The 114,669-nt window shown below is 39.8% G+C and overlaps 9 protein-coding genes and 1 pseudogene across 21 annotated transcripts; 6 read left to right on the top strand and 4 right to left on the bottom strand.

The window, feature by feature from the left end:
* Positions 1–6,952: 6,952 nt before the first annotated feature.
* On the top strand, positions 6,953–11,153 carry LOC103707134 (putative receptor-like serine/threonine-protein kinase At5g57670). The gene is made up of 11 exons (XM_008791510.6): positions 6,953–7,387; positions 7,535–7,644; positions 7,736–7,854; positions 8,056–8,177; positions 8,255–8,668; positions 8,996–9,250; positions 9,327–9,484; positions 9,589–9,668; positions 9,928–10,063; positions 10,160–10,309; positions 10,869–11,153. Exons 1-11 carry the CDS (start codon positions 7,243–7,245, stop codon positions 10,989–10,991), a joined length of 1,812 nt encoding a protein of 603 aa, XP_008789732.4. The 5' UTR covers positions 6,953–7,242; the 3' UTR covers positions 10,992–11,153.
* Positions 11,154–12,697: 1,544 nt separating this feature from the next.
* On the bottom strand, positions 12,698–14,143 carry LOC103707107 (zinc finger protein CONSTANS-LIKE 3). The gene is made up of 2 exons (XM_008791474.6): positions 13,259–14,143; positions 12,698–13,175 (listed from the first exon to the last, which is right to left on the bottom strand). Exons 1-2 carry the CDS (start codon positions 13,982–13,984, stop codon positions 12,819–12,821), a joined length of 1,083 nt encoding a protein of 360 aa, XP_008789696.4. The 5' UTR covers positions 13,985–14,143; the 3' UTR covers positions 12,698–12,818.
* A 6,524-nt stretch (positions 14,144–20,667) lies between these two features.
* LOC103707103 (ADP-ribosylation factor 1) lies at positions 20,668–43,932 on the bottom strand. Of its 3 annotated transcripts, XM_008791472.6 has the most exons (8): positions 43,562–43,932; positions 43,429–43,467; positions 43,278–43,340; positions 41,756–41,774; positions 37,754–37,865; positions 26,342–26,389; positions 22,138–22,268; positions 20,668–21,135 (listed from the first exon to the last, which is right to left on the bottom strand). In XM_008791472.6, the coding sequence occupies exons 1-8, from the start codon at positions 43,662–43,664 to the stop codon at positions 21,105–21,107; spliced, it is 546 nt and encodes a 181-aa protein (XP_008789694.2). In that variant the 5' UTR covers positions 43,665–43,932; the 3' UTR covers positions 20,668–21,104. The 3 variants fall into 3 exon arrangements, with proteins under 3 accessions (XP_008789694.2, XP_089782301.1, XP_088563503.1); XM_089926175.1 differs by lacking the exon at positions 26,342–26,389; XM_088707377.2 differs by lacking the exon at positions 20,668–21,135 and having other exon boundaries at positions 22,134–22,268.
* A 2,641-nt stretch (positions 43,933–46,573) lies between these two features.
* On the bottom strand, positions 46,574–51,356 carry LOC120111314 (D-3-phosphoglycerate dehydrogenase 1, chloroplastic-like). The gene is made up of 5 exons (XM_039128094.3): positions 50,584–51,356; positions 48,338–48,714; positions 47,899–48,009; positions 47,724–47,819; positions 46,574–47,637 (listed from the first exon to the last, which is right to left on the bottom strand). The coding sequence occupies exons 1-5, from the start codon at positions 51,197–51,199 to the stop codon at positions 46,966–46,968; spliced, it is 1,872 nt and encodes a 623-aa protein (XP_038984022.3). The 5' UTR covers positions 51,200–51,356; the 3' UTR covers positions 46,574–46,965.
* A 5,135-nt stretch (positions 51,357–56,491) lies between these two features.
* Positions 56,492–58,188, top strand: LOC103707100 (mitogen-activated protein kinase kinase 4 pseudogene; annotated as a pseudogene). The gene is made up of 2 exons (XR_005512495.3): positions 56,492–57,897; positions 57,984–58,188. The product of XR_005512495.3 is annotated as a mitogen-activated protein kinase kinase 4 pseudogene (transcript).
* A 934-nt stretch (positions 58,189–59,122) lies between these two features.
* Positions 59,123–69,316, top strand: LOC103707101 (aspartate carbamoyltransferase, chloroplastic-like). 7 transcript variants are annotated; one of them, XM_039128089.3, is made up of 8 exons: positions 59,123–59,566; positions 59,650–59,818; positions 61,390–61,521; positions 62,686–63,349; positions 63,426–63,565; positions 68,153–68,326; positions 68,487–68,723; positions 68,910–69,316. In XM_039128089.3, the coding sequence occupies exons 4-8, from the start codon at positions 62,773–62,775 to the stop codon at positions 69,015–69,017; spliced, it is 1,236 nt and encodes a 411-aa protein (XP_038984017.3). In that variant the 5' UTR covers positions 59,123–59,566; positions 59,650–59,818; positions 61,390–61,521; positions 62,686–62,772; the 3' UTR covers positions 69,018–69,316. The 7 variants fall into 7 exon arrangements, with proteins under 7 accessions (XP_038984017.3, XP_089782304.1, XP_038984020.3 ...); XM_089926178.1 differs by having other exon boundaries at positions 59,123–59,465; positions 59,633–59,818; XM_039128092.3 differs by having other exon boundaries at positions 59,123–59,465.
* A 4,656-nt stretch (positions 69,317–73,972) lies between these two features.
* Positions 73,973–79,183, top strand: CIPK21 (CBL-interacting protein kinase 21). 2 transcript variants are annotated; one of them, XR_001879450.5, is made up of 16 exons: positions 73,973–74,620; positions 74,752–74,814; positions 74,894–74,965; positions 75,048–75,155; positions 75,266–75,337; positions 75,426–75,479; positions 77,032–77,157; positions 77,248–77,337; positions 77,448–77,573; positions 77,670–77,777; positions 77,855–77,959; positions 78,031–78,093; positions 78,167–78,241; positions 78,320–78,421; positions 78,501–78,585; positions 78,824–79,183. XR_001879450.5 is itself a non-coding variant. In XM_008791466.6 (15 exons), the coding sequence occupies exons 1-15, from the start codon at positions 74,459–74,461 to the stop codon at positions 78,531–78,533; spliced, it is 1,359 nt and encodes a 452-aa protein (XP_008789688.3). In that variant the 5' UTR covers positions 73,974–74,458; the 3' UTR covers positions 78,534–78,791. The 2 variants fall into 2 exon arrangements, 1 of the variants encoding a protein (XP_008789688.3); XM_008791466.6 differs by lacking the exon at positions 78,824–79,183 and having other exon boundaries at positions 73,974–74,620; positions 78,501–78,791.
* A 599-nt stretch (positions 79,184–79,782) lies between these two features.
* Positions 79,783–83,630, top strand: LOC103707098 (mitotic-spindle organizing protein 1B-like). 3 transcript variants are annotated; one of them, XR_005512494.3, is made up of 3 exons: positions 79,784–80,149; positions 83,107–83,217; positions 83,451–83,630. XR_005512494.3 is itself a non-coding variant. In XM_008791463.6 (2 exons), the coding sequence occupies exon 1, from the start codon at positions 79,876–79,878 to the stop codon at positions 80,119–80,121; it is 246 nt and encodes an 81-aa protein (XP_008789685.3). In that variant the 5' UTR covers positions 79,783–79,875; the 3' UTR covers positions 80,122–80,149; positions 83,428–83,630. The 3 variants fall into 3 exon arrangements, 2 of the variants coding, with proteins under 2 accessions (XP_008789685.3, XP_008789684.3); XM_008791463.6 differs by lacking the exon at positions 83,107–83,217 and having other exon boundaries at positions 79,783–80,149; positions 83,428–83,630; XM_008791462.6 differs by lacking the exon at positions 83,107–83,217 and having other exon boundaries at positions 79,787–80,149.
* A 1,334-nt stretch (positions 83,631–84,964) lies between these two features.
* LOC103707096 (26S proteasome regulatory subunit 4 homolog A) lies at positions 84,965–96,919 on the top strand. The gene is made up of 7 exons (XM_008791460.6): positions 84,965–85,585; positions 89,604–89,849; positions 90,434–90,603; positions 90,702–90,918; positions 91,115–91,255; positions 95,528–95,638; positions 96,640–96,919. The coding sequence occupies exons 1-6, from the start codon at positions 85,106–85,108 to the stop codon at positions 95,609–95,611; spliced, it is 1,338 nt and encodes a 445-aa protein (XP_008789682.1). The 5' UTR covers positions 84,965–85,105; the 3' UTR covers positions 95,612–95,638; positions 96,640–96,919.
* Positions 96,920–99,850: 2,931 nt separating this feature from the next.
* On the bottom strand, positions 99,851–101,146 carry LOC103707095 (F-box protein AFR-like). The gene has a single exon (XM_008791459.6). It carries the CDS (start codon positions 101,141–101,143, stop codon positions 99,995–99,997), a length of 1,149 nt encoding a protein of 382 aa, XP_008789681.5. The 5' UTR covers positions 101,144–101,146; the 3' UTR covers positions 99,851–99,994.
* Positions 101,147–114,669: the final 13,523 nt, after the last annotated feature.

The raw sequence follows: 114,669 nt of genomic DNA on the forward strand, positions 1-114,669 counted from the left end.
TATAATTTATTTATAATATATATTTAATTTAATGTTTTAAATATAAATTATGTTATATTTTATTTAAATTATATTTTTAATTATGATCAAGATTTGAATTTGAGCCCAAATCGATTTTAAATATTATTTATTTTTTTATCAAGTCGAGCTTAAATTTAGATATTAAACTTCTATCGATCTTGAGTAAAATTTTAAGCTTAAATATTTTAAATTAAATCAAACTCGGGCTTTTTGCTTTTTGACTTAGCTTAATTGCTCCCTTAGCTCAAAACCTTCCCTCAAGTGCAATGCTACAACACATAACCATAGCTCCAAACAGCTGGCGTACGGGCTGGGTGATGGACCACCAATTCCTTGTGCAACGCTGTATACCCGGCGATGCAGGGAATCTGTTCGCTAACATCCTCTTTTTTTTTTTTTGGCCTACTGGCATTTTTCTTTTCAGCATGCCTTCTTTTGAATCATAAATCTAAGTTAAAGAACCATTTAAACATGGAGTGATGGCTGCCGTCCTCTTCGTTGCCCGTTATTTCGAAAATTTTTCTAGACATCTAGAAGAAATATTTTCTTTTTTTTGTACTTTTTATTTTTTCATGATTTGATAGGATATACTCATGTTGGAAATATATAAATTGTTGTTCTTACAATAAAAAAAGAAAAAAAAAAGAAAAAAAAAAAGAAAAAGGAGAAGAAGAAGGATGGGGTGAGGATAGACAGAATCGAGTACGGGGAGGACTTCATAACCATGGATTAGAACAGTGATGATGATGTGGATTTCGAAGACTATGATGCTGGTGATGATACGAGAGAGGAGGGAAGTTTTGGAAATGAGGGCAACGTTTATCGCAATGTGTACGGGGTTAGGACGAAAATGGTGCTTGGTTGATGCATGAGATGTGGGCGGGTGGTGAGTGAACGTAATCCTTCTGGGCAAATATTTCTTCGGTGGTTAGTGGGCTTGTAATTGTGCATGCCGGAGCTCTAAGATTTTAGGTGTTCGACTGTAATTTTGATGCGTATACTAGATTTTGTGGGAGCAGCCTTAGTTGCGAGGTCTGTTTTGGTAAATATGGTAAAGGGGACTAACAAATTGTGATACGTTTTCCAAGATTCTTCTTCTTGTTTATTTTTCTTGTGCCGATGAAGGAACTGCCAGTGATTTATTTATTATTAGGTGCGCTGCATGGTGTGTTTCCTCTTTTATAACTGCAGGATTATAACATTTATGACACATTTGGCTTGCCAAAGTTGGAGGAACAAAGTGTGGTCAACATAAAAATTAAAAAAAAATTAAAAAATAGATGAAAAAGTGGCATCCTCATAGAAATAAGATTTACTACGTCAGTTTCCTCTGAGTTGGTCAGGAACATCTAGGACTTCTCTCATGGTACTACAGCACCCAGGACAGCTTATGTCTCTTGGGAGCCCCCATCTCCAGGCCATCTCGAAATGAACTTAGATGGTAGTGTATCTGATGATGGAGACAGAGTAGGTATTGGCTTTGTGATTCGGAGCTATGACTCTAGATTGATAGTTGCCGTGGGGTGGAGTATTGCTGACTTGTCAGTGGTCGGGGCAAAGCTCAGAGCGGCATGGGAAGGCATCTCCTATGCGAGAGAAGTGTTGGGGGCGGAATGCATTCTTCTCAAGGAGGACTCCGCGATGGTGATTGATTGGATTCAGGAGGAGGGGAGAAGGGAGGATGGTAACCCCCTGCTTCGCGATTTTCGACGAATGGTGGAGGGCTGCAGCGTCTTTCAGACTGTGCACGTGTACCGGAAGGCAAACGGGGCCGCCGATTGGGTCGCCGCCTATATTGCCCAGCATTCAGGAGAGGCCCATTGGACAGACCAGGGGGTTGTTCCCCTAGTTTTGAGTCATTATCTTTTTCTTGATTCTACTGGTTACATCCACGCTAGAGTAGCGTGCGCAACCGTTGTAAAAAAAAGAAAAAAGAAATAAAATTTTCCATCTTCTATAAAAAAATTTATAAGTAACATAGGAAAGTTACTTTTCCACTAGTTAAAAATTAGCCAAAATTTATGAATAATGTCTTTTTTTATTAGAAATATAATAAAAATTTCATACAATTTTTTTTTAAAAAAAGTCCAGCTAAACATAAGACACTCTGAAATATGTCACTTTCCCATTATTAACCATACTACAACTATATTCACAGGCATCATATTGTCAAGAGCTAGCTTATCAAAAAAAAAATATTTCGATGAGAAATTTTTTTTCTCGTGAACCAAACAAGTTCTTAGATAGTGGGCTGCTGCATTGATCCTCGCGGCTTGATTTGGTGTTAGCTTAGGCACGCAAGCCTTGTTTGGATGGCGGCAAGAGTCATTCGCCGGTAACCCAAGGGTCCGGTGAGGCGAAGAAAGGCGAGGAGTCTAGTTTAGAAAGAAGAATATTGGGAGCCAATGAATTTATAATCCCTAAATTTTAAAGATAACGTAAATAACCTTTTAATTGGAACGTATTATCCCAAAAAATTAGGACAATCTGCTATAAAACTTTCTGCCATAGCATGAACTCCCCAATCTCTCTGGTTCACTGCCTCAGCTTTGCCACCAGCAGTTCAACTTATCGGCGGATAACGTGAGCCCAACAACCAAACAGGACTGTAAACTTGCCATGGCACTATGATCAATGGAATACTTCGAAGTACTTCAGATACGAAGGAAATTATAATTTACCATCCGGTGCCAATGGTTACACGAGGCTAAAGGTGATCTATCTATTAATAATTCATTGGGCCGAGACCAGCCCAGCTCACCTCAACTGCTGTTACTCACATGATGGGCCACCCGTTTGCACGTATTGGGCCTCGTGCCACTATGTGGTGGATAAAATAAGGTTCATGTTAGGGATGACGACCTGAACGAAGCTAGAACGTTGTATTTTTACAGTCTCTTTATGATATTTCCAGTCTATTTGTTTTTTTTTTCATTTTAATAAAAATAAACAAGCATGAAAGTAGAACGGTGCAAAGAATAATTCATTTTGTTCTTGCACGTGCTAACCTAGAAAATAGGTTGCGAATAAGTTCAGACTGTCTTTTTTTTTTTTTTTTTTTGGTACAACATTGGGGGGAGGAACCCACCCACGTAGCAGCCTCCACTAGGCCCCTTTTTTATCAGAAAATGTTCGAGTTTCCATGTGCCTTTTCCGACCCGTGGGTTGCCCCATGCAGACTTTGTCATTAACTTGGTAGCTCTACCTACACTCTTGCGTCAATAAGAATATCATCTTTTTATTTAGTACATCGACACTACATGCGACAATCTTGCTTTCAATGCCTACAAATTTCTCGTGCAATCAAGAAGGATGACGAGAGATGGTAGCTAATTTGCATTTGATTGCGTATTATGTTAAGGTATGGTCACCAATTCATGCCATTTCTTAGTCCGTAACCATTTAATTGGGTGATGACATTATATATAGTCCGAGATCCCAAAGAATTATACATTATAAGGGCAAGCAGACCAGGAGGGGAATCAAATGCCAGGAGAAAGAATTTGGTGACATATCTTCTCCTTATAAAAATTGCACTTGTGGCTAAGAAGAGATGTATTATGGGCATGACCTGTCCTAAACTGACCTTTACGTGGTCAGGCTCTGGGTCAAGGGCTTTTCATGTTGGTCGATTTTGGGGTCCAAGCTTTTGACCCGGACGCTCGAAAAGACTGGGCAGAGATTTTGTTGATTATGTTAGCTCCAATCGCTTAAAGGTTATAATGGAAACTGCTTCCACGCAGAGAGTGCCCTAGCTCCGTGGTTGGTAGAGGGTCCATTTTTAGACTTTAGGAAGTGTTTAATAAGTATTTGACAGGGCAAAATCTAATTTCTAATTGGTGGGAAAGTAGTTTTCCAATGTTCCTAATAGATTTTTCTTTTTTATAAAACATGAAATTTTATTTTCATGAAAATATTACTTTTTCATCTTTTTCTTTTTAAAGCTTCAACCAAATAAAAAGTCTTTTTATTTTTTTACTGGCCACATTTGTTTCTCGTTTTGTGAACCAAATGAGTTTTTTGAGTTTTATGATTTTTTTTGCTAAATTATGCAACTCATTAAGAATTCCACGTACGAGCAAAAGGACAAAAAAAAGAACAAAAAAGGCTAATCTATTTATATTCTATCAAAGAAAAAAAATGAATTAAAACACCTCCAAAAGTCCTGCAGGTAAGATATATCTTTTCTAGTGAAAGAGAAATTTACTAATCAAAGATATGTCAAAGAGCTTCCCGAACATCATGATGCCCGTATCTACATTTTTTTTGTGCTCGACAGGGATGCCCCCTTTCACCTCTCTTGTTTATTTTGTGCGCAGATGCGCTTTCCAGAGCTCTCAGACAGGCGATGGACTCTGAGGAGATGGAGGTTTATAGACCGGTGGTGGGCGCCCCGTCGTTGTCTCACCTGCTTTTCGCCGATGATTGTTTATTGCTTGCTCGGGCTACGAGGCGGACCGCGGAGGCCCTCCGCAGGATCATCTGGCACTACTGTGAGGCATCAGGACAGAGAGTTAACCTGGGGAAGTCCTCTGTTTGTTTCAGCCCGAGGATCAGGTCGGCGGTGAGGACCACTATCTTAGAGATTTTGGGGGTGGGCGAGCAGGAGGGCATGCTGAGGTACCTGGGGGTCCCGATTTCTGGTCGGCGGCTGCGGAGCAGGGACTGCTCATCACTTGAGCTCAGCATCAGACAGAGATTGGAGGGATGGCAGATGCATACTCTATCCATGATGGGGAGGATCACATTGGTTCGGTCAGTCCTTTCTTCGATCCCTATCTATTTATTGTCCAATTCCTTTATTCCAGTGTCTCTTGTGAGGTCTCTTGAGCAGATCTTTAGGAACTTTATTTGGGGGAGGAGTAGTGGCAGAGGAGGTATCCATTTGGTGGCATGGGAGGTGGTGTGTCAGCCGATCAGGTTCGGTGGGCTGGGGGTGCAGTCCCTGATGGCTAGGCGGGAGGCGCTAGCGGCGCGACATGCAGTGAGATTTGTGTTAGAGCCGGATAGTCTGTGGTCCTCGCTGATGAGGGCCAAATATGGAGCTTTGATACCTGGGGTGCGTGGCGGCCGTACCCACTCGCCGGTGTGGAGGGAGATGTGTGCTAGAGCTGCGCTGGTGTTACCGGAGTTGAGATGGGCCATTGGAGATGGGCGGTCGATCGACGTTTTGGAGGACAGGTGGGTGACTGAGCAGCCGATCAGCCGTCTTCCGACTATAGTGGACTCGGCGAGGATTGCTGGATTCAGGGTCCGTGATCTGATAGACCCAGAGGGGGGCCGTTGGAGAGAGGGTCTGATTCGGGAGGTGTTTGGGGAGCAGTTGGCTGAGTTGGTCTTGGATATTCCGATTCCCTGGCAGGAGGTGCCGGACAGGTTAGTCTGGCGGCCGACGGGCCGAGTGCAGGTGCGAGCTCGGGATCTCCATTCCTTGATCAGTAGGGCACCAGATCGGTGGATTGAGGGCAGATGGATCTGGCTGTTGCGATGTCATCCGCGGGTGGCGCTCTTCTTCTGGAAGGTGGCATGGGGTTGTCTACCGACCAGGAGCATGCTAGCTAGACGGGGCATGTTGATCTCTTATTGTTGTGAGCTGTGTTTGGGGACGGAGGAGACCATTGACCATGTTTTATTGCAGTGCCCCAGGGCTAGGGAGGTATGGAGTAGGTCCCCTGTTACATTACCCCTTTCGGTGGAGACGGCCCAGGACCTGATGCACGTTTTGAGAGCCTCCATGCGGAGCCCATGTTTTGCTCGGGAGGGCATCATGATGGCATACATCATTTATCATATCTGGCTGGATAGGTGTGCCCGCATATTTGAGGGGAGGAGGTGGTCTTCGCGGATGGTGGTGGATCATGCAGTGCTACGTGCAGGGGAGATCGTCGTGGCCTCTGCTTCTGTTACCTCTGGGATGGCCAGAGACATCTGGGGTACTTCCTCCGCTGAGATAGCGCCCAGGTTCGCCCTGGTTTCTTGGGTACCCCCACCCCTTGGTCATCTCAAGGTAAATTTTGATGGTAGTAGGCTGGTGGATGGTGTCTCTGGAGGTGTGGGATTTGTGATCAGAGACTGTGGGGGTAGACTGATAGCCGCTGGGGGCCGCAGCATTTCAGGACCTACCATTGTCGGGGCAGAGTTGTGTGCTGCTTGGGAGGGCCTATCCTTTGCGAGGAGGGCTCTCGGTGCTGTCCGGGTGTTTCTCGAGGGAGACTCCTCGGTGGTGATCGACTGGATTCAGGGGGTGGATAGGTTCGGTGATGGCCATCCACTTATCCTTGAGACTAGGAGACTGGCTCAGGAGATGGGTGACTTTCATGCTGCACATGTATATCGGGAGGCAAACAGAGCGGCTGACTGGGTCGCCTCCTATGTTGCCCGGCACTCGGGAGGGTTTCTTTGGACATCAGTAGCTGAGTGTCCTACCCCGTTGTTGTCTTTACTTTCTTTTGATATGGCCGCATGTACTCAAGCTAGAGATATATGAATTGCCGTTTTCACCAAAAAAAAAAAAAAAAGATGTGAATTTGCAGTACCTCATTGGGGCCTTCATCAGTCCTGGCCTACTTCAATCAAGCAAAGTTCCATTACAATGAAAAATATCAATATCCACTAAGCTCCTAATATATATGTAGTCGTCCCATCAACCACTTTAGAACCTATTGCTGGGCCCAAAAACAAACCGACCAGGAGGAAATCTTTCTCTCCAATCTTTCTATTCCCTACCTTTTTGCATCCCTCCTGCCACGTCAGTGATACAAATCCATAAAATACCAGAGCTCTCTCATTTCCATGGAGAAGTGGCATCCTTGCACAGTTAAAGGCTAATCAGTGGCTTATAGACCTTGCCATCACGTCCCCTGCCCACATGCTTTGGCTTCAACAGCAAGTTAAAATCAATCTCCAAGTCTTTGCTTCCACCCCAAACCACTCACCAACCAACGCATTATATTGTGTAGGCCAATGCAGGAATGAGAAGACCATCACTCCCTTCATCTACTAAACAAACAAACTCATACGCTGTTCCTCCTCCTCCACTCTTACTCTGTTATGCTTCTTAAGCAAGGCAGTTTGAATGACGGCAAGTTGTGGTCTCCACTGCCCACCTCCTCACATCTCCATCCATGCAATCCTCTGCTCTACAAATTTCAAACTTCATAGCGACATGGTGTCCCTCGTTCGGTCATAGGAAAGCAACAGCTCTACTTCTCTGCTCCGCAGATGGATTCCACAGAGGAGTGCGCTCTTTCCGATAAAATACTAGTTGGTATTTCACTTGATGGACGGGCCAGCAACGAGCTTCTTTCATGGGCTATTGGAAATGCAGCTCATCCAAATGACACCATCGTCGCCTTGCATGTTCTCGGTCGGTTTAAATCGATATATCCTGCCAACTCTATTAGTTGTTTTGTGTTTAAGATGCCTGCATCTATGAACATTGTGACAGTGAGAATGCTTGCTAGATTATTAGAGCACTGATTCTTATGCCATTTTACATTGATGGTTGTAACAGTTGGGAAAGGAGAGAAGAAAATTAGCTCTGACAAGACTACATTTCGCCAAGCAAAAGCTTTCGTAATTTCCTTGCTTGGAGAGTTCACCGATATCTGCCAAACTAAGCAGGTTAACTGTTGGAAGATTTATCACTCATTAGGTTATGCTGTGGGATTCGGTGAAATTTGTTGTAAAACGACTTCCTTTTTCTTTTTTTTAGGTGAGGTTGGAGGCAAAAGTCAGAAGCAGCTCGAGCATTGGAAGGGGCCTTACTGATGAGGCAGCATTAATAGACGCCAACTTTCTTCTTGTTGGTGGCTCAAGGAATTCATCTCAAAGGTGAGGCTGCTGCCACCTACACCTAGATTAGGTGGTTTCATTCTTCCCATTCCACATCTTTTCTAATGGATAAATTATGATTCAAGTTATCAAGTATAGTGCTAACTTCCTCTTTTTTATGACCCTTTTTTTTGTGCATTAGTTTCTTTGTTTGTTAAATATATATATATGTCTCAAAGATTTGCTTCAATTATGCCTTAGAAATTCATTTGAAATCACGAAGTATTGCTTCAAGTATGCTCCTAAAGGCTGCTCGGTTATTGCTGTTGGAAAACAAGGTCTGCCTCAAAATGACACTGATTTGGAGTCCCTAACATGTGAAGGTATGAGTACTCTGATTTTCTGAATCATGTTCAATGTTTTCCAAAGTCAGAATCTGAATTTTGTCAATCCACCGCAGGAAACCGATCATTGAGCTCTACTTGGAATACCAAAAACATCCATGTTGGTAAGGCCCTGTCACCTCTGCAGAAGTTTTTTGGGTCAAATCCCAAGAAAGAAAAGAGGCATTCATCCTGTGAAAGTATCTGCGAGAAGAGCTCACCGAGAGCTGTTCTGGATGGACCTGAGGGAGAGAACCATGCTCGAGAGGAGTGCTTGAGTCCATCTAGTAATGAAAATAGCAGTCGCAGTCACACGAACATTTGGAGGCGCCTGTCTTTTGTCAAGCTATTGTTTCCTTTCTTTCGTTCAACAGAGGAATTGGTTGGAAAGGAGACTGATGTGTGTTCAACCGAGGCTGAAGACCAAAAGCCTTCTTGGAGATGCTTTAGCTATGAAGAGATTTCCCGTGCTACAAATAACTTCCATCCTGGTATGAAGATCACCAACTTTCTGCCAGCATTCATAATTTTTACTTGTGTATCATTCTACATTACGTTCTTTTCTTCTTTCCCTTCAGGACTTTTCTAATTTACGCTATTTTCACCATAGAGATACAAGTATTTAGCATCCTATGACTTTTCTTTCTTTTTTTTAAAATCCCATCTCAATATATCAAACAATAGAAATATAGTTCTACTGTGCTTGAATTGTATACATTTTTGAACCAATTTGAATCTACATCTCTAGCCATCTCCTACTGAATATTGCATCAATTATTACAGTGTTTTTCATTTATTAATTAATTTTTGGAAATCAGACAATATGGTCGGTAGAGGAGGATATGCAGAAGTATTCAAAGGAAACCTCCATGACGGCCAAAGTGTGGCGGTGAAGAGATTAGCAAAAGGCAACACCAGTGAGAAAAAAGAGAAAGAATTCCTCACAGAAATAGGCATAATTGGGCATGTGTGCCATCCAAACGCAGCCTTCCTGACAGGCTGCTGCATTGAGAATGGACTTCATTTGATCTTTGATTTCTCTCCTAATGGAAGCTTGGCGTCAGCTTTGCATGGTGAGGATTCACCCATTTTCTCTTTCCATTGCTCTTCAAAGTCAAGGTATACCTAGATTCTGTAACATGTTTTCAGGTAAAGATGGCAAGTTTCTCAATTGGTCGGTGAGATATAAGATAGCCATAGGGATTGCTAGAGGCCTTCACTACCTTCACAACTGCTGCAGGCGCCGAATTATTCACCGTGATATAAAGGCTTCCAATGTTCTTCTTGGGCCAGACTTTGAACCCCAGGTGAAGGACCTCCTAGTCCAGTCTGAATTAGAATTAGCAGGGTGTGCATGTATACATACATATATGTTATGTTTCTTGGCTTGATCAGGAGTTTTTTCTTACAGATTTCAGATTTTGGACTGGCAAAATGGCTTCCAAAGCAATGGACTCATCACTATATCATCCCAATAGAAGGCACTTTTGGGTAAATAATTAGTAACTTTTACATTGAAGAAGTTTATGAGATACAGAATGGAAAAGCTATAATGACTGATTGAAACAACAAAGACAACTACTTCAAACAAGTAAACCTCAAACAATGAGCAGTGACATCGTTAAATCGTTATCTCAAGCCTTCTATAAATTCATTAATCTGACAATGAGCTTAGTCAATGTAACACAGAGCAGTAAAATGGATCTATAGAGCATTCTAAAATTGAACCATGTTTCTGAAACGCAAGCAGGTATTTGGCGCCAGAGTACTTCATGCATGGGATTGTTGATGAGAAGACTGACGTTTTTGCCTTCGGGGTTCTGTTATTGGAGATTGTTACTGGCAGGAGGCCTGTGGATTCATCGAAGCCGAGTCTGCTCCTTTGGGTCAGTGAGATAAATATATATATATAATTTGTCCAGTCTTACTGTTGTTCTAAGTCAATTGGTTGCTGTCTTGCTGATAAATTCAATTTTGTACAGGCCAAGCCACTTATAGAGTCTGGGAAAATAGCTGAACTAGCTGACCCAAAGCTTGAAGGTAAATATGATATGGGTCAGTTGCAGAGATTAGTGCTTACTGCCTCCTGTTGCGTGAGACAGACATCTATCTGGCGTCCATCCATGAGTGAGGTAAATCACATGTTTCTTGAAAATTCCGTAATTCACTTAGAAACAAAGCTCAGAAGAGTTGTGTCTTACTGCCTTCTTTTCCTATAAACACCCCTTCCTCCCAGTGGTAAGATATCTTATAGGCCTTAGTACTCAATTAGAATATAGAACATAATAGGCACTGTTTATTTGTTTACGACAAGAAAATCCTACTTAAAGTGTAAGGTGAAGTTATCTTCAACAACAATATTTCACTTATTGTTATCATCATACTGGTTTAAATTTTCCTTAACTAATAGCACTTAATGCTGAAGCTACAATTTCAGCAGAAGTGTGGAATCCTGAAATATCAGATTAGTAGAGTAAATGTCGTTTGTTTGAAAAATAAAACAGCTACTTAATTTTTTTTTATGAATATATTAAATCCCATCGCATGGCAACCATGGGGCCTCAGGCTGGTTTACTTGTGGAAGTGCACTCTTTAAGACGCGACATACACAAGTATTAAGATTCATCTCGATTCACAGCTACAGATCGTTTTCAAGGATATCAAGAACTTAGATCTGAGAATTGCATTCAGGTACTGCAGCTCCTTCCAGACAGCGATGACCTGAAAGTGGCACAGAGCTGGAGCGTGCCTGAAAGCCAGATTGATGAGATGGATGATTGGAGTTTGGATACAGACTGCTATTATCGCCACTAGCCATCTGTTCGTAAATTGATGGCTGGCTTGGAGTTGGTTTTTTGGGGGTTTTTTTTTTTTTTGCAGTTGTTTAGAAATTACTAAGATTGACTTGTAACTACGTGGTGAACTTGTTTGGTGTTTCTAAATTATGGTGATACGCATGCCTGTCAAAAGTTTTTATTTCCATCTGTTTCAATGCCAAGTGTTATGATTTCGCGACAAAAAAGGTTTCCATCTGCTACCCCTAGCTGGAGTAAAGTAAGATATCAACCCTTGAAGTGAAATGCAGATCCATCATCCATGTCAAATTTCGAAGGTGGCTAAAACCATGTAATGAGGAACAACTTTGGTGCCATCAATTTTCTGAAAAAGAATTGGTGCTATCAAAGAAGCAAACAAAAGACTCTTGGACATATAATCGATTAAAGGAATAAAAGCTGTATCCATTAATTAGCACAAAGATATGCATCAAAGCCAACTGGCCCAAGTTTAAAGAAGACAAAGATGCTCCAACTTTATGTCATACCATCCGATCCAAAACAGTGAGTAGAGAAAGGAGCAACGTTTGTGACACTGTGGGCACGTCATGGAGAAAAGCTAGAAAGAGAGAATGGAAAGAGAAAAGGTGCAAAGAAAAAGCAGCTTTTTAAAATGATAGAAAGGTTGAATGTTTCTCATGCATCCAGCATCCCTCAGTGCCTTTGCAATAAAGGCCACCAGAAACCGCATCCAACACGGCCCATCTCAAGAGAAGCCAAACGGACGGAAGAACAATGGTGCCCACAAAAATATTTCACAGAGTGGCTACATAGACCTATATAGTCACGTTCTCGCGTGTTAGGAAGCTTGTGCTGAGCCATCTCGTTGCACAGACCTACACAACCAAGACCTTAACAAATAAAATCAGATGCATCCCAATAGTGAAGTAACTGGAAAATCACAGCAACATTCATCCCAATCTCAGAGCACCTGTGCCTACACCACCCTGCCTCGATAGTCTGCAAACTGTAAGAAATAAGATGTCTCTTGTAAGTTTCAAGTAGACCTATATACCGTTCCATATAACAACACCTAGTGATAGGAGGCGAAGGTCAATGTCGGAGGTAGCAAGAAAAACTGAATGGAATACTAAAAACCAAATCGAGTCTCAAGATTAGCAGAGTAATAGTAAAATCATTTTGCAAATGAGTTGAATCTGGTTAAGATTTAAATTTGTCACCTTACGCCATTATCAAACCAACGGATTAAAAAAGGTTAATCAACCACACTATTGTAGCACCCAAACTATTCGCTTCGAGAATGAAAGGCGTATATGGCGTATCGGTAACCCTAACAAAACCTTGCCTCCCATTCTATTCCTTCAAGAATCCATTCCCTACGTTCACGTTCCCGGTTGCAGACTTGCAGCACAAGATTTGGTTTACCGCAGCCTTGTCAGATTCGCGTCAATCTATGATCACTTTCCAGTGCCAGCGAGGAAAAGCCTTGACCGTACCATGCGCGACACGAATCCTAAAGCCCCAGTCGTCACCTCCACTCCCGAGCCCAAAGAATGGAGAAGGAAACCAACTACCAATGGCCTTCCAGAGATTGATCTCAAAAGCCAAAAGGACAAAGTCTAAAAAGAAAGGGGAGAAAAGATTAAAAAAGGAAAAAGGCATCCTGCTCTATCCGCCCAAACTGTACTTAAATTTTCTCGCCGATCGGGGAAACAAAAAAGGCCATTTAAAACATAGAAATAATATATATCAAGGATAGAGAAGGGCATGAGAACTTGAGAAGGAGTACATAAAAGCCAAAAACATTAATACATCTTACAACGGAGATCCCGGCTTTGGCCCGAGATCAGAAGGACGGCACGACGCCGTAAACGCCGTCAACCATGAACGCCGCCGCCGCGGCGGAGGAATACATGCGGTCGACCTCTGCCTCGATCTCCGTCCGCTTGGCGAACCGCCCCTTGATCCTGGGCCGCGTCTCCGCGTAGGCCTTCCGCGACGCGTACCGGATCGTCTTTTCGAACCGCCGGTTCTTCCGCTTCTCCCGGTACCTCATCACCCGAGCCTCCCGGTCCATCTGTGCCGCCGGGTTCCCCGCCCTACCCGCACCGCCGTAGGGATTCGTCACGTCCGCCATCGCCCCCACGCCACCGCCACCGCCGCAGCTCCCGTCCGGCACCACACCCACCTCCGATGACGACACCTGCTCCGATTCCAGCAATTTCAGAAATAGGCAAGAGATCGTGAATTAATTCCAAAATCTGGAAGATAGAAAGTTTTTATTACGGTTCCTCCGCTGTGGCTCACAGAATGGGCAGTGTAGGAGCTATAGGAGGGCTTGGATCGGGTGAAATCGTCGCCATCCAGCGCGAGGAGGGCCGGAGGCGGGGGGCCGCCGACGGCCTTGGCCTGGACGGGGACGACGCTGTCGGTCTGGTGGAATCGGGCGTCCATCGACGAGGCGTAGTCCAGATCCAGGTACGGATCCACATCCGAGAAGAAGTAGTCGGCCGCTTTGAGCTCCGGCGCCTCCATCGTCCCCCCTTTGAGGTTAGGGTCCGGGAGGAGCCACGACGCAGCCTCCGGCTCGTTCTCCTCCTCGTCACAGTCGTCAGCGCCCTTGAAGAGGAACCCCCCACCACCGGCGGCCGCGGCGGCGGACTTGAGGGCGGAGGCGGCGGGCTCGAGGAAGGGGACGACCGGGACGCGCTCGTGGCGGCAGGCGAGGGGATTGGCGGAGTGGATGTCGGCGTCGCAGCTGACGCAGAGCGCGGCGGCGTCCGCCTTGCACGTGACGCTCGCCGGCGCCTGCTCGCAGACCTCGCACATCCACACACGCTCGTGCCGCGACGCCAGCTTGTTCGCCCTGTGCACGCGCGCGTCGCACGTGCCGCACAGATACGCCGCGTCCGCCCGGCAGAAGAGCAGCGCCGGCGAGCCCTTGCACGAGTCGCATCTCCTCGGCGCCAGCCCCCAATACCCTCCCTTCCCTCCTTCCGTCTCGCTTGCCATCTCTCTCCTCCTGTTTTCTTCTTTAGCTCACTATTTCTTTCTCCGTGTGTGATTTAGCTTTCTGAGGTGGGGGAGTTCCATTGGGGAGGGTTTCTATCTACTTGGTGCGGGAAGAGGGTTCGGCGACGAGCCCCAGGGATACGTGGAGGGCTGGCGGCCACGTAAATTGATTTTTAACGTAATTTTAGGGAAATGGCGGATATCTGCCATCGCGGATGTCCTGGGTCTGTGCCGATGTGGGACCCACGGGCGACATTGCGAGCCTTGGCCCTTCGGGAAGGGAAGGGGAAGCGAAGATTGGTACTGCTAACGTATCAACGTCGCGGCCGGTGATGTGACCGCGCCCCTGTTAACGTCTGCCGTCCTTCTCAACTCCTAATAACGCCGTTATGCTACCGACTAATAACAGCATTATGAACTTGGACCGGATATTCCATTTTAACTCTCATTTAAGCCAAAATAAGATAGCTGATAGCGGGTCCTAGACTCGAATAATTATGCCATTTAGCAAGTTAAAGTCGTATCCAATGATAATATCATCAGGATTAATTCCTTGGCATACACACGAAATCTTTCCTGTAAAGTTGCTGGTTCGCATTGTAAATAACGGTTAAAGGAATTTGAAACGGATGTAACATTAAAACGGCCGTTATTTTGTGTCTCACGGGGTGACAGGGGCCGGGATTGGCGGATTAATCACGAGAGTAGGCGACTTCAATCGCTTTCGTAGCGAACTAGCGATGGATGATCTAATCTGCTAGAATGTCGAGATTGCCCCTATATGGTGATGTTGCTGGATCGAGTTTTGGTAGGTTGGTCAGAAAATTTTGCAGATAGTTGTGGGCAATTTTTTCTTGCTGGCATTTTAGCGCAATCTTATCTAGTTATCTGCAATAAGCTTTACCGTGTCGCGGAGGACCTTCGCGGCTTGCCGTCCCGTGAGACTAAGGGCCACGCCTCGCAGATGGCTACGGGCACTCGTCCTTCGTGATGCGATCTCGAGAAGGGCAAATTCGTATGATCTCGTGACGACAGGGATGCCGTCATCGTACGAGCTCCCTAGCCTGAACCAAAGCGCCATCCAGACTTCGGCCTCCATCGATGGGCACGTGTCAGGTCAGGAATACGAATGTCGCGTTTATTGGACACGCGTCGGGTGGAGAACAATTGGTTGGATAGAACGGTGCTACGGTATCAGTAGCTGACGTTTTTCCCGCGTGGAAATGAGGGCCGGGAAGCTGGTAAGCGGAAGGTGGAGGCCAAGTTGTGAGATGGGACCCAGGGGTGGATTTGATGGTTGGGGGTGGGGGAGGAGTGCACGGGAGTGGACCATCGCCACCAGGGACATCCCACAATCCCACTAGATTTCCTGCTTTCCCAGCCGAATTATCTGTTGGCTTCTCGGTATTCCTGCTTTTTTTTTAGTAAAGATTGATAAATCAAACCAACGCAAATGTAAGTACATCATTGAGAATCGATAAATAATGTATTAAGAATTAATTATATTTTTAGCTCTCTAAATTTTGGCTTGCTTTTTAAGGAGTCTCCAAACATCAAAATGTTCAAATTTGATTCATATTATTTTATAACTATTTTAACATTATTTCTTTCTCTAATTCTGGTCAATTTTTCTCATCGAAAATTTTTGCTGGCATTAATCGATGATTACGTGTTAAATTAGATAGCAGAAACTGCTTACATGGATAGCAGAAAATTTTTGCTGACATTAATCGATGATTGCTGAGTCTCTCTATCTTCAATTATACCCTTAACCCTATCTTTCTTTTCCGCCTACTTTCCGCGAGACATAAATATACACAAGGAAAGGAAAAATATACACCATCATGACTCGCATATAACAGCCTAAGACACATTCTCCATCTAATCTTCCATTCCATCCCATGATTCTATTTTTCCTAAAATATTGGCACATAATTTGTCCTAAAAGTTGTGCTGCAAGATGATACGTGACATACCGCAAGCAAATACACAGTCCCGAAGGACTTTGCTGCAAGATGATGCGCAGCTCAGCGCAAGAAGATGCGTAGTATTATGACCCTGCCACAGAAAAGATGTAGTTACAGCTCAAGATTGATAAAATGAATTAAATAATTGAAACAATTAGAATTTATGAATAGAAATTTATTTTTTTTTGAAAAGATTTGATTCGTATTATAATACTGCACATATGTTTATTTTCTACAACTTATTATCTATTTGATTGTTTGATTTATTTTGCTAAAGTGATCATTTTTTACCGAGCTGTCTAGATTATTATACGATTTCTTATTTTTATATATTTAGAGAACTAGCATGATCGGAGTTCAATATGGGAGAGCGACTAGCATAACTTTGGCACAGATTATCGTAGATTAGAGTTTATTTAAATTGATGTACTATTTTAAAATATTGTTAGAATCGTGAGATATTTAAATTTCGAGTAAGATATTGAAATAAAGTTGCATATCATCATTTAAGGTTGTTCCACATGGTTTTTTTTTTGTACAAGAATCAACCATCTTTTTGCTCTTTGATCAACATCATTTTACTGTTGAGAAATGGACTCTGCGGGCGACCCTATCCGATTACTTCTAAACTGTTCTTACTCCCTAAAGTTTTCAATTCCGGATCTCCAATATAATCACCAAAGTCTTTGTCAATAGTCTAATCTAATACATATATTTATGTATATGATAGATTTGATTGGAACGAGGTTTGGATTCAAAGTGGTCTACCTGGTTTGGTCTTTTGGATCAGGTTCGAAAGGGCATTTATTTATCGAAAGCTGCCCCTACCATCTTCTTTCTCGCTCTCTCTTTTATAAAAATTCTACTAAATTTTATGCTCGATCAACTATACATTCTATACTTCTATTTTTATTTTATACATTACAAGCGTCGTCATATGTTATTTAGTTCCCATGTTGGCACCCGAGATACCTATCGCTTAATATCCCTTTCATTGGATTAGGATTTGGGCGTGTGTTGAAGGCGTGTTAGGCCGAGCAAATAACCAAAACCCTGGAATAATGAAAATGTGGGGACGGTGAGTTGATGATTGATGGGTGTAATTCGAACTTTAATTCCAAACATCCAGTTTGGGTCGGTTCTTTTTGGCCTCGTTAATGCCCTCAAAACTGCCGGCTATTTACTCACCGCCGCACGCCAATTCCCACGCGAAACCGCATCCAATGCAGAGCCAACCAACTACAAGAGACGTCAATGCAATTCCGCTCGACGGTGCCACGTGTCCCATTGTTTGGTCCGAAGGACGCGTGGCAGGTGCTCGGCGACCGACGATTTATTCACGGAATAGGCAGGATCGCATCCATTACTCGTTAGGACGGGTTTTCGAATCCTAGCGGTCTTCCACATGGATGACGCAGTCTAGAAGCAGACATGCAACTAATTTCTGAACGGATTTAATTTATTGAAGATATATCAGACATATCTAGCTGAAATTTAGGTATCAGTGTGCTTGAAGCATATGTTTGGCTTTAAAATAGAAATATTCGGTGTGGATGGCATAGATGGATAGGAGTTCTATTATCTTTGAAGCTTGGTGGAAAAGAAGGAAAATATTTTCGAGGATACATGATGGTGGGCAACAGACTTTGCTCTCAGAAATTTCCATATTCAACAAGCATGAAAGACTTCAAAAGATTCAAGACATGGGTAATTTTGCCTAGGATTTAAGTCTCATACCATCCAAGGTCGCATACTTTTTGAACAAAATAGAATATATGTCTACATAAAGGAGTTTCCAATCCGTCGAAATAATTGAGGTACCACACTAGATCAAGTATTTTGGTTTGCACGAACATCTAGCGATTTGATAAAAGGTAAGAGTAAATATTGGGAAAGAACGCCTACTAATTATATTACAAGCATGAACTTAAATGGAAGAATGCAAAACTTTTAGTGAACCAGAATTTTCACCAAATTCATGTAAATAGTGGATATCATTTTTCCTAATTAAAGGTAAGTATTTAGCAACACTGGATATGTTGACAGGCAAAAATATAGAATTAGCTTCAATGAATTAGATTAGTTTGATGAAAATGCATTGATCATGGCTGAATGTTAATTTGATGCCTAAATTATTTCCCTCTCAAATGAGAAAAAACTATTTTTTTGTTTCATATTTTATTTTTCATCATCAAATTTTCTCTTTTAATTGTTTTGAGTCATGACAATGTTGCATAAAAGTTTTACCTAATTACTAAATTTGTTTTTTTTGGCAACAAAAAATGTTTGCCTTAACTTTTATTTAACCATCGTAAGCAAACTCCTACAATGATTTACAAGAGCATCTCTTCTTTTTTTTTTTTCAAATGTGAATTGACTTGCATCATATTTGCATCCATTACCAATATAGCAATGACTAAAATATATGTCTCGATTTGGATAGAGGCTTAATTGTTTAATATAGTGCAAAGCAAGCCATTTTTTATTGAACAACTAAATAATAAATATGATCCTTTTTTGCTAAATATAATAATTGGGGGTGTGCAAAAACTGGCCGAATCATGAATTCAACTCAAACCGGTCTCTTCAGTTCGATTTACATCATTTTTGTAATCACTTTTTATTTTCGTTTGAGAAGGGCTTGAATAAAAAGAATTTGGTTCCGTTTTGGTTCGAAAAAGTCTTGAACCAAAAAAAAATTGGTTCGATTCTAGTTTGAATTTTTAGAAAATCAATTTAAATCTACTCAGCTCGTCCTATACATGTATATATACAAATATATATCTACACACACATATATTAATTTTTAATTTTATTATATTTTTATATATATAATAAAATTTTTATGTTTAAACTTAGTCCATCGTATTTAGATAATTAGACCAATTCATTGAATATCAACTCTATATAAAACGAAATTTTTTATGTTTAGATTTAGTCTAGCCCATTTAGCCCATCTCACTGAATATCAACCTAATAAACTAAACCGAATTTTTTAGATCGATTTCAAGCGGTTTTTATAGATAGTCCGCCTGCTTTCAGTTTTTTAAAAATAAATTTATATCTGTTCGGTTTAGGATTTAGCTCCAAATTGACCTGATTCGACCTGACCCATACATATCACTAAATGATAATGAAGAATTTTCTTGCAAGTTTATGCATTATAACATTATTTCAAGAGTCTTCAAACTAATGTCAAACATATAAATAATAAGAACATAGGATTATGTATGAATATTATCTCACAAAAGAAAAGCTTGTCAATAGAGTTACAAGATTTTTTAATAATTTATCTAATATCACATCTGAATAGCTTGGGACAAATCATTTCAACTAATTTGTGCTTAACTTGGGACCTTACAAGAAAGTTCACTATTCATGTTTTACTTCTGCAGTAATTTCATGTACGACAATGGCTACTTTCCCTAAACAGATGTAAGACCTGTTTTTGAAAATGAAAAAAATATTTTCTAATAGGAGTATCAAGCCTGCACGCCGATCCAGATGGGTGTAGGATGGATAACAGAATAGGAAATCGCCCCTCCTCATTTGATGGCTATATAGAACTCCAGTTTTCAATTTGCTCCACTCTAATAATTGAAAATAGTTGCATGCACGCGTAGGAATGCGAATCTGTGTCTTGTGAAACAAGTATCTCTTTTGAGCTGGGCGTTTGTCTCACCTTTTGCTGGGTAAAAGAATGACAGGCTTTGTACCAAAGCTTTCGAGGAGAGGAAGCTTTGCACCAAAGCTCTGTTAAAAAAGGCGGATGATAAATAACAGAGACATGCCAGTATTCTGGATGACATCGCCCGGCACCCTCTCAATCTACTTTAACTTTTTTTATTTCTTGTACAATTTGTTTATCAATCTACTTCGCCTTGAAACCATTCTTATTTTTTAAGAAAATGAAAAAGAAACAAGCCTTGAAACTAATCGAAGTAGTATATTTATTACATTAATATTTATAATGAGGACATTAGATGATATGAACGTCAGAGCTAAACTTTTTATTAGCTTTAAGTCTGCTGTTTTTAAAATGAAAATCACACAAATCAAGAATGTATATATTAGAGTGTGGGAAACAAACGCAGATTTGATTAAAAGATAACAAGCAGCAGAGATGCCACGAGGAAAGTGGGGCATTAAGAATAGCGTCATATGCAATACGAGGCAGAATTTTAAACATAACATCAAAAAATACTGCACAAAACTCATCTAACTCTCATCTTAGCGGGGTCTACGAATGAACAGGGATATACAGCCCTCCACGTGGAAAGATTGTTAACATTCCGACCACAGCGGAGCAACTTTGCCACCGCACCAACACCTACTCCATCCTCATGTCAAAAAAATTATAATTTATTAAAATTCTGTGGTGTTTTTAAGGGAAACCTGCCAACTAGGGTTGAGGCATCCTCATCTCTATTCTGCACACACCAATGCCCCTCAATAGATTTGTGAAAAGCTCATTGTAAATCTAATAATTATGCCATTCCCTTCTATATGGTTCGAATGCACGTTCAGATAGCACATGAAGATAAAAGAATAAAAATAATAATAATTAAAAAAAAAAACTATACTTGCCACTCTCTTGGATGAATTAATAGCTGTCTCAAAAGCGATCACAGTGATGCCCATCTTATGTAATGATTGCACATTTTGTATTTCCCATTGCTCATCTATGTCATGCAAGGCATCAATAATTAGCAGACCTTTCTGAAATGGCAAAGAATAAATAATATATACCCAATAGGGTTCTCTTAAAACGACAAATGTCCGGAGACACTAATTAAGAAAAAGAATCACCTCGTCTGTCTGTGAGATAGATAACTAAAACATTTATAACTAATGATCAATTGCAATCTTGAAAGGATGTAAAATAATTTTATACCCTCAAACAATATTTGCTCCACCAATTATAAGGCTGCTGAAAGTTCCTAATGTCAAACAGAATGATATATATTCCAATTCCTTAACTACAATTTCACAAGTAAACCTGTGTGAGGAAACCTCTCGGGCTATAAGAAAGACGTCAGAAAAATTTTACCATCATGGCATGAAAAACCAAGATCATCGATCCTTCCCCAAGATCTGCAAGCCCTTCATCCTCTCTTTTAGACCTGAGAGAAATGTACCTTGTACTCCACAAATTAGCTTCCAGACTTGAGCGTGTTACTGAGCCTGCATCAATGAACATCACTTTCCACTAAGCTTTAGCATGTCATGGAATTTCCATCTTGTTTCTAAATCAACTTTCACTAAGCATCCCTATGGGAAACAAAATTAATTATATCTAAGTAATAGCCTACAAGAGAACATGTCTCTTGGCTAATGTTAGAATAGTTCAGCCATCAAATCATCAGATGGGATAAAGATCTATGACATTGCACTTCGAAAATCCAAATGGATAGAAGTAATGGACACAAAATGCTGGCTGAAAAATGAAATTATGGAGTTTGTCAAGTTCAATCACTCCGTGACTCATCTAAGGAATAAGTACCAATTCATGTTACTTGTCATGCAATTTTTTACCACAAGCTGCAAGACAGGTGAATATTAACCATACAGCTATGTTTCTTACTGCACATCTCTTCTACTTTGCTATCTGCATGATATACCCATGCACTAATTTCTTCACCATCTACACAAAAATTAATGAAGTTCAAACCCTCTGCAGTTGAAAATTATTTCTGCGAGGGCAGCTTTATGGTCACATGTAGTTCAGCACAGAGCGGAAGCCAGGTATAAGATGATGAATATGAAAATCCAAGTCTTCCTTGATAAGTTTTAATAAGATTACAACAGCTAATAGATAAGGTTACTTTGTCGTAGTAAAAGCCTTTACAAACCGACTATGTCTTGGATCTTCATGCTGGACCATGTTAGACACTATTAACTAGTCATAAAGGAGGCATCTGCTAAGCATGGCCAATATCATTGATTAGAACTAGTCAGGCACTTCTTTAAAAGTTCACTTTACTAGTTTTGCACCTTTCAATTTCTTTAAAGAAGCTACAGCACTTAGTTTCTCTGTTCTGGTAATGTGCATTTTGATTTCTTCAAATAAATTACAGCCACCTAGCAGAAGAGGAAACAAATTACCAGATCAAGTGACTAGACATTATCCTCTTCATCTTTTACTTCATTAATTAGCTGTGAACTGAAATGGTCAATTAAGCTTACCAATCTAATCCTTCAAATAGCCCTTCTCCTTTTATAGCAGAAGTTTTAAAGATGGCCCATTGACGGTTTTTTATCTTATGAAGTTCCAAGGCTTCGGTTATTGCAGCATCATCAAGTGCACCTGGGAGATCCTGCACAGGAACACAAATAAGTATACCACTGAATCACCAAGATGCTAAGATTTTCTCCAAGTAGACGATAGAGGCAACATGGGAAGAGTCTTATAAAGTACTGCCTTAATCTGATTAAATAAGGTATCCCATGACCAAATAGCTACAAGACCTAAGTATAGAGGTGTTTTATCCTACTCAACAACATACAGGCCATGGTAAAAAACTAGAATAGTGAGGTGCACACACTTAAAAAACTATATTGTGAGGTATGACTACGGCAATCAAAGCAAGCAAAACATTGATTATATCAAAGGTGTAAAAACTTAACAGAGCAAAAGCATAGCTAACTGTGTTCACAAAGAGACAGCAAGATGAAATATGCACTCAGATACTGAAGGAACATCCAATTGGCAAGCAACAAAAAGAAAAAAAACAAGGAAAGAGAAAATCGGAGCAAACAAGCAGTCACTAGAATGGATTTTCTATCAAGAAAGAGATCATGGTTGTATGAGACAACTGCTTATAAAGTGGTAAACCCAAAAAGTAAGATATAGATATCAGAAAAGAGAGTCATGAAGATGACGACAAGACATAACTATTGATTTCCCAAACTAGTTGTAAACCAACATTTCAAGTTTCAGTTAAAACTGATTTGTTTTAGCCGAGAATAAATCACACTAACACACAATTTCAAGTTTCAGTCAATTTCATAGTTCTGGTCAGTCCCAGCCAAGACTGGCCAGTTTCAGTGGTTTTAGCTGAAACATGCAAAAACCAGCTATAGATGCATTTCGTAAGTCTTATTTCAATGTTTACAATGATTTCAGGTCATTTCCTTTACTTAATTAAGCACGTAGACTATACAGCATCCATTTAATGGATTTTCTTTCATTTTCTAGTGTTAAAAGCGGAGATAGATAATAAATTTAAGCCTCCATAGCAAAAACCTTCTGGGAAACCTTTATTACAATAAATTATAAAGATTAGTGTGAACATCTAGATATAAGACATTCTACATACACGTGTAGTTTATTAATAGTGACTTAATCTCAAAAATATGAGAAAAAAATGCACAAACTCAGTATAATTGTGAGTCCTACCAAAACAACGATAAATTTTGGAATCGAAGCTTAAAGAGTAACTCACACACACACACAAACATGTGTATATCTATGTGTACACATAGATACTCATATACTTAATTTCACTTATATGCAATATTAACTTTAGCCTAAAATTGTTGAAACAACACTGATGTAGAACCTATATAACACAAAATACTTACAGTTGTTGTCCAGTAATTTTTCTTGTTTTTTTCTAATTTCTCCGTCTTTTAATTTTTAATATTTTTCTAGATTCTTTTACCAAAACTCAAACTTGGAGTGAGATTCCGAAAACCGCCAAAACTACTAAATCTGAAACTTCACACTCGACTAAAATCGGAACCAAAATTGAGCTATCAAACCTCAGTATAAACTTAGACTTGAGCAAATCTAGAACCGCCAGCTAGGCCCCATTTAATTTTTGTCGAGCTTGGGCTGAGGTTTTAGGCCCGACATTTTTTAAGGTTTAGTTTTTAAGGCTTGAAGGAATATTGGGCTTGGGCTTGACATTTTTTAACGAGGCCCGGCATGGACCAACATACATATACAATATATAATTCATATTCTATACACTTTATTCATATTATAAATTGAAACAAATGAATATTGAATTAAAAATACAAGAAAAATGGGATCAAAGAACCCTAAGGTTTAAACCATGCTCAACCTTCCCCATATTCTTCTCTAGCTGCTGCCACCTTCCCAACTGATCTCCTTCAACCATGGCAGCAACCATGGTGACGGCCACAGCAGCGCCCCACTCCTCCCCTTCCTCTTCCTCACTCCCTTGGTTCCCACCTCTCTACCTCTTACCATCGAAGTTAAGCGGTCTCCACCTTCTCCTTGGCCTCCACCACCTCTCTCTCCCCCTCTCTCCCTTTTGTACCCCCTAGCCATCCCCCTAGCAACCATAGTCACCGCCTCTCCTCCAGTCTGCTCCCTACCTTTTGCTGTCAAAGTTAAGCTGCCTCCACCATCTCCTCAGCCTCCTCTCTCTCTCTCTCTCTCTCTCTCCCCCCCCCCTCCAGCCATCTGCCCCCTCTCTTCCTTGCCAACAAAATCTTATCCATGGTCATTCCCTCTCCTCCCCACCCCTCCTACCTCTTGCAAGATCACCGTGGCAAGTGTCCCTGGTGATAGATTTGGCCCATGTATCAGCTTTGGTCCTAAATGATGGGCTTGGCTCAGGCTGAAAAATTTAGGCCCGGGGCAAGCCCGAGCAATGTTTGGGCTAAGACCTAGACCCTTGATACCTTGTCCAGGCCTTGCTGAACCTAGCGTAGCATAGAGGATGCATAGGTCTAGCACAAACTAAGGCAGAACTATGTGAAACAGACAACTAACAAAACTTGAATTATAGAAGAAACTGCTATGAAGCGTAGGGGACATGACTCCACATATCAGGATCTGTGTTCAAGGAAGCAAAACTATGTGCCATTTTTTTCATCATGTATTGTAGAGGTTAAGAAAAAGAAGAGAGATACAATTATGTGAACATCCAAACAAAAAGAACAAGCATGGAAATACAATAATATAGCATGGTAATGCTGCTTCTAGTTATGGAGCATCACAGCATCCCTCTCCTCAAAGTCTCTCCTTCAGCTCATTCGGCTTTTTGTAGCATTTTTCTTGTCGCATTAAAGTGCCAAATAATCCATCAACACAAGCTTCAAAGACCCTTGTCATAACTTCCATCTTTTTCGAGGGATTCTCTTTTTAAACCCACAAAAAGTTAAGCCTTGTTCCATATAAGCACCTCCACTAAACATTTTTGTACCAATCAAGGGTTGAAAAATCAAGCATGCTATACGATATTCCCTGTATCGAGGCATATCGAGGGCATACCATACCGCATACGGTGACATCAATAAACCATGAGTAAACACAGGGATGTATATATAGCATGGAGAAGTGACCAATCTGCCATGTACCGCCGAATTCCAAATCTCGATGCCAACCAAAAGAATCTACTGCTTATGCCATACTGTTTTAGTTGGTAAAGGACTGACCAACATATCCTCTAGAGGCACAAATATAGGATTCTTGAAATGCACTTATTTCCACTTATTTTATTTCATACTTTTGTCACAAACCTCACCATCCCACAACAGTTGACTCTATATGAGAAGCCTCGTTATGAGCTAGTCGTCTAACCATACACAACTTTACTATTATCTCATGATGATTAGCTTGACTCATGGCCAAAAGCAATAATGACATAAAAATCTCCAAGCACTTCCATACTTCATTCACCTTGCTTTATTTTGAAATTCCTTCCGTTTATTTCTTCAATACTTAGTAAAATAAATCAAGGTCAAAAAAGGGTCTTGGTGGAGCATTTATGAACCATAATTCCTAGGCAGTCTAATTTTCATTAGACATGCATCAGCATTGCTTTTCTTTAGTCCATCTACTTTGCACAATAACTCTTATCTGATAAACCTTAGACCATATGTAGATGTAGCACACCGTGGAGCCCCTTCAAGTAACCTAGTTAAGAAAATTAGGACCTCGTTTGTGAGAATTTCCACTGTGACTGTCATGCCAACTTCACAAATTGGCTCTCTCTCTCGAAATTCAAAGGAAAAAATAATCATGGTACAGGTTGAATAGACTTTTAACCTAGCCAAACTATAGTTACAACAAATGAAATTAATGTAGTGTGATGGAAAGGTTATAGATGAAAACTTCAAACTTTTTAAGAGGCATGTATTCACTTTCTATGTTTTGAAGGATGAATACACAAATAAGTGAATTTTGAGGGGCATATGCAAAACTTCTATAAACAAGATAGATATCAATGCAACTTCTTCCAATGCTCGAAATAATGCTCTACCTCCCAAAATTTCCTTTAACAAAAAAATAAAATTTAAAATAAATGAATTCATTAAAAGAAATACTAAAATAATGATTCACGCACATGCACAACAAAAATTACAAAAAGGGAGCTCTAGAGGCTAAATTGAATTGTAGAATAACTCTCATCACCTGCTTGTTTGCATATACGAGGACAATCGCACCTTTTAGCTCTTCCTCCTGGCAGAAAAAATAAAGCAATTAAATTGTTCTAGCCATTGTAGCTGTTGGAAGAACAGAATGTGTAATTGTTTTGATCCTCTCCTCTAAAGGTGTATGTTGACTTCATTTTGGGCATTATTATGGTCTATGAATATAAAGGCACTATTGAATCTTGATCCATGTCAACTTAAACTTAGAATATCAAAAGATTTGACTGCTAAACAAATGAATGGAAAGAGTCTGAGCCCCAAAAAATAAAAACAACAACAACATCAACAACAATTGGATGGAAAGAGATTAATTGAGTCCTAGATGTAATCTTACATACAGCAAGGGAATAGGCACAAAACTATAAGTACAGAAATATTTCAAGTATATTAATATTAAGTTGTATCCTTTTGGCTTCATCTTTTTTTGAGGGGAATCTTGTTTTACTTTATCTAACTTGTCAAATAGTCACCATGACAAGATTTTGTACACATCAAGATTGGTATAGTTGTAATACCATGAAGAAATTAGCATAAAATAAGAAGATCCAGAGTTATTTGCAATGCAAGTCGTTAAAGTATAACATTTACATGAAGATACATGCAGCTAATCATGATAAGTTAATTTACTATAATCAGTAAATGACTGGCTAACAGTTAACCAATCATTTGAAATCCAAGAAAGAATTTTATGCACATGTACAATAAAAAGACATGTTCTCCTTGCAAATATCCTTGATCTGAACTCCTCACCGGTGGTAAACAATCAAAGCCTATCATTTATGCTGTCTTAACCATATGAGAGTAGAGGACATAGTTCGATTTAATTAATAAAGTAAAACTAGAAAGTAAAAATTGTAAATGAGCTGCGTAAGACATTGCTGGTTAAATTTGGTTCTATGATACCAAGAATATATACTTTTTACAACAAGACATATCAATTAACTGTGATGACAGGTTAAGAAGCACTTAATGGGTGTGAAATAATTGATATCTCAATAATGATGAAGTTAAATTAGCTTAATAAGCTGTCACACGAACAGGTGTGGGCAGCATCTTTGGCCCCATTGCAATCTAAGATACGAATGCTGTTGTAACATCAATTGCTATTTTCTAATGGATGTGCTTGTGTTGCATTTAAATTACCTCCTTTACCAATATCTAGTGACCATTCCAATATTGGTGCCTAAAAGCAAGACCACGTTTCTGTTTGGGCTCAAGGATCCTCTCATCAACTTACAAAGTGATCCGAAGATGTTAGGCTCCTCCCATCCATGTAGATAGACATCCATGAACACCGATGACCAAGGTTCGCCATTTTGATACCAGACCCGGCACCAATACCATGCTGATACAGTGTTGGTACATCCGTTGTGGAGTCGATTCGGTGTACTGAGACTCGGTAACCCCACTCCCCCCAAATACCAAGTCTCAATTTAGTACCAGTACGATACACTGATACAGGGTGGTATGCATGTAATAACCCTAAATTTTTTTTTAAGGAAAAAGAACAATAAAATAACCCTTAAATTGGTATGAGGGGTAATATTGGAAAGAATCAAAAGATAATGGCATAATTGTAGATGCAATGAAGTGGTAAGGAAAAAATAGGGATTTTAGTGTTTGATGTGACTTAAATAGGGGGTTTGGTGGCTGGTGGTGGATTTGAGCTATGGCGGTGGAATCAAACAGAGAGGAAGAAAAAAGAAAGAAAGAAAAAAAAGAAAAGAAGAGAAGGAGAAGAAGGAAAAGGAGGAAAGCAGAGAGAAGAAGGAATTGAGGGGCAAAGGAGACCGGTTGTGCTGCCGGCTGAAAGGAAGAAGAAAGAAAAGAGTGTGGTCTCTCTTCCTCGGTGCAAAGACTTCAATTTTTCTGAGGAAAAGAGGTAAGCAACCCATTCTATCAACTGTTTTAGAGATCTGAAGATGAAAAGGGGGTAAATAGGATCTTTAAAAGGAATCCAAAGTGAGGAGGTTGGGTTTCAACAAAGTTTTTCCGAGACTGCGGAAAAACTGTGTCGAAGTCCTAACTTCAGTGAATTATTTCGGGGGTCAATCGGCCTCCGATGATGATGTATCTTACTATTTTGGAAACCCCTATGAGTGTAGAATGTTAGGTAAAAATTTCATAAAATTTGGAGTTTGTAAAGTGGATCAAATCTGGGATGAAGTAACTCGCTGTCAGTCCGGGTTACAGTTCATCCGATATGAAGAAGGTGAGAAAAATGATGGGAGTCGCCTCAAAACGCGCCGGAGTCGACTCCAGTTGACTGCTCATGGTGCAAAGTACGTCTCCCACTCACCTACCAATCCGGGACGATCTTGATACACCTCCAAGATCTACAGTAGGCGGTAGGGATCTTCTTCCTCTTGTTCCTAGCTTCTTGCCCAACTGTGACATGCATTAATTATACATTCAGTCTTGTATCAAGGACTCATAATCTATGTATCCATCATAAACATAGAAAACTTTAATTGACTCAACTTCCCCCCACTAAATCTTCCTTTTTCTATTAATTAACTTGCTATTTATGTGTATTTTGATGCAGGAGCATCTCACTCACACCTTGGGCCATTGCTGTTAGGGTAAGGTGCGATAAAAAATTGAATTCTTTCTTTTTCTAAAATTTTCCTGACTCCCGAGCCGACTCCGCTGAGGCTCGAGTCGACCCCAATCTGCCCCGAGTGAAATGACTTTTTTTGTAAATTGATTTCATTTCCTCTATTTCAAAGACTTGTAGAGCCTTTTCAGTGGTATATTGAGTTGCATTGCACTCCCTTGACCCCTCATTCCCAACCCTGATGTTAGTTTATGATTGGGTCGTGGTCAAGTGAGTGGTAGTCTTGATTATACTCCTTTTTAGTAGAGTATTGGGAGGGTGCATTATGGCATTTATACATGGCTTGGCAGTATCTACAGGACACCTATAGTCGATGGGATTAGACATCGGCCTGTGTGCACATAGTAGCCTTCTAGGTGGGCGGAGCCCAGTCCCTTCCCAGGGGGACACGGCCCTAGACGTAGGATCGGCCGGTCCTGCGACTTATATATCTACTTGCCGCCGGGCATAGTAAAATCCCGCAAGGTGCAGTATGGCTTTCCATGGATGTAGCATTCCCGCGAGGTGCCAATAGTATTCAGATGTGAGGTGATTCTCACGGATTTCTATGAATTTCTGTTTTGGATACTGGCCAGCATTTACATTATTGGTGTGGTATCATATGACAGTAGGAAGTTGTTGTGGTTCGTCTGGGGCGTAAGACCCATCTCCCGATAACTGTTTATCGATGTCTCAGCATATTGACACCCGATTTGTATATTCCAGCATTATGATCTGTTGAGCATATTCAGGAGTAGCATATATGTTTACTTGATTATTCCATATATGCTTCAGATGAGTTGATATTGATTATGGTGATATTGATGATTTACTCCATATTCTTTATGTTGAGTTCATGTTCATCTTATTATTGATCACCATTCATATGCTCTTGAGATTTCATCGCGAGCCATGATTATATTCTGTCTCATATGCATAGTACTCTCCACCTCCACTCACTACTCCGGCGCGTTTTGAGGCGACTCCCATCATTTTTCTCACCTTCTTCATCTCGGATGAACAGTAACCCGGACTGACAGCGGGTTACTTCATCCCGGATTTGATCCACTTTCCAAACTCCAAATTTTATGAAATTTTTACCTAACATTCTATACTCATAGGGGTTTCCAAAATAGTAAGATACATCATCATCGGAGGCCGATTGACCCCCGAAATAATTCACCGAAGTTGGAACTTCGACACAATTTTTCCGCAGTCTCGGAAAAACTTTGTTGAAGCCCAACCTCCTCACTTTGGATTCCTTTTAAAGATCCTATTTACCCCCTTTTCATCTTCAGATCTCTAAAACAGTTGATAGAATGGGTTGCTTACCTCTTTTCCTCAGAAAAATTGAAGTCTTTGCACCGAGGAAGAGAGACCACATTCTTTTCTTTTTTCTTCCTTTCAGCCGGCAGCACAACCGGTCTCCTTTGCCCCTCAATTGCTTCTTCTCTTTGCTTTCCTCCTTTTCCTTCTTCTTCTCCTTCTCTTCTCTTTTTCTTCCTCTCTGTTTGATTCCACCGCCACAGCTCAAATCCACCGCCAGCCACCAAACCCCCTATTTAAGTCACATCAAACACTAAAATTCCTATTTTGCCTTTGCCACTTCATTGCATCTACAATTATGCCAATATCTTTTGATTCTTTTCAATATTACCCCTCATACCAATTTAAGGGTTATTTTATTGTTCTTTTTCCTAAAAAAAAATTTAGGGTTATTACATCCTCCCCGCTATATAAAATTCGTCCTCGAATTTAAAAGAGTAAATTACCTGATTACTCAAAGAGGTGAGGGTATCTGCTCTTCATAATCTGCTCCGACTTCCAAGTGCACTCATCAACATTGTGTCGGTGCCATTGTACCTTCACCATACATATTTCTTTATTTCTCAACTTCCTAGTTTGAGTATCAAGGATAGCTACAGGAAGTTCTTCATAAGAAAGGTCTTCTTCTACTGTAACTTCCTGCACTGATAGCACATGAGATGGATCCGGCACATACTTTCGGAGCATAGATATATAGAATACTGGATGCACATGGCTGAGGTTTGGAGGCAGTGTTAATCTGTAAGATACATTGCCAACCTTGTCCAATATCTCAAAGGGGCCAATGTATCTGGGACTAAGCTTGCCTCTTTTTCCAAACCTCATTGCCCCTTTCATAGGAGAGATCTTTAGAAAAACATGATCCCCCATGCCAAATTGCACATCTCTCCTTTTGAGATCTGAGTAGTTCTTCTACTTACTGAACACTGTCCTCAACCTTTCCCGTATCATTGGCACTTTTTCTGATGTCTCTCTGATCAAATCTGGTCCTTCTAGGTGCTTCTTCCCAATCTCAGACCAGCATAAGGAAGATCTACATTTCCTCCCATAAAGTGCCTCATAAGGTACCATACCAATAGTTGAGTGATAGCTATTATTATATGCAAACTCAACTAAAGGTAAGTACCTGTCCCAGCTACCTCTGAAATCCAGTACACACATTCTGAGCATATCCTCAAGGGTCTGAATGGTCCTCTCCGACTGCCCATCTGTTTGAGGATGAAATGCTGTACTGAAATCAAGTTGAGTCCCCAATGCCTCATGGAGTTTTTGCCAAAATTTAGAGGTAAACTGTGAACCTCTATATGATATAATAGAAACTGGCACTCCATGCAAGGACACTATCCTATCCACATACATCTCGGCATACTGAGCTACTGAATATGTGGTCTTCACCGGTAGAAAATAGGCTGATTTTGTCAATCTATCCACAATCACCCAGATGGAATCATATCCTTTTTGTGTTCTGGGCAGCCCGACCACAAAGTCCATAGTTACCCTTTCCCATTTCCACTCGGGCAAAGGTAACTCTTGCAACAATCCTGTTGGCTTCTGATGTTCAAATTTCACTTGCTGACAAGTCAAACAAGAAGCCACATACTTGGCCACATCCCTTTTTAATCCGTTCCACCAATACATGCTTTTGATATCATGATACATCTTGGTGGAACCAGGATGAATGCTATAGGAAGTATTGTGTGCTTCATGCATAATCTTCTGTCTCAAATCTTCCACATTTGGCACACATAGCCTACTGCTACACATCAACATCTCATCCACAATCTGAAACCTTTCTATCTGTCCTGATTGCACTTCTCCTTTCAGTTTCATAAGAATTGGATCTAAATCCTGTGAAATCTTGATTTCATCTATTAACCTCGGTTTCACCTGAAACTGTGCAATTAAAGGACGAACTTCTGATACCCTAAAAGATAGTCCCTAACCAAATAAATCTGTCAGATCTCTGACTATCTCTCTCCTCTGGACGGAGATGTGAGATAAACTGCCCATTGATTTCCGGCTCAATGCATCTGCTACAACATTAGCCTTGCCCGGATGATACAGGATTTGGCAGTCATAATCCTTCAACAGCTCTATCCATCTCCTCTGTCTGAGATTCAAATCTCTTTGCTGTTGAATGTATTGGAGGCTTTTGTGATCAGTATATATTTCACATTTCTCACCATATAAATAATGCCTCCATATCTTTAATGCAAATATGACAGCAGCCATTTCCAAGTCATGAGTGGGATAGTTTACCTCATGCTTTCTCAGCTGTCTGGATGCATACGCAATCACCTTGCCATTCTGCATTAACACACATCCCAATCCCACTCTGGAAGCATCACAGTAAACTACAAACCCGCCTCTATCTGTGGGTAGAGTCAAAACTGGAGCTGATGTGAGGCAATCCTTCAGCTTCTGGAAGCTCTGTTCACAAGAGTCTATCCAAGTGAACTTAACTTGCTTCCGAGTCAGCTTTGTAAATGGGGCAGCTATTTTTGAGAAATCCTTTACAAACTTCCTATAGTACCCAGCCAGACCCAGAAAACTCCTGATTTCTATTACATTTGTAGGTCTCGGCCAAGCCATAACTGCCTCCATCTTCTTGGGATCCACCCTGATTCCTTCCTTACATATTGTGTCCCAAGAATCCAACTTCCTGTAGCCAGAACTCACATTTGGTAAGTTTGGCATACAATTAATGTTCTCTCAAGGTTTGTAGTGCTATCCTCAAATGCTCTTCATGATCAGCCTGACTCTTAGAATATATGAGGATGTCATCTATAAAGACTATCACAAACCTGTCAAGATAGGGTTTAAAGACCCTATTCATCAAGTCCATAAATGCTGCTAGGGCATTTGTCAGCCCAAATGGAAGCACTAGAAACTCATAGTGCCCATATCTCATTCTGAATGCAGTCTTCAATATATCTTCCTTTCTGATTTTCAGCTGATGATACCCAGACTGCAGATCAATCTTCGAGAAGTACTCAGCCCCCTGTAATTGATCAAACAGGTCATCTATCCTGGGGAGTGGGTATCTGTTTTTGATGGTCACTTTATTCAGCTGTCTATAATCTATACATAATCTCAGTGACCCATCCTTTTTCTTCACAAACAGAACTGGAGCACCCCATGATGATGTACTGGGCCTAACAAACCCCTTGTCTAGCAGATCCTACAATTGCACCTTCAGTTCTCTCAACTCTGTGGGTGCTATACGATAGGGAGCAATTGAAATAGGGTTTGTACAAGGGAGAAGTTCAATACTGAACTCAATTTCTCTATCAGGTGGCGATCCTGGTAATTCTCCTGAAAATACATCTGGATACTCCCTAACAACTGGAATCTGTTGCAGATCCACAGACTCTACCTGGGTGTCCACATAAGCTAGATAGCCTTGACATCCCTTTCTCAGCAGCCTCTTTGTTTTCACTGCAGACACCAAATTCATTGAGATCTCACTCCTGTCCCCTTGATGTGTAAATTCACCCCCATCTAAGGGTCTGAAGATAACACTCTTTTCTTGGCAGTTAATGGTGGCACGATTGTCTGATAACCAATCCATGCCCAGTATAACATCAAAGTCTAACACTGCCAACTCAATCAAATCGACTGGAAGTGTCTTACCTTCTACCTCTACCAATACACATATCTCACTTCTATACTATCCCCTACAGGTGTGCTAATAGCTAAGGGAATATGCATCAATATCTTATCCTTAGCTAACTTTTTAGCAAAATAAGGAGACAAATGAATGGGTAGCTCCAGAATCAAACAACACTCTAGCTTTAATCTTATCAATGAGGAGCATACCTATCGCAGCTGCATTCGATGCATGTGCCTCTTGTGGATTTACCGTGAACACTCTTCCTTGCCCTCTGCCTACTGGAGCTGACGGCTGTGATGGTCCAGCACTCTGCTGTGACGCTGGTGTCTGACCTCTGCCTCTGCCTACAGGCCCCCTACTACTAGGCCTGTCCATCTGCACAGAAGGTAGGGCTGTTAATGAGCCGAGCTGCTCGGGCTCGGCTCGGTAAAAGCTCGGCTCGGGCTCGGGCTCGGTAGTCAAACGAGCCCGAGCCCGAGCCCAATATGAGGCTCGTTTACACTCGAGCCCAAGCCTGAGCTCGAGCCCGAGCAGCTCACGAGCCCAAACGAGCTCTAGTCTTCCACTGAAAAATCTTATTTCAGCACCATAATTCATAAAAATCTAATCATATAGAGAAAAATAGCTTGTTATCGAGCCCGATTACGAGCCCGAGCTCGGGCTCGTTCTAGAGCTCGTAATTGAAACGAGCTTTACGAGCTCAAGCCCGAGCCTTTGCTTTGCCAAGCAAGCCCGAGCTCGAGCCCAAAATAGAGCTCGTTACCGAGCCCGAGCCTGAGCTTCTGTGAAACGAGCCGAGCCGAGCCCAAGAGCTCGGCTCGGCTCGTTGACAGCCCTAACAGAAGGGTAGAATGCTGAAGGCACAAACTGCTGGGTGACACTCTGAAGGTATTCTCTGGCAAAATGACCCAGCTGTCCACATCTATAGCATACTTTTTGGCCCATTCTGCATCTGCCAGGGTGATGCCTCCCATATGTGTCACACACTGGCCATGATTGAAACCTGGATTCAGTTCTGGCCATAGCAACTGGAGGACGAGGTGCTGATGGTAGAGAAGCATCCTGTAACTGACCTCTTCTCCTCCACTTCCTCTTACGTGGGGCAGGTGGAGCTGAGCGTACAGACTGCTCCGTCAGACCCTCCGGAAGACTTGCTCCCTCAGATCTACCTCTGCTGCTTTATCCTTTCCCCATACTCATTTTTCTCTGTTCTCTTTCAGCTCTTTCCTCTTTATTTCTGATCTCCCACTGTTTTGCTTTATCTATAAGCTTGGACAAAGTGGAGACCTCTACTGCCAATACCGCATTATAAAGCGGGAAAATCAGACCCCGTCTGAACCTTTCTATCCTGGCAGCTTCAGTGGGGATGATGTAAGGAGCATACCTCTCTAATCTTGTAAACTCACGAGCGTACTCAGCTACGCTCATTTCGGGCATCTGCTTCAGCCTCTCAAACTGAAGAGCCCGATTCTGCCTCTCAACCGGAGACAAAAACTCATCCATCACTGCTTGCCTGAACTCTTCCCAAGTTGGGGGATTCTACTATACAATCTGTCCTCCACTTGCCTCTGGTACCAGTCCCAAGCATCTTCTTTCATTGTGAGCCCTACAAGTTCTATTGCCCTTGCATCAGAACAGGGCAGTCTCCGTATCATCTTTTCAGTTTCCTCCAGGAATCTCTGAGGATCTTCACCTTCTTCCCCCTTAAACTCCGGGGTTCTGAGCCTCAGAAAGTCCTGTACAGTAATCCCCTCATAATCTAGAGCCCGCCTGGCTAAACTCCTCGGCACAGGTACAAGAGGTGGGATGAATATTATTGATGGGGCAGGAGGCTTCCCTCGAGCAATTTGTTCCCTCAGAGCTTGATTCTCCTCCAGTAACTGCTCCACCAGTACATCTCTACTTCCTACTTCTCCTTGATCATCAACCCTCCGTCTGTCAGCAGGAGGAGATTTTTCTCTCTGGGGCTCAACATGTGCGGAACCCGCATCAAGCTCTATATCTGGCTCCGTCCTCTTTCCAGGACTAGCGGGTCCTCTCCTTGGAAGCATCCTTTATATATCTCTGAAAAGGAACAAAGAGAGAGGTGGTCGCTACACACTGAGTCATAAAATGCTTTACTAAATTGTAAATGACTCAGCAAATAGCACAAAAAAAATCCTATGCTCCATAGTATAATCCTATACTTAATCCTAACTTATCCAATTGCTCTGACAGGACTCTTCTTAAACCTTGCTCTGATACCAAGCTTTGTCACGACCCCCGCCCTGATCCAGTGGGCCGCCGCGACGGTCCTAGGGTGCGGGTACGCATAAGGCCACCAGCCACCGCGTAGAACCCTACTACCAATCAATCATCATAAATCCCATAAAATTTTGGCATGATATATGCACAAAATGACCACTTTGTTCTATTTTTTAACCTGTCAGGAAATATCCACACATACCACAATCTACCTGTCAGAGCAGCAATCACATAATCCTGTCACAAAATAAACCTGGACAATATAAATCAATACATTATCACAGGCATACCCCATCTGCATAAAAATCCGGTTCCCATTTCATTCATGGTCAAACCCATATCCACAACAGGATCTATGCCTATAACTCTCCACTCCACTCACTGAGTATTTATATACTCACTCCCCAGTTGATATTTTTGTTGCAGGCCAGCTGATATATAGAGAGGAGCAGGATTAGTGGTTGCCTGCTATCTGTGCCGCTCCATAGCATAGTATAGTGTAGAGTAGAGGTTTATATATTTTGATGTATTATAAATCCTCAGTATGTATGGTGTACAGTTATAGGCATAGATCCTGTTGTGGATATGGGTTTGACCATGAATGAAATGAAAACCGGATTTTTATGCAGATGGGGTGTGCCTGTGATAATGTATTGATTTATATTATCCAGGTTTATTTTGTGACAGGATTATGTGATTGCTGCTCTGACAGGTAGATTTTTGTATGTGTGGATATTTCCTGACAGGTTAAAAAATAGAACAAAGTGGTCATTTTGTGCATATATCATGTCAAAATTTTATGGGATTTATGATGATTGATTGGTAGTAGGGTTCTACGCGGTGGCTGGTGGCCTTATGCCTACCCGCAGCCTAGAACCGTCGCGGCGGCCCGCCGGATCAGGGCGGGGGTCGTGACAATGCACCAGTATGATGAACCTTGCACATAACAAGTATCATGATATGCACCCCACAGTTGTCAAAGTAGCCCAAGCATGGACCTAGCTTACCCACCAAGTGGTCACATAGGCAGCAAACTTTGTTCAAGGCTAGTTCAAATCACTAAATCATTCACGATTAAACTACATTGTCATAATTTCAATAAAATAACATTTTAGCATGCTTGGTGAATTTACAAAAAAAAAATATATTTTCAAGATAATTATCTTGTAAAATTTAAACCGAACTCATAATGAATGGCATCATTGTTTTTTTAGTTCAAGCAGTAGCGATTGCAGGGCTTCCTTATTTGTTCATCTTAGTGGAGGCTGGAGCTCAATTGAAAGGTTTTGATTGAAGGCCTTTTCTAGTCACTCATTCGCACATAAGGTTTTCTCTTCGAACCATCTGATTTTCTTTGAGATCAAGTTCAATGTACCTTACGCCCTTATTAGCATCCAATGTCATTATAAAGACATTACAAGAAATATTTTCTTATATAGAATTCATAAAATATACACACAAGAAAATTCTGCCAAAGAATAATCATAACAGATCATGTAAATAAAATATTCATGAAGTAAGATTCTTCAAAGCATTCTCCATTCATAGCATAGTATTGTTGCAAAAATGTACAATGGAACAAATGAAGAAACGAACTTTTGTATGCTGCATACCTCTAGGATAGCATGAAATTCATCCTTAGCCGTCACCAGTCTATCAGTATCACTTGAATCAACAACATAGATAATGGCTTGGGTGTTTGGAAAGTAGCATCTCCAATAAGGCCTGTATATGATCACGTGCATGCACACACACCACACATTGACACGCATACCAAAAGGAAAAGAAAAGAAAAGACAAAAGTAGTTATTAATGGGCTTTTCCAATGGCTCATTCTACAAGCATACAAGTCTATGTTTCTTAAAATTATACTATATAAAAGATAACAGAACCAACAATTTTCTTCACAAAAGAGTAACTAGACATTTTTAAGTACATCAAAATTCTTCCTACTTGCATGCAAATATTTCACCAGCCTCCCCTCTCTATAACTCTTTAACAAGCACCCTTCCTCACAAAGGTTGTGTCTAGCCTATGATGTAAATGCAAATCATCTTGAATGGTTTTCACTAGTCACGAAGTAATGACACACCTACAGTTATTCGATCACACTCACTATTAAGTTCCCCAAATTACCACATTTTCACCTTTATCATCATCTCTTTTATTCTCCATCTTAAACTAATAGCCTTCCAAAACGTGCAACATATTTACTCAGACAATAAAGCCGCTTCAAAGTATTCCTCATATATAACAATCAAATTAGACACTACAGGCACATGTCCACTTTATCCTATTATTAAAAGGTATAGTTTAAAGCTGAATATTAGAGAAGCTAGAGAATGTTAGGCTGCCTCTCCTATAACTCAATTTTACACTAACGGATCCTATATAAGCATCCTCAGCAGAGTTAATTCACTAATTCAATATGCTTTTGATTCTCATCGCCCATCCAATTTTGTATTTAGTATATCATACGCATTTGCATTTTCTAATCAATAAAAGACATAGAAAAGTACGCTCTCTAACTAGGGATGCTGAATTATTGCACTGAAGCTGTTAATAAAATGCCACCAGAGGATAGACTGATTCAACGCAAGGATTGAATAGCTATAAATACTGTGTTGGAACTACCAGTTTTGTCTTCCACAAAAACAGTCACAAATTATTGATCTTTAACTAAGTTGTCCATATCAACTAAGCCCAAATTTCGATGGCATCCCACTCAGCTTTCACAAGGGTGCTGTGGGTACATTTTCAACAACAATCATGACAAGTGTTTTAAAAGATGGTTATGGTATGCGGGCAGCTTGGAAACTGCAATATGATTAGGCAAAAAACAGACATGTAGGCAGACCACAAAGCAAATTGTATTAATAATTAAAGTAAATTCCATAGATAAACTATAAATAGAAGACTAGAAGTAAATCAGAAGATAGATCAGAAAATATAAAAATGGTAAAGAATCATTTTTACATTAATCCAAGAATCCATTTTAGTGTAATGTAACATGTTAACTAGTAAAATTACAGATATTCCCTATAGACAATGCAACAATACTAATCCTTCAAAAGAATGATGAACTATTTGAGAGAGATGACAAATCAAGCAACTTTATGAGATGATGAAATAGTTGATGCAAATTTAGGAAAAAAAATAAAAACACAGTAACACTTGAAACAAGGATGCTTCAGCACCAATCGGAATCCACACCTAGGCCAAGGCACACCACTTAGGTACCTACTTGGTGGTCAGCCCGCATATAAAAGCCGCCCAATGGTTTGGGAGGTGGGCCCTAAGTGAGGCACCATGAGAACTGACAAGGTGGTAATTCTTATGTGAATTACATGTAGTGGATCTTCCAAAAACTCCAACAACCATTATCTGGATAACACCGTTCCCAACCTCCATTATAAACAAGTCCTCTCATCAACAATGATATTGATACAACATTTGTACAAGAGATTTTTCAGCACGCAACTAACACTATTATCCAATACTAAACTCAAAAATAATCCACCATAAGATAATGCCTCAATATGATGATTCCCATCAAACCATAAATAGACCTAATGGCATTTTTGGTCATTAGCTTAGAAGCCAAAATTGCCTAATCCATCTAGCGCACCTGGCTTGGAAGCATGATTTCTGTGATTTCAAAGCATATTCATATAGAAATCATGAGTTGAGCTATCACGAATCGGAGTCCGGATTCTATCCCGAATCATGCATACGAGCAAAATTAGGGAAAAAGGATGAGGAGGGGATGCTGACCTGGAGATATGGTTGGAGGAGGTCATTGTGGATACCTATGAGTTCGAATGAAGAAGGTACATTTTCCAAATTTGGTTCCCTATAAAGGAGCATCACATATGTATCGCATAGTTTATATACTTTAAAAAGATCATCACTGCAAGAAAAATCATATCACAGGATATTGCAATGTCTGTCACACAACCCATTGTCACCAATCACTCATAGTTGGCTGTCACTTCTTTCATTGTGCCTTTTAGGACTTGACATTGCATACAGACCATGTTGGTTTTCATTCTAGTTCATAATCTCATTTAATTAATGTCAATTTAGCAAGTTAGCTAACTCTTTGATTTACAAACTTCTATAGTTGTCAAATCAAAAGGCATAAAAAATAATCTTTATATGGCCTCAGGAAACAATCTTACTCAGACTACTCATTCCAATGTGTTTAACCAAGCATCTGCCTATTCTTTTTACTAATAAAAATGGTGTCAGTTCAATTGATGGCTTCATGCCTTACATACCAAACTTACTTTCTTAAGGCTACAACAGAAATGGCATATCTATGTTAAAAAGTTATGGTGACATGATTTTACATGGAGCAAAATTATGGACTTCTATTTATCACTGCATGCGTAAGTTCTTCTCCATAAACACATAATGAAGTGAACGATTGGAACAAAACATGGCTGAATCACTTAACAAATGTCCCTGGTCATGCTTTCTCTATATTCCAGAACTATCTAAACACTTGTAATACAATCTTCTACACAGATAGACATCCATAAAAAAGTCTGTTAGCTGGTAGGAACTTACAACCGAAAAACCAAAATTTGGTCTTCCCTATGACATTAATCATTTGTGACTATTAAAATCTCCTCCTCCCCCCCCCCCCCCTCTCTCTCTCTCTCTCCCTGCCTCAAAGCGCACAGCACACACACACACACCCCAACTCATATAACCAGAGCTTCTAAGAATAACAACCATAGGCGATGGTTAACTTAGCCAATAAATCAAACACCATCAAAAAGGTTACATAAGCAATCTCTTCACCATAGTTGTTAATGTGAAGTACAGCCACAATTATACAGAACTACAAGGTCATGATATTTTCCCTTGAGCCAATCTTTTCCAAGCAATAAAAGTGATCTCACTAATGTGTGAGTCTACAAGCTTTCATGAGTCAACAATCAACACAGTGGGGCACTCATAAAGACAACATGTTTGGGAAATCAGCTTTACACTTTGAAATGTTCTCATGTTTCTTCAGCTATAAGTGTACAGCTCAATTGATTTTAACAGCTCCAGGTCTTCTGTCTGTAACAGTCTAATAGGATAGGATGCTCTTGTAAGTTTTCAGTATATGGTTTCCTCAGGCATTTTGAGAATCTTTCCATTCCGAATAACTGAGCATTAGTGCTGTCAGAATATTTCTACTTATAAATTATTCATAGGATTGCAGATCATGTTCTTATTGAAACTAAAAGAAAACATGTTTCTATCTCTATAGAGGATTAGAGGGGTACCCCAAAGTTTAAAATATATTCTCATATCTACAAACTAACATGTAGCTACCAAGGCCAGTCCCAAGCCCAATTAAGAAAAAGCAGAGGTTTGACATTAGGTTGGCAACCAGTCATGAATAGCATGTTGAATGATGAAGTGCATATAAATTCGATTTTTGTGAATATTAGGGCAGATATATGGAAGAACTTGAAATACACTCTGAAATTGCCCTAAACAAGAACACTTGGTGAATAAGGACCAAGCTACATTCATGGCAAGTTAATATGTGGGAAAAACACAGACACGATATAGCATCATTATTTGAAGATTTGAGTAAGCAGGATATGAAATACCTGATACTTGTCTGCCCACCTGTTTCAGCAAACCATATAGTTCACGTCAAAAATAGCATTTAGCAGAGGTATCAGATAAAGTAAATAAATCATCCCAAACAACAAATTGATCTTAAAAACAATAAGTCGAAGGTTCAATAATTATGAGAAAAAAAACCCTGATACATTATAACAGTTTCAAACCACACGCATGGCCATAATTCCTGCAGACTTGAAAGTGTATAAATTTATCGTTTAATCAATCAGTATGCAACACTTATCACAAGATTGCTATAGCATAGGCCTCTCTGGTGGATCTAGCATCAGTATGTACTGTAGCATACATTTCCACTCAAAAACCTCCGGCACGGATGATACATGGGCTAACAGCTATGGTTTTCTACTTATACAGGACCAGAATAGATATAATCATTGAATATAGAGGACTATAGTTGATCACACACACACACACACACACACACATATATTTCTTGATTTTTCACTGAGATATAGGTACAATTCATCAAGATTCAAACAATCTAGTTTCAAAAGAACCAAGCTTTCTTAATAATATATCCATCAAGCTCATCATATCTCTTTGAAATCATTTTGGAATTGGTAATATGAAGTTTGTTATGCTCAACTAAATCTATTAGTTGATAATATTTCTTCTTACGAAACTATTATGTCTCTCAGAAGAAGGATGTTTGTAGCAAAAGTTTGAAAAGTGTCACTTTCAAGTTTACTCATTTGCTTTACACTGATTAATCAGTTGCACAATTCGCAAAACATACAATAACTCTAATACAAAGATATTTTAACAGATGCATGACATGAGTGGTTATGGCCCAGTTGCCTTGTACATGTTGGATTATTACCCCATTTCCGTGGATCCAAACGTCGCTCCTCACGTTATGTGGTACTAAGTCACCAGCAGAATATTCATATTCTCCAACTCAACATAATAACTTCAGATATCAACAATGGAACATGACACTTTTAATTTTTATTATTAACTTTGACCATAATGGAGTCACCCTACAATGATACCCTTGTTGGCTTACTTTTATGAAACTGTTAACCATCTAGGAACCTATCCGGTACCCTTTACAAGAAATGGAAAGCCAATTTCACAATTGAAATTGAGGGGTCTCTTCTCCATCCCCTGTAGTTACTTAATATCATTGATTAGACATACAAAATTTCAGATCCTTACAACTTGCTAGGCCATCAAACAAACAAACAAGAGATAAAACGAACAATAAAATGAACAAAAGCGATCAGCATTGCAGTATCATGATTAAGCTCCAAAGAATCAAACAAAATACCGTCAATCTACAAAATTCATGCCAAATTCATTCCTACAAAGACATCACCAAAAAATCAGCATTACAACAACATCGTTGAGCTTCGACACATCAAAGCCAGTAGGCCAGTACCATGTAAATCAATGCCAGATTCTTCATAAAACAGTTCAATCCCGATCGAATCATCAAGGAAAGGGGCAAAACTACAAAAAGTAAGAAAGGGCAGATCGACGTACCTAGATCCCAAACTTGCAGCTTAATATTGTTGTACTGCACCGTTTCCACATTGAATCCGATCGCTGAATCCGACCAACGAGAAAAGAAAACCCAGCGGTTAGCAAACCAGAAATCTCAAGAATTAAAGGAAGAGAGAGGGAGAAGACGCACTTGGGATCGTGGAGACTACTTCCCCCATCTGAAGCCGATCTGAAACAAAGAAAGCGAAATAAATGTCCTCCCACAGATCCAAAACGAGGAACGAATTCGGGAAAGAAAAAGGGGGTGTGGTGGAGAGAGATACAGAGGATGGTGGTTTTCCCGGCATTGTCGAGGCCGAGGACCAGGATCCGAGCCTCCCGGTTGCCGAAGAGGGAAGAGAGCATCCGGGTGAAGAGGATGCCCATGGCGGCGACGGATAGATCGGATCCGAGGGCTCGGAGTCCCCTAGGGCCAATGCAGATCGGTGGAGCAAAATCCTATTCCCTGCGATCAAGAAGGGTTAGAGAGAGAGAGAGAGAGAAAGAGCCCTAAGAATGGAAACAGGATCTGCTTGCTCAAGTCGCAGTTTTCGCTTCTTGAGAGTCGGTGGTGAGGCCTTTGGAGTTTGGACTGGTGGGGTGTGTCCAAGGAAAAAAGATGAGAAAAAGAGAGACTTGCCGGAAGAGAGGGCTTGGGTCGTATCTTTCGCGTGAAAGGATGATTTATCGTGAACCATTCGATCGCGTCCTGCACCGTTGTCAACGCTCTCTCTTCATCCATCCATCCGCTTGCACAAATCTCGAAGCAATTATTACATAATCTAATGGCTGATTCTTGCGGAGAAGGGTAAATATTTGTTTTGCGCACCCCTTTTTTTTTGGTTAAAAATGGGCATTTCATACAACACGGGTACAAATACATTCAATAGAGTCAGAAAACAAAAGATCCTGAAATGCTCCGGGCTGCTCACTCTCCCTGTCCTCACCACGGGGCCGGCTATAGATCGCTCAAGCCCGGAACCTTGGCTTTGCGCTTATTTCTATATATATATATATATATATATATATATATATATATATATGTGTGTGTACACCACTAACTTCGAGGGGTTGTTGAATGTTTGGAAGAATTTAAATTTTTCTTGGATGTACTACTCAAGTTTTATATTTAAAATCTCTAGTTGCTAAATAGAGCAACGTGATCATTAGGACAAGTTTCAGTTCATAAAAAATCGCAAATTACTGTTGTAAATCAATGAAAAACAAAATAAAACAATACATGCCAATATATTAATTAATTATAACTTTTTATAAAATTTTCTTCTTGTTTTATTTGCTAATGGTACCATATTATTTTTGTAGGGTTTCTGTTTCCTACCATATTAATGGTACCATATTAATTAATTAATTATCCTGCTGGCAAATAACATTGCTTTAGATTAAGAAATTGTTTAAACAAGAATCTATGCTAGCAAGAAATTTACATGTTAGGGCCTAGATGCCTTTCAACATATGTCGAACCTCATAGAAATAAAATATATATTTTTCAATTACTTCTAATTTTTGACATTTTATTATCAACATTGTTTGGGAGAGTTATATAATTTAGTCTCAAATTTTCACGGTCCAATCCAAAATACTTAAAATCTTATAAATGGTATGCATTGCAATCTAGAACAAAATGCGAGGCTTATGAAACCTCTATATCTTATAGAATTTTTACAACATTGTAAGTTGAGTTGAATAACATATTTTATAATTAACTCCTTATAGAATGAGTTAATAATGTTAAAATAATATTAATTTATTTAAATTGAATATCGAAACGGTTGAACATAATCTATTGTACAATAAATATCTAAAAAATAATTTCGGACCTTTCTAGATGGTCTCCAATCTATTTACCAAGTTAGTACAAAAATTAATGATAACAATTGCGCTAGCATAATAAAATACATGACATGGAATAAATAGAAAATCCACTTTATCGGGGCATGATCAGTGCATCCTAAAATATGGATAGATTTAAATTTACTAGAATTTGATAATTACATCATAATAAAAGTATCATATTGTTAAATTATCCAGTTTGATATCTACTTGATAGACTAGGTCGGTGAAGATCATATTCAACAATTTGGATTTTGAATTTGGATAGATTATTGTTGGTTTCGAATTGTTAAAATTCATGTTAATTATGTAGTTCAACTTTGGGGAGAGAATATTCTTACACTAAAAGAATAATATGGATAAGTTGGGGGCAAAAATGAACAGATAGATCAGCGGAAATCCCACTTGCTAACTTCCGTTCTTCCATAAATAATTGTTTAGTGGGATAAATAGGAATAAAAGCAAGATAAGAGGCTTTTGTTCCACTTTATTACCCACTATTCTCTGATAAAAGCAAGATAAGAGGCTTTTGTTCCACTAATGCCAGCACGGCACGGAGCTCGCGTCGTGGCCAGCACCAAAATTCCCCTACCTCACTAACGTACACATGGCCCTGCATCCGTACTGTGGATCGCTAAGAGCTTTTTGCGGTTTGACTGCGCGGATCTACCATTCTCTATGCTCTCGTTACTAAAATTTTAACGAATTACGGTTTCGTGTCCATTCGAGCCACATAATTAGATTCAGGCTTCTAAAACAAAATGATCATGGCTCAAATTTATACAAAGATTTTGCAGATTAAGGTAACATCATAAGTCTTTTTTTAATTCTTTTTCTTGTTCTTTCTTTTTAAGGAGAGAGCATAGCCGGTTTATATTTGAGAAGATAAAAAAATGAAAGGAATAAAATTTGGGGAAAAAGTAAAGAGATTGGCTTAAGAATTCTTAAACCTATTTCTTGGGTTTAAGAATTCTTCTATTTCTTTTTTCCTTTTTTTTTCTTCCCCTTTCTGCTATCAACCAGCAATATGGCAATCACGCATGTACTGTTGAAAGGAGCTATCAGGTGGAGGAACTGCTATCCCATCCAAAACAAATGCTTAAAAAGGCAAAAGGATTTCATTAACTTCTTTTATCATTTTAATGGCATTGGCATGTCGAAGTAAAAATAAAATCGAAAAAATATCAGTCTAGCATCTGCACGCATCGATCACCTACCCTAGATTCACTCCTACAATTCCGCAAGCAATTCCAGGACTTGCCAAGAAATCATGGTTGAAACAACAATTATACGAAGACAAATGGCAGCAGGAGGAAAAAACTGGCAGTAAAAATTATAAGGGCAATGCTCCTGAAGTTTTGATTACAATTCTTCCGACAGGTGGGTACTAAAGAATAACAATTTGGCATAGTTTGCATGATCCTGAAATTAAGGTAGAAGAAATGTTGATTCAGGAGAAAAAGATGCACTGATAATTATCGGTGTTACAATCTAAAATGTTCTGAATAACATAAAGTTGATTATCATGCTTACACCAAGGCTCATACTCAAAGAATGCATGCCGCAATCAAGAGAAGAAAATATCACCTACTACAATGGTCTCAATGATACAAGAAGTTGACTACTCATAAATAGATGCCACTGACCAAAGAAGAGCCACAAAAATCTTCCACTTTGCTATTTCCTAGCAGGGCCAGATACACAGCAATCACACAAAGAACCTCAAATACCTAGGGTACAGATGAAGCTCATGCTTTCCAAGCAGAGCAATTATTCATAGCTTGCCCAATGCATATTACTGGGTTCATAGAAGGGTGATGGAGCAATGCCTTTGCCTCTATAGTTCAAGGAACACAAACTCCTCAACGGCAGGTATGTCACCTATCTTCTTCAAAGTCTCCTTACTGGGTTCCTCATCAACACCAATAGCCATAATGGCCTGCTTCCCTGGTGCAGTCCTGCCAACACTCATAAAGTTGATATTCACATTGTCTTCCGCCAGAATCCTCCCCACTCGTCCGATGATGCCGGGCTGATCGACCTGCCTGCAGAGTATCAGGTTCCCCTCAAGACTCACATCTACACTGAAAGATCCCACAAGAGTGAGATGTGGAATGCCATCCTTCACCCTGCCCTCCACTTTAATATCACCAGCATCAGATAAGGCGCTGGCAAACTTGGATTCAAGATGCGCCAGGTGCACCTGGATCGAGTCCAATGGGATCTCAGGAGAGCCATCATGGGAAATCCGTTCCTCACTGATTCGGAGGCCCCTTTGTTTGGCAGTATAATCAGCATTGACAATGTTGACGAACACGCTGGATATGGGCTCCACGATGCCTTTTGTGACCATGGCCCGGAGGATTCTTGTATCCAAGTCATCAGGGTCTCGAGCCGATGTATATACCACCTTGACCCCCTTGATGCCACTTCCACCAGCTACTAGTTGTACGGCCAGCCTGCCCAACTTCTCAGCTAGGATAACATAGGGGGCTAACTCGGATAGAACCTGGAAGAAATAATAACAAGAGTAGGAATTGGATGCAGCAGGTAGAATGCATCAAGGAACATCATTTGTATGTTTGAAATGATCACCTCAGCAGGAACCATGGGGGCATTCACAGCAGTAGCAGCAAGTTCGCCTTTCAATGCACCCATGACAGCCTCTGCTATTTCAATGGCCACGCCTTCCTAAAATTTTCGTCGTGGTTTTAGCAAAAGAAGATATGGAATACAGGTCTACAGAAATGCTGGGCCAAAAAAGGCACACCTGAGCTTCCACGGTACTAGCCCCAAGGTGCGGAGTTACAGTGACATTCTCATGCTGCACCAATTTGCTGTCTTTTGGCGGGGGCTCTTCAGTGAATACATCAAGTGCTGCCTGATCCAGATCAGAAAACAGTTAGTAAGATAAAACTTGTGTTTAGCAGAGTTCAACTGAAACTTTGCATTCAAAATAATTTGGAATTCATTTTCACTGATGTGAAGATATGCTTTGATCATTGCACCTTAACCATGTAGCAGTGGGCAAACATATGAACATGTCAATGTGCACTGAAAATCCCAAGACATGTTCATAATTATAATGTTTCAACAAGCACCAATCTTCCGGGCATACAATCCTACAGTAAGCAAGAATGATCCATAGCAGACCATATTGCATTTTTTTAACAACATGAAAATGTTTCAACAACATATCTGAAGAGTACCTGTGCAACTGTGCCATTGTCAAGTGCTCTCACCAAGGCATCCTCATCAATGACTCCACCCCTGGCAACATTAATGATTCTCACTCCTTTTTTCATTTTTGCAAAAGTTTCATCATTGAAAAGCTTTGCAGTGGCAGGAGTGAGCGGCATATGGAGTGAAATGAAATCAGCAGTTGATATTGCTTCATCTATTGATACAAGTTCCACACCAATGGCTCGGGCTCTATCAGCAGGGGCATATGGATCATGAGCAATGACATGCATACCTAGTCCTTTAGCACGCCGAGCAACTTCTGAACCAACTTTTCCAAACCCCATAACTGCCAGCGTCTTACCCACCAGAGAGACACCAACGTACTTGTTTCGTTGCCATTTCCCTAAATATCATGAAGGGATTAGTGCAGTTGTAGCTTCATATATTAGAAATTTCTGATCGTGAAGCATCTGATTTTGTCGATGCACATCAACCAAGAATGACATCATAAATAGATAATTAAATACAGTGAAAGCAAGCAAGCATGCAAAACAGATGCCGTATCAGACAGTACATGAATGGCCAATTAGTCAAATAAACCAACTTCAATGCAAATCAAAAATATGATCAAGGAATCACATTACACGGCATGCATGTAGTCATAAAACAGACATCAAGTTCATTTTTTTTCCCCATCAAACAAGAACGTGAGAAGGTAGCTACCATGACCTGTTAGACCTGTTAAGGGCATCGACAAGTATTACATACCAAGAGGCTGATGGTTGGGGAATATAACAGTGACTGGAAATACTGTCATGGCACCACTTAATGAAATTTAAGAGTGGCCAGAGCTAGCAAACAGGGAAAGAAATGGATGAGAAAAAGTTGTCGAATCAGAAGGTAATGGGCTTTCTAGATATGAATGGACACAAAGTTTTCAGAGGGAGGTTAAGATTTCTGAAGCACATCCACAGATATAGTTGCAGGTTATCATCAGAGAGAAGAAACTTTTTTTTCTCAATACGTCATCTAGAAGGAACTTATCCTTATATCTGCATGAATAGAAGAAACCCAGTTCACAATATGCTTAAACAGAAGACAGTATTAAGATCCAAAAATAGAAATTTAGCTAATTGTTGAAGCAAATGAAAGGGCATCAAAATCTTATGCACCAAAGAAATAAAATGAACCATCCGAGAAAAGATCATATCAACGCACAGCTAGTCAAAAGTCAAAATAGATCAAATTGCGCATTAGGATCTTGGTCTATAGATGGAGTGCCAGTATAAATACTAGCTCTTGAGTTGCATATACATTAGGATCCTACAATTGTGCAGCACACAATTTGTAATTCAATGATTAGGATTTAGTAGAAGGAACGAATGAGGTGTTTAACTGATCTCTATCCAACTTGAAAGTGCATATTGATGACCATTCTATATCTCTTACTATAAATTCAGTGAATTGAATATTCCCAACATATGATAGTCAAATCTAAGGTTGTCGCCTAGATCATATCCAAATAATTATAAAGTGTTTGAATTAATTTTCTCATCAATTTAGGACTATATCGCCACATCAGATAGAATTAAAGATAATTTTCATTTTCCAGGTGGAGCTCACCTCAAAAATTCAATAAATTGGATCTATTTTGAGCAGTAATACATAAGGTTTAGAAATTCATGAAGGCACCGGTTTAAGACTTGACATACCAATGTAAATTCTGAGTCTCCTTCACCAGATCTAAATTAAAGCAATCCACAGCAGAATATTTGATAAGGGAACTTTTCTTGATTCCAAGGAACAGGGTATATCAGAAAAATCACAATAAAGTGGTGAGGGCATTAATGCAGACTATAGTAGAAAAGTCAAATGATCTCAGCAATGCTCCCAATCATACGAAAAAATAAAACTTTGACTAAACTCCTATCAATTAATACGTCAAGTCCTCCATTTGGACCACTTCGATCCAATAATACAGAATGCACCTACCGCCCTTAAAAGATACGTCTCTGTGACCAGAAGTTCTCCCTCTTAATAGGAGAGCTGGTGAAGGGGCGGTGGAGGCGACAGAGCACAGGTATAGAAGGTAAGCTCGCCAGAAGTGACAAAAAAAAGGGCAAAGGCCAGGCCCTTTGAACAGATCCAAGCAAATAATTTAACGCCAGATCTCAAGAATTCAACCCACTTCGCAATCAGATCCGAAGTCGACGTATTACAAGAGGGCAAAGAAGACGATGGAGGGAGAGACACGGAGGGGAGGAAAGCTTACCGGCCTTCATGGAGGCGTCGGCCTGGCCGACCTTCCGGGCCATGGAGGCTAGGAGCGCGATCCCGTGCTCCGCCGCCGCGACGGTGTTGGCGGTGGGCGCGTTGACGACGAGGCAGCCGTGTTCGGTGGCGGCTTGGAGATCCACGTTGTCGATCCCCACCCCGGCCCTCCCCACCACCTTGAGCCGCCCCCCCGCTGCCTCGAACACCTCCCGTGTTACCTTCGTCCCGCTCCTCACGATCAGCGCGTCGCATAGCGAGATCTTGGTGCACAGCTCCTCCGGCGAGAGCTTATACGAGCAGTCCACGTTCGCAAACCCCCGAAGCAGCTCCAACCCCGCCTCCCCCAGCTTCTCCGCCACCAGCACCGTTGGCCTCGCTCCCTCTGCCGCTGATGCCTCGATCCGGAGATCCCTTCGGCTCCTCCGTCCGTGTAAAGCTGAGATCTTGGGGACCTCGGCGAGCCTTAGGCCTAGAAAGCGAGAGCGAAGCCGAGATCGTAACAACGACGCGTTGAACGAGACCGAGAAGGCGGCATTCGGGGGAGGGAGGAGGGGGGCGAGCTCCGCCGTGGCGGCGGAGGGCGGAAGCATCGCCTTGGTGGGTGCGGACGCCATGGTTCTGGGAGCGGGACGAAACACGAAGACCTAAAGAGAGAAAGGAACGGGATGGCTTTTTGGGTCTCCGGCTTTTTCTTCGAACATGCGCGCTTTAAAAAGAAGTAGCTGCGTTCTAATCGCGAAAAGGCCGATGAGTTTGTCTAATTGCGGGGGCGAGCGTAGCCAGGTGCATCTCTCGGACCTTGGTACCCGGATCCAATCATTCACCATCTCGGGATCCAGACACCGTTAGCTGAGCATACCTTCTCTTGTCTGGGCGAAAATCGTGTGCTCACAGCCATGGATGCGGTGATCTACGATGGTCACGCGGTGGTGATAGACACATTTAGAGTAAAAAATTAGCAAAATAGGGCAGTGGGCCGTCTCCTCGTGCGTATATTCCACGCTCCCCCCCGACCCTACCGGACTTTTGGACACCATCCAACTGTACGTTCCACCGCTTCACGGGATACGGACCCAAATCGGACGGCCCGGACCGTTTGATCAGTGGGATCACTGAAGGTTATAGCAGACAGCCTTGGTGAATGAAATTTGATCTGGCCGTCCATTCGATGAGTTTTCTTGGTCGTTTGACGAGGACGACGGGGAGAAGGTAAAGGGAGGCGAGGGTTTCTAATTTCGGATTCTTCTGCGGCGGGGGAACCGAAGGCAGATTCTGTTTGGTCCGACCAGGACCGGCGTCGGACTTCTCCCGAGTTCAACGGCAAGGCTCATTTCACGCGGGCGCCCGATCCTAGGCCATTTCCGGAAGTGCCCAGGAAAGCACCCCAACTGCAATTTTCATGTAATATATATATATTAGAGCTGATTATGGATGATTTCATCACACAAAAAGAGATGGGAGGGCATATGCTCCAAGTTGTTACCTAACGAACGCGCCTCTCCTTAACTCTCTTCTCGCCGGCCCAGAAGTGGCCTAATATATTTGGGACTTAAAGACCATTTTATTTTTAAGGCCTTTTCTATAGTTGGCCGGCCTAAGATGAAGTCATAGAGGACTTTTTTTTTCTTTCCATTTTGTCTTTGAAGCCTTTTCTACAGAGAACCTTCTTTGGGCCGAGGTCTTAGGCGACCACCTCGGTCGCCTAAGAATTGAGTCGACCCTAACGACGCCGCAAAAATAAAAAAAAAAAGAAGTTCCCCATTGCCGAGAAGCTTCACAAAAGAAGAGAGACTGTGGGTAGAGATTCGAGCATGGCACTCGAAACAAATTACCCAAGCGGTCGATGGATGATCCGAATCCATGCTCGATGTAGATATATTTGAGCAAATTACTCGAATGGTAGCTTCGCCATGGAGCTAATGCTCAGTTCATGTTCCATGTGTTAAAATCATCACTTGTTCTAAAAGCTTAAACTGATAGAATGAGATAGATTTATTTATATATTTTATATTTTCTTACACTCTTCCTTACATATGGACCGGATTTTTCTTTAATAGGGAGCCTAATATGTGAAATTTTTAATAATAGAGTTAAAAAGTGCAGAGATAGTGTTCGAACTCAGGATCTTTGCTCTGATACCATGTTAAAATCACCACATTTCTCAAAAATTTAAATTAATAAAATGAGGTAGATTTATTTATATATTTTATATTTCTTTATACAATGAATAATTTAGTTTCAAGCAATAGTGGGGTGAGGACAATTTTTTAATTTTCCAAGGTAGCACGATGCTTCAGGCTTAGCTCTTCGGGTGTGGAGCAATTTTTAAATTTTCCAAGGTAGCACGACGCTCATTTGCCTCCGCAGCCCAACAGCCTACTCTGGTTCAAGTTTCAAAAACATTTGTGAATCAAACGCATGGGCTGAGAAATTGAAAAAGGCATTTTTGGACACGGGGCTAACCTTTTAGCTGTGTGAGTACTACAACCGGCTCAATTCTTAGACGACTGAAAGCTCCGACCCAAAGAAGGCTCTTATTGTCCTACATTTCAATGTTGGAATATTTTAAAATTTCAATTCTGCCCTTTTTTATCTTTTATCTTTTGTACTTTCTTTAGTCCCATATTGGAAAAAGATAAAACTTAAAAGCAATCTTTTAACTTGGTGAAGCAAAGAAAATAAGAAGCCTATGCGCGCACGAGCCCAATGGAGGTCCAAGCCAAAATTGGCGAATTCGATCCGAAAACGTTTAACCGGGCGCGTCGCGCGCATGGGGGACCCCGCCTCTTCAGATCCGAGGATTAAGATAAGAGAAATCTTATCCTAGAGCCTCTCTCTATTTTTTGTCTTTCTGAGCGCACGAGCCCAATGGAGGTCCAAGCCAAAATTGGCGAATCCGATCCGGAAACGTTTAACCGGGCGCGTCGCACGCATGGGGGGACCCCGCCTCTTCAGATCCGAGGATTAAGATAAGAGAAATCTTATCCTAGAGCCTCTCTCTATTTTTTGTCTTTTTGAGCGGTTCTGGGCTGTTCGACAGAATCACTACATCTGCGAGTGTACGCTTGAAGTGATCCAGTTGTTGTATCCTGTAGGATAGGTCGTCATTATCTGCTACACCGAGATTCATTCTTCGATTGGGTGCGATCTTTTCTTAAGGACAGTGAAATCACTGTCTCAACTGATAAGCTTCTTTCATCTATTATTTTTACAACCATCAACTCTACCCAAGTTGCCGCCGATGCCAGAGGAGCCGGCTGTGCCAAAGGTTGAGCTGCCGCCATTACCAGAAATCCCAAAGGTCGAACTGCCTCCCAAGCTTTCCATCCCAAGCATCCCAAAGGTTGAACTGCCTCCTAAGCCTTCCGTCCCCGACTTCCCAAAGGTAGAACTGCCTCCAGTGCTTTCCATTCCGAAGGTCGAATTGCCTCCTAAGCCCACCATCTCTGAATTCCCTTCCATTCCCAGCACTGTGCATTTGGTTGGTTTGTACTTTATCTCGTTGTCTTCTAGACTGTGTTCAGGAGTATTTCATGCGAATAAAATTTCTTTTCCCTATGTTCGGTTTTCAAGCTGATCTTTGAGGTGAATATAAAAGGAGCACTTCTCTGTATGTGTGTGTGTGTGTGTTTGTGTGTGTGAAGCTCTTAATGTGTCGAACCATGATACTACAACACAGTCTCTAAGCATCTACTTAAGAAATTAGATGATAAGGTGTCCCACCCTACACTGAGGAAGTACCATATTACCAAGTGCGAGCTTGGCATTTGCAGGCCGCTCAGAATTCCTTGGCATATTTCTGTTATCATGCACGATCTGAGTACTACCAAATACTATTTTGTCAAATTTTAGGTTGTGTTATAAACAAGGGCTTTAATCCGATTTTATAATTTGGAGTAAGCTTGTGTGTGGTATCCACAGTTTCTGTTTAAAGAAGATTAGTGCCCTTTGATCTAATCAAATTAATCCGGGCCATTAAAGATCACAACACTTGACATGCAAACATCCTAATTAAATATAGATTTTATTCATGATCGATTACTAGGAGGCCTTTGGGTTTTGCTTCGTTATAACTGGCAAATTTCTACTTCAAATCGCCACAGAACTTTATAAATCTCTGTTTGCAAAGATCCTACAATGTGTTTTAGATCATCTGTATTTCATAGAACCCAGAAATCGGGTTTTACTGAGACTTGGGGTCTCACATCTTCCTTTAAAATGGGAAATCTCAAGTCCCTTAAGATGTTGTGATCATCTAAACTCTCAACTTCACAAACCCAATCTCAAGCCCTTTTCATCTACCCTCCTCTCCTTCTCGAATGACCTCTACCGCCATCTCCAATACCCTTGTGATTGCCCCCTTAACCCCAACACCATGGCTGTTCTCTCTCTCTCTCTCTCTCTCTCTCTCTCTCTATATATATATATATATATATGTATATATATGTCGATCTCCCATTTTGATGCATTCTACATAATTTCAAGTAATAAGATATTGAAAATACCCAAAAGAACAAATGAAGTACATTTATTTATTTTTGTTTATGTATTAAGAGTGAAAATATTATTTGGAAAAAAATGTTATTGAAATTCTCAAGCATCACAATTACCGGGTTTGATTATATACATTTAAGTATCATAATAGAAAAGTTCCGTATCGTCTCTCAATGGTTGAGTAGTTTGTGACCTTACTGAGGATCAAAGGTTCAATTTCCCTTTTCAACCTATTGTGGTTAACCTGGTTTTGGACCACCTGAATTGCTAAAGCCACTGGTTCGAGCAAGTATACCCTCTATTTGAGATGAGTCACTAGATTCTTGAGGTGCGGTTTGGGAAAAAATCTCAACAAAACTGTATTGAAAAGTTTGAGGGAAAACCAAGATATTAATAAAAGGAAAAAAAAAAACTAGAAACTAATTTAAAGCAAGAATTGTTTGATGATGCATTCACATGTATATTTAAGAGGAGAAGAAAGCTTCTCCGCCTGGCATCATCACAAAATACACAATTAGTGGACTAGTTATTGATTACTCGTGGATGAGATCTTCGACAGATTTTTTGGGCAACGAATAATTCAGATGTTTATTGCTAATTTTTAAAACTTGTAACAAACAGTGCCTGCATAATGAAAATATCATTATGTGAACTTTTCTACTATTAACACAAAACTTTGGCCTGTACAATTGGTTCCTTTTGTCTCTGCTCTGACCACACCTATAAATACTTCCATCTTTATACACACGATTCTCTTTGCTCAGACTTTTCGATTCATGTAAGAAAATAAGAAAGTGCTGATCAAAAGCATGAATATCTTGATCGAGTGTCCCAAATAATAGAAAAAATTCCTGCACTTAGCATGCTCATAAAAAATTCCGCCAAAATTATATTTTAATCCTAACGCATTCATACACTAGGAGTTTTCAATGCAAAATCATGCAATTACACGAAAGGCTTGAGATTCTTCTCTAACCCGTCTGATGACATTCTTCCATCACACAATGCAATTGCCATATATAGCAATTTAAGCAAGAAGAGACTCAAGGAGAATACCATCTACTGGAGTATCAAGTAGTTGAAGCAGTAAGACTCGTCAGTATGTAATTTTAATCATGCTGACATCATTAAGGTTGAATTTTAATGCCACGCGTCTGACAATTGTAGGACATAAAGTTACAGACTTAGTAGTAGAATATTTATTTTTATTTTTTTATATATAATAATTATAATTATAGCCATCAAAATTTTTTGATTAATTTTTTGCTAGAATTTTTCTAATTATTTATAGCATATTTGTAATGCATGGAACTAGAAACATCTGGCCTTTCATCTTCCTCCTTGTGTAAATTATTGGTGTCTCGCCATCTCTCTTACTCAGAAAACCAGCCGCCTCTTTTCTTCCCCATTTTCCCCCCACATATCTATATTTAAATCCTAACCCAATAATTTGTTATATTATATAGGTGTAAAATATCCAAGGAAAACTCGTCTTGTCTCTCTGTCGGTCCTCCCTCTCCTCCTTCCAAGAACCCTCCACCATCCCCATCAATCTCCACCCCCCTACGACCCAATCGCCCTTCAGTCCGTTCTATATATATGACTTCTTCCCCGCCTTTTGCTTCGTCGCCATGACGCAATGAGACCCGGCCCACTCCCCAATGCGCGGCCGGGGCAGCCCGGCCAGCCCGGCCAACCCGCCCGCCCCCGCCGCCGGCCAGGCCTCACCCTTCCCCTCCCCCAGCGCGATCCCCCGTCCTTCGCCGTCCCTCTCCCCCTCCCTCCCCCCTCCACCCCCGCCTCCTTCTCCGCCGCCGCCCCCGGCGGTGCCCAGCCCCCGACCGCCGCCACCCCGCAGACCCCGGCGCTCGCCGACCTCGATCGCCTCCGCCGCATCGGCAGCGGCAACGGCGGCTCCGTCTGGATGGTGCGCCACCGGCCCACCGGCCGGATCTATGCCCTCAAGGTGATCTATGGCAACCACGAGGACGCCGCCCGCCGCCAGATCTGTCGCGAGATCGAGATCCTCCGCACCGCCGACCATCCCCATGTGGTCCGGTGCCACGGCTTCTATGACCGGGCGGGAGACATCCATATCCTTCTCGAGTACATGGACGGCGGCTCCCTCGACGGCCGCCGCGTCGCCTCCGAGCCCGTCCTCGCCGACATCGCCCGCCAGGTCCTCGCCGGCCTCGCCTACCTTCACAGCCGCCGGATCGTCCACCGCGACATCAAGCCCTCCAACCTCCTCATCAACTCCGCCCGCCAGGTCAAGATCGCCGACTTCGGGGTCAGCCGGATCTTGGCCCGGACCATGGGCACCTGTAATTCCTCGGTGGGGACGATCGCCTACATGAGCCCCGAGCGGATTAACACCGACCTTAACGAGGGGGTCTACCACGGCTACTTCGGCGATATTTGGAGCTTCGGCCTCAGTATGCTCGAGTTCTATCTGGGGCGGTTCCCCTTCGCGGAGCAACTGGGGCGGCAGGTCGGGGACTGGGCCAGCCTCATGTGCGCCATCTGCTACTCCAACCCACCGGAGGCGCCGCCCACCGCCTCGCCGGAGTTCCGAAACTTCATCGCCTGCTGCCTCCAGAAGGAGCCCCACCGCCGGCCCACCGCCGCCCAGCTCCTCCGCCACCCCTTCATCACCCAGGCCCAGGTCACCGCCCCGGTGGCACGGTCTCCGCCGCATAATTTCGTACCGCTGACGTAGAATTTGCTCTCTCTTTTTTCTTTTCTGCCTGAAAGATCCTTTATTTCTTTCTACTCCAAATTGGGTTGTCGTGCCCACAAAAAGAAAGATGAAATATGGGTAATAGAAACTTTTCTTTTTTTCCTTAAAATATATCTTCTTTTTAATTAGCTTCGGAAGTTTTACCCTTCTTGTTTTCCTTCTAGTTTGTGATCGAAATGGGAACTTCTTTTCTGGACGACCAGGATGGAATAGAGCTTTGATATAAGAGGAAAGGATGATAGTAGAAATATAGGTACGATGAAGTGGCTCATGCCAGAGCTTATTTATCTCTCGTCATATCAGAAATTAGAACACTTTTATTGTACCAAAACAGCAAATTGCTTTTCTAAATTTCTCTCTCTCTCTCTCTCTCTCTCTCTCTCTCTCTCTCTCTCCATGCTATCATGTATGGATTCTGAGTGTAACAATTGACGTTATGGATGACTGTGATATGATACCACTTTCATAGAATATTAAAAAAAAAAAAATCTAAGCATGTTGTTTTTTGTTTATGAACTACAAACAGCACTTGATGGATGGATGGATGGCTATGTTCCCAAATTGATACTTTGTTTATGATGAACTGACTAGGTTTAATACACTAATTGGCGTGCTTGTATTGCAGTTCAATCTGTAATGTAACTAGTTTAATCCTGTCCTAAGAGCTATAAGTTAAACATATAGAGAGCAGTGTGTTTACAAACTGTTTGAAAAAAATAAAATTGGAAAATAAAAATAAAGCATAAAATCAAATAAAGGAATTAAGGAAAAAGGAAAGCATAGCATGCATGCGCATGCAACCGAAAGTAGCTGGTAGGATTAGAAGTGAAGTATGTGGCATCATTACCTTGGCGCATTTGATGATGTCGTTATCGAACAAATGGCCTTTCGCAGCCACACATCCCGTGCAAGGACATTCGAAGACTTCCACGCTGCCAATACGAAAAACCCATAATTTTTTGCGCCTATGAGATGATCTCTAACTGACGATACTATTTGATATGCAACTAATTGTAATTGCATTTGGACGTACTGCGACTTGCCATCATAATGAGCAGAGGTATGAGACATCTAATTTTATTCTGGTGAACTGTAGATGGGTGGCCACGCATGGAAATCTAGTGGATAGCAAGCAACAGAGCTCCTGTTAGAAAAAAAGTGGTTGCGTGTCAAAAATTAGAAAATGACAAGGAGAGCAGCCGTCCGGGAATATATTTGGTGGCAATTTAATTTGCTTTGCCAACCAGAGGTCTTAGTCATCTGAAGACAAAGGCACCTGATTGATTCCAGGACTATATTGTCATAGCCCTCAACCTGGCATCCTCGCCCAATTGGAAGGGGCACTCAGAGTAGGATGCTGAGAGTTGGTATCACCACTAGATTTTTCACTCTCCCAGTGCGAGCCCAATGGCAATTCACTGAAAGAAAACTTGGAGCTGTACCCAATTACCCAATACCCAATTCACTGAAAGATTTTTCTGGCAGCATAGAGGAGGCTCAACGGAAGAATTCGCAGCTGAAGTTGAGTTAGATCTTCGCCCGAATGGGAAGATCGGTCCATGGTTGAAGAGAATTACCAGAAGCTCTTCAGTCTTATCGGGGCACGACTTGATGGTTCTTGAATTGGACAGCAATATGGTTGTGAGGTATGAAGAAGTGGAAGAAGGAGAAGCTAGAAAATTGCTGGCTGGAACCGAAGATTTGGGAAAGAGCACGAAAGTTCTCCAGCTTTTTAATACTTCTATCGGTACTTTCATTCTTCTAGTCTAAATTAAAGAACTTTAGATCATCAAAAGTTCACTCTTGTCATCAGTATGTCGTGATCATCAGGCTCCACCTTCTCCATTTGTCCCCGTCGCTGCATTTGGAGTGGAGGGCGATAAAGAAGTTGGCGACGACGGAGTCCAAGGGAAGGGCGGTTTCGAGGCGGCAGCCACGAGCAAGGTCGCGAGAGCAAAGGAGAATGGATTAGGCGACAACACGACTACGGGTCGAAAAGGTAAGGGCAAAGATCATTGAAGAAAAATTATTTTGAAAAAAAATGATGAATAAAAATTATAGGAAGAGTAAATTTGGAAGAAAATTATATTAATATAAGCATGCGGAAATATTTTGAGAATTCGTTTAGCTCATGGGAAGTGAAGAGAGGACAGTATGGTCAACAAAAAAAATAGAAAAATGTCTGATATTTGATTGGAGTTTTTTTTAAAAAATAAAAAAATAATTTTTTAATAAAAATAAAATTTTATATTTTATAGAAAAAATACATATGCTATGTAGAAAAGTTATTTTCTCACTTGCTCAAAGTTAGAGTAATTTTTTTAAAAACACTCTTAAACTTTTAGATAAATAATAATAATTTTTTATTAAGAGCATAAAAATTATTTCATACAAAATAGTTACTCAACCAAATATAAAGCATGTCATCTTTTTTTTTTTTTTAACGGCTAAACATGCAAAAATTATATTCCCAAATATCATATATCCAACTTTAAAAAATATTTCAGTAATTTTTTTTTCTACGAGTTAAATAAGTTTTAAGTTAGTTGAACAAAATATAACACTGACTCAAGTTGAATAGGAGAGTCTAATTGGAATGGTTAAAGGAGGGAGGCGTACGTGCAATTAGCTGAAAGTCGGGGGAATCAAGGTATAATCTTTTTCTTATAAAAGCCATCACCCCCGCGTCCCCTCCATAAGGCCTTTCCGACTTTAAGGCGAAAAGAGGAAGGCTAGTCTTCTTTCAGCCGGGATTGGTGGGCCCTAAATTTAAACAGCTGGGCCAATAGATAACACGTAACGGTGAAGGAAACGGGAAATTAGTTATGGAAATATCTGGACTCGTAAAACTCTCACATTGCACGCCTCCCTATAAAAGTATAAAACCCTAAAATCTTTCCATTTTTATATCTCCCACCGCCTCCCATCTCTCAAGAATCTCTGGCCTCATCGGCGATCTCATGTTCTTCATGGTGTGACTTAATAGTTCGATCGATAGTATGGACTCCAATCATCAGTCTGCCTTGGCTTCCATGGAAGGTTTGTCAGTGCCCGATAATTTGATTTTTGCTTGGCAAACGAATGCTTTCGATGTTTTTCCTAAATCTTTATCAGGACTCTGTGCTTTTTTGTGCTTTTTCTTGGATTTATGCTTCGAGTTGGATTTTACGATATTTTGCACAGCAAAAAGTTCGAGTAGGTACGACTTCATTCGTCTGTTTTCCTCCGTTTTGATCTCCTATACGTATATTTTGTTGTCTAATTAAACATTTCGAGTATATTTATAAATATTTCAGATGTTACGAATCGAATTGAGCATGCCATTAGCCTACAGAGTCAGGGGATAATGAGGTCGAAATTTTCACTTTTTCTTAAACTGTTTTTAGATGTGGAAATAGCTGACATATCTAAATTTTCAGGTTTACTGTTAAATATATTAACGATTGATTTACCACATCTTGATGATTTGCTACATGCGCTTATTCTTATCACGGAACTTGCAATAAACCGCCATTCCTTTTTGATTCTCATACTTTGGTTTTACTGTGCCATGCTGGAAAATTTTTGCAGAGTTAATGGTCTGTATTCCAAAATTTGGGAGATATTATGTAGGTTGCTGAGGAAGTTGCATGTTATATTTTCGTTGGCATGCCAAAAAAATTCTTGAAGGCTTGAAGTTATATTTCATAAGGTTCTCTACAGGTAAACAATGCTAATGTTTAGATGGCTAGCTAGAATATTGGCAAAATCCGCAACATATTCTTTCCACCTATCTGTTTAAATTATAAGCGAAAACAAATGTCGAGTAAGGATTGAGTAGTGCATGGTTGTGAGAGGTGGTTGTTTCTTCTTAAAAGTTGAACAATTTGAAGCTTTGTGAAATTCCCTGTATCATGTTAGCCACTTCTTGATATGTGGTCTAGAAATCTAGGTATTAGCTGGTACCTATAATAATTTTGATTGCTCGAGAAGAATTTTTATGAGGTTTAATAGATGGATCAGATAGGGGTTGCAATGCTTTATTGTTTAACCCATTTAACTTGATTCAACCCATTATAGGTCAAATTAGGTTATCTGTTTAATATAATGGTCAGCTTCTGGTTTGAATTTTCGACCCATTTAATAAATAGGTCGGGTTCGGGTTGCCAATTTTTTAATCCATCATGTATGATATATCCAACCCGTCTTGTATTTGGTCCGACCCTACCTGATTGCCACCCTTAACGATCGATCATGATTGTTGAAAAAATATAATGCATATACTTAGATTCTGGGGTTGATGATGCTGCAAGCCTTTTGCCTCTTGAATTCTGTAACTCCTTGTGGACATGGTCATCCCGCCCCTTGTCAGCCCAACCTGATGGACATTTTTGGAAGACCTAGAGAGGTTGGTGACTAGCTGTAGATAAACTGCGATGGATTTTATCTAAACTGCATTGTCCCTTTTAGGGTCTTTATCTTGTAACTTGTTGACTTTTACCTGAAAACACAAATCCATCCAGTGGCCATGATTGATTTCCTTTTACAAGTTCATGTTTTTGGTGGGGTTTCTACAATAAAAATGCTCCAAAAGACAACTTTATTTTCTCTTTGATCTGATGTTTCTATCGCAATCAGTAGTTTTCTTTGTGTGTCAATCCGTTTTCACCTATTACCATTTATGTACTTCCATACTCATGTTTCTGCTAAACCTTCCATTTAATGGTAACTAATTATGAAATGACTTGCTAGTGCATATTGTTTACTAATTTTGTCTGTACTCCTATAGTGTGCTTTATTTTGTTTTGCTTTCTTAATATTCTTCTCCTTTATATAGTACTTTCTAAACTTTTATTAATGTTACACCGCTGATTTGATATCTTGCAGTTGTGACTGCACGATAAATTCTCGGAGATTTTCAAAAAGTCTATAGGATCTGGTTTTGTCTTGTGTCAGATTGCTTCTTCCATAGTGATGGTTCTGTCTACGCTATCCACTAGTGCTGTGCATAATGGCATGCCTTTTCTGAAACCTTCTCCAAGTTTTTTGAGCAAAGGCCATATGAGAAGTTGTCAAGAGTCTATATTTGCTGATTCAAATCTTGCTGTTAACCAACCAGTCTTTGTCAACTTACGTGCTGCTTCCACTGATCCACAACATTATGCATTCTCTGCTACAAGTCCCTTGCAACCAGATTATTTGAGAAAATTGCTACCGAGGAGTCACAGTCGATGCTATTCTGTTGACATCAAAAAGTCATCAGTTTCGATTGGAAACAAGTTCCCACTTGATGACGTTATTGAGTCTCAACAGTTTGACAGGGATATACTAAATGATATATTTGAAGTGGCTCTTGAAATGGAAAAGATTGAGAAGAATTCATCTAGGAGAAAGATATTGATGGGCTATCTGATGGCTACTCTATTTTATGAACCATCAACGCGGACTAGACTTTCCTTTGAATCTGCCATGAAACGGTTGGGTGGAGAAGTTCTGACAACAGAAAATGCTCGAGAATTTTCTTCAGCAGCTAAAGGGGAAACTCTTGAAGGTACTAAGTTTATCCCGCATTTCAGAGTGTCATATTTTATCAACTGATCTGATTGATAAACACACCTGCATTGCAGATACTATAAGAACTGTTGAAGGTTATGCAGATATAATTGTATTGAGACACTTTGAAAGTGGAGCTGCTAGAAGAGCAGCTTCTACAGCTAGCATTCCTATAATAAATGCTGGGGATGGTCCTGGACAGCACCCAACTCAGGTACATAGGGATTACTTAATTGTTCTGTATGGAGGATAATTTTAGTAAACAAAGGCTGTTGTACTGGATTTTTCCCTGCCTGCTTGTCTTAGATAATTGGTCTATAACCTAGACACCTAGATGAGAAGCTTGTCCTGCATCAATGAAAACAGAAAGGAAAATGTGTCTGATGCCTAGGAAATTGCCTTATAAACTTGAAAATTATTGTTTAAGCATAGAGGTTATTACGATAATAGAACAAGCTAATGCAGAAATACATAACTTTGTTATGTATTTGGTTAGGTTTTGTTACATATTTGGGAAAGTAGGTTGCGATAAACATTTAAGAGCAATGCATGTGCATGAAGGAACTTGAATGATAACCAGGATTTTTTTTTTAGATTTTGCTATGAAGGTTCGTAACTAGGATTTGTATCATTTAGATTCAATATTTGAATGTTAAGGTTGTCACATGATCCCTTGATTTAATCTAAGGAGCATTATCATAGATTCACCATATTGATAGATTGACTTTGAACATGTATTACATCTTGAAGCTCGGTTGTCTAAAATTGTTATAAGCCCATCGATCCTTGAAGCAAAGATGTTAATGAACATTTATGAAGTTCGTGGTCTTGGATATTCAGTGCTAGGTGTTTGATTCCAAGATTTAGTGGAACATATAGGACTCTGATCTTAGACTGAATAGAAGCTGCTAGGCTGTATATTTCTTCATACAGAGGATCTAGTTACATCACTTTGTTATGACGTTTAGGTGGATGATCTTGCCTCAGTTTGATGGAATAGTTTTTGTCATATTACAGGATGGTTATTTTACATATATAACTAATGAAGAAGCCTTTGAGGAAACAAACTGTCGAGAACAATCCAAGTGTATATATTTTTGATGTTGGCATGACTCACTAGCAAGGACCTAGATATAGGTTGATCAGAAAAGCATCACAGGTGATGGTATGACAACCTGTGACTGGTATCAAACATTAGTGTTTGTGCTAATACTGTTACTTTTTTTTTCTTTTTGATTTCTTCATCTAATCATAAAATAGCATGGGATTTGGGATTTGGAAGCCATTTGCTAGAGCTTTTAAGAAGGGAAAAGGCATATGAAGTAGTTGTTTGGGTTGTTTATCCTGAAACCATATAACTCTGTATCAATAATAAATGAAGAAATAAGAAGCTGAAGCTACTGGATGCTCATGTTGATTGAGAGCAAGATTTTATGGTTGCTGTGACACCTTAAATAGAAGATTCCAGCAACTAAGGCATTAATCCTTTCCCCCTTTTTGGGTTGGAGAAGAAAGGATGGAGGAATACCTGCAGTTTAATTTTATTCAAACTCAAAGGGATACAAGAAATTAGAGAGGTTGGGCACCATGAATAATTTTACAAGGTTTAGGGTGGATTGGAAGGAATTGAATCTGTTAATTCTTTTTCCCTTCTCTTCTTCAGAACGAACCACCCACCATTTTTTGAGCAAGTAAAGGACATTTACAAATTTCAAGAACGGAGCAGGTCTTCTCGAGGAAGATTCTTTCTTTAAGATAATTGACCTGCTCTTTAAAAAGGTTTGCATTAGTTGAAGATCATCAGAAGATGACATAAATTTCTAGCTTAGAGTTTGATGTCTTTACAAGAATAATATGTCCAAAACTTGAATGTGGAGTTTAGGAAGACGAACATCACAATTTTGTGGTGTCAGTTTATTTGTATGTTCACATGATCGAACTTTAGAGCTTACCTATTAGATTCTTTTCTAGATTAAACTTGATAAGTGGGGCTAGGAATGGTCTACTTGACCCCAATGCATCAAAGCTTAACTATTAGATTCTTTTCTAGATTAAATGTACAACTATAACTGAACCAAATTCATAGCAAGACTCCAAATTCAAGCAATTGAGGCCACGTTGTTGGCTGGTGGATGAACATAAAATCACCCATGCCTGTATCTGAGTAATGATCTAAAATTTATGTAACAAGATATAAATGTTTTATATTTGAAAGAGTTTGTTAATGTGTATGTAGCCACTAGAAGCATTATATAGTGTTGTTATCATGGTTGTCAGACATACAAAGCATCATCATATGTATGAACTGGGGGGCATTAAATCGATCTATGGCTTTTATTTAGTTCGTGGTTTGTCCATTTATTATTTACTCTCTGTTATCAGCTAAAACCCGGTTGCTTCATTTTAATCTTTCTTTCCATAATCCAATATCTGTTTACTTTTAGCCTTTTTAATTGATTTTGACATCACCAAACAGGGCCATATCATGGAAGTACCTTGTACTCCTAATCCCTTTCTAAATACAGAACACCCTTGAATGTCGCCTCCATTTGTGTTACATGGACACTTCTACGTCTAGTTCCAAAAATCTGTATGAGATACATATCAAACTCAGATACGCATCAAACACATCTGATACTTATCATAATTCTTTGGCTGTAGCTTTTAGGGATTGTTGAGAGTTGGAATCTTCCAACAATGAATACAACCTGCAATGTTTGATGTTAGAAGCGAACATTTACTATTTTTTTTAAGAGATTGGTCAAGGTTTTAGGTATTCATGTAACTTTGTCAAACATTATTTTTCTTATATCCTTAAGTTAATCGGGAAGTTTGGATGAAAAACATGTATATTAAAAGAACTTAACCAATAATATCTTAGTCTTTCGCTTTAGAAAATATTTAATGGTATACATATCTATGATTTAGTTAAAATTGTATTCCAACCTACATATCCTCGTATATCCTTCTTTTTGCATGGTTGGACTTGCTTATCACAAAGGTATTTTAGAAAAAAAAAAAAGATAGAGCTCTGTATCTTTTATGTTGATATGTTCGGAGGTATTGGCATGGTGAAGCATGATAGGTGTATTTTCCTAAACCATACCCAATACAGATGCATTATGTTTATGTTAAGATCCTGTTTAGAGGACTGTATGAGATGTTTGTAAATAAAGAATCAGCTACACAGAGTAAATTGGCTGGATTGGAAGGACTTTGGAGTGTGCTATCTCTGAAAAAATTTGGGATTGCCGAAATCACCTTAGAGATGAAGTACATAATCCCTATTTTTTCTGGGATCATGTACTCCAGTGCAATACTTCTTCCTTTTCTGGTGCTTTTCTCTTCTCAACATAGACTCTCCAGCAACCTTATCCACAGGATAAAGTATATAACTATCCAAACAGCCCTTAAGTCTTGCATACTGCTTCCCAAGGTTCAAGGATAGTACTTGTATGATTTGGAGTTGATCCTGGGAGCTTGTCTCATACCATATATGGAATCTATTGCTACATACCATGAAGGATAGGAACCAAACCAACTTATTAAAAGTATGGTCATATAGGAAATAGAGGACATGATGAAACTTGTTCCGTTCATAAATTTGTGACCATGAAAATACATCAGTAACATGCCTTATCAAGCATATTTGGTTCTTATAATTTTTGTTTTACCATTCATTCCTGTGAGGGGCCAAGACCACTAGCACCACTTGTTCTCCAAATCCTCCTTCCAAGTTAGCTTACATTTCACCCTCTAGCCTATATACGCAAAACCAAGCTTATTTATTAAGCTACTCTTCTAAAGAGGATCTTGTTGTACTGAAGTCTTCACCCAGCATGCAGAGAATGATCTCAAGACTCGTTGCATTTTCACTCCTAAATTTCTTTACTATAGTATCTATAAGGGCTTAAATCTTCACAGTTTCTTGTAACTACATAAGCCTCACTTGTAAAGAAGAGCAGGCATATGAAAAGTCTCTGTATAAAGCATCTGTCAACATTTAGTGCTGTCAGCGTCCTTCAATGCTCTCCTCCATTCACTTCTCACTGCGAATCAGTATCGGTTGATTGAGTGGGTTTACCAGCTGATGCTGCCTGAAGGGTATTCTCCATTCCCTATCATAATAAACCTCCTTAGAATCATGCTCAACTTCTTTAGATTTTGAAATTTTCAGGTCTCATCAGTCTTCAATGCTTGCCTTCTCCCTACTTTCAATGCTGGTTTTCTCACTCACATATGGTCCAACATGGTCCCATCGGTAACTGCTCATTATCTTTCTACGGGCTTCCAGTTGCTTTTACATGTATCATACCAGAGAACGTGTAACTTATGTTTGACACACTGAAGCTAGCCCCTCTTTTACTGCCCTTCTCAACCTATCTTCTGATAGGACATTATTGTAAGTGTTAGTATTTACAATGCCAGACTAGTGACATCTGTCTACAGGCTTACAGATGCTTTTTACATCTGTAGACTAGAGAAGGTGCTCTCTATTTTTGACACTCTTAAGCTTTCCCCTCTTTTATCTTCTCCTTTCTCAAGCCATCTTCTAATAGGAACTTAGTGTAATTGTTAAGAGTCTTTATAATGGTAGACTAGTGACATATTTGCCAGAGAACTCAATATGTTTCACAGAGGATTGGCCAGCTGTCGGGGAACATGGTCTCTCGCCAATATCTTGCTTCATATCTTATCCTTATAATCAGCATAGATTCAATTAGTGAGTGTATCTATGGTTGTTGCCAGAAACTTATGTGCGGCCATGGATATTGGTTTCTCGTCCTTGTTGTTTGTGCAGGCTCTATTGGATGTGTACACAATCAAAAGAGAAATAGGCAGACTGGATGGAATTACACTTGGTTTGGTTGGAGATCTTGCAAATGGGAGGACTGTTCGGTCGCTGGCTTATCTAATCGCCAAGTACCAAAACATAAAGATATACTTTGTCTCACCTGATGTTGTAAAGATGAAGGTATGAATTTCTTCATTATACTGTTGCCAAGCATTTCTAAACCATAGTTTCACATCCTTTTTTGAGTATCTATCACTCTTTCTTTTTCATTGGCCTCCTTTCCATTGTTATTAATGATGATGACAATGTTCCACTAAATCTCAACATTCATCATCATCAGAATGATATAAAAGACTACTTGACATCTATGGGTGTTGGATGGGAAGAAAGCACTGATCTATTGGAAGTGGCTTCGAAATGCGATGTTGTTTATCAGACACGCATACAACGAGAGAGATTTGGTGAGAGGATAGACCTATATGAAGCTGCTCGTGGGAAGTACATAGTGAATAGAAAGGTACTGGATGTGCTGCCAAAGCATGCCGTTATCATGCATCCTCTTCCAAGGCTCGATGAGGTAAATTTGTGCAATTTTGTCGGACTTTCTTTTCTTTTTTGATATTCTATTATGCAAGCACGTTTGATCCTACTCGAGGTATCAATTACTGGCCTTCGCATGTTTACTGGTTAAAATCTTCTCTTCTATTAGACCACACAACGAATTTCTCAATACATGAACTGGTGAACTTGATACATTCTGCAGATAACAGTGGATGTGGATAGTGACACCAGAGCTGCATATTTTAGACAAGCCAAGAATGGCCTCTATATTCGGATGGCCCTACTGAAGCTTCTACTTCTTGGCTGGTGAAGGCATCTCAGCTGATTAATTATGATGGTTCCTCCATTTTCTTTTCTTTCTTCTTTTTTTTTTTTTGGCTAGATCATTCTACCGATGGGTTTCCCATTTCCAATTTTTCCAGTTTCTAGTTATCTAATGGCCATCAAAAGTTGGTTATTGGGTCGATACTAATTTTTGCCAAATGGTTACCTACAAGTATGATCACGATTTCGCTGCTAGTCTTTTATATAGTTGATGCCGCTTAGCTTCATCCAGCCAGAATCAGGGAAATTGCATGCTATGAATTTATTTGTTCAACATCCAAGATATTCTCAGCTTAGAAGATCGTTTCACTGCAAAAAAGAAAGAAGCTTGCGTCCTCTCTTTCTCATCTTTTCTGTTTAAGCCATTTGGCCCTTTCTGAAGAAGTGACGTTTTTACAATCATTACCTTTAAGCATATTATCCATTAACAAGCTATTTAAAATTCTTTATCATATTTTCATACATGAAGCTGCCCTTGTCTTGTAAATTTTATAGGGGTCATGGATGACGTGAATATCCAACAAAAATCAATATCGTGCAATTACATGTAAACCATGGCTCCGTCAAGTAAGATGGCTGCAGGGAGTTGGTTATCTGCATCGTCTCACTTAGAGATATAGAATAAGTATAGGCTTAAATTGGGTTTGCATGCTCAAGTTTGACCAACTTGACTCGAACTTGATGTGGCTTTTCTTGACCTTGTGCAAAATCAAAGTCAGATTTATCATGAGTTTCATCTTTTGGGCCGGTCTGAATCAATAGATCAAGGTCAGTTTGTATCTAAAGTTCTGTGATTTAGCAAATCAACGTAGATAAAATTATTTTTACTAAAACAAAATGCTAATTTTTTGGTGAATCATTGAAGATAAAAGTACCTAGCATTGGAAGGGTTCTTTTTAAATTTTAGAAGTCTTCTAATTTAATATTGCTATTTAGTCTTGATTGTTTAATAAATAGTTTTATGTGCATATAGAATAAAGTAAATTAAGTTATAGATACTACTTGGTTCGAGGCACGCTAAGAAAGGTGCTCTTTTTAGAGCAGAATTTGCGTTGTTCAAGTGTATACAGTTGATAGTGGTATACTTTCAAAATGTAAAGAATTGCTATATGTTCTAAGTGCACAGAAGAATCAACATCGGATCCGAACCATCCATATTTAAATACAGCAAAATCTGCAAAATTGGTTAACAAAGAATTATCTCAATCCTCTTTTATGCGGTCACAATCTTCTTATCTCGAATGCTTAAAGGGTATAACTAAGTTTACTCACATCAATCTTAATTTACCATCTCAATTCTTCTTTCTATACTTACTTGAGTGATGTCGTTGAGATGAATAAGAATGATGACCCCCATTCCTTTGCTATATGATCTATCCAATCATCAAAGATTGTGTCATTTGGAGGTATCATCAGATCGAATACATCAGGTTAGATGCATCGAGATACATTTTTTCATGAGAATGCATCTCTTTATACAGGAGTACATCCGTTTATGGTGTCCCGTGAGAAGAGGAGAAGAAAGCATCTCTTAATGCTTCTCTTTAACATACTATACAAAAATAATTAGAGGCATGCTCGTATGATTTTAAAAGAGGAAAAAGAAATAAGAAAATAAAAAATAAACCTTATCTACTCAAAAGATCAAGTTATTTAGATATCTAAGATAAGGATTTAAACTTCAAGTAGATCTTTGTTTAGTTTTATATTCAACATGAGATTATTCTTAAAATATCAAAAATTTGAACTAAATATGTTATCAATAAACCAAGACCTGACAGCGTATCATTCTCTCAAAGTCTCCTTCCTTTTTATGCTCGACTTTGTTTCCTTGTTGCCCTCTTATGCATCACTATTTAAGCTTTGACCTTCGCTTACTAATGAACAGGGGAAGTTTGCTCTTCCTTTTTGGCGAAGTGTGATGCCACGGACGCATGTCGCCTTGTGCGGGAGTTTGGTCGGTCATCACCATTCGTGAGCTTGGCATCCTTTTCATGTATATGGAATCGTGGCTCGAAGTTGTTTCTTATTAAAAAAAATTGCACCAAACCGAAGGCAAGAAGGTAGGGATGACTGTTAGGAAAAGAATGGAAGGACACACGTGGTCAGTGAGCTAGGACTCACCCACCCATCGAAAATCTATACATCTTTTTCATATGGATTCAATGATTGAATAGAATGCTGTTCGGACATCAGTTTTTTTTTTTCGTGAAATGATTGGCCAGCACTAGACATAGGTGGGGCCTCAAACAAAGAAGGAAGTTTCAGTGCCGGACCCCACAATTTTGGATGGCAACAAGTATCGGGCTAACGACACACAAGGAATTAAGGAAGGGCTTCAGATCCCCTCCTTCCGAAGCCTTCATCCACTCATTTGTACTCTCCTTTAAGCCATCATCTGTAACTTTAAATGCATTTGGCTTTCAACCTATTCTGGCTATAATGCTTATCCTGTCCGGCCCCACCATTTGCTCTATCATCATTGGATCCAAGTTTTATGGGTTAGCTTTGGAATAGTTTCCCTCTTTGAACTTAAAGTATATTTTATTCCAGTTATTTGATTGGAGGAAGTTTCATTCTCATTCTGATTCCATATGAGGATGATAATACCTCAATCTCTCCAATACTCAATCCCTACTCTGCTCTAGTATTTTAAGTTCTATCCCGATTTAGAGAAGTGGGGTATGAGTTTAAACACATGACTGACGACTACCACGTTTAGAGCCTTGCACTCTAACGATTGAGCTAGACCGCCTTATAGTGGATTACTACATTATGATCTACCCTCCAAAAGAAAAATCTTTCGTTCAACTAGATATCAAGTAGGGATGGCAGCCGAGTAGATTTTTTTAGGTACCGGACCCATCTTGAACCTTAATATGACTCGTTTAGTAAAATGCTATATAATTCATGAAGGATTTGGATTTTATAACAAAAATCTGTTAGGGTTTGGGATGGGTTTGAGATTTGACTCTTGGGATTCCAAGTCACTTTTAGGAGTTATGATGCTTAAAGCTTTTGTTAGAGCAAGAGTATGAATTACCTATCATACACAAGATTTCTTTTATGACCAATACATGCATTTAAAATAATCAGCAACCCCAGGCTTTGGGCCATGGCCTCTAGTTACTTCAGGTGTATCAATGTGCAAACAGAGAGGTATGACCTCTTGCCTTTAAATGGGTAAAGATTCCATGAATAGCTCCAAGATATACCTTGTGGAATGACAAAGAACGGGGTTCTTCTAATCTTTATGAAGCACGCTTCATAGTGGAGCGAATATGCTCCCAAACTTTCCCGCATGCAAATTTAGGCCGGTATGTTTCTCGGCGGAGTTTTGCCTCTTATTTTAACAGCTTGCTAAAGCTGCTCGTGGGGAGGTGAAGAAGTGCAGGTGTTAATGGGTCAGGTTTAGGCATATCCATACCCAAACTCAAAATATATTTCTTAAAGCCAAATCCAAATCTACATCCAATTAAAATTTAATACTGGTACCCAATATTCGATCCAACGGTTGGGTATTAGACCAGGTTTCACATAGAAATTGGATATTTAACAAGTCTACAATTTTGTACTATTTTTTAAGATTATCTGGTGCACCTAGAATGCTACCTCATGAACTATGAAACATTATAAAGACAAAAACAAAAAAATATATTTAAAAGACTATATTTATTCAACTATTAGTTTTATTACCTAAATATTTATGCAATCAAAATACATGAAGAATGAAAAGGATTTTACAATAATTAAGCTTTGTATACATATTAAATCACAATAAATACATCATTAAAAGACTACCAAAAAATGAGATAAATGAGAATGTGGTATAGTAATTAGCATAGTTCCATTTTTTAATGTCTTTAGATAAATGATAAGAGCAAAATGTAATTGGCTGATAGTTTTTTAAATTTTTTCATCATAGGGATGCTTAGAGAGAGAGAGAGAGAGAGAGAGAGAGAGAGGATTGTTGGGATCCGGTCAAGTTATGGCCCACATTGACAAATGGCGTCAATATGGTCCAAGTGGGAGAATGTTGGATCCTATTTAATTAAACCCTGATCCCGTTTAATTAGAATCCACATTTGACGAGTATTTCTTGAATTTTGTAAATTCTGATGATCTTAAGGGCATTAGGGTAATTTCACGACAGTGAAGAGTTACCTTGGATTTAATTAAATAGGATCCAACATTCTTTTACTTGGACCATATTGATGCCATTTGTCAATGTGGGTCATAACTTGACGGGATCCCAACAAGGATATGGACAAAATGATAATTAGACGAGATCACTTCCCTCTATTTCATAGAATAAAATTATTCGGCCCAAATGGCCGAGGAATTTGTTTGATCGGGTGTTAGACCATGCCACAGCCCTTCAATGGTATTTGGCGCGATGTCCCCCAAAATAGAAGGATATCCCTCCCATTCCACATACCAAATCTAGCTTCTGTCAACCATAGTTACTCTGGTATTATTTTATTATCTATAGAAGTACTTAGATATTAACAAACACTTCAACGAAAAATTTCGGAAAAAAAATAAAATATGTTTACTAAATTCAAGTCAAGAAACGTGTGGATTCAAAAACAAATCAGACTTAAATCGAGTTTATTTTAAATATGGTGGATAATTTTCTAAATAAGGACATAATGAGATTATGAATATTTCTTTACCATATAATAATCGTGATAGTCCTTAAGAGATCAAATCAAATTAATTAATTTATGGGACATGAGAGATAAGTCTTAATCAAATCTCATATGATGCTCGTGACAGATCATGTTACCAATTGTTCAAAGCCCATATGATCGGCACAACTTTTGAAAATTCTAAGAGCACCCAGAAGAATCCAAACCCAATCAGACTTCATCTCAACGCTAACGGGGCCCACCCCCTCGACGTGTTATTTAAATCGGTTTTCTTTGGAGGGTGCTAAAAGTAGAGCAAAGGAGAGGTACCTTCCATTCATATCACGTTCCCGGTCTCCTTCCGCCTTTCAACTACCTCCTCTTCTCTCCTCTCCTCTCCTCTCCTCTCCTTTCATCCCCTGTTCTCTCCTCTCCTTCCCTCTGCGAAAGAGAGTACCCATCAACTCACATTATTTGATATGAACTTGTTTAACACGAACCACCCATTTGTCTGCTTTCCGTGGTTCCTCATAACTCCTCAAAACCAAGGAAGCGAAGTCCTCAAGGATTTTTCCATCAAATAAAGCGACAGTTGGGGAAGAAGTACTCCTTCCTTTGATCTTGGAAGAGAAAAGAGGCCTTCGCCATTGATATATTCTGCAGGGACTTGATACCAACACGTACCACTCAAAGCCCAGAAGGACATATAATAAGTAAACTAGATGCAAGGGCCAACGATCTAAGGAGGATCGGTTTCTCATTGCCATTCTTCCATGGTGCAGTCTGGCCGAGAGGAATGGGCTTTGCGACGAGCATTGGGAAATACCACCTTGGCCGGACTATTGGGGAGGGCAACTTCGCCAAGGTCAAGCTGGCTGTGAACACCGAGACGAATAAGAACGTCGCCGTTAAGATCATAGATAAGAAGATGGTGTTGCAGAACAAGCTGATGTATCAGGTGAGTGGGCTTTGTTCATCTTCTTGCGATAGATACCAAATGCTTTTGGAAAGTGAGTCAGCCTATTTTAGCAGATGTATTAAAGAGATTTAATGAATCTCAGCCTATCATTGTAATGGTTCATTCATCAGGTCAAGAGAGAAATCAGCACAATGAAGCTTCTGCATCACCCAAACATTGTAAAGATATACGAGGTTGGCTTCGAGGTCCTTTAATTGACTTAGTTATGTGTTTTAAGATTTTAATTTTCTCCAATGGGAACTTCTGATGCAGGTAATTGCGACGAAGACCAGGATTTATCTTGTAATGGAGTATGTCCCTGGAGGACAACTTTCTGATAAGTTGGTGGGTTTCTGCACCGATGAAGTTTGGGTTTTGGTTTGATTTGGATTGAGCTAATGACACGCCTTCTATTTCTTGGTGGCAGTACTATCTGAAGAGGTTAGATGAGAGAGAGGCAAGGAAGTTCTTTCAGCAGCTGATCGATGCCATTGATTACTGCCATGGCAGAGGAGTTTACCACAGAGATCTGAAGGTTAGAACCCAACTTACGAACCGGTAAATATTATGTTACCTTGGGGATTCCATTCTTCATGGAGATTGGGATATTTAACATTGGATTCTTAACAATGTTGGCAAAAGCAGCCAGAGAACCTGCTTTTAGATGGCAAGGGCAACCTAAAGGTATCCGATTTTGGGCTCTGTGTATTGAGAAAGGTGAGGACAGACCTCTGATTTCCAATGAACAAGCTTAGGGAAACTTAATTTATGAAATATTTAACATTGGATTCATGGAATCATTCAGCCAGGAGACTTGTTGTCGACCGCCTGTGGATCTCCGAGTTATGTGGCTCCTGAGGTATGAAATGACCCATTCAGAACTTAAAATCTCAATAAAGAGATGGAAAGCTTGATTTGCTTAGCACCTCCACAGCATGATGATGGAATAACACCAAGGTTACTGACAGAATCCTGAAGATGTGGCACTGAAACTTTTGTCTAGGTGTTTAGGCAATTATGCTAAATTGTTATCATCGTTCTTTTTTCCCTTGAATAAGTTTTTGATCATCTTATAGAAGGTTTATTTGGGTAGGACAAGGAAGCTGGAAACTAAAACCTTCAAACGTTCATGAGACTTCACTGAACTTACTGTTAAACCTGAATTAGATTTCAGGTCATATTTCTTTAATTGTATTATATATTATAGTTCTAGCCAACAACTAAAAATTAAAGCACTTAGAGAATTCTAGCTCTTCGAGCAAACTAGAGTTCAATTTTGTATAGGATTCCCTGAAATAAGAAGTTTGAATTCTAGTTAGGCCAAGCATTTTCACACTATGTTGGAGGGTGATTCCTCCTCCTGCAAAATACAGGACTCAATACTACAATTGATCATTTATTTAGTGTATTCATGCCACATATCCAGACTGTCTGGGGCAAAAATTTGATGATCCACCGCATTGTGGCATTCTGATGGTGAGGCATGAAGCTAGAATTTATCACTAAGTTCAAACGTAGTAAATAAAATTTAGGTTATCTTATTGAATAATTTGGATTTTTGAATGACTGAAATTAAGGTCTTACCCAGGGATTACTTTGTGGACTTCTACGTCCATGGCTCCCACCCAGTTTTCGAATATTTTGCATGTTGATTATCATGGATGTACGTACACAAGAACTGTGTAATATATCCAGTCAACAAAAAAAGAAAAAGAAAAAAAGATTAAGAAGGTCCAAGAGTGTCGATTAACCTATAACTCCTCAAAATTAGGGGAGTAATAATAGTTAGCTGGGAAATACTTTTGAGTAAGTGATTCTCTCTTCTTCTTCTTTTTTTTTGTGTGTGTGTGGTCAAGTCAAGATCTATTTTAATCTGGAGGCATATGTTGCGTGGGTTGTGTCAAAGGAGTTCTGTTCTCTTCTTGTTCTAATTTCTTTCAGGTTGTTTCTTGTCAAGTGAAGATCCTAAAGCCTGTTCTTCTTAAAAGTTACTACATCACTATCATCTCCCTTCACAGCTTTCTTAGTAAACACAAAAAAAAGGATGCATAATTTTTGGCTCTCTCCTTAAATCAAATAAAAATAAAGAAACAACATTTGACAGAAAATGATCTAGATGTTGCACTCGAAAAAAAATGATCTAGGTGTGCTCTTTACTGAGTTGAGTAGTATTTATATCTGATTATTTGGTTAAAACTATTTGGCTCCTATTCGCAAATAGTTTTGGCCTGCTTAAAACTGAACAAGTAGCAAAAAAAAATGCTTTTCAATTTTTCCTGATTTCCTAAAAGTACACTTCATCCTAATATCCTAAAAGCACACAAAAATTGGACTTTATTCAGTCTTGTTTGGGAACCAAAAAGAGTTAGGGTGGTATTGCTGCTTGATGGCACACATTGCATGATTAACAGGTGATAGTCCACAAGCATTATGAGGGAGCAGCTGCTGATGTATGGTCTTGTGGAGTGATTCTGTTTGAATTGCTTGCAGGCTACCTACCTTTTGAAGATCGCAGCCTGATGAACTTGTATAGAAAGGTATATTCTCAAGGAAGATGTTACTAGCCTGTATTTTTTTGGTGCAATTTAACAGTTAGTTAAAAATACTGGATTCCTGTGTTTGAAAAGATATCTAGAGCAGAATATACATGCCCCTATTGGTTCACAGCCTCCCAAAGAAAGCTAATTTCCAAGATGCTGGATCCCTTGCCAACCAAGGTATTCCCTGAAATCCTTCTTCACATGCACAATGATGAGATTTAGTTCTTCAAAGCAACATGATGCACATACTTGGTTAAGAAAAAAGCTTATATTCTTCCTCACAATAGCGGGCCACGATAGCCAAGATTCTCGAAGATGAGTGGTTTCGGGTGGATTATGAGCCTTCAGCAGGATACGAAAATGATGAGGACCTGAATTCAGATGATATCAGCAATACAATGGACAGCGAAAATGTAGGGACTTCATATGCTCCAGTTGTTATTCTTCCCTCTACTTTTTATTTTTAGCCATATGGGTCTTGTGTTTTTCAAACTTTGAACTCTATACAGGAGAGAACCAATCAGACAGTGGAAGGAAAACTACATAGATTTATCAATGCTTTCCAACTCATAGCAATGTCCAGTGACCTTGATTTGTCTGGTCTTTTCCATGAGCAGGTATTTCAACACTCTAAATCTAACTGTTTATATTGTTCGTCCAACATTCAATTCTAACCTTTGTGAATAAGCAACAGAAAACAAAGCTTGGCTCCGAGCATTCAATAGATGAAACACTGGAAAAAATTGAGGTCGCTGCGAAGGATGTAAGCCTATATGCAGAAAGGATGAGAAATTCTAAGGTACAGTCCACTTACTGGAGTTGTGTAAGCAACAATTCTGGTTGAATGATGTATCCTGTTCAATGTCTCAGGTGAAACTTCACCGTAACAAAAGTTTAACAAGGAGTAGGTCCCCCTCTACTCTATCAGCAGAGGTAAAAGCTTGATGAAAAGCCCTGCCTTTTTCTTTCTTGCTTAGCCTTACTGATGAAAAGCCGGAAATTTCAGGTGTTTGAGGTGACACCAATTCATTGTGTTGTAGAAATATCAAAATCTGCAGGAGATCTAACAGCATACAAAGAGGTAATTCATGTCTGTCTAAGTTTACTTGATTTATATCCAGGTAGAGTGACTCTTATTTATCCAGACTTTCATAAACAGTTTTGCGAAAGCTTATCGAGCCTGCTCAGGCAGAGCTCTGCTGGTAGTTCATCAGAATTGCAGGCATCTGAGGCTGATGAAAAGGCTAGAAAGGAGTTGATTGTAAGTCTAAAAATTATATTTCTGATGTCCAAACCAAATATTTTGCTTTACTAACTTCCAGCTTTCTCAAATGATGCAGTTTAGCAATGAAACAACAATAGGAATGGAGTAAGCAGTTTTCTATATCGAGGCCTGATCCCTACTGACCCAAGTTCCATGCAAAGGTGATTAAGAACTTAACGCCTGCATGATGACAGCATTACAGCAAGCACAACATTTTTTTTTTTTCTTTTTTGTAACGGATAATAATCACCCTTATAGAGGTTATTTTCCCCACCTTCACCAGTAATTTTGACATTTTGTAGTAAACATTTGATAAGGTAAAGTCCATGGACTAAGTTTTCTATGCAGTCTATTATTTTTTGAATCATTGTCTGAGTTCATTTTTCACTTTTGGAGCAGAAGCATGGCTGTTTGATAGTTGCCAGATTGAAGATGATATGAGATGGGATAGAATCATATGAACGGTATTCAAATTATTCCAGCTAACACTTAGAATAGGCAGCAAGGGAAGAACCGGAAGACGGCCGAGCCAACCCGAAAGCAGTATGCCGGAATCCTGCCACCCGCCAACGCAAATACTGGTCAGCCCAGGCAGGGTTTGGGCCAAAGCATCACAACTACAACCCGTCATTTCCTATTACACTGTGTTACCCTTCCCATCAAATGGAAGGCCGTGCAATAAAACAATGTTACATGATGAAAGACTTGAACTATGATTTGAATGATGGAATTGATCCAAAATTAACCCGACTTCTGATCTGGAATGGATCCAAAATTAATCCCATCGAACTGCCTGTTTGGATTCAAAAATATGATCCTTTTCGTAATATGGTTTGGATTTGGATCACTGAATTCTTAATATGAATATGAGCTAACTAGAACCAATCCAAAACTAACATATTTTATATTTCAAAAGACCCTTGTTGAATACAAGAAATTAGTTTTTCTTTTATAGCATAGTTCCTTGACAATTTATTTTACTGATTATAACTATATATAATTCTAATCAAATGCTAAATTTTCAAAAATGTCTACATATTGTCTACTATTATTTGTTGTACAATATATTTATAATATAATTATATAATTAATACATGTTATTTATTTAACATGTGTTTGGATTACTTTTGACTCGATTTGATAAAAGAAACCATAACGTTCAATCCGATCCGGTTGAAGAAAATTGGACCGAATTTGGATTTAAGTTTTTTCTTTGATCCCATTTAAATATAGATGGAATTTGGGTTGAGCCCATCCAATCCGGCCCGACTCGACCTATTCTAGGACCTAATTTGGTTGTGTACTCGGCAACCAAAATGACGAGTCATTTGCCAACTCATCTTATTTTTATTTTGCGGTATTTGATAGAAGTGGAGCCTTTCCCCTACCCTTCGCCAGAGCCTACCATTTCCGGTCCGGATTCCGCCGCCGAGCTCGTAGGGCAGGGTATCATGGAGACGGAGGCGGCGAGGAACGCGAAAGAGTCGCTGGAGCTGGCCTTCCAGATGTCCAACATCCTGGAGACGGGCCTCGATCGCCACACCCTTTCCCTCCTCATCGCCCTCTGCGATCGCGGCCTCAACCCGGAGGCTCTCGCTGCCGTTGTCCGCGAACTCTCACCGCCGCCCTCCAAGGAACCCATCTCCTCCTCGTCCTCCTACTCCTCCTCCTCTCGTGCCTGTCTCTACCAGCCCTAATTTCCCTCTTCACCTCCCCAGCCCTAAGGTACCAACTCAATCTGATTCCACTCATTGGAGATTTCTATGCTTTATTCTTGTACAACATAAAACAATCCACTTGATCTATCGGCAGGAAGCACGGAATGGGAATGATTGATTCCATTTCGAAATTACTTCGCCCCCCATTTATCCTGCATACAGATGATGCTATGTACCGCATATTACTGTACCAAGTTTGGAGTAACATTTGAATTTGTGAATCCCTTGTTTTATTGTGGAAATTTGCTTGTTTCCAGATAACTTGTCGGTTTTTACTAATTGAATAGAATGGTGCATAAGTCATCTTATATCAACTATAGTGTCTCCCCGAACTTGTAGCTTTGTCCCGAATACAATGGGTTCTAGGAGCCATACACATGCATACTTGCATCAGCATCTGAGGGCACGATTTAACAAAACATGAGATTTGATTTTAACTGTTCTAAGATATCCCTAAGATAATCGGTTAGGGCGACAAGCAGACTTGATTGAGATCTTTCGAGAATATCCAAATCAATATAACTATTTAACATTATGACATAATCCCTATTTAGTTGGCTAATGGTGCTTGGTTAATTTCATGTTTATCTAGAATACCCTACATATGTTTCTGTTACCCTGAAGATCGTCTGAGATTTTGCCTATTTGGTTAGATCCATTTATTTGTTTAGGTGCATCTTGAACTTGGTAGATTTCGTGGATCTTGTTTTGATGCAATATAAGATTTTCTACTTGTCACCTTTTATCAAATAATATTGTTGAGCATCTAGGATACTTTCTTTCTGCTCGAGTTATACTCCTTTTTATGGAGAAACATGTTTATCTACTGGCTAATGCTAGTTGACCTTAACACATTTGGCTTTCTCTCGCATACCCAGTAAAAATGCTTGAACAATGCATAGGTCTGTCCTTGCTTATTACTAATCTAATTTGCAGTCATGTGCTAAATACTTTATGAGCATTGACTGCATCCGGCTTAATTGTCTCAACTTGCTTCATCATCTAGAAATTTTGTTGCAAGACTTAAATGCCAATCTGGTCCTACATATCTTAATGCCTAGTTCTCTAACTATATTTCCATCTTGTGCCGAGTTCTTTATTCCGTTTCTATTTTCTTTGTGGCTTTCTGGTAACAGTCTCTTTATAGTGTTGAACTGCTCTTGACCTCCATCAGTGCTTATGCATCCTCGAGCATTGATTTAGCTCACCCATCAAACCTGTCACCTTTAAATCAATCTTTAAGGTCAGTGCTGTCTTTGTTGTTCAGGATGTTCATGCGTATGTCATTCAAGCTTTGGTTACTCCTTTAATTCTCATGGCAGTCCCCCAAGCAGAGCTACTTGGGACTCCATGATGGTGGTGAGATTCATTCTGCAAGTGTCAACAACAACTAGTTCTGCTCATCCTTGTTTGCTTGGCATTAGCCTCATCTCACGGAATCAAGAGTTTTTTTTTTTATTTTATTTCCAATGTGTATGGAGAGGGTAATCATGTAGCTAATGCCCTCTCAAATCTGGATATAGACATGGAGAACTCTATGGATTGGTTGGAATCTAGCCTACCACCTTCCCTTAGAGATTTTGTTGTTGCTGACGTTGTGGTTGCATCTTTCAGAGGATAGTGTAACCTCTGCCATTCACCAAAAAAAACAAATGTCGCCTTGGGAATTTGTTATCCAGTCATCCTGCTACCTCTAGTATTCTAGCACATTTTGTACTGTTTGCTTATTTGTTGGTTGATCTATTGCACGCCCATTCGTATCTTTTTAAGACCTGATATGAGAATGAAGGGAATGAGGGAAGGGAGACGATACACGAAGGATCCAGAGGAAAAGGAAAATCAAGATGACATTTAGAAGCTATTTATAAACCCCTAACCATACTAACCCTCTCCAAATACTCACAGCTAGTGATCTTCATAGCTGATAGGAGGATACCATATGACTTGATATGTTGCTGCTGCTGTTTGATTGCTCCTTATTTTTGACTAAACTTTATCAGCACAGGCCATTTTTGTCACCAGATAATCCAGTAAATGTAAAAAAAATATCTCATATCTTTTATTAAGGCATGATTTTAAGCAAGTCATTGTGTCTACTGTCTAATTCCTGACAAAGAGAACCTGGACATATTGGGATTGATTTTAAGCAATGGAAGTTATTGACTTGCTTCAACTATAATATGTCTTTATACTGCAAAAGTAATGTATATTTTAAAAATAATGAAGGTACAACATTGAATTCTTACGATCAAAGTTCTTTAGCTTGTTTCTCCTCATTATGTTCAATTTGAGAGAAAGTGGGTCCTTAGGTCTGTCATGTCAACTTGCCCACAAAATTTTGCCCCCTCTTTACTTGATCTATATTGTTATCTTAAAGTTTTTTCAGACCATGTCTCACAAAGGTCGATCAATTGTTAACTTTAAAAGGACCTGGACAGCCCTTTCTGCTCTAATATCTTAAAACATCGCTGACACATCCTTGTTTCAACAAGCTTCATATAAAATGCCCATTAGAACAACTTTGTTGGTTAATTGGTTGATTTGTCAATGAATAATGACCTAAATATCTGAATGAGGGGCCTGTATGCCTGGAATCTCACAGTTGTTGCTCATCGGATTCCCACGATGATTTGAGGATTTCAGAGTCATACCGAGTCAAACCTATAATAGGAGTGCTTATAGAAATCCTAATATCAGATGGTTACCTAACCCTATTTAGCTTGTGATATTTCTCCTGGTAGTTGTTTTACTGTTTCCTGTGAGATGGTTAATATTGCGTGTTGTAATAAGTTGATTCGTTAGATGTAAGAATCACCAGTTAATTTTTTTCTCACAAAGTACTAGCTATTCATTCATCAATATAATAATTTTTTTCCTAGCGTTCATATGCTTGTGAATCTTGTTTTGCATCTTTTATATTCTAGGCAAGTACTATTCTTTAACTTGCACTCTACTTCAAATCAGGTCAAGTGACACAAGGGTATTAGTAGAGTATTACTTGGTGCTAAATGTGGAGCATGAGGACTCTATTGTAGGGGATCTTTGTTGTCTTGAAGAAGCAAAGACCATGAAAAGGTCTCAAATATTTACTGCAATGGCTGAGAACTTGATGATTTTCTTTTCACTTGATGCTTTAATTCATGTTTGTAAATAAACCATCAACTGTATTAACATGCGTTAGTTTGAGGGTGTCGATGGAAAGAAAATAACTCTCTCTACTCTCTGATGTATTTCAATTTTAGTATATGAGGCTGTCCTCACCTTCTGAAGTATGGTATTTAACAGGGATTTACACTTTGTTGATGCAGACTACGGATTCGATGGCTCTCAGCTTTAAATTCAGACTTGGTAGTATGGACATTGATTTCCTTTTTTCAATCAACATGTAGCTGAGGCTGCTCCGGTGTCGCTTATGATCCAATACTTCTCTGATAGAAAGTAAACAATATGAAATCTGAATGTCCACTTAATTTTTTGTTGATGGTCTATATTATTGCTATAGTATGATCTAACTCAATCATAGTGGAGCAGCATCTTAAATTAGTTATGGTGGGAGTGAGATTCCTGAAGCTTAGCCTACCTTCAAGCATTCTTCTGACTTTGCAGGGTTTATTCTGTGCATCCTCATTCGCCAGCATCCATTATCAAGGATTAACCAGAGAAACTATTGTTTATGATTCATTCGATCCAACAGCAATGTTGTTCAATTCGGCCTAGACCTTAGACAATGTGTAGGCCAAGAAGCCCATGAGGAAAAGAAAAGGTTGCGCACCATCTAAATGCGGTAATCTGTCAATAACATGGGCATGCATTATAGAGATAAGATAGACTCTTTTTTTTTAATCTCTTTTTATAGCAACTTAGGGCCTCACCTAAAATAGCTATTTAGAAGGTATTTTTTTGAGTTCTTTGATCATGTATAAATACTTAAGATCTCTCCAGTGAATAACCAATGTGGAACTAAACACACGCGCGCACGGGTCGCATATATTTGTTTTCGTTCAGTTAAGAGTTAAATATCATTTAAATATAATCACAAGCACTACGATTGGTCTATGGTCAGCTTCAATAGATACGTGCTGTAATGTTTTTTACTCCATATAGATTATGGATCGGATCTGCTATGATATTATTTATAATAATTCAGAATTTTATCTAAAATGTATAGTCGCAAATCTAAATGATGATCGTCCATGATTTCGTAGACTCACATGCTACGTGGAGAACGTCCCATGTGCCATATTTGGCCATCCAATTAAAGCTATTTTGCCGATCACAAACAATCAGTGATTAGAAGACGAGATGTTGAGAGGATCCTGGCTCATTTTTTCGGTAGAATTTACACCAAGATAACTAAAAAAATTATAAACAAAAAGCAGCAGAGAAAAGAACTAAACAAACTACAAGGGCAATCAGAGTTTCCCAAGATAATGAGAAGTTAACCAATCAGTTTACCCTTCTCTAAACATATGTCGGGCCTCAAAATATTCCAGCAATAAGCAAACATGAAGATCAGCTGGAAGAGGACTCGTCAACCGGTCATTTGAAATTTTCTAAATCCAACCGATTTCCATCGTCTGAGCGAATCACTCGGCCTACAACCCAATAAAAGGATACTTAAAAGCTGCTCTTTAGCATTTAGATCGGTTTACGCGATACGTAAAAACCGGCATTTTCAGGTGAAAAATGCTATAAAACTATCGAGTCCATTATGTCCGGTTAGGATCCGTTATCGCGTATCCTTGTCCGGGTTTGGGCTTTTCTGATCCGACCCGTTTTTACGCCGCTGCAAGTAACTAATCTCCATCTCTTCGTCTATATAAATAAACCTTTTATCTTGCGTGTTTATTTTCGTCTCTTTGCGCAGAAGAAGCAGGCGGGGCGAGAAATCTCATTTGCTTCTTCTCCGCCCGACCTCAGAAGAAGAAGAAGAAATCCCAGAAACCCTAACTCAGCGGCAGGCATGGGCCAGGGAACGCCCGGTGGGATGAACAAGCAAGGCCTCCCCGGCGACCGGAAGCACGACGGCGACAAGAAGGACAAGAAGTTCGAGCCGGCGGCGCCGCCGTCCCGCGTCGGCCGGAAGCAGCGCAAGCAGAAGGGACCCGAGGCCGCTGCCCGCCTCCCCACCGTCACCCCGCTTACCAAGTGCCGCCTCCGACTTCTCAAGCTCGAGCGCATCAAGGACTACCTCCTCATGGAGGAGGAGTTCGTCGCCAACCAGGAGCGCCTCCGCCCTCACGAGGACAAGAACGAGGAGGACCGCTCCAAGGTCGACGACCTCCGCGGATCCCCCATGAGCGTCGGCAACCTTGAGGAGCTCATTGACGAGAACCACGCAATCGTCTCTTCCTCGGTTGGGCCTGAGTACTACGTCAGCATCCTCTCCTTCGTCGACAAGGACCAGCTTGAGCCCGGATGCGCGATACTTATGCACAACAAGGTATGAGTTTTTTCTTGATCGCGATTTGTTTGTTCTCTGATTGCCAATGTAGGGTTTGTTAATTGGGGAGGATCCCTTTTCCCGATCGATTTCAACGATTTCAATTTCAATGAATGCGGATGAAGTGTTTAATTGCTGATCTAGGGTTTCGGATTTAGATAGCTCTTTTGGGATTTAGGGGAGGAAGATGGTGGATTGGTTAGTTAGGGTTTTTCTTTGACTCATATGCAAGCCGTCTAGGTATTTGGCTTGGTTTATTGGAATCTAGCGTGCACGGTGTCTTTGAGATCTATCTGATGTTATCTTTGGTGAAGACATGGAGATAGTTCAGTACGAGGAAAACAGAGAGGATACAATATGGTTGATATGTCTTCAATCTTTCTTATATCTTTGCCTTTATTGTCGTGTTAAATATTATGATTCTGCGTCATTGGATTTGGAAAGACATGCTTTGATGTTGACGTTGGTGGATTTTCTAGGCTAAGAGCAAGTTATGGTAGCCATTTTGCTTTCTGTTTTTTGGGTAAATAGGCCATTGTTGTCATTATCATCCAAAGTTGTTCTCATGAAATTTTCCATGGAACACAACTCTATGTAGGATTGATTTGATTTTGTTACCAATTTTAAACATGACATTATGCCTCTAAAGTTTGGTGCCCATAGAGAAAGTTACCTTATGAATTACATAGGGAGCAAATCACTGTACATAGAAAGAATCTAGGCAAAGAGGGTATAGAGAATTATCTCTTTCCTTGAGGGCCAAGGTTTGCCATACCGAACCATGCTACTTAGTACTCGCTATACTAGACCGTACCGGTAGCAAAGTAGTACTCGATACAAGGGGTGTACTGAGGAGTGCCGATACCACGAACCAACCTGTACCTACAACTGTACTTGCATGATACTGGTATGGGTACTAAAATTGGTACTACGAACCATGCATGATGCATGCATTAAAATATGTCAGTCAGTATAGTTCTATTTATTGCAGAGGTCATTGTGGAGACATATAGTTCATATCAAGGGTCCATGGGGTAGAAGTTGTCAGAATCTGTATGGGTAACCAACAGAAGATAGTCTAATTTTATGGAAGAATATTGTTGATTTCCCCCTTTGTGTTGAATACCTCATATTTTATCTTCTCCTAATTCTTCATTTCTTATCCCTTCATAAATGTTCTTTTTCCTTCTATTGTGCAGTATGCCTAGTTGCATCGCTTGCATACTTGTATTGTGGTTATATTTACATCGTGATTAACATGAATATTTTCTAGACTAATACAATTTGCCACTCATCTTCTCATCATTGCATTTCATCTTCATAATCTGATTCCATCCTAACTTCATAGCTCTAAGTTAAATGTCTTGGTAAATGAGTATATACATATTTGCTTTCGTAAACATGGAATGTATATCATTTGAAGATCTAAATCTCAAAGTGGTTTCATGACTCAATCCAACCTCATATATGATTTCATTAATGTTAGGAATGATTATAATTTACACAGACCTTTATTTATTTAGCCAATGCATTTCTTAGTTTCTGTTTCAAATTGATTTCTCTCCCCATTTTTCATTTATGGAAATTTATCATCTCGGTAATGCTACAATGTCGCTAGACCTGACATGAAATGGACGGTTATGTAACTTTTGATAACCTTAGAAATTCTTTTGTTGCGTGAAAGATGTTGGAAGATGTCAACCTTTTTCTTCAGTGCACCGCATGTTTTAAACAACATGCTTAAAGGTTTTGTTTGGTTGCCCAAAAGAATGAAAGAAAAGAAAAGTAAATTAGAGGAATAAAAAATAAGAAAAAGAAATAAGAAAAGAGAAAGATGAATTTTCTTATATTTGGTTGAACTAAAAAAATTGCAGAGAAATTTTCTTGAACCACATGCTGATGAATTTCAAAGTTGTCAACTTTTGGAGGAAAAAAAGGCTTCCTAGAGAAAAGCCTGCTTATTTTTCTCTCCCAGAAACTCCTTTTAAGTACCAATCAGTGGAAAAGAAGTTTGATATCTGTGTTAGTGTAAGTTTCTTTTGTTTCACTTTCCAAGCAATCAAACAGAACCTAAAACTGACTGGCATTAGTATGTATGCTTTACCATTTATGTATTATATTAGTAGTAAAATGATCTATTTTGCTGAATTAGTATATTTTAGTTGTTAGTTTTCTTCAACCATGAATTGGATGGTTGACTAGTTTGAATGGCAACTTCAGTAGGATTTTCTTTGTAGGCATTTGGATGGAGGACAGAAGATTAAAGGTAATACCGGGATTTTCGGATTTTGGTCTTGATAAATTCATCATTATACACAGACACACAAAGTTAGATTTCTAGAAAACAAATTGTAAAAAGACTCTTGTCAAGGTAATGTCCACGAGAATGTGCCAAAACCAAATGAATGAACAAACCGTGGGCAAATTTTGGTCGGAAACCTGTTAACAAAAACATTTCTTATGTTTCATTAAGGCAGCCAAAAGTAATTTTCTTGCATATAAGAACTCTTACCTACATTCACATGTTGCACTGCTTCACTTACCTCCTTGTAAGAATATTTCTTGTTTAAGTTCAAGTCTCTTCTAATTCTGTCCGCTGTGAATTTTATGAGACATGAAATCACAGAAAGATTAGTCTATTGCTTTTAAAGGAATTACACTCATAGAATAACGTTTTGTGATTTAATTTTTGCAACCTTGCAGATAAGTCTCAGCATTGTATTAACCACAATATATGCATTTGGAAACTAATTATTTTGGTTATGGCATTTGAAAAACAAAAGATTGTTAATGTGTGTTACAATTCATTCATTTGGCCTACATAAAAAGATGTTTCATGTCATAAAAATCTAGTATTATCTGGATGTTAAAGTCCTACTCATCTGCACAGCATGAAGTCTTGAGCCAAATCCTTGCCTTGAATATCTTATATATGTTTTCTTTGGTCTTAGCAGAAATATTAGTGCTAAAAGTTGCTCGTGAAACAGTTTTTAGATGTTCATCTTATATCATTGTAAAACAAGCAAGGAATGACAATAGACATTGTTTAATAATTTCCACATAGTCATAAACAACAGTTGAGGCACAACATAACAGTATGAAATTTAGAAACGTCCATCTTATATAAAGTTAACCATTAACCTGGAGGTTTTTCAATTCTGGATAAAGATAGAAGTTGTACAAGAATCTATTGTTGATTGATGTGCAAATCATTTATCATTTTGGGTGGTAGCGGTGCATATCCATCTTCTTTAAAACTTCCATCTTAGAAACTTCTTTGACATATAAGTTCTGCTCGAGTAGCGAATCTATTGATCCACCATACACTGGGTGCCTCTTTGCATTCAAAGATGACTATATCAGAAATCTGAAGACAGACAGAAATGCTTAACTGGGGGGTTGGACATGAGGCCAAAATTTGATGGAGTCTAAAAAGTGTTTAGAGAACTGGCATGCTATACAAGGTAAGTATGTTGAGCCATCAGCTAATTGTAGAGATGCTAACTAAGGAGTTGTTGGAGAAAAAGGAGGGCAAAGATCATGGAGGTCACATATTTTGGAGAATCACTACTTTCAGGGATTCGGATTGCCTACACCTAATAAGATGATGACATCATATCATTTTTAGATGAGGTTGAAGAGTCTGATTCCAGTTAAACAACTTGCCCCTTCATCCTTGTAGGTGAATTATCTGTGCAACTGGAATGTCTCATTAGTACCATCCTTTTTGGAGCATGCCCAACCATCCAAATTCTCATGATTTCTGATGCATAGTTCATGTTTAGAAGATGGTCAGGTACCTATGCTTCCTTTTCCATTAGCATCTATGTCAGAAGTAGTTGAGTGCACGCATGTCATTTTTCATTTCTTTTTGTGTGGCATTCGATCCATCTACTGTTCCACATTATCGAAATTGTTATTTTTATTAATTTTTTAAATGCTATTGAGTTTTTTTGTAATGTATTTTCTTTGTTGATTTATTACATTTTTTATTCATTTTCTTATAAGCTTTTTGCAGGTCCTCTCTGTTGTTGGGCTTCTGCAAGATGAAGTTGATCCTATGGTTTCTGTGATGAAAGTTGAAAAAGCTCCTTTGGAGTCTTATGCTGATATTGGTGGTTTAGATGCCCAGATTCAAGAAATCAAAGAAGCAGTTGAACTTCCTCTGACCCATCCTGAGCTGTATGAAGACATTGGGATTAAGCCTCCCAAGGGAGTTATACTCTACGGGGAGCCAGGAACAGGAAAAACTTTGCTTGCCAAGGCCAGTATTTCTTTCCAGTGCATTTTTCTTTTTCATTATTCTTAAGATAGGTGGCCCATTTTCCTGTGCTCTTCCCCCCCCCCCCCCCCCCCCCAACAACAACCCCACAACCACCGTGATATGATGGTCCCTGAAATATGAGATGTTAGCTAGTAGGCTTTAACACATTTATCTCTCTCGAAGTATATGACCATTTATTATTAGGAATGCTGCTGGACTGAAATGCTTTGAATAATCATGGAATGAAATTTTTTTTTTGGTACTTGAATTAAAATAATCTCTTTGAAGATTGCTTTGCCTTTGCTAGTTAAATGTTTACAAAGGGGCACATGAACGTTTATTATGAATGCTGTTCTCCCAAAATGCTTTGACTAAATTTCATTTGATGAAAGCTTTTCTGGTACTTGCATCACAATAATGTCTTTTGAAGAATTTGCAAATTTATGTTTTGCTACGCCTGTGCAGATGAACATTTACGTAGTGTCAAAGTTATTTTTTTCCTGTTCTTGTAATTGAATGTTTCTGCATTCTGCAATGGCTTAGTGTGTCTGTTCTAAATTATGTTTTGCGCATGATTTTTTCAGGCTGTCGCTAATTCAACATCAGCAACTTTCTTGCGTGTTGTTGGAAGTGAGTTGATTCAGAAATACTTGGGTGATGGCCCAAAACTAGTAAGAGAACTCTTCAGAGTGGCAGATGACCTTTCTCCTTCAATAGTCTTCATTGATGAAATTGATGCAGTTGGCACTAAGAGGTAATTGAAATGAAATTACTTTTACAGATGCAAGTGCAATTATATCTATTATTTTGTGATAACAATGCTATCCATTATTGCGTTTTTTTTTTTTGTAGATATGATGCTCATTCAGGAGGAGAGCGTGAAATACAAAGAACCATGTTAGAATTGCTGAACCAATTAGATGGTTTTGACTCAAGAGGAGATGTCAAGGTTATTCTTGCAACAAACCGTATTGACAGTCTTGATCCGGCCTTGCTTCGGCCTGGCCGGATTGATAGGAAGATTGAATTCCCTCTGCCAGATATCAAAACAAGGCGACGCATCTTTCAGGTAAAGTTCATGTTTTGTCAGATAAATTAGGGATTTATGCTAAGTGATCATGTTAAAGCATGTTTAGTTGCTGCCACATAGATCCTTCCACATTTGTATCACAATGTTAATTATCATCAGTTGCTTCTGCAAGCTTGCTTTATTGCCTCTTCTTTTGAAGTACCTGTTGAATGCAAACTGTGTTTGCTTTACATAGATACATACATCCAGAATGACGTTGGCAGATGATGTCAATCTGGAGGAGTTTGTTATGACAAAGGATGAGTTTTCTGGAGCTGATATCAAGGCAATCTGTACTGAAGCTGGCTTGCTTGCTTTAAGAGAGCGCAGAATGAAAGTAAGATTTATATTATCAACATTGATAATAGTAGATTTTCTTTCTTTTTTTTAAAAAAAAAATGTTCGTGGGCTTTAGCTGTTCAAATTATTATGTATTGTCAAGTTGTCCCTAATATGAAGAGGTTTACAGATAAAATTATACATACAATCACACACACAAGCATACACTCACACAAACATATAATGATATCATCATCATAATCTACGTCTTGGATGATGCTCCATAACTAAGCAAGGAAATTTTTATTGGTTAGAAATCGTTGATGCTGCTCTTAATAAGTATGACCTGGCTTGAGTTACTGAAGGGCAGTGCAGGCCCATCTTCAACATGAGGCATCGAATGTAATAGCCCAACCCAAATTATTTGAGGATGTTTCAGGCTTGGTTTAGGCCTAAATTCAAATCCAATGGTCAAACCTGAACCTAGCATGATTTGAAAGGATAAGGCCCAGAAGCCTAGGCACCCTGGAACTAGAGATGGGTGAAATGCGACAGATTCCATGGTGGGGACCTCATAGTCCTCACATATGTTTCTTTCACTTGTTTTCACCTCCTGCACTTCGACATGCCTTTCCAAATATGAAATGGCGGTGGTAATGGCTGAATCTCTCGTTCTAGCTTCTCGCAATCGATCCATGGCAAGGGTGGAAATGATGATTTTGGGGCATGTGTGGAAGATAAGATGGGATGAGGAGGAGAGTGCTTGATGTAGCCTTGTAGAAGGTTAAAAGCTACATGAAGAATAAGATCTGATTAGATCTGATGCAACATCCAGTGGAGAAGAATAGAATAGATTAAGATGAAGAATGAGAAGACAGAGAGAAGGGAAAAGAAAGGCCTGACAGTCAGCATTTTCACTCCCATAAAATCTGTTTACCAATTCCAAGACCGCATTAACACTAAAATTTCCAAACTACCCTAGAAGTGCCTGGATGCTATTCATGGGTAATGTAGCGTAAAGAGTATGTCAAAGATACTGCTACAGTGCTATGCCTCAGTGAGCTTCCAAATGAGGCTTGAGATCTTTTAATCTCTGCCCTTTAATCAAGAAAACCCATCTACGACTTCAAGATCCTAAATCACTGAAACAAAGCAACATAATAAAGACTAAATTTAAATCTACTAGTTATCCCAATGATCTGCGGTCCTACAGTGCATCAGTGTGAGAGCAATGTTGGCCGGATTTCTCAAGAAAGCATCTCTAGTTTGATCCTTGGTTGAAAGTTGGTTTTGGGGCTTGGCAAACTGCTGAGAAGACAAGAGGTGATGTTCTTTTTTTTTTTGGGGGGGGGGGGGGGGGGGGGGCGGGGGGGGGGGGGGGGTGGGTTGGAGTGCGGATATGGGTGGTTGGAGGTGGAGGCTGAGGAAAATGGACGTGCTTTATCTTTAATAGGTTCTTTTTATTGTTATACTATTAATTGGAGGAATTATCACAGATTCAACTTGTATACATCACCTTTTGATATAGATATAATGGAGCATTGCCTGCACTATTCAGAACATTTATCTGGCATTATGATTTGGAGAAAAGTGTCCAAGAATAGTGAGAATGGCTGAGACCCTGAAAGACTTGTATGTTTGAATGGATTGATGAAATTATTCATTGTGATGGACGGACAGATTATTGAAGTTGTTTGTTGTGATGGAGGAATTAGCCTGTGTGCATTGGTAGAGCCAATAAGTCATATTTGATCTTTTTTGGGCCATTCAAAGATGAATTGGTAACTCTTTTGGAATTTGTTTGCTTTTATTAACAACAAAGGGCCATGTCCTCTTCGTCCAGTTATTTAGATTTGTTTAATATGTAGGCGATGTAGCTTTCATCAAAATTATGCATGAATTGGTGGTACATTGGAGATGAAAACTTCAAATTAGTGATGAATTGCTCACATTATTGTGTCGTGGTGAACTAATTCCTGGAGCATCAGACAGAACTTTTTTTTTTTTTGACGATATCAATGGATATGAAAGTGAATGGTTGATGTTTTTTTGGTAATATTTCCATCAGTTTCAAGAGTCATCAAAAGTCGGCATTTAAGAGTCCAGCTCTTCATTGGTTTATTTGTTGGCAATTTAGGAAAAAGGCAAATTTCATCAATATGATGCATGAATTAGTGATGTATTTAGCAAGGAGACTGAAAAACTGCTAATCACTTTTGGGGAATTTAATCCTCAACTATGAGATTGCATTCTTCATTGGAGTTCAGTATGGGGATGAGTCTGTCATGATGACTTTTATATTTCCTATCAGGTTCAAGGGTCATCATTATTTGGTAGTTAGTGTCCAGTTTTAATCAGTATTGTGCATGAATTAATGATGCATTTAGCAAGGAGACTGAAACACTGTTATTTGCTTTTAGGGAATTGAATCGTCAATTATGATGTTGCATTCTTTATTTGAGTTCATATGGGGGTGGGTCCATCATGACGACTTTTATATTTCTCATCTGGTTCAAGGGGTCATCAATATTTGGTAGCTCGTGTCCAATCTTGCACACTTGATTAATTGGAGGGTACTGTAGGCCATTGCCTTTCTTTTAATTCTGCATGAATTGGTGCAATGCATTATAATGGAAAGCTGCAAAAATTCTTTGCACCAAACTGGATCAGAACATGGGATTGATTACCAGATGATAAGGTCAATGAATATGAGGGTGGGCGTTTTAGGGATGTCTTCCATGTTTCCCATCAGGTGCAAGGATTGTCAAGATGTGGTAGTTGAGGTGGTTGTTATGAAGTCAATAGTTATTCTAAGGGTGGGTGTTTCAGGGATCCTTTCATATTTCTCATCAGGTTGTCAAACTTTGTTAGTTAACCTGATTGTTTTGAGGTAGTCAAAAGTCATGCTGTTTTATGGAATCTAATCATTCTCTACATGAAAGAAGAGCACTTGGTAGAATGGAGTATTCAAGAAATAGCTCTTTGTCTATCATATTTAACTTCTAGTATTCACCTCCAAATGTAAAGTACAGGTGAGTTGCATTCGTGTTTTTGATGAACATCTAAAATTTCAAGACACATTTTAACCTTAGAAGACTCTAAATTGGTCATTGCGGCTTTTGGTTTTAATGCTTTTTTTATAGTCATTAAAGCCCCACTGTAACAGTACAAAAGAAAAGTACAATTCAAAATTGTCAAAATATCTCTTCCTAACTTTCTGATCACAATAGAGATCAAACAACTTGACAGATATAACTTGAGTACTCTTAACAACTTCGCTGAATACTTATCTCTTTTATTGTTCACAAACAAATTGGGCTAATGGAACCAGATTGGTAGCAAAAAATACTTTATTCAACAGAATTCCATATAGTGCTCTAAGAAATTAAGGAGTTCTATTCTCTGTTCTCATTATCACAATTAAGTTAGGGTAATGGAACCAGAAATGGTTTGAGAGATGTTCCCTTCCATGAAATTATGTTTTGAGTAGCATGACCAATCAGAATAATTTGGAATCATTTGGATTGGAGTGGACCTAGAATATCTACTTTGTCCTTGGTCATTGGTTTGACTGATTCTAACATTCATTTCATTAAGACTCAAGGTACAAATAATGGCCAAAAAACATCTTAATTCTTGGTATTTTGGTTTAGGACCTTTGCTTTTTTGCTACGTAGAAAATCGGGGGGTTTAAATTATTTACTCCTTATCCTTCTATAATTGTTGTCACTTAAAAGAGAACAACAGTATAGCTTTTTGATCATTCATTAGATAAGATGATACATTTTTTAGAAGGGCATCCTATAGGGTCTGGGGAGGGTCTGATGTACCCAACTTTACCCCCGCATAAGGAGAGGTCATTTCCATGTGTCAAACCCATAACACCCAGGTCAAGATGGCGAAACTTTACGATTGCCCGAAGGCCCACCCTCTCTAATACATTTTTTTTTAAAATTCAAATTTCTGTATCAGTTCGGAGTAATAAATTCTATTCTCTAAACAGAATGGTTGAAAATGTTCTATAAAACAAGTGGCTTGGGCAAAATAATGTCTTGCGCTATTTTGGCTTAAAATGGCCATTGTAATGCCCTGATGACAACAGGGAAAAAAGGGAAAAGTCAAGTGGTTGACTGGTTAAATAATGGCTATTGTTTCCATTATAAAGATACACAATGGTTCTGGAGGTGATTGTTATGTTGGGATATTCATGTTATTGAAATCTTGTTGATAGCTTACCGCCCATCATTTCTTGGATATCTTGTACTTGGATGTCTAGATGGTTTTGATGAACATAGCAATGGCTTGGTATTTTTATTTCTTCTTGTTTCAGGTAACCCATGCCGATTTCAAGAAGGCCAAGGAAAAGGTCATGTTTAAGAAGAAGGAAGGGGTGCCCGAGGGACTCTACATGTGAGAATGACCTTGTCCACTGTATTCACAGGTCAATTATCTACAATTTTTTTATTTGTTCTTTGCCTATGAAGTGATTAAAAATTTTTGTCTCGTGTTTGCACACTGTTGACCATGTTATTGGCACATGGGTTACAAAAACCATTTTAGCTACAGTTGTATGAAAAAAGATGCATTTGTCCACAATGCAAAAATCCAAAAGCTCGTATATCAGCATTTTTGCTAGTCTAAGTACTAATAAATTAGTAATGGTGGGGTTAAGTCTTGTTAAGTAGGATCTTTTTTCCCCCTGAAGCAAAGGCTTGTTCCCTTTTCTCCCTCTCGACTGTATTAATTACATCAGGTGATGGTTTAGTGCCTTCTTTTATCTGTTAATATGTTTCCCTGGCACTGTGGTTAGAAAGAAGGAAATCTTGATAGAATTCAATTCTATGGATGCTAAGAAAGTCAGTAGCTATGGCTTCTCAGCGAGGAAGGGCTTGGTAAAATAGCAGAGGCTTGAGAACTGGAGATGATTGGATGATCTAAAATATTCAGATGGATATGGTTTAGAGGACAGTAAAGCTTGTTACGAGAGTACATGACCCTGGCTAGGAAAGAATGCGTATCTGTGATGAATATTGCGCATATGAGTTATGGAATTGTAGAATTTTGTTTAGCTGCAAGTAGCCAGTAGACGCTGTCACCTGTATCTTGTGGTGCCTTGACCACAGGGCAACAGAGTGTCACTGGCACTAACAAAGGGATTTTTTGGTTGGTTCCTTGCAAACCAGCCATAGTCTTGGTCATTGTCAAAAAGAAATGAATTATCACGGAGTCTGAATTAATTACTTGTCCTATCATTATCTTTGATAACGAAGTATGCATGTTTATCAAAATATCAGGGGCTTTCTGACTTCGTACTCAACTGATTTAATTATTGTTACTTGCTGCTTCCATCCACCCCCACCCCACTTTTCTCTCTTTTCCTTGGGAGGATGCCGCCTTCTTTTTCCCCTTAAATTGCTTCACTTATGTTGTTTCTTGATTCAGGTAATCACTGCTCGGACCTGGAAAAAAGAGTATTTCTAAGAATGGTGTTGGATGAACTCATATACGCATGAACTGTCATGCCTCTACCATTTGAGCTGGAAAGTCACTGTTATATTTTGAGTTGCTTTATATTTATTTTGGATAATACTGATGGGATATGGAATATTTATCCAAATCTTTGTGTTTGCATTCATGGGATCTTTTGAAAATGTGGCATGATAAAGTTGTCAAAAGCACCATTAGCTATAGTTGGAAAGTTGTGTTTGCATTCGCCTCTAAATTGATTGTCAAATTGGATAACAATGTGTTTGCTCGTTTCCACAGCCCAAAATCAAATCATGCAGTTAATTTCCATGGCAGTCTCTTTCAGATGTACTCATGCGTTACTGTCTGGTCCCCGCCCTTTGTGGTCACCGTTGATGAAGCTGCTGAATATGGCAAAGGCGCAGGTAGGTATGGTCTTCATCAAGGATGTGTGGTGGAAAGGATGCTCGCATGTGAATGAGATGGGGCTTATGTACATTCATTGGGCATGGCGCCCATGCCCTTGAAAAAGCTGGCCTTGTGGCCCCATGAAGGGGTGGAAAGGCTGAGCTGATTGGATCTACTCGTTTGAATTTAGACTTTGCTGTAGTTTTCGACAGCTTTGCTGCTTAAGTCCCTCTTCATACTTGATATTATGAGTGGATATCCACTGATGGTATGCCTTTTCGCCTTGGCCGCTTGCCAAGTCATTTCCATGAGCACTGGAACTCTGAACCAAAGACAGAGCCAGCTTTGCTTCAGCCTTCGGATCCAGGTGTAGGGGCATTCAGAAATGAATAAATCTTTGATAGCTGCGCTTTTCCCCTACTCTGATAGAATCCAGGGAAAATTCGGAGTCCCTTTTGAAGCATTTCAGGGCGTGAGGTTTCGCCGGTACATGTCTCTCTCATTAGGCGGACGAGTTCGCGGTCTACACGATTCAACATTGTATGCTTCCTATTTCTTTATTCTTCTTTGTCGTTTAGTGATTACCATATGGACTGCCCACCTCCATTATTAACATTTTTTTTTCAAAGAATAATTAAGCATTCATACTTAAATCTATATGTGGTAACTGCCGAGTTACCATTGAGTCTTGATATAAATTACTATTGAGTCTCGATGGAAATTACCATTGAGTCTTGATAGAAATTACTATCGAGTCTACATTTTATTTTATTTTTTTTGGTTAAAAAGGGTATTTCATGTAGCTCTAATGTGAGTACATTCTGCCAAATTAAGAAAAAATAAAGAGTACAAATATGGGGAAATATACTCCATGGATGTCCAAATAATCTCTCCAAAGTGTCGGGCAACAAAAAAGGCGACCCAGTCTGCGGCACTGTTCGCCTTCCGGAACACATATGCTGCCTGAAAAGAGCTCAGCTTCTGCATCAGTCTGCGAGTATCACGAATAAAAGGGTGATCATTACCATATCTGTCCACTCACCACCCTCAATCAATCACCACTGAAGAATCCCCTTCGAGGCAAATACATTCAGCACCAAGTACCCGCCTTGCAAAGGAGATACCTTTCCAGGTTGCCCGTAGCTTCGTCCCAACTGCAGTAAGACCGGGCGTACAACGAAAACCCGCTGCTATCATTCTGCCAAGGTGATCTTTGATCACAAATCCAGCCCCTCCTGACGCCTGGTCCGCTGATATACTACCATCGAAATTCACTTTGAGATCCGGTCTACATTTTCTATCAACAAACGAAATCCAATCTTTCTACGAAAAGGAGATTTTTTCCACCTTTTTTCCCCCAGAAAAGGCGGAAGATATCATTATTGTTTTCTAGCTTACTTCACTTTGATATTTTAGAGCTTAACCTTCTAATAACTATTTCTTTTGAAATCAGTAGAAATTAGATCCTTGTGAGGTGAAACATGGGTGTTAGATCGCTTGTGGTTGAGGTGGTATTGTCCATAACTGAATAGCTACTTGTGTTCGGGTCGTCCTACCCTATTAAACTGATCGTTTGTGTGCGCTTTATGTTTGTACAAATGCTTTTCTAGCGTAATAGTTTTATGCAGATAAAGTAGTATGGGTGAGTTGAACATAGGGGTGCCAAAATCTGACCCGAATTCATCAATATGCACAAATCCACCCAATCTAAATGGGTTTGGATGGGGTTTCTCTATAGTTTAGTTGATTCTGGTTTGACATAATACTGACTCAATCATAAATGGATGAGTTTGGCTTCAGCACCCAAATAGAATCACCTAGTGTAGTCCATTCATGAACCAACCCTCCTACACCTAACATAGTTGGTAATGTGTAGTCATATATATATATATATATATAGCAAGCGCTGAAAATGATGGTCAATGGGATTTACAATATGTCATTGATTATATTTAACTAGTTTTAACCTTAATTAGTTCACAACTACCATATTTTATAAATTTCTAATTTTATTGTGATTGTAATGATATAGTTAAAATTTCACGAATTGTTTATGATCTTTTGATATCATGTTTTACATTATTTTTAGTTACGTACGATTAATGAGTGAAATTTGAAATAGTTTAGTGGTTTTGATTTTATGTAAAATAAATGGATTGGATATAGGTTAGGTTAGCTAACCTGAGTATAAATGGCTAGGGTATAAGATGAAAGTTTTTTTTATCCGAACCTTGTTTGACCTGACTCTAACCAACCCAAACCATTGCCATCTCTAATTAAAAGTTTTCTAAAATCCGCCTCTTAACCCTCCACTAACCCTGTATATGGAAATTGAAAGCGACAAATGGTGGATCTTGTTTGACCGTCCACCAACCTTGGACAAATGGTGGATGTGCAGTGGAGAAGTTGCACGGGGGACAACTGGGCGGCGGCGGCACTGCTGTGAGTAATAATAGCATGGCCGGAGAAAGTGCGGTCGGTGGCGCCCGTCGCGGTTAGAGGTAGCGTGGCGGTCCCTTCGTCGGCGGGGGCTAAACGTGCCGCCGCAGCGAAAGAGGAGGCCAGTCGCCGCCGGCGGCCGCGGTAGCCGGAGGTGGCGAGTTCAACTCTCACGTTGTTGGGTTCGTATTTATTTTGCGATAGCGCGACGGAGGAGTGAAATGGAGCCTGTACTCTCCCCATCTTCTCTAACCCGCTCGGAGGCCTCGGTGGTAAAAAGAAGGTGATCCACTCCAGTGGATGGGATGAAAAAAAATGGATTCGTACAGAAATTATAGACTACTCTGGAATTGCTCTATTATTATATTTGAAGTAAGAGTGGGAAAGGTGCATAAAAAAGAAAAAAGAAAAACACAAACAAACTTCTCGATTTACAAATTCCAGCCCCATGAAACCCCGAAACCCTTTCCAACCCCAAAGAGCTCTAAGCGTAGAGCACCTGGGAGTAACAAGGCACCAGATCAGCGAACGCCGGCGGCCCCTTCACCACCTCCCACTCCACCTTCAGCCTCTCTTTCTCCCCCTCCTCCTCCCCCGCCGCCCCCGCCACCACCGTCCCTACCCCGACCTCCAGCCCGCTCCCCACCACGTAAATCTCCCCATCCGCACCGCTCACGGCGTACGGCCGCTTCAGCGCCGGTGGCACCCCGCCACCCTCCACACCCCGCCACGCGTCACTCTCGGCGTCGTACGCCTTCACCCGGCCGTCCCCGTAGTCGGTGACGATGAGGAGGCGGTCCCCGACGACGGCGCTGGAACCCGTCCACCCCTCCCGCATCCCTTCGCTCATCTCCTCCCACGCGTCCCGATCCACGTCGTAGACCCCCGCCCGCGGCGACGCGTAGAAGGGCCACCGCCACCCCTCCGTCACGTACATCCGCCGCCCCACCACCGCCGCGTCGTACCGCGCCATCCCGCACCGCATGCCCGCCGCCGGCAACCACCGGTCCGCTGCCGGGTCGTAGCACTCCACGGCCGAGATCCCCCCGTCGCCGCCTCCAGCCGCGAAGATCCGGCCACCGATCGCTCCCGCCGCGAAGAAGGACCGCGGGGTTGGCATCGGCGCCGCGGCGGACCACGAATTCGTGGCGGCGCGGTAGGTAACAAGGGTCCGGAGCGGGGTCTCGGTGTCCGAACGCATCCCGCCGAGGACGTAGATCTCGCCGCGGTGGGGTAGGGCTGCGCAGGCGAAGGCCGGAGGGCAGAGAGGGGCGCTGCCGCCGGCAGGAAGGGACATGGGGGGGAGGACGAACCAGCGGCGGGTGCGGGGGTCCAGGGCCTGCCACTGGAGGCGGTGGGAGGTCGGGTGGAAGGCGAATACAAAGAGATAGGGGAGGGAGAGGGCAGCGGAGAGTTCTGCCTTTGCCCGGAGAAACGCGGGGCCCGAAAGGGCTCGATTCCAGGCGGAGGACACCGATCGGGCGAGGGCCTGGTAGGGGAACGGCAGGTGGAGGAGGCACTGCTCCGCCACCTCGTCCGGCAGACCGGGGATAAGGGGCTCCATGTCCGCCGCCACGGCGGCCACCTCCTTCGCCGCCTCCTCCTCCTTCGTCGTTCCCGCGTTCGGCGTCATTGCTATCCGATCGATCGGACGCCCATGGGATTTGGTTTTATAGCGGATTCGAAGGGAGGGGCTTGTCTCATGGGACCCACCTAGTTAAAAGCTCCACCCAGCCCACAAAACATTGTGGGCTACAGCATGCGGGGCCCAATGATCATTCCACCATTATTCTCATAAAATAATAGAATTAATCCTTTGGCGCTCGTACAACTTACGTCCTATTTTTAATTACTAAAGTAATAAGTTCAGGAAATATAATTATGTAGCATCACATTAACTTTGCAAATGGATCGACAATAGCATGATTACTTAGCAAATGAGGTGCGGGTCCCACCAAAAGTATGGACAATCTCTAGCTGATATTAGAATAAAGATTATGCTTGATCTTTTTAGGTGACCGAAGCTTAGTATCAGAAATTGAATGATGATTACCTCAGGATATTGATGCAACTTGTGAATTAGTAAGGGGGGAATCTCTCTCTCTCTCTCTCTCTCTCTCTCTCTCTCTCTCTGGGGACTTCGGCTGTATATACAAATGGTATTTATCTCGGGTGGGAAGGTCTTCTATAGACTATAGCTAAAAACTTATCAGATTTAACACACAAATGGGACTTTAGAATCAAATGAGTAACCATTTGATTCTAAAAACTTATCCCGAAAGGGAGAGGATCTAATGATGTATGGTCCGGACCATCCACGAGAAGAGGAACGATATTGATTAAAATGTCTTCTATAACTAGGTATGATTAAATAAATAATTATTATTTCTCCTGCTTTTCCGAATAAATAAGATGGTAAATCAAGGAGAAACCGCTGAGTAACCGGTTAATCTTAAAAGTATAAGTTAATCGAAAAAGGTCAACAATGTATATTAGATTTAACACCCTCCCTCACATACCTCCGAGACCGTGTAAGGACAATAATGGCTGAAATAAGACTATAATCAGGATAATTAAATAAGAAGGAGATATAGTAAGTTAAGAGGAAACTGCTGAATAACAAATTGACCTTAAAAAATTAAGCTTAGAGGGAATGAGTCAATAATGTCTATTATGCTTAACATCTATTATGCTTAACATCCCATGTCATGTGCTTCTCGAACCATGTACAGAGAGGGACAACAATGACTTAAATAAGTTAAAACGATAACCAGGATAATTAAATAAAAAAAATGGATAGCAATTTTAGAGGAAATGTTGAGTAACTAATTCATCCTTAAAAGATAAATTAATAGAGAAAGAGTCAATAATATATATCTCGCATGGAACAATAATGATTGAAATAAGTAGTGATTAAAATTAAAATAATTAAATAATATAAATGGGATGGGGGAAACTATTGGGTAACCATTTGATCTTAAAAGTTTAAGCTAATAGGAAAGGATCAGTAGCATGCATCAAGTTTAACACCTCCTCTTATTTATGTGCTTTCAAAACCATGCATGTGAAAGGACAATGATAACTAAAATAAGTCAAAACTATAGCCATGATAATTAAACAAAATAAATGAGATAACCAATTAAAAAAATTTGTTAAGTAACCAAAAAATCATTAAATAGACAAAGAATGGACTATGTATTTCAGCTTAACACCTTTCACATGACTATAACTAGAATCATTAAATAGATAATTAGTATAGAGCGGATTTGAACTCGCAAACTCTAGCAAAACAATAATGATTAAAATAAGTTAAGACGGTAGCCGAGATAATTAAATAAATAATCAGCAAAGTAGGATTTAAAGTTCTCTATCAAATCAGAGAGATCTGATACTATATCGAGTAATCAATCGATCCTTAAAACTTAGAGAAAAAAGGGACGAATAATTTATATCATGCTTAATGTAAACTTCCTACTACATCCTGCTATCATGGGAGAGTAGGTGCTGGAAGGAGGAATATCTCTTCTCTGCCTTGTCCCAAATTCAAATCCTTGTCTCTTCTTTACTAAGGTCAGGGTCGGTGGGACCAAGCGATTGTTTTCACACGGTGTGCACCCAAATCTCTACATGGTCCAGGTGTAGAACATGTTTAAAAATATTAAAAAATGGTAAATCTCAGAGTGCCAAAGGCAACTTTTTTCTCCAATCTACAGAGACTTTTGAGTGATTAGCCATGTACGAGGCCACTCAATCTACCGCCTCATTAGTTTTTCTATAAACATGTTCTGCCTAAAATAACATATGAAGTTTTCGATGAAGGTCGCTTTCTATATTGCAGTGCATATGTCGGCATACTTTCATGGGAGAGAGAATGGTGGAGAGAAAATGAAGGCCTAGAATTGACACTAATTTAATCGTCAACTCGTATGACTATACATTCGATTTCTATTACATGATTTGGATACTTATTTTATTTTTAATCTCTAATCTTCGTATAAAGCAAATATAACCGTGTATAAAACACTAAATACATAATACTAATTTATGAGGATTACTATTATAAAATAACTGGTATGTAAGAACAAAGCCTAAAATGACAGTCAAAACAAAAAAACCAGCTTTCAGGTTTTCCAAAAGAAAAATAGTTGGACACCGGAACGTGCGACAACAATTTAACAACCCATGAAAAATCTATCTACCTTCTACTAAATGTTTGTTGAAAAATTATACCGTTGTTGTTCTGGTGTTTAATTGAAATAAGCTGTTTTGGCTCCACTGTATTTCTAAAATTCAATTGGCTCCATTATGGCCTATCAAACCAAACTTGAACCCATCAATTACAGCAACAGAATAATTTGGCGTAGTTGAATCCCTGATTTTTTTTTCTTTCTTTTTTTTTGCCTTATCTTCGCTCTTGCACCCAAATGAGTGACTCAGAAATCTCACTCAAAATTATTCGCGCTGCACTGCTTTCGCACCGATTTGTCAATCCCTCTCTCAGATTGTAGTGAACCACCGGTGACTAAAAAGCTGCGACATCTGTCTCGAAACTCCAAGCATTTGTTCCTCTCTAGCTTTCCGACAAACTTGAATCTTTGAACTCAAGGGGAACAGAAACGCTCACCTTTCGAATGTTTGTAGTTTGGCTTTGTCATAGATTTCGGTGGTGTCCCACCCGAGGCAAGCTGCACCCTCTTTTAGTTATAGTTAATTAGTTATAGATAATGTTTTGCTTCGGACTTTGTAGCCTTCCCTTTGGAAATCCGTAAGGGACTCGAAGAACAAGAGAAGGCAACCTTTGGGACTTGAGCTCATGCTTCACTCGCTCAGAAGTGTTGGTCAGGGCTGGGAGCTGCCCATCCATGGCTCCTGATTCTGAGTATTCTCACCTCCTCAGAAGCTTTCGGGGTCAAAAAGAGCTGGCGTGCCATTTGCCCATTTGGGTTAATCACACCCAACAATTTATCTTCCATCAAAAAATAAAAAACACCCCACAATATATCTAAATTGCATATGAAATATTATTATTATTATTAAATTTATAAGAAAATATAAAATATATAATTAAATCTATCTCATCTTATCAACTTAAGTTTTTGGGACAAGTGGTAATTTTAATGTGGTATCAAAGCAACCAGTGGAAGATGAAAAAAGGAGGCACCGATCGAGCCTCATTGACACTACTCATGAGCTAGGCCATTGCATTGGGGGACGACTAACCAGAAAGTTTTTGTATTTTGCTACCCCTCCCTATAGTGGCCTCAACAAAGGATAGGGGTTGTATCTTTCGTGTGCACATGTGAAGGAAGAATTTTTTTTTCTTTAACACGAATCTACTACTGGATCACACAATGATTGCTTTAAGATCTATGCAGACAGATGAATCTAAAGTTTGGATTGCTTTGAGAGCTATGTGTTAATATCGTGAAAAAAAAAGAATCATTCTTTTATGCGAAGGATACGGCCCAAACCCCATCAACGCTCTTGATGCAATGCGTTGCCTTTTGGCTCCAAATTTAGTAGCCACTCTGTTAGCTTCCCCGGAGTTTGTGATAATCCGAGCATAGGTTTGCTTCACTTACTCCATGCCCAACAAGTTTCAGGAGAGCAAAGAAGATGGTGGATCCAGGCAGAAAAAGAAGAAGATGACAAGTTTCTTTTGCCTGTGGAGTTGTTATCATAGACGGCACGATGTTGGATCCGGGCAAAGAAGGAGGACATGCTCGAGCTCATGAGGTAGTTCCTTGTCACGCACTGGATGAAGCAGATCCACGCCCTCAGCGTGGCCAATGAGGCTCGTGCAAATATTCGGTGAGATCAAAAATAATTCTTATTCAAATGACTCAATTGAATGCCAAGAAAATTTTTATTTAAGAATGAAGAATCTCATAACAAATATCCAAAATCACAAGAATTTGGATGAAATGTAGATACATTTTATCCTTCAAGTTCAATGCAATCATATAATGGTGTAGATGGGCATAGGCCTCATTTTGAACCCCATCCAATATCCTCATGAGAGCCCATAGACCAACCATCCGATCCCATCCTCCAGAAGAGGACTGAAAATGGACCTACGAAATCAAATCTCAGACACCCAATCAGAGTAATAAACTACTGAAGTATGCATTGTTCAGTTCAAAATGGGTTGAAATCCATGAGGATTATGATCTAAAGTTTATACTGAAATCCAGAGCATATTCGAGTTGGATTAAATTCGGACCTCCACTGTAAAAGTGCAGGTTAAGTTTTGGGCTAGATTGGATCACGAGCCAGATTACAAAAGCTCCAGATTGTTTTGGATTAAGTAGGCTTCTGATCTAACCCAGCCCAACTATTGATACACTTGTCTATGCCTTGTTAAATTCGGGTTAACCCAAACCAAACTGTACCTGTGAAGACCCGAATTGGGCCCATCCTAGGGCCCAATGAACTGAAGTCGGCAAGGAGTGCCGACTTCAGTTGAGTCATCGTGGTCTCCCCACGATGACCACGCCGGCCGAACGGCCAGCGAATCCCCCGCAAGCCCCCCCTCTTCCCTCTTTCCCTCTCCCTCTCTCCCTCTCTCTCTCTCTCTCTCTCTCTCTCTCTCTCTCTCCCTCTCTCCCTTTCTCTTTTCTCTGAGAGCCCATCCCTTCCTCTTCGTTTTCCCTCTTTGTGAAAGGATCGCCGGAGCCCCATCACCGCCGGAGCCGCCATCACCGTCGGGAAGCCACACGTCGACGACCGGAGGTGAGGAAGATCACTAATTTACAATTTTTATAGATTTAAAGGGGAAGGAATGAGGGTTGTTAACTGGTTTTCACTTCCCCTATTTCGGGGAAGTTTCTTTTGTGGGATTCGGCCGGCCGACGGCGGCCGGCCGGGGTCAATCCGGCCGAAATGGGTTCGGCCGGAGGTGGGTGAACGGGGGCCGGGCTTCCAGCCCCGGTCTCCCTCTCTTTCCTCCCTTTTCTTCCTCTCTCTCTCTCCTTCTTCTCTTCTTCTTCCCTTCCGTCGCCTGTGACCGTGGGGTGACCGACGGCGGCTGGCCGAGCGCCGCCGCCGAGGGCCCCGAGCGCCGCCGCCGAGGGCCCCGAACGCCGCCGCCGAGGGCCGACCGGAACCACCAGCCACCCTCCTCCCTTCTTCTCCTTCTTCTTCTTCTCTTCTTCTTCTTCTTCTTCTTTATTCGGCCTGGGTGTTTTTGCTTGCTCTGAAAGCCGTGCCTTAATGGTGAACCAGACTTTGAACTGGGTTTGAACTGTGAACCGGTTCCACCTACTCCGTGAATTGGGTTTGATCTGGGTTTGAGTGAATGGGTTTTGATTAGGGTCTGAATCTGAGTCAGAAATTTGGGTTAGCCTGATGTGAGGATAATCTGGTTCATCAAGACTTGATCTGATCTGGTCTGATCAGATCTGGTTTGGGCTAGGGAACTGTTTTTGGGCTGAGTTGGACCTGATTGAATTTGTGGGCTGGTTTGGGTTGGGCCCGAAATCTGATCTGGACCTATTACCTGGTTTGGTTCAGTTGGGCCTAATCTGTTTTGGGCCACAATTGACTTGGGTTTAAGGGATTCTGATTTTAGGGTCTATGTTTGATCTTAGGGGCCCATTCTTGGATCCATGAACTTAGGAGTTTAAGGAATTGGAAATAGTTTAAAATTATGTTTCTTAGTTAATTAAATAATTAATGTTTATGTTTTAAACAGGGGTTCGTGATATCTGTGACTGGGATTCTTAAGCGAACCCAGGTAGGTGACCGTTGCTTTAAAGTAGAATTCTAACATGTATCTTGCATATGTTGATTTATTGATTCATTATTAGCAATATGTGTTAGAATTAAAATTAAATATTTAATTTCATAAATTGTTATGCGCTTTACTGTGGGGAGTATGATTATGATTTTGATATAGAAAGTTGATTTATTGATTTTCAAAATCCGCGTGACTATAGTCTAGACCCCGCCAATGGGATGATACGTTGGCCCTGTCGACTTGTACTGAGGAACTAGTTCCGACACCGCGACCACCGGTGATAGAATAGTGGCGGCACAGGGGTGCGTTTTGCTCTTCGGAGCGGCTCGGTGGAGCGTGAGTTTGGCACCAGGGGGTGCGGCACAGTGGTGCGTTGGCTCAGTGGAGCGGCTCTTCGGAGAGTTGTATTGGCACTTCGGTGTAACCATGCCACTGGGTGATGTGGCCGTAGTCATGCGGTTGAGTTATTTTGAGTCTCGGATTGGGTTTACAGATTATTGTGTGGATTTTTGGATTTATGTGTTTAGCTGCTTTTATATGCATTATGACATGTTATATGATGACTTTATTGCATGATGTCGCCTACTGAGCTGTTAGCTCACTCCTACTATTTACATTTTTGCAGGTGATGATATATGATTATGGGGATTACGGGACGGAGTGATCATGATGTAGTTAGCTAGTGGATATAGACTTTCTCTTTTGACTTATGTATATATGGACATTTGATCTGAAAACTGGAATTTATTTTTAATTAGTTATTAATAGTTGATCTGATTTATCTGCCTTGCGTGCCTGCGGGGTCCGCCCTGTAGGTGCGCGGCGTCTGCTCGCGCCCCGGGCCCCGGGTTCGGGGCGTGACAGATTTATTGGTATCAGAGCTTAAGGTTAAGGTATCCTAGGGTTTAGGTTCAGGTAAGTGTGAGTGGAGAATTATGATAGAAAAACTATCAAAGCCTTGGTTTATAGTCAATTGAGATTGTAACATGAATGATATTATAACCTACGTCTTAAGACCACTAGGGACTGTAGGCTTAATGGCATTAGAGTTTGACGTTTAAGATCATTAGGGATTGTGACATAAATATATCATAGCTTAAGGTTATGATCAATTGGGACATGACAATTATATTTGGTGCTTAAGGTGTAAGATCACTGGGCATTATGATAAAATGTATGCATCGGGTTTGGTTTTCGATGAGTGTGGAAGGAAAGTATAAATTATCTTTGATCATAATAAGAGAGGTTTGACCTAAGATAAGTGTAGGAAAATTAACAATGGCATACCGGTTATACCATGTTCAGATATTATTTAAACGACTTGGAAGTTCAAACTTGATATGGGTTGTGATATGATCGTACTTTTGGTTTTGCTACTAATTATCAGAGTGTGATTTATACATACATCTTCCGTATTATTGGAGTGGGCTAAGAAAGATTTTTCGTAGTATTAGTGCAGAATGTTTTCGAGGTTAAATCTGTATGGGGATTATATTTGGATTTGACATGTTTGAATATTGTAAATCGGCATATTTCTATTAGTGGATTAAATTCTTAAGGCCATATAGTATGCAAATTGGTGGAGTATTCTAATTATTTGAATTTGTATATTTGGATTGGGCTACTAAATTTTTCTTATAATTGTTGGAGACCATTGGATGTGTTAACTTGAACTCAAGTCAAGGTTTATGATCTAACTAGAAATCTTTGTCATTGTAAAATACAAAATTGAGTAGAAATTTCGATTTTGAGATGCTTATGTGAGTTATCATGGGTAGCATTAATCATAGACATTAAGGATTTTGGTAAAGAAGGATTTGGAAGTTGATAGAGTTAATTCCTACTCATAGTGATATTGGCTCAACAGTTCTAACCCATTGAGTTTGAGGTAAATTCTGTTGGAAGGAAAATCAATGTAGATTTTCTAATTAAATTGCAAAGAGAATACAAGAATTACCCCTTTAAATTAAACCTAGATATTTTGGATTCTAAAAAGGTTGTGGAGATCACATAGTGACCTTAAACTTGACTAAAGGATCGGGGGTTAGTTATGGTATGTACACTCTATATAAATTGAGGACAAAAAGATCTAGAGGTTTTGCTCTAGTTCTACTTGGAAATTTGAAATTTGGAGTTTCTTAGTTTCAATGCAAAATGATACTTTAGTCAGAAATCATTTTGTGACTTTAGAGAATTAAATGAATTAAATCAGAGAGTGCAGCGGAAGTGTGGTGGTTTGACTTATTTTGAAACTGGTTAAGATCATTAATATTTGATCTAAAAGGCATTTATTTGCTTTTGTTATTGATAAATTTGAGTTAATTTATCATGATTTTGAAATGCTAAAATTAGAATGCAACCTAATTATGGTCGTAACCGAAGTGTGAATGAGCTATTCTGAGAGTTTTCTTTGGTAGAGCAATTTGTATTTCAAGTTATGATTAATTAAATTTTAACTAAATTAAGCGAAGGAATATTAATCATGAGATATTATTATGCAATATAATTATTTTGGAAGTTTAACTTGATATCAGGCACTGTGGATATTGCTTCTAGTTGAAGTTAATTATTTTGGTAGCAATTTAAGATTCATCTATAAAAAGATGTTTAAAGCTTGGACTAGAAAATATTTATTGAAATCTGTATGTGGATCATGCATGGAACTCGTATATAGAAGGAAAATATACTTGGGGATGAGACTTAAGAATTTTTATTTGGCTCTACTTGAGACTTGAAACAATTAAGATTGATATTTTGATGAGAAGTCAATTAGTAAATCTTGAGAATATTGGTGGATTAAAATGTTTTTGGGTTAGTCGAAAATAGGACTTGTTTGATTTGGAAAAGTTCTTGATGTTTTTCCTTGTTAAAAAAAAAAAAAGATCGTTGGAAAGTATAGTTCTTTGGATTTTGATCGATATGGATATCATTGTGTTATTAGTAGATTCTCTAAGTCTAGTAGATTTACAAGATCCCGAAATGTTTGCAGTACTGCAAATAAAAAATATTTTACTTATTTGAGGAGTTGATCTCAATGTAAAATCATGGAGCTTATATCTTGGTGGAATTTCTTGTAAATCTTTGAACCAGATTATTAGATTCTTGTAAGTTAAATATTTATAAATCAAGGCTATGAGTTGATTGTGGATTTTGTATCACCATATGAGAAATGCAAGTGGGATTTCATGAGAGGCCCAAATAAGTTTAGCCTAAAAGAAAAGATTCAGAATGATTAAGTAAGCTCCTGAGTAAGTTAATCTAGAATCTTTTAATTATCGAAGCTTAGAATAAATATCAACTTGTATAATGGAATTGTCAAGGGAAACTAGAATTGGCTTAGTTCAAATTTGGATCTAGAATATGATTACTTGATTATATGATGGTACAAATACGACAACTATCTCAAGGGTTAATAATGACCTAGTGAACTTGGAAAGCAAGGATAAAATTTTGCTTGGATATTATAAAAAAAAAATATTGATGATCTGGGATCATTAAGAAATTTTGGAGAATATTGATCAGAGTTACGCAGCAAAAGTATGATGGATTGAGTCAATCTAAACTGGTCAAAAATATTGACTGTATTTTGGTAACATGTTATTATGAAAGACTATGTTGTTCAATAATGAAAGATTTTGTTGATTCTCAGGTCAATCATGATATGATTATGTTATCTCTTGGATAGAATTTGCTATTTTTGGATATGCTAAGAGAATAATAATAATAATAATAATTTGAGCATATCATGACTCGGGTTAGTTGATTGTTGGCCAAATATGGTCTAATTTGTTAAGTATCTACATAAACCAAGCATTATTTGCTCCCATCTTATAGGTTTAAGTTAAAAGCTTCGTGGCATATTGAATCATGGTATCAATACTTTGCCTTCTCAGACCTGCTCTTGTGATTTGATGCAAATCATCTTTGAGATAGAGCGTTGCTATCTAATGATCATAAGTACATGTTTATTTTGTGAATTACATTTCTAGCCATTTAATGATTTGACTCTAAGGTTGGCCATTATTCTTTGAGGGATCAACACACTACCATGAGAAGTGTATGAGATCTATTTCATTTCAAGTTCTATCCCAAACATAACTACTTTTAATCAATCTTGTTGTGAATCGATCCTGATCCGATCTCGAGTAAACATGCATCAAGATGATAATTTCAATCTGAGATTTCAGTCAGTCATTTATCTAGTGCTAATCTTACGAGTTTATATGAAATTTTTGCTAATTGATTTAAAGTTATCTATCACACTGATTTTGATCGAGAAGAATAAGATCTTGGATTTATATTATTCAATGGGCTGAGCATATGAAAGGCCTAGATCTCTTTAATTTCGAGGACGAAATTTCTTTTTAGTTAGTTAGAGTGTGAAGACCCGAATGGGGCCCATCCTAGGGCCCAATGAACTGAAGTCGGCAAGGAGTGCCGACTTCAGTTGAGTCATCGTGGTCTCCCCACGATGACCACGCCGGCCGAACGGCCAGCGAATCCCCCGCAAGCCCCCCCCTCTTCCCTCTTTCCCTCTCCCTCTCTCCCTCTCTTTCTCTCTCTCTCTCTCTCTCTCTCCCTTTCTCTTTTCTCTGAGAGCCCATCCCTTCCTCTTCGTTTTCCCTCTTTGTGAAAGGATCGCCGGAGCCCCATCACCGCCGGAGCCGCCATCACCGTCGGGAAGCCACACGTCGACGACCGGAGGTGAGGAAGATCACTAATTTACTATTTTTATAGATTTAAAGGGGAAGGAATGAGGGTTGTTAACTGGTTTTCACTTCCCCTGTTTCGGGGAAGTTTCTTTTGTGGGATTCGGCCGGCCGACGGCGGCCGGCCGGGGTCAATCCGGCCGAAATGGCTTCGGCCGGAGGTGGGTGAACGGGGGCTGGGCTTCCAGCCCCGGTCTCCCTCTCTTTCCTCCCTTTTCTTCCTCTCTCTCTCCTTTTTCTCTTCTTCTTCCCTTCCGTCGCCTGTGACCGTGGGGTGACCGACGGCGGCTGGCCGAGCGCCGCCGCCGAGGGCCACGGTCGGCCGCCGAGGGCCGACCGGAACCACCAACCACCCTCCTCCCTTCTTCTCCTTCTTCTTCTTCTTCTTCTTCTTCTCTTCTTCTTCTTCTTCTTCTTCTTCTTTATTCGGCCTGGGTGTTTTTGCTTGCTCTGAAATCCGTGCCTTAATGGTGAACCAGACTTTGAACCGGGTTTGAACTGTGAACCGGTTCCACCTACTCCGTGAATTGGGTTTGATCTGGGTTTGAGTGAATGGGTTTTGATTAGGGTCTGAATCTGAGTCAGGAATTTGGGTTAGCCTGATGTGAGGATAATCTGGTTCATCAAGACTTGATCTGATCTGGTCTGATCAGATCTGGTTTGGGCTAGGGAACTGTTTTTGGGCTGAGTTGGACCTGATTGAATCTGTGGGCTGGTTTGGGTTGGGCCCGAAATCTGATCTGGACCTATTACCTGGTTTGGTTCAGTTGGGCCTAATCTGTTTTGGGCCACAATTGACTTGGGTTTAAGGGATTCTGATTTTAGGGTCTATGTTTGATCTTAGGGGCCCATTCTTGGATCCATGAACTTAGGAGTTTAAGAAATTGGAAATAGTTTAAAATTATGTTTCTTAGTTAATTAAATAATTAATGTTTATGTTTTAAACAGGGGTTCGTGATATCTGTGACAGGGATTCTTAAGCGAACCCAGGTAGGTGACCGTTGCTTTAAAGTAGAATTCTAACATGTATCTTGCATATGTTGATTTATTGATTCATTATTAGCAATATGTGTTAGAATTAAAATTAAATATTTAATTTCATAAATTGTTATGCGCTTTACTGTGGGGAGTATGATTATGATTTTGATATAGAAAGTTGATTTATTGATTTTCAAAATCCGCATGACTATAGTCTAGACCCCGCCAATGGGATGATACGTTGGCCCTGTCGACTTGTACTGAGGAACTAGTTCCGACACCGCGACCACCGGTGATAGAATAGTGGCGGCACAGGGGTGCATTTTGCTCTTCGGAGCGGCTCGGTGGAGCGTGAGTTTGGCACCAGGGGGTGCGGCACAGTGGTGCGTTGGCTCAGTGGAGCGGCTCTTCGGAGAGTTGTATTGGCACTTCGGTGTAACCATGCCACTGGGTGATGTGGCCGTAGTCATGCGGTTGAGTTATTTTGAGTCTCGGATTGGGTTTACAGATTATTGTGTGGATTTTTGGATTTATGTGTTTAGCTGCTTTTATATGCATTATGACATGTTATATGATGACTTTATTGCATGATGTCGCCTACTGAGCTGTTAGCTCACTCCTACTATTTACATTTTTGCAGGTGATGATATATGATTATGGGGATTACGGGACGGAGTGATCATGATGTAGTTAGCTAGTGGATATAGACTTTCTCTTTTGACTTATGTATATATGGACGTTTGATCTGAAAACTGGAATTTATTTTTAATTAGTTATTAATAGTTGATCTGATTTATCTGCCTTGCGTGCCTGCGGGGTCCGCCCTGTAGGTGCGCGGCGTCTGCTCGCGCCCCGGGCCCCGGGTTCGGAGCGTGACAGTACCCTAATGCAAGAAATTAAGAAAAAAGAAAGAAAGAAAGAAAAAAAAAAAGCTTACATTTCTATATGCCCATTCACCTAGCATACCTCATTTGGTCGGAAAATTTCAGAAGCTTGACGGTTTTTGGAAATTATTTATCTGAAAAATTATTATAGAAAAAAATAAATTTTACTATTTGATTGATGGAAAATTAATTTGAAAAATTTTACCAAAAAAATATTATAGTTGGTTGAGATAATCTTATATAGAATATTATCAAATTTTCAATAATACTATTAAATAAATAATTAAGTAATGACTTTTTTTTTTGTCTAATCTATTTGCTAACCATTTGTGACCTGCCAATCCAGTTCCATAAAGGCAGTCAATATGGGCTATTTTGAATATCAAAATATATATTTATATAAATTAATAAATATTTTTAAATTAATTATATATTAAAAAGATATTTTTATCATAAAAAAATTTATTTTTTTATTTTTATTAAATTAATATATTTAAACACAACGACAATGTTAATTGATTATTTTAAAAAATAAATCATCGGAGTTGGGACTATTGTGGGATAAGAAATATTAAAAAAATATATTTGTAGATTTCAATGGAAACAATAGAGGCATTTCTATTAAGTAATGATAATTTTATATCACTTCTACTATATAATCTGGTATGAAAAAAAATTCCTATTTGATAATATTTTTTAAAAAAAGATATAAAATCTACCATTTATTTTATTATTTTTTATTGTCTTTTTCCTATCAAATATGCCAATCTCAAGTGCGACTTATTTTTTCATGCTAGTGTCTCCAACAAAGCCAACCTTCAGAGTAATAATATTACTATTGGAGCCTAAT

The sequence above is a fragment of the Phoenix dactylifera genome, chromosome 11, assembly GCF_051530095.1.
Source record: "Phoenix dactylifera cultivar Ajwa chromosome 11, Ajwa_hap1_PhDact_Kaust_v1.1, whole genome shotgun sequence".
NCBI lineage: Eukaryota > Viridiplantae > Streptophyta > Magnoliopsida > Arecales > Arecaceae > Phoenix > Phoenix dactylifera.

Excerpts from the sequence above, each read along its gene's own strand:
- LOC103707134 (XM_008791510.6), top strand. The coding sequence starts at position 7,243 with ATGGATTCCACAGAGGAGTGCGCTCTTTCCGATAAAATACTAGTTGGT. Across the intron at positions 9,669-9,927 it reads CCAATAGAAGGCACTTTTGG|GTATTTGGCGCCAGAGTACT; the intron begins GTAAATAATTAG and ends AAACGCAAGCAG. Across the intron at positions 10,064-10,159 it reads AGCCGAGTCTGCTCCTTTGG|GCCAAGCCACTTATAGAGTC; the intron begins GTCAGTGAGATA and ends AATTTTGTACAG.
- LOC103707107 (XM_008791474.6), bottom strand. The coding sequence starts at position 13,984 with ATGGCAAGCGAGACGGAAGGAGGGAAGGGAGGGTATTGGGGGCTGGCG. Across the intron at positions 13,176-13,258 it reads TGAGCCACAGCGGAGGAACC|GTGTCGTCATCGGAGGTGGG; the intron begins GTAATAAAAACT and ends GAATCGGAGCAG.
- LOC103707103 (XM_008791472.6), bottom strand. The coding sequence starts at position 43,664 with ATGGGCATCCTCTTCACCCGGATGCTCTCTTCCCTCTTCGGCAACCGG. Across the intron at positions 43,468-43,561 it reads CGGGAAAACCACCATCCTCT|ATCGGCTTCAGATGGGGGAA; the intron begins GTATCTCTCTCC and ends TCTTTGTTTCAG. Across the intron at positions 26,390-37,753 it reads AATTTCATGCTATCCTAGAG|GAGGAAGAGCTAAAAGGTGC; the intron begins GTATGCAGCATA and ends TTTTTCTGCCAG.
- LOC120111314 (XM_039128094.3), bottom strand. The coding sequence starts at position 51,199 with ATGGCGTCCGCACCCACCAAGGCGATGCTTCCGCCCTCCGCCGCCACG. Across the intron at positions 48,715-50,583 it reads CGACGCCTCCATGAAGGCCG|GGAAATGGCAACGAAACAAG; the intron begins GTAAGCTTTCCT and ends CATGATATTTAG. Across the intron at positions 47,820-47,898 it reads CTAGTACCGTGGAAGCTCAG|GAAGGCGTGGCCATTGAAAT; the intron begins GTGTGCCTTTTT and ends CGAAAATTTTAG.
- LOC103707101 (XM_089926177.1), top strand. The coding sequence starts at position 62,773 with ATGGTTCTGTCTACGCTATCCACTAGTGCTGTGCATAATGGCATGCCT. Across the intron at positions 63,566-68,152 it reads CTGGACAGCACCCAACTCAG|GCTCTATTGGATGTGTACAC; the intron begins GTACATAGGGAT and ends TTGTTTGTGCAG. Across the intron at positions 68,327-68,486 it reads CTGATGTTGTAAAGATGAAG|AATGATATAAAAGACTACTT; the intron begins GTATGAATTTCT and ends CATCATCATCAG.
- CIPK21 (XM_008791466.6), top strand. The coding sequence starts at position 74,459 with ATGGGCTTTGCGACGAGCATTGGGAAATACCACCTTGGCCGGACTATT. Across the intron at positions 77,574-77,669 it reads ATACAATGGACAGCGAAAAT|GAGAGAACCAATCAGACAGT; the intron begins GTAGGGACTTCA and ends AACTCTATACAG. Across the intron at positions 77,778-77,854 it reads CTGGTCTTTTCCATGAGCAG|AAAACAAAGCTTGGCTCCGA; the intron begins GTATTTCAACAC and ends AATAAGCAACAG.
- LOC103707098 (XM_008791463.6), top strand. The coding sequence starts at position 79,876 with ATGGAGACGGAGGCGGCGAGGAACGCGAAAGAGTCGCTGGAGCTGGCC.
- LOC103707096 (XM_008791460.6), top strand. The coding sequence starts at position 85,106 with ATGGGCCAGGGAACGCCCGGTGGGATGAACAAGCAAGGCCTCCCCGGC. Across the intron at positions 85,586-89,603 it reads CGATACTTATGCACAACAAG|GTCCTCTCTGTTGTTGGGCT; the intron begins GTATGAGTTTTT and ends AGCTTTTTGCAG. Across the intron at positions 89,850-90,433 it reads GAAAAACTTTGCTTGCCAAG|GCTGTCGCTAATTCAACATC; the intron begins GCCAGTATTTCT and ends TGATTTTTTCAG.
- LOC103707095 (XM_008791459.6), bottom strand. The coding sequence starts at position 101,143 with ATGACGCCGAACGCGGGAACGACGAAGGAGGAGGAGGCGGCGAAGGAG.